This window comes from Choloepus didactylus, chromosome 2 (genome assembly GCF_015220235.1).
Source record: "Choloepus didactylus isolate mChoDid1 chromosome 2, mChoDid1.pri, whole genome shotgun sequence".
NCBI classification, from domain to species: domain Eukaryota; kingdom Metazoa; phylum Chordata; class Mammalia; order Pilosa; family Megalonychidae; genus Choloepus; species Choloepus didactylus.
In genome coordinates this window covers 217,322,016-217,431,591 of record NC_051308.1, presented here as the reverse complement: position 1 = coordinate 217,431,591, position 109,576 = coordinate 217,322,016, and the positions used below count along the sequence as shown (strand labels likewise).

Genomic DNA, 109,576 nt, shown 5'->3' with positions numbered 1-109,576 from the left:
AAAAGGGGCAGAAGTGATAATAGAGGAAATAATCAATGAAAATTTCCCATCTCTTATGAAAGACATAAAATTACAGGTCCAAGAAGTGCAGCATACCCCAAACAGAATAGATATGAATATGCCTATGCCAAGACACTTCAAAATCAGATTATCAAACATCAAAGATAAAGAGAGAATCCTGAAAGCAGCAAGAGAAAAGCAATCCATCACATACAAAGGAAGCTTGATAAGACTATGTGGATTTCTCAACAGAAACCATGGAAGCAAGAAGGTAGTGGTGTGATATATTTAAGATACTGAAAGAGAAAAACCACCAACCAAGAATCTTATATTCAGCAAAACTACCCTTCAAATATGAGAGAGAGTTTAAAATATTCTCTGACAAACAGACAATGAGAGAGTTTGTGAACCAGATACCTGCTCTACAGGAAATACCAAAGAGAGCACTACAGACAGATAGGAAAAGACAGGAGTGAGAGGTCTGGAACACAATTTTGGGTGATGGCAGCACAGCAATGTAAGTACACTGAACAAAGATGACTGTGAGTATGGTTGAAAGAGGAAGGTTAGGAGCATGTGGGACACCAGAATGAAAGACAAAAGAAAAAACTGGAACTTACAACTCAGTGAAACCTAGAGTGCTCAACAATTGTGATAAAATGTACAAATGTGTTTTTTCATGAGGGAGAACAAATGAATGTCAACCTTGCAAGGTGTTAAAAATAGGGAGGTATTAAGGGGAAAAGACAATCAATGCAAACTAAAGACTATAATTAACAGAAACATTGTATTGTACTTCCTTTAATGTAACAAAGGTAATATACCAAAGCTAAATGCATATAAGAGGGGGACATAAGGGAAGGGTATGAGACTCTTGGCATTGGTAATGTTGTCTCTTTATTCTACTTTAATTTAATGCTATCTTTCCTTTTGTTGCTTCCTAGCTGTCATGTTTGTGTTTTTTTTTTTTCTCCTTTTTTCTTTTTCTTTTGTCTCTCTACCTTCTTTGACTCTTCCTCCTTCTTTGTGGAAAAAATGGAAATGTCCTTATATAGATAGTGGTGATGGTGGTGAATACATAAACACGTGACTATACACGGAACCATCAATTGTTTACTTAGGATGGAATGTATGGTGTGAGAACAAAACCGTCTTAGAAAAAATGGGTTGATGCAGAAATCTTGAGGTCACTATATTGAGTGAAATAAGACAGACAAATAAGGACAAATATTGCAGGGTCTCACTGATATGAACTAATTATAATGTGTAAACTCATAGACATGAAATATAAGTTACCAGGATACAGAAGGAGGCTAAAGAATGGGGAGCGGTTGCTTATTATGGGCAGAATTTTCAACTAGGTTGAATGTAAATGTTTGGAAATGGACAGAGATGACGGTAGCACGTTGTGAGAATAACTAACAGTGCTGAATGGTGGGTGAATGTGATGGAAAGAGTAAGCTCAGAGTCACGCATGTCACCGGAAGGAAAGTTGGAGGTTAAAAGATGGGAATGTATAAAACAGTGAACCTTGTGGTGGGCAATGTCCGTGATTAACTGTACAAATATTAGAAATCTCTTTCGTGAACCAGAACAAATGTATGACATTATAACTAGAAGTTAATAATAGAGGGGCATATAGGGAAAAATATATACCTATGGCAAACTATATACTACAGTTAGTAGTATTTTAACGTTCTTTCATCAACAGTAACAAATGTACTATACCAATACTATGAGTCAACAATGGAGGGGGGTGGTTAGGGGTATAGGAGGATTTGAATTTCCTTTTTTGTCTTTATTTTTTTTCTGGAGTAATGAAAATGTTCTAAAAATTGAAAAAAAAAATTAATTGTGAAGATGGATGCACAGCTGTATGATGGTACCAGGGGCAACTGATTTTGTACTTTGGATATTTGGATAATTGTATGGTATGTAAACAATCTCAATTTAAAAAAATGGAAGATAACAAGTGTTGGAGAGGATGTGGAGAAGTAGGAACACTCATTCATTGTGGGTGGGAATGCAAAATCGTGCAGCTGCTGTAGAAAACAATTTGGCGGTTCCTCAGAAAGTTAAGTATGGAATTACCATATCACCCAGCAATCCCATTTTTAGGTATATATCAAAAAGAATTAAAAGCAGGAATGTTGCATATGGATGGTCATAGAAGTATTTTTCACCATAGCCAAAAAGTGAAAGCAACCAAATGTGGTGGTTTGAACTGTATATGCTCCAGAAAAACATGTTCTTAAATCTAATCCATTCCTGCAGGTGTAAACCCATTGTAAGTAGGATCTTTTGATGAGGCTACTTCAGTTAAGGTGTGACCCACCACCTTCAGGATGGGACTTAATTCTATTACTGGAGTCCTTTATAGATAGAATGAATACAGAGAGGGAAAAAGCAATGGAAGCAAAAAGCTGAAATAAGCAAAACCTGAAGAGAAGAGAGAGACCAGCAGATGCGACTGTGTGCCTTGCCATGTGGCAGAGGGGTCAAAGATCACTGGCAGCAGGTCTTTGGGAAGAAAGTATTGCCTTGATGTTGGCTTGATTTGGACATTTTCCTAGCTTCAACCATAAGCAAATAAATTCCCACTGTTTAAGCCAAGCCATTTCATGGTATTGCCTTTAAGCAGCCTAGGAAACTAAAACACCAAGCGTTCATCAATCAGTGCGTGGATAAACAAATTGTAGTATATACATACAATGGGATATCATTCAGCCATAAAAAGGAATGAAGTTCTGATACATGTGACAACATGGATGAATTTTGAAAACATCATGTTGTGTGAAATAAGCCAGACATAAGACGACAAATATTGTGAGAACTCATTGATATGAAATCATTAGATTTCATACAACACAGTGAACCCAAATGTAAACTATGAACAACAGTTAGTAGTATAATTATAATATTGTTTCAGTTGTAACAAAGGTATCACACTAATACAAAGTGTTAATAATAGGGATTCTGTGCATGTGAGGGGGATGCAATTTGTCTGTAAACCTTAAAAGGCTCTAAAAATAAAATTTATTTTAAAAAGGAGCACAGTATGGCAGGGAAAGCCACAGCCCAAACATTGGAGGCTACACTAAGTAGCCATAAACAAAAGCCAAAGTCACACCATAGAACTGGCCTGGTAAGGACACCACAACTGCTTTCAGCGAACAGAGACACAGCAGCTTGCACCACAAATACTGCTGGCACTGGACAGTGGATGCTGCCACCAGTAGTGCGGCCATCATGGCCCCTGATGTTATTTTTATGCAACCATCACCACTGTCAGAATCTTTTGAGGTCATTAATTATTGGCATCACAGCTCCCTCTTCAAGGCCCCTGGTGGGTGGGTATGATTATCAAAGAATAGACCATGGGTCACTGTCCTTGTGCAAGAGATTCTGAGAAAGCATCTCTCCCATTTCCAGATTCTACTTCACGTCAATTATTTATAAGGTAGGGAATCCCCCAAACATATAAATGAGATTCAGATGCTGTGCATAAAAAAAAACGAGGATGTCCAATCTGCATCTCTGTTGGCTGTCCTAAAGACACCTCAACCTCAACCTGTTCAAGATGAATTTATAATCTCTTCTGCTTTCCTACTCCACCAAAAAACAAACAAACAACACACACACACACACACACATACACACACACACAAACTGATCCTCTTCTAGTCTTTTCTCTCTCAGTGAATGGGAGCACCATTGATCTAACTCCACAAATCAAAGGGCTGGGAGTTATCTTCAGATGCTTCCTTCCCCTTTAGTTCCCATAGCCGACCTATTACTTGTAATATTTAAATCTCGATCTCTACTTCTATCCATCTCTCCTCCCTCCACTCCAGTTCAAGATCCATCTTCTCTTAGCTGACCACTGCAATCAACTCTTCCCTTCCTCTAATCTATTATCCCCTCTCTAGCCACAGCCATCTTTTCAAAAAGCTTTTCTCATCATGCCACACATTCCCCACTCAGCTTAACATCAGTAGCTTGCACAGTTCCTGACATGGCCTACAAAGCCCTGCATGGGCTGGCGCCTGCTTTCCTCTCCCACCTCTTCTCTCACCACTCACCCTGCAATCCAGCCTCATTAGCTTTCTACGTCATGCTCCTTCTCAACAAGCACCTTTTTACATTTTGCTCCTTCTATCTAGAATGCTCCCCATTACTCCCACCTTTGCCTATTAACTCCTATTTCAGTTTTCCAATCAAGATCACTTCCTCAAGGAAGACTTCCCTAAACCTCCCTCCCCCATAAGACAGGTCCCCACGGCTTCTATATGCTCATAGCACTATGTACTTTTCCTTCATAATTATCAAAGTTTTGAATGATGTATATGATTACCATCTGTCTTCCCCACTAGACTGCAAGTCCCATGAAGGCAGGGATCAGGTCTACATTTTGCTCACCTTTGCATTCCAAGAGCCTAACACAGAACCTTACCCCTAGGTGCTGAACAAAGATCTTTTAATATTGGAATGAATTATCTCCCTCAAGAATTAGAACTTGAAGACACACACACACACACACACACACACACACACACACACACAAACACGATGAAAGACAAAAAGAAAAAAATAATAAAAGCAAGCAGAACATAAGAGAATATGAGCTGGTTAATGGTGGAACACCAGCAAAGAGAAACATGATCTCCTGAAGCTGGGAGGGTGAAGGTGAAGAAAACATCTGGTGCTCTATGCTGCCTTGGACCTGCTGGACCTTCCAGTTTCAGTTTCTGGGAGGTCTAGCTGTACAACTCTTGCTTCTCACTTTTCCATTAATAAGTACAACAAAAAACTCTCCTTCCTTATAATCAAGAGTTTGTCACTGTCCTTATGTGCCCTTTTGAGCACACTGTGGTATAATTCTTTTGCATGTTTTAATTAATTGAGGCTAAAATGAAAACTTCTGCTGTAACAACGTCCAGGTCTCTCTGGGAGAATTCTCAGTATGGGTGCTAGCAGAGCATATCTAACAAGGCTGATGGATACCTGCTGGTTTTCAAACATGTCTCCACTTTTCTAAAACTAAATTAGCAACACACCTCTGGAATAATACAGAAGGGACACTAAAAGATAGTTGAATATTTTTCATCCTTCCTGCAAAGGGAATGATCTTCAAAATGAATAGCTAATTATTGATGAAACCAAAGTAATCAATAAACTTTGTTCAACATGACTGATTATGACATAGAAGCAAAATCCATTCAAAAGCTAAATGTATGTTTTGAAATTTTGAGTCCTTTTTTTCACTTTTACTATAATACAGCTCTTTTTAGTACCTGACCCCAACATAAGGAACTATAAAACTAATTTAGTTTCCAGAACTAATGCTTCTATAATAACATGACAATTCAGTGATTTACTATTTTAGCAAATGTATACCCTGATGCTTATACTCTAAAAACCAGAGACATAAATATATTAGGCGGCTTGATGTGAATGTATTTGGAATTACAAGACATGCCATTTTTATTAATTTTATATTTTCTCTGAACTAAGAATTACGTTCTATTTCATCCTGCCTGGTTTTTCCTCTTCAAATGAAATGCTTGTGACTTATAGAGGTTTAGAAAAGGTTATCTCCGACTAAAATAATTGCTTCAATAAAGGGGAAAATTCTGTGGAAATCTCTTATATTTGACGTTGCTAAACTTAAGTACAATAATGTCACATGTACTTATACAGTAATTGTGGGCACGCCTAAGTCCCTCCCTCTTTCCTAAACCAAATTCCCCAGATCGTAGAAATCCAGCCCTTCTGCCCTCCGGAGGCGCCTTTCCAACGTAAAGTACAATTTTAGATTTAAGCTCCTGACTAAATAATGATTCCGCAGTCAACTGCTAGGGAATCTGGGCACCCTGGTGCCTCTGGAGGGTGCAGCGGGGTGTAGGCAAGGACAGGGGGAGTGGGCGAAGCTGCTGGTTGGTGCCTGAAATCTGTGCGTTGCCCCTTTAATTGTGTCCCCAGCCCTCGGGCGTTTCTATCCAACGCCCACGTCAGCAAATACCTTTTGTTTCTCTCACGTTGGGGCTACTCGTTTTAGGGCGCAAAGGAACGGCTTCGAAAGGGGGTATTACCCCTGCCGAGAACCAGGAATCTTCCCCCGGCCCGCGCGCGCGACCCGCCGGTGCGACGCGGCCCGGTAAGTGGCAGCGCGCGGCGAGGGCGGAGGGCGGGTGGGGCGTCGGGGCTGTCTCGGACCGGTCCCCGAGCCTAGCTTCGGGCGGAGGTGCCACCGGCCCCGCGGGCTCTGACCGCCCCGGCGGCGGTGGGATGCGGGCCCAGGGCACGCCGCCCTCGGACGTTCCCAGCCGAGAGAGCAGTGGGAGGCCAGAGGCGCAGGGGCGAGCGGGCGCCATTTGCAGCCCGGGGCGAAGTGGCCGAGGCCACCGGCTCCGAGGGGCTGGTGACGGTCACAAAGGGGACGCAGAGAGCTGGCGGCGGTGGACACGGCCTCGGTGCGGCGGCCGGGCGGTCGGCGGGGAGAAGCGGGCAGCGCCGGGGCGCACCGGCTCCCGAGGATGCCCCTGTCCGCGCCCGGCCGCGGCTCTCTGCCCGCCGCGCAGCCCCGCCTGCGCGCCCGGGAGGGGCTGCGGGACAATGGCCGCGCCGTCGCCGCCCGCGCCCGGCCGCCCCTGCCGAGCGCGGCGCCCGCCTCGCTGCCCCGCCGGGCCGCGGCGCGGGGAAAGGCGGGAAGGCGCGCGGAGCCTCCTGGTGGCGGCGACGGGGAGCCGGCGCGGGGACGGTGCCGGGCGTGTCTGCAGCCGTCGGGCGCCGCCGACTCCCCGAGGGTTGGTGGCTGGCCAGGCACGGGCTGCGCGGCTGAGTGACGGGCGGCCCGCCCAATAGGGCGGCGCAGGGCGCGGGCGGGGGGGGGGCAGGGGCTTCTCCCCGCGCGGCCTCGGGCTCTTCTTTGGGAGGGTGGGTCCTAGTGCAGCAGCCCGAATTTCTCTGAACATCCTCCAGCCTCTCTTCTTGTATCCTGATGCGACAGATGTGGGCTTAGAACCGAAGGCAGACTTACTATACCTAACAAATACTGAGCTATAAGTATTTGTTTTATGACATAATTATACATACTTATCTTCTACTTTGATCTCTTTTGTAAATTAGTTAGCGGTTTGGCCCCTTCTCCTACAAATGCTCGTACTTAACTGTTGGTTGGCAATAGCCAGACTCCACATCTTTCCAAGATGGTGTGGAAGCGATGGAATCACTTAGCGGGTTTCTAACTACCCACATCAGTACTTAGCGGGCTTGTAACTACACGCGTCAGTATCACCTCTATCCTTAATAAACCTTCCTATTTGCAGAATAAAGTTAGTAAATGAAGTGTTTTATCTTATACAAATTGTTTCACTTAATCTCACATAAAACAACCATTAGTTAAGCTGATGGTTATTCCATTTTCCAGACGAGGAAACGCATTAAGCTCTGAGTTTCACCCCTAGGCCAGGAGGCGGAGGACAGCAGCCTTCCAAGGGGCCCTGCCTTCTGTTCCTCCCCTGCCTTCCCTCCCAATTGCACCAGTCTTCTCAGGGGGCGAGTTGGTCACATCTACACACATTTTTATCAGTATGGAGTCCTCAGCAGAGGGGTGGGCTTGTCTGACCCCCCTGAGCCAGAGCCCTTCACTGGTAATCGGGGTTCAGGTCTCGTTATTCCTGGGAACCTCCCCGACCACACAAGTGGAAAACAGGACGTGAGAATCTGTGGCCTGGGAATCTTCCCCACGTGGGCACCTGTGTGAAGTCAGCTGCTGTAAAATGTCAGCAGGGGGCCACATGAGTATGGGTGCACCTTCTAAGGAGCTGGCTGTTTAAATTTCCCACGCAACAAAGACGCATGCAAGCACTCCTTATCTCATAGCCCTTATGTCACCAGCGCTGCTGTTGAATTATGGTTTGGGCCCAGCAAAAACTTTGTGATACTTGATTCATCCCATATCATTTAAATGTTATTTTCTAGATAAAACAGAATTTCCATCTAATGAGCTTAGCTCTTTCAGTGGCATCATGATATGTTTTAATATTTGAAGGATTTGATATAATTTTTGATGCCTTTGAGGGAAGTTTTTGTCACTTCTCTGCTCAAAACTGGTTAGTGGCTCCCCATTTCATGCAGATTAAAAGCCCTCACAATGGTTTACAAGGCCCTACAGGAACTGTTCTCACATGCCCAACCCCCTCACTTGCCTTCCCTTTCTGACTTCATCTTCCATTGCTTTCCTCATCCTTCCTTGATGTTCCTCCAGCCTGCCTTTGCATTGGCTGTTCCATCTGTCTGGAACTCTTTTCCCCCAGATAGCCACATGACACTCTTCCCTCCCTCCCTCCCTCCCTCTCTCTTTCTCTCTCTCTCTCACACACACACACATCCCTCTCCTTTAGGACTTTACTCAAATGTCATCTCAATGAAGCTTTCCCAACTATGGTTTTGATATTCTTAAACATTTTTACACTTGATTCTAAATCTTGCCAGGGTTAAAAGATGTTTGCCCACCAAAGAATATAATTACCATTCTAGATAAGTTCCTTATCATCCAGAGATTTTGTTTAGATTCTTTATGGTGATCCTGATGGGATACACCAAATTCTAGGTTAATGACTACGTATCTTAAAAGAGGTAGTCTTACAGCCCCCAACCGTTCAGTTCAAGTTATATTTGTTACCTAAGTCTTTTGTCTATTCATAGAAGTACATGTGTTTTCTTTCTTCTATTCCAAAGACCTTTGAATTTACGGGTTCCTAAAATATGTAATTGTCTTTTCCATCCATTCTTTTAAAAATCTTTGTACTTGACAAGAATCTTGAATTCTTTCATATTCTTAGGACTATTATAGATATTTAACTCTTACAGATATTTGAAATGTTTCCAATGGAATTTTGGATATCCCACATGAATTAGTCTGACTTGTTTCAATTTATATGGTCAATCTATTGAAAGAAGAAAACCTGAAACGTATTAACCATTTCCGTGACTTAATAAATCACATATTCTGAAAGTAACTTAAACCGTTCTTGATGACTCAAGAGTACTATTATGAATATAAGTTATGTTAGTGTCCTGTCAGTGTAAATGCTGTCAAGTTGTAATTGGCTCTAATTTATAACACAACTCCTGTTTTCTTGAAAATAGTTCCTCGCTTCATCTCCTTCCTCTGTCCCCACTGCCACTGTATTAGTACAGGTCCTTGCCATTTCTTGCTTTGATGCTGTCACTCATTTTCTTTTGACTGTGAAAATTGGAACATCATGACAGTAATTCCTAACATTTATAGATCCCTATCCTTCTGCCAACCATTGTACTAGGTATTTTGCTTACATTATGAAAGGCAGAAGAGTATAGGATCTGTCTGCCTGAATTCCAATCTGTGTCGGTTTGCTCATTGTGCAATCTTAGGGAAGACTTTCTTCTTTTAGTTTCACTGTGCCTAACTTTCTTTATCCATACAAGATGGATTGCAGGAGTTACCTACCTCATGGGGCTATTGTGAAAGCTGAAATAAGATAGAGTGTAAAGTACTTAACGCAGTGCCTGCCATTATAATATGCATTCAAATACTATTATATATAGCTTTAATTGAGATATAATTCATATACTATAGGAAATATAACTCACATACAATAATTCATCCTTTTAAAGTGTACAATTTAGTGGTTTTTAGTATATGCATAAAAATCATGCAACCATTACCACCATTTAATTTCAGAACATTTCTACCAACCCATAAAGAAACCTGTTTTAGTTTGCTAATGCTGCAGAATGCAAGACACCAGAGATGGATAGGCTTTTATAAAATGAGGGTTTATTTGGCTATACAGTTACAGTCTTAAGGCCATAAAGTATCCAAAGTAACACATCAGTAATCGGGTACCTTCACTGGAGGATGGCCGATGGCGTCCGGAAAACCTCTGTTAGCTGGGAAGGCTCGTGGCTGGCGTCTGCTCAAAGTTCTGGTTTCAAAATGGCTTTCTCCCAGGACATTCCTCTCTAGCAAGCTTGCTCTTCTTCAAAACGTCACTCACAGCTGCACTCCGTCCAGTCTCTTTGAGTCAGCACATTTTTATGGCTCCCCTGATCAAGGCCCACCCTGAATGGGCAGGGCCACGCCTCCATGGCAGTATCCAACCAGAGTCACCACCCGCAGCTGGGTGGGGCACATTCCAAGCAAATCTAACCAGCACCAAAACCTCTGTCCCACAAGACCACCAAGATAATGGCATTTGGGGGACACAATACATTCAAACCAGCACAAAACCCCATAACCATTAGTTGTCACTCCCATTCCCACATCTCCCTAACCCCTAGCAACCACTGATCTACTCTATCTTTATGGATCTGCCCATTATGAACATTTCATATAAATGGGATCATGCAACATATGGTCTTGTGTCTGACTTCTTCCACTTAGCCTAATGTTTTCAAGGTTCACCCATGCCATAGCAAGTTACCAGTAACTTCATTCCTTTTCGTGGCTGAATAATATTCCGTTATCTCATTACCCTGAAATCACCACTATTGCTGTTCATAATGGTTTGTGGTTTAAATATTTTGTTTATCCATTCATCAGTTGATGGGCATTTGGGTTGTTTTTTGGCTATTTTGAATAGAGCTGCTATAAACATTCATGTACAAGTTTTTATGTGGACATGTTTTTATTTCTGTAGGTTATATTCTATAATTCGGAGTGGAATTGCTGGGTCATGCAGGAACTCTTAGGTTTAACTTTTTTTTTTTTTTTTTAATCTTCATTTTATTGAGATATATTCACATACCACGCAGTCGTACAAAACAAATCGTACTTTCGATTGTTTACAGTACCATTACATAGTTGTACATTCATCACCTAAATCAATCCCTGACACCTTCATTAGCACACACGCAAAAATAACAAGAATAATAATTAGAGTGAAAAAGAGCAATTGAAGTAAAAAAGAACACTGGGTACCTTTGTCTGTTTGTTTCCTTCCCCTATTTTTCTACTCATCCATCCATAAACTAGACAAAGTGGAGTGTGGTCCTTATGGCTTTCCCAATCCCATTGTCACCCCTCATAAGCTACATTTTTATACAACTGTCTTCGAGATTCATGGGTTCTGGGTTGTAGTTTGATAGTTTCAGGTATCCACCACCAGCTACCCCAATTCTTTAGAACCTAAAAAGGGTTGTCTAAATTGTGCATAAGAGTGCCCACCAGAGTGACCTCTCGGCTCCTTTTGGAATCTCTCTGCCACTGAAGCTTATTTCATTTCCTTTCACATCCCCCTTTTGGTCAAGAAGATGTTCTCCGTCCCACGATGCCAGGTCTACATTCCTCCCTGGGAGTCGTATTCCACGTTGCCAGGGAGATTCACTCCCCTGGGTGTCTGATCCCACGTAGGGGGGAGGGCAGTGATTTCATCTTTCAAGTTGGCTTAGCTAGAGAGACAGGGCCACATCTGAGCAACAAAGAGGCATTCGGGAGGAGGCTCTTAGGCACAACCATAGGGAGGCCTAGCCTCTCCTTTGCAGCAACCATCTTCCCAAGGGTAAAACCTGTGGTAGAGAGCTCAACCCATCAAACCACCAGTCCCCTATGTCTGTGGTCATGTTAGAAACCATGGAGGTGGGGTAGGCGAATACCCCTGCATTCTCCACAGGCTCCTCAAGGGGGCACTACATCTTTTTTTTTCCCTTGTTTTTCTTTTTTTTTTCTTTAACTTTCCCTTCTTTTTTAAATCAACTGTATGAAAAAAAAAGTTAAAAAGAAAACAAACATACAATAAAAGAACATTTCAAAGAGACCATAACAAGGGAGTAAGAAAAAGACAACTAACCTAAGATAACTGCTTAACTTCAAACATGTTCCTACTTTACCCCAAGAAAGTTACCTAATATAGAAACATTTCTGTGAACTTGCTCCTACTATATCCATCAGAAATTAACAGACCATAATCATTCCTGGGCATCCCCAGAACGTTAAATAGCTTATCTGTTCTTGGATTATTGTTCCCCCTTCCTTAATTGCTCTCTATTGCTAGTTCCCCTACATTCTACATTATAAACCATTTGTTTTACATTTTTCAAAGTTCACATTAGTGGTAGCATATAATATTTCTCTTTTTGTGCCTGGCTTATTTCGCTCAGCATTATGTCATCAAGATTCATCCATGTTGTCATATGTTTCACGAGATCGTTCCTTCTTACTGCCGCGTAGTATTCCATCGTGTGTAAATACCACATTTTATTTATCCACTCATCTGTTGAAGGACATTTGGGTTGTTTCCATCTCTTGGCAATTGTGAATAATGCTGCTATGAACATTGGCGTGCAGATATATGTTCGTGTCACTGCTGTCAGATCCTCCGAGTATATACCAAGAAGTGCAATCGCTGGATCGAAGGATACCTCTGTATCTAGTTTTCTAAGGAACTGCCAGACTGACTTCCAGAGTGGCTGAACCATTATACAGTCCCACCAACAATGAATAAGAGTTCCAATTTCTCCACATCCCCTCCAGCATTTGTAGTTTCCTGTTTGTTTAATGGCAGCCATTCTAACCGGTGTTAGATGGTATCTCATTGTGGTCTTAATTTGCATCTCTCTAATAGCTAGTGAAGCTGAACATTTTTTCATGTGTTTCTTGGCCATTTGTATTTCCTCTTCAGAGAACTGTCTTTTCATATCTTTTGCCCATTTTATAATTGGGCTGTCTGTACTATTGTCATTGAGTTGTAGGATTTCTTTGTATATGCAAGATATCAGTCTTTTGTCAGATACATGGTTTCCAAAAATTTTTTCCCATTGAGTTGGCTGCCTCTTTACCTTTTTGAGAAATTCCTTTGAGGTGCAGAACCTTCTAAGCTTGAGGAGTTCCCATTTATCTATTTTTTCTTTTGTTGCTTGTGCTTTGGGTGTAAAGTCTAGGAAGTGGCCGCCTAATACAAGGTCTTGAAGATGTTTTCCTACATTATCTTCTAGGAGTTTTATGGTACTTTCTTTTATATTGAGATCTTTGGTCCATTTTGAGTTAATTTTTGTGTAGGGGGTGAGGTAGGGGTCCTCTTTCATTCTTTTGGATATGGATATCCAACTCTCCCAGCCCCATTTGTTGAAAAGACCATTATGACTCAGTTCACTGACTTTGGGGGCCTTATCAAAGATCAGTCGGCCATAGATCTGAGGGTCTATCTCCGAATTCTCAATTCGATTCCATTGATCTATATGTCTATCTTTGTGCCAGTACCATGCTGTTTTGGCAACTGTGGCTTTATAATAAGCTTCAAAGTCAGGGAGTGTAAGTCCTCCCACTTCGTTTTTCTTTTTTAGAGTGTCTTTAGCAATTTGAGGCATCTTCCCTTTCCAAATAAATTTGATAACTAGCTTTTCCAAGTCTGCAAAGTAGGTTGTTGGAATTTTGATTGGGATTGCATTGAATCTGTAGATGAGTTTGGGTAGAATTGACATCTTAATGACATTTAGTCTTCCTATCCATGAACATGGAATATTTTTCCATCTTTTAAGGTCCCCTTCTATTTCTTTTAGTAGAGTTATGTAGTTTTCTTTGTATAGGTCTTTACATCTTTGGTTAAATTTATTCCTAGGTACTTGATTTTTTTAGTTGCTATTGAAAATGGTATCTTTTTCTTGAGTGTCTCTTCAGTTTGTTCATTTCTAGCATATAGAAACATTACTGACTTATGTGCATTAACCTTGTATCCCGCTACTTTGCTAAATTTGTTTATTAGCTCTAGTAGCTGTATCGTCGATTTCTCAGGGTTTTCTAGATATAAGATCATATCATCTGCAAACAATGACAGTTTTACTTCTTCTTTTCCAATTTGGATGCCTTTTATTTCTTTGTCTTGCCAGATTGCCCTGGCTAGCACTTCCAGCACAATGTTGAGTAACAGTGGTGACAGCGGGCATCCTTGTCTTGTTCCTGATCTTAGAGGGAAGGCTTTCAGTCTCTCACCATTGAGTACTATGCTGGCTGTGGGTTTTTCATATATGCTCTTTATTATGTTGAGGAAGTTTCCTTCAATTCCTACGTTTTGAAGTGTTTTTATCAAAAAGGGATGTTGGATTTTGTCAAATGCTTTTTCAGCATCTGTTGAGATGATCAATTGATTTTTCCCTTTTGACTTGTTAATGTGTTGTGATACATTGATTGATTTTCTTATGCTGAACCATCCTTGCATGCCTGGAATAAACCCCACTTGGTCATGGTGTATGATTTTTTTAATGTGTCTTTGGATTCGATTTGCAAGTATTTTGTTTAGGATTTTTGCATCTATATTCATTAGGGAGATTGGCCGGTAGTTTTCCTTTTTTGTAGCATCTTTGCCTGGTTTTGGTATTAGATTGATGTTAGCTTCATAAAATGAGTTAGGTAATGTTCCATTTTCTTCAATGTTTTCAAAGAGTTTGAGTAAGATTGGTGTCAGTTCTTTCTGGAAAGTTTGGTAGAATTCCCCTGTGAAGCCATCTGGCCCTGGGCATTTATTTGTGGGAAGATTTTTGATGACTGATTGGATCTCTTTGCTTGTGATGGGTTGGTTAAGGTCTTCTATTTCTTCTCTGGTCAGTCTAGGTTGTTCATATGTTTCCAGGAAATTGTCCATTTCCTCTACATTGTCCAGTTTGTTGCCATACAGTTGTTCATAGTATCCTCTTATAATTTTTTTAATTTCTTCAGGATCTGCAGTTATGTCACCTTTTTCATTCATTATTTTGTTTATATGGGTCTTCTCTCTTTTTGATTTTGTCAGTCTAGCTAGGGGCTTGTCAATCTTGTTGATCTTCTCAAAGAACCAACTTTTGGTGATATTTATCCTCTCTATTGTTTTTTTGTTCTCTATGTCATTTATTTCTGCTTTAATCCTTGTTATTTCTTTTCTTCTACTTGGTTTAGGATTGGTTTGCTGTTCATTTTCTAGCTTCTTCAGTTGATCCATTAGTTCTTTGATTTTGGCTCTTTCTTCCTTTTTAATATATGTGTTTAGTGCTATAAATTTCCCCCTTAGCACTGCTTTTGCTGCATCCCATAGGTTTTGGTATGTTGTGTTCTCATTTTCATTCGTCTCTATATATTTAGCAATTTCTCTTGCTATTTCTTCTTTAACCCACTGATTGTTTAGGAGTGTGTTGTTTAACCTCCAGGTATTTGTGAATTTTCTAAGTCTCTGATGGTTATTGACTTCTAATTGTATTCCATTGTGGTCAGAGAATGTGCTTTGAATAATTTCAATCTTTTTAAATTTATTGAGTCTTGTTTTATGTCCCAGCATATGATCTATTCTGGAGAAAGTTCCATGAGCACTAGAAAAGTATGTGTATCCTGGTGATTTGGGATGTAATGTCCTGTATATGTCTGTTAAATCTAATTTATTTATCAGATTGTTTAGGTTTTCAGTTTCCTTATTGGTCTTCTGTCTGGTTGATCTATCTATAGGAGAGAGTGATGTGTTGAAGTCTCCCACAATTATTGTGGAAACATCAATTGCTTCCTTTAGTTTTGCCAGTGTTTCTCTCATGTATTTTGTGGCACCTTGATTGGGTGCATAGACATTTACGATTGTTATTTCTTCTTGCTGAATTGCCCCTTTTATTAGTATGTAGTGGCCTTCTTTGTCTCTCAAAACATCCCTGCATTTGAAGTCTATTTTATCTGAGATTAATATTGCTACACCTGCTTTCTTTTGGCTGTAGCTTGCATGAAATATTTTTTTCCATCCTTTCACTTTCAGTTTCTTTGTGTCCCTGTGTCTAAGATGAGTCTCTTGTATGCAACATATTGGTGGTTCATTTTCTTTTGATCCATTCTGCGAATCTATATCTTTTACTTGGGGAGTTTAATCCATTTACATTCAGCGTTATAACCGTGAAGGCATTTCTTGAATCAGCCATCTTATCCTTTGGTTTATGTTTGTCATATTTTTCCCCTCTGTCTATTAATATCCTTTATTGTACCCATACCAAATCTCTTTAGTACTGAACCTTTCTCCAAGTCTCTCTGTCCTTTCTTTGTTTCTCTGTCTGTAGGGCTCCCTTGAGTATCTCCAGTAGGGCAGGTCTCTTGTTAGCAAATTCTCTCAGCATTTGTTTGTCTGTGAAAAATTTAATCTCTCCCTCAAATTTGAAGGAGAGCTTTGCTGGATAAAGTATTCTTGGCTGGAAATTTTTCTCACTCAGAATTTTAAATATATCGTGCCACTGCCTTCTTGCCTCCATGGTGGCTGCTGAGTAGTCACTACTTAGTCTTATGCTGTTTCCTTTGTATGTGGTGAATTGCTTTTCTCTTCCTGCTTTCAGAACTTGCTCCTTCTCTTCTGTGTTTGACAGTGTGATCAGTATATGTCTCGGAGTGGGTTTATTTGGATTTATTCTATTTGGAGTTCGCTGAGCATTTATGATTTGTGTATTTATGTTGTTTAGAAGATTTGGGAAGTTTTCCCCAACAATTTCTTTGAATACTCTTCCTAGGCTTTTACCCTTTTCTTCCCCTTCTGGGACACCAATGAGTCTTATATTTGGACGTTTCATATTATCTATCATATCCCTGAGGTCCATTTCGATTTTTTCAATTTTTTCCCCCATTCTTTCTTTTATGCTTTCATTTTCCATTCTGTCATCTTCGAGGTCACTGATTCGTTGTTCAACTTCCTCTAGTCTTGTACTATGAGTGTCCAGAATCTTTTTAATTTGGTCAACAGTTTCTTTAATTTCCATAAGATCATCCATTTTTTTATTTAGTCTTGCAATGTCTTCTTTATGCTCTTCTAGGGTCTTCTTGATTTCCTTTATCTCCCGTACTATGGTCTCATTGTTCATCTTTAGTTCTTTGAGTAGCTGCTTTAGGTGCTGTGTCTCTTCTGATCTTTTGATTTGGGTGCTTGGGCTTGGGTTATCCATATCGTCTGGTGTTTTCATATGCTTTATAATTTTCTGTTGTTTTTGGCCTCTTGGCATTTGCTGAACTTGATAGGGTTCTTTTAGGATTTGTAGACCAATTGAAGTCCTTATCTCTAATTTATCAGATCTACAGCTTCGTGGAGTACACTTTCTCTAACTAACCAGCAGGTGGCGTCCACGAGCCACCTGTTCTGCACAAGCCAGTTCTCCCCTGCTTAGCCTTTTTGGTGAGTGGGGGAGTGAGTCTTGTGGGGTCCAATTGGTGTACCAAGCTTGCAGGTGTAGTTGGTGTTGCCTGCCCTGTATATGGGGCGTGTTTCTGGGCAGTCAGGGAGGGGGGGGTGGCTCTAACAATCAAATCTCCCTGGTGATCCTAGAGTTTTAAGGTTGCTGCAATAGTCTAATCTTTCAGTTCAGTCCTGCCACAGTTTGTCTCTGCCACTGACCCACAAGTCCTTGGTATTGGCGTATGGCTCCTGAGACTTGCAAGTGGGCCCCTCTTCCAGGCCGTGCACCCCCTGGTCCTCTGTTGAGGGATGACTGTGCTATGTCACAAGTGAGTGCCGTCCCCCCAGGGCAGTTCTGGGCTGCTGGGCTGTGTAGGGAGGCTCCCAGTCTGCTGAAATGATGGCTGAATGGGGCTTTGTTAATTCACACTGCTCTACCGTCCCAACTCTGGGACAATCAGCTGAGGTTGCAGGGAAGGCTAATGTCCACGCCCAGTTTTGTGGTGTGTGCCTGTTATCTGAAGCACTTCCGTCACACTGGGTTGTCTGGGGCAGTTCTGGGCTATGGGGCTGGCGATGGGCAGGAGTGTTTCCTGTCCACCAGGATGATGGCTGTGAGCGTACACCCCCCTTTTCTTGGGAAGTTGTAGTGTTTAGTGAATTTTCTCAGCCACTGGATTATTGCGTTTTGTCTCAGAGCTCTCCTAGTTCTGCTCTTGACTTGACCTGCCCAAATTGCAAGTCTTTGAAGCTTTCTGTATTGGGCTTCTTAGAGTAATTGTTTTAGAAAAAGAAAAAAGGATTAAAAAAAAAAAAAAAAGGGCCCTCCTCAGAGATCTAATGGGTTATTGAAATGCTAAGAAACAAAGCAACCAGGGCCATTAAGGAAAGGTCCACAGGGCAGAGAGATCAGCTTTTCTTCGGGATTTGCATATGCGCCTCAGGACCTGAGCTCGGGCCTGAGCTCTGCCCTTCCCCCTTCCACGCTCACCAGAACTCCAAAAATCCTCCGCTTTTATTTTGGAGTTTTTCGTGTTGTTTTTTTTCTATGCCTGTCTCCTCTCTGCTGGGCTGGCTGCTCTCAGATTCTCTGGTGTCTGGTCTCCGTCTATCTATGGTTGGCGTTTGGATCAGCAGAATGAGTTTCCGATAAGGGCTGCCACTGCAGTTCTCCCTTCTCCTTCCCGGAGCTGACAGCCCCTCCTCCCACGGGACTGAGCCTGGCAGGGAGGGGCGCGGGTCCCCTGGCTGCAAAAACTTACAGATTTCGCTGATCTCAGCAGTTCCACGTTTTCATGAGTGTTGTATGAAGTATGCCCAAAGTCAGATTGCTCTGTGGTGTCCAGTCCATGCAGTTCCTGGCTTTCTACCTCCTTTCCTGGAGGAGTAACTAAAACATACAGCTCACCAGTCTGCCATCTTGCCCCGCCTCAGGTTTAACTTTTTGAGAAACTGCCAAACTGTTTTCCAAAGTGACTGCACCATTTTACATTCCCATTAGCAATGCATGAGGGTTCCAGTTTCTCTACATCCTCACTAACACTTGTGGTTTTCAGGGTTTATTATTATTCTTATTATAGCCATCCTACTGGGTGTGAAGTGGTAGCTCATTGTAGTTTTGATTTGCATTTCCCTAATGACTAATGATGATGAACATCTTTTCATGTGCGTGTTCCTATTTATCTTATTTAATCTTATTTATCTAAGCTATTATCTTATTTAATCCTCTTAAGACACTTCCATACAGCCTCTCAACAGTCAATATCCTCATTTTACAAAGATGATAGTAATGCTTAGAGATAAGCAACTTGCCGAAATCACCCAGCTAAACCTGCAATTGTGTCACTCTTCATAAAATCCTTCAAAAGTGCCCCAGAACCTACAGAAGTTGTTTTACCCAGGTGGAGAGGCTTCAGGGTCTTGCCCCTACTTACTCCTTGTGCCAATTTGGATGTATTATGTGCCCCAAAACACCATTATTTTTTGATGCAGTCTTGTGAGGGCAGACGTATTATTGTTGATTAGATTGGAATTCTTTTACTGAGTGTTTCTGTGGAGATGTGACTCAATCAACTGTGAGTGAAACATTTGATTGGATAATTTCCATGGAGGTGTTACCCTACCCATTCAGGGTGGGTGTTAATTAGATCACTGGAGTTGTATAAAGGAGTTCACAGCAGAGGACCTTAGAGCAATTGAGAGTGACATTTTGGAGAACACAACCCAGGAGCAAGCAGATGCCTAGAGAGGAAGGTGGTGGGAGAAAGCCATTTTGAAACTAGAACTCCAGAGCAGATGCCAGCCACGTGCCTTCTGAGCTAACAGAGGTTTTCCAGATGCCAATTGCCATCTTTCAGTGAAGGTACTCAATTCCTTTTTTTTTTTAATTTCAATTAAAGGATATTTATTTGCATCACAAAATAATTCTTTACAAAAAAAAATCACTGGTAGGATTTCTGTCAAGGATCCTTCAAATTGCAAAATTTTCTAACACATTGAGAATATGATTAACTAAATATGTGAGTCCCCAACTTTTTTTCTAGTAATGGCTCTGCTGCATTGAGATATAACTGAAATGTGGGCTTTAGACCTGACTGGGGAGATTATGTTCTATTATGAGGAAATGGTAGGGACACAAGTTCTCTCAATCTTTTGTTTCTCTCATCCTGAGGTCTTTTTTTTTTTTTTTTTTACTTTTTTTTTAATTCATTTTTATTGAGATACATTCATATGCCATGCAGTCATACAAAACAAAGCGTACATTCAATTGTTTACAGTACCATTATATAGTTGTGCATTCATCACCAAAATTAATTTTTGACATTTTCATTACCACACAGACAAAAGTAATAAGAATAAAAATTAAAATGAAAAAGAACAATTAAAGTAAAAAAGAACACTGGGTGCCTTTTTTTTTTTTTTTCTTCCCTCATTTTTCTATTCATCCATCTATAAACTAGACAAAGGGGAGTGTGGTCCATATAGCTTTCCCAATCACATTGTCACCCCTCATAAGCTACATTTTTATACAATTGTCTTCAAGATTCATGGGTTCTGGGTTGTAGTTTGATAGTTTCAAGTATCCACTGCTAGCCGTTCCAATTCATTAGAACCTAAAAAGGGTTGTCTATGTTGTGTGTTAAGAGTGCCCACCAGCGTGACCTCTTGGCTCCTTTTGGAATCTCTCTGCCACTGAAGCTTATTTCATTTCTTTTCACATCCCCCTTTTGGTCAAGAAGATGTCCTCCATCCCACGATTCCCAGTCTAGATTCCTCCCCGGGAGTCATATTCCACGTTGTCAGGGAGATTCACTCCCCTGGGTGTCAGATCCCCAGTAGGGGGGAGGGCAGTGATTTCACCTGCCAAGTTGGCTTAGCTAGAGAGAGAGGGCCACATCTGAGCAACAAAGAGGCATTCAGGACGAGGCTCTTAGGCACAATTATAGGAGGCCTAGCCTCTCCTTTGTCGCAACAGTCTTCCCAAGGGCAAGTCCCGTGGTAGAGGCCTCAGCCCATCAAACCACCAGTCCCCCGTGTCTGTGAGCACATCAGCAACCATCGAGGTGGGGAAGCCCAATACCCCTGCATTCTCCACCAGCTCCTCAAGGGAGCTGTGCATTTTTTTTTCATTAACTCTTTTTTTAATCAATTATATAAAAAAAAAATTTTTTTAAAACATACAACAAAAAAAACATTTCCAACAAACCATAACAAGGGAGTAAGAAAAAGACAACTAACCTAAGATAACTACTTTACTTTCAACATGTTCCTACTCTACTCCAAGAAAATAACCTAACATAGAAACATTTTTGTGAACTTGTTCCTACCATACCCATCAGAAATTAACAGACCACAGTCATTCCTGGGCATTCCCAGAACGTTAAATTTACCCACGATAGCTTATCTGTTCTTATTGGGTTATCATTCCCCCTTCCTTAATTGCTCTCTATCGCTAGTTCGCATACAGTCTATATTATAAATCATTTGTTTTACATTTTTCAATGTTCACATTAGTGGTAGCATATAATATTTCTCTTTTTTGTGCCTCGTTTATTTTGCTCAGCATTATGTCTTCAAGATTCATCCATGTTGTCATATGTTTCACAACATCGTTCCTTCTTACAGCCGTGTAGTATTCCATTGTGTGTATATACCACATTTTATTTATCCATTCATCTATTGAAGGACATTTGGGTAGTTTCCATCTCTTGGCAATTGTGAATAATGCTGCTATGAACATTGGCGTGCAGATATATGTTCGTGTCACTGCTGTCAGATCCTCCGAGTATATACCAAGAAGTGCAATCGCTGGATCGAAGGGTACCTCTGTATCTAGTTTTCTAAGGAACTGCAAGACTGACTTCCAGAGTGGCTGAACCATTATACAGTCCCACCAACAGTGAATAAGAGTTCCAATTTCTCCACATCCTCTCCAGCATTTGTAGTTTCCTGTTTGTTTAGTGGCAGCCACTCTAATTGGTGTGAGATGGTATCTCATTGTGGTCTTAATCTGCATCTCTCTAATAGCTAGTGAAGCTGAACATTTTTTCATGTGTTTCTGGCCATTTGTATTTCCCCTTCAGAGAACTGTCTTTTATATCTTTTGCCCATTTTATAATTGGGCAATCTGTACTACTGTCATTGAGTTGTAGGATTTCTTTATACATGCAAGATATCAGTCTTATGTCAGATACATGGTTTCCAAAAATTTTTTACCATTGAGTTGGTTGCCTCTTCACCTTTTTGAAAAATTCCTTTGAGGTACAGAATCTTCTAAGCTTGAGGAGTTCCCAATTATCTATTTTTTCTTTTGTTGCTTGTGCTTTGGGTGTAAAGTCTAGGAAGTGGCCGCCTAATACAAGGTCTTGAAGATCTTTCCCTACACTATCTTCTAGGAGTTTTTTGGTACTTTTATATTGAGATCTTTGATCCACTTTGAGTTAATTTTTGTGTAGGGTGTGAGGTAGGGGTCCTCTTTCATTCTTTTGGATATGGATATCCAACTCTCCCAGCCCCATTTGTTGAAAAGACTGTTATGTCCCAGTTCAGTGGCTTTGGGGACCTTATCAAAGATCAGTCAGCTGTAGATCTGGGGGTCTAGCTCCGAATTCTCAGTTCGATTCCATTGATCAATATGTCTATCTTTGTTCCAGTACCATACTGTTTTGACAACTGTGGCTTTATAATAAGCTTCAAAGTCAGAAAGTGTAAGTCCTCCCACTTGGTTTTTCTTTTTTAGAGTGTTTTTAGAAATTTGAGGCATCTTCCCTTTCCAAATAAATTTGATAACTAGCTTTTCATAGTCTGCAAATTAGGTTGTTGGAATTTTGATTGGGATTGCATTGAATCTGTAGATGAGTTTGGGTAAAATTGACATCTTAATAGCATTTAGCCTTCCTATCCATGAACATGGAATATTTTTCCATCTTTTAAGGCCCCTTCTATTTATTTTAGTAGGGTTATGTAGTTTTCTTTGTATAGGTCTTTTACATCTTTGGTTAAGTTTATTCCTAGGTACTTGATTTTTTTAGTTGCTATTGAAAATGGTATCTTTTTCTTGAGTGTCTCTTCAATTTGTTCATTTCTAGCATATAGAAACATTACTGACTTATGTGCATTAATCTTGTATCCCACTACTTTGCTAAATTTGTTTATTAGCTCTAGTAGCTGTATCGTCGATTTCTCAGGGTTTTCCAGATATAAGATCATATCATCTGCAAACAATGACAGTTTTACTTCTTCCTTTCCAATTTGGATGCCTTTTATTTCTTTGTCATGCCGGATTGCCCTGGCTAGCACTTCCAGCACAATGTTGAATAACAGTGGTGACAGCGGGCATCCTTGTCTTGTTCCTGATCTTAGAGGGAAGGCTTTCAGTCTCTCACCATTGAGTACTATGCTGGCTGTGGGTTTTTCATATGTGCTCTTTATCATATTGAGGAAGTTTCCTTCAATTCCCACCTTTTCAAGTGTTTTTATCAAAAAGGGATGTTGGATTTTGTCGAATGCTTTTTCAGCATCTATTGAGATGATCATTTGATTTTTCTCTTTTGATTTGTTAATGTGTTGTAATACATTGATTGATTTTCTTATGTTGAACCATCCTTGCATGCCTGGAATGAACCCCACTTGGTCATGGTGTACGATTTTTTAAATGTGTCTTTGGATTCGATTTACAAGTATTTTATTGAGAATTTTTGCATCTATATTCATTAGGGAGATATGCCTGTAGTTTTCCTTTTTTGTAGATCTTTGCCTGATTTTGGTATTAGATGGATGTTAGCTTCATAAAATGAGTTAGGTAGTGTTCCATTTTCTTCTATGTTTTGAAAGAGTTTAAGTAAGATTGGTGTCAGTTCTTTTTGGAAAGAATTCCAAATTTGGTAGAATTTGGTAGAATTCCCCTGTGAAGCCATCTGGCCCTGGGCATTTATTTGTGGGAAGCTTTTTGATAACTGATTGGATCTCTTTGCTTGTGATGGATTGGTTGAGGTCTTCTGTTTCTTCTCTTGTCAGTCTAGGTTGTTCATATGTTTCCAGGAAATTGTCCATTTCCTCTACATTATCCAGTTTGTTGCCATACAGTTGTTCATAGTATCCTCTTATAATTTTTTTCATTTCTTTGGGATCTGCAGTAATGTCACCTTTCTCATTCATTATTTTGTTTATATGGGTCTTCTCTCTTTTTGATTTTGTCAGTCTAGCTAGGGGCTTGTCAATCTTGATCTCTCAAAGAACCAACTTTTGATGTTATTTATTCTATTGTTTTTTTGTTCTCTATGTCATTTATTTCTGCTTAAATCCTTTTTATTTCTTTTCTTCTACTTGGTTTAGGATTGGTTTGCTGTTCATTTTCTAGCTTCTTCAGTTGATCTATTAGTTCTTTGATTTTAGCTCCTTCTTCCTTTTTAATGTATGTGTTTAGTGCTATAAATTTCCCCCTCAGTACTGCTTTTGCTGCATCCCATAGGTTTTGTTATGTTGTGTTAATCATTTTCATTCGTCTCTATATATTTAGCAATTTCTCTTGCTATTTCTTCTTTAACCCACTGATTGTTTAGGAGCATGTTGTATAACCTCCAGGTATTTGTGAATTTTCTAAGTCTGCGATGGTTATTGACTTCTAATTGTATTCCATTGTGGTCAGAGAATGTGCTTTGAATAATTTCAATTTTTTTTTAATTTACTGAGGCTTGTTTTATGTCCCAGCATATGATGTGTTCTGGAGAAAGTTCTGTGAGCACTAGAAAAGAATGTGTATCCTGGTGATTTGGGATGTAATGTTCTATATATGTCTGTTAAATCCAATTCATTTTTTTTTTTTTTTAGTGTTTAATTTTTATTGAGATTGTTCACATAGCATACAATTATCCAAAAATCCACAGTGGATAATCAGTTGCCCCTGGTACCCTCATACAGCTGTGCATCCATCACCACACTTAATTTTTGTTCAATTTTTAGAAACTTTTCATTTCTCCAGATAAGAAATAGAGCGAAAGAAGAAAAAAAAAAAAGAGAGAAGGAAACTTGAATCCTCCCATATCCCTAACTAACCCTCCTCCATTGTTGACTCATAGTATTGGTATAGTACATTTGTTACTGTTTATGAATGAATGTTGAAATATGACTAACTGTAGTATATAGTTTGCAATAAGTATATATTTTTCCCTATATGCCTCTCTATTATTAACTTCTAGTTATAGTGTCATACATTTGTTCTAGTTCATGAAAGAGATTTCTAATATTTGTACAGTTAATCACGGACATTGCCCTTCACAGGATTCAGTTTTATACATTCTCATCTTTTGACCTCCAACTTTCCTTCTGGTGACATAAGTGACTCTGAGCTTACCCCTTCCACCACCTTCACACACTTTTAAGCACTGTTAGTTATTCTCACATCTTGCTACCGACACCTCTGTTCATTTCCAAATATTTAAGTTCATCCCTGTTGAACATTCTGCTCATACTAAGCAACCACTCCCCATTCTTTAGCCTCGTCCTATATCTTGGTACCTTATATTTCATGTCTATGAGTTTACATAGTATAATTAGTTCCTATTCTATCAGTGAGAGCCTGCAATATTTGTCCTTATGTGTCTGGCTTATTTCACTCAGTATATTGCCCTCAAGTTTTCGTCATCAACTCATTTTTTTTTTTAAGATGGTTTTGTTCACATGCCATACATTCCAACCTAAGTAAACAATTGATGGTTCCCTGTATAGACACATATTTATGTGTTCACCACCCTCACCACTATCTATATAAGGGCATCTACATTTCTTCCACAAGGCAGGAGGGAGAGTCAAAGAAGTTAGAGAGGCAAAAGAAACAGAAAAAAGAAAGAGGAAGAAAAAAAATGACAGCTAGGAAGCAGCAAAAGGAAAGATAACCTTATATCAAAGTAGAATAAAGAGTCAGACAACACCACCAATATCAAGTGTCTCATACCCCTCCCCTATCCCCCCCTCTTAGCTGCATTTACCTTGGTATATCACCTTTGTTACATTAAAGGGAGCATAATACAATGATTCTGTTTCTTATAGTCTCTGGTTTATGTTGATTGCATCCCTCCCCCAATGCCTCCTCATTTTTAGCAAAATCTTGCAGGGTTGACATTCACTTGTTTTCCCTCGTGAAAGAACATATTTGTACATTTAGCACAGTTGTTGAACACTCTAGATTTCACCGAGTTACACAGTCCCAGTCTTTCTTTCCTCCTTTCTTCTAGTGTCCCACGTGCTCCCAACCCTCCTCTCTCAACCATATTCATAGTTATCTTTGTTCAGTGTACATACCTTGCTGTGCTACCATCTCCCAAAAAAATTGTGTTCCAAACCTCTCACTCCTGTCTTCTATCACTCTGTAGTGCTCCCTTTAGTATTTCCTGTAGGGCATGTGTCTTGTTCACAAAGTCTCTCATTGTCTGTTTGTTGGAAAATATTTTGAGCTCTCCCTCATATTTGAAGGACAGTTTTGCTGGATATAGGATTCTTGGTTGGCAGTTTTTCTCTTTCAGTATCTTAAATATATCACCACTTCCTTCTAGCCTCCATGGTTTCTGCTGAGAGATCTGCACATAGTCATTAAGCTTCCTTTGTATGTGATGGATCGCTTCTCTCTTGCTGCTTTCAGGATTCTCTGTCTTTGACGTTTGATAATATGATTAAAAGTGTCTTGGCATAAGCCTATTCAGATCTATTCTGTTTGGAGTGCACTGTACTTTTTGGATCCATAATTTTATGTCTTTGATAAGAGATGGGAAATTTTCATTGGTTATTTCCTCTATTATTGCTTCTGCCCCCTTTCCCTTCTCTTCTTCTTCTGGGACACCAATGATACGTACATTCTTGTACTTCATTTCATCCTTAAGTTCCCGGAGATGTTACTCATATTTTTTCATGCTTTTCTTCATCTGCTCCTTTGCCTGTAGGCATTCAGGTGTTTTGTTCTCCAGTTCCTGAGTGTTTTCTTCTGCCTCTTGAGATCAGCTGTTGTATGTTTCCATGGTGTCTTTCGTCTCTTGTGTTGTGCCTCTCATTTCCATAGATTCTGCTGGTTGTTTTTTTTGAGCTTTCAATTTCTGCCTTATGTATGCCCAGTGTTTTCTTTATAGCCTATATCTCTTTTGCCATATCTTCTCTAAACTTTTTGAATTGATTTAGCATTAGTTGTTTAAATTCCTGCATCTCAGTTGAAGTGTAAGTTTGTTCCTTTGACTGGACCATAACTTCGTTTTTCCTAGTGTAGGTTGTAGTATTTTGTTGTCTAGGCATCTGACCTCCTAGACCACCCCAGTTAGGTTTTCCCAGAGGAGAACAGGCTCTTGTCACAGAAGGAGGAAATATTCAGTGTCCGGTTTCCTTGATGGTGTTTCTTAGAGGATTGACACACCCTGTGTTTTTCTGCCCAGCAGGTATGCCTGTCAGCCTGTCAGGGCTGGTGTAAGGGGGTGTGGCCCACGGCTCTCCTCCCCCAGGCTTTGAGGTCTGGTTCTGGTAAGGCAGGTAGTAGAGCTGGGCCCCTCCCTTTCCTCTTGGGAAGGTATGCCACCTCCAGAGAGGTCATTTGCATATAAATAGATTCTTTGTTTCTCTGACTCAGAGTGCTGAGATTTTTAAATGACTGACGCTTTCTCTACTGGGAATAGCTGTGAGCTGAAAACGGCTGAGACTTTCTCCTCTGAGCTGCCCCGATTGAGAGAGAGAGAAAGGGACAGAAAGCTCCCAGATTCACTCATTGGCCAGAGATAGCACCCGATCCTCTGGGCTCCCCACCCTGAGAGAGATATGTCCCCTGACTCTCCCAAGTCAGTCGTCACCAAAAGCCTCTGTCTGCTTGTTGGGGATTCGCTGTCTGTATTGAGCAGTTAACATTAAAACCCCAGTTGGAGTTGGGGTGAGGTACACTAGTTTGTTCAGAGAGTGCTGCTCTCTAGCACCGCAAGGCTTCTGTGAGGGAGGGTCTCTTGGCTCTCGGCTTGGGTCTGCAGTTTTTACTTACAGATTTTATGCTGTAGTCTCAGGCATTCCTCCCAATTCAGGGTGGAGTATGATGAGTGGACAGTCACGTTTGTCTCCCCACAGTTATTCTAGGTTATTTACTAGGTTTTCAGTAGTTTATGTATTGTTTCAGGGGGACTAACTGGCTTCCACTCCTCTCTATGCTGCCATCTTAACTCCTCTCCTCCATTGATTCTTCGAATCCAATTCATTTATCAGATTGTTTAGGTTTTCAGTTTCCTTATTGGTCTTCTGTCTGGTTGATCTATCTACAGGAGAGAGTGATGTGTTGAAGTCTCCCACAATTATTGTGGAAACATCAATTGTTTCCTTTAGTTTTGCCAGTGTTTGTCTCATGTATTTTGTGGCACCTTGGGTGCATAAACATTTATGATTGTTATTTCTTCTGTTGAACTGCCCCCTTTATTAGTATGTAGTGGCCTTCTTTGTCTGTTATAACATCCTTGCATTTAAAGTCTATTTTATCTGAGATTAATATTGCTACTCCTGCTTTCTTTTGGCTGTAGCTTGCATGAAATATTTTTTCCTTCTTTTCACTTTCAATTTCTTTGTGTCCCTGTGTCTAAGATGAGTCTCTTGTATGCAACATATTGATGGTTCATTTTTTTTTATCGATTCTGCCAATCTATATCTTTTGATTGGGGAGCTAATCCATTTACATTCAATGTTATTACTGTGAAGGCATTTCTTGAATCAGCCATCTTATCCTTTGGTTTATGTTTGTCAGATATATTTTTTCCCTTTCTCTTAATGTCCTTTAACGTACCTGTTCTAGTTTGCTAATGCTGCCAGAATGCAAAACACCAGAAATGGATTAGCTTTTATAAAAGGGGGTGTATTTGGTTACACGGTTACAGTCTTAAGGCCATGAAGTGTCCAAGGTAATGCATCAATGATCGGGTACCTTCACTGGAGGATGGCCAATGGCGTCTGGAAAACCTCTGTTAGCTGAGAAGGCACATGGCTGGCGTCTGCTCTGGAGTTTGGTTTCAAAATGGCTTTCTCCCAGGACATTCCTCTCTAGGCTTCAGCTTCTCTCCAAAATATCACTCTCAGTTGCTCTTGGGGCGTTTGTCCTCTCTTAGCTTCTCCAGAGCAAAAGTCGGCTTTCAAAGGCCATCTCCAAAATGTCTCTGTAAGCTGAAGCTCCTCTCTCAGTTCCAGTGCATTCTTCAAAGTGTCCCTTTGCTGTAGCTCCTCTTCAAACATCACTCACAGCTGCACTGAGTTCCTTCTGTTATGTCAGCTCATTTATATGGCTCCAGTGACTCAACTTAGACCCACCCTGAATGGGTGGAGCCAACACCTCCATGGAAATTATCCAATGAGAGTCATCACCCACAGCTGGGTGGGACATATCGCCAAAGAAATGCTCAAATCTAATCAACACTAATAACGTCTGCCCACACAAGATTGCATCAAAGATAATGGCATTTGAGGGACACAATATATTCAAACTGGCACAGTACCCATACTGAATCTCTTTAGTACTCAACCTTTCTCCATCTCTCTCTCTCCTTTCTTTGTTTCTCTGTCAGTAGGGCTCCTTTAGTATCTCAAGAAGGGCAGGTCTCTTGTTAGCAAATTCTCTAAGCATTTTTTGTGAAAAATTTAAGCTCTCCCTCAAATTTGAAGGAGAGCTCTGCTGGATAAAGAATTCTTAGTTAGCAATTTTTCTCTCTCAGAATTTTAAATATGTCATGCCACTGCCTTCTCACCTCCATGGTGGCTACTGAGTAGTCACTACTTAGTCTTATGCTGTTTCCTTTGTATGTGGTGAATTACTTTTCTCTTGCTGCTTTCAGAACTTGCTCCTACTCTTCAGTGTTTGACAGTCTGATCAGAATATGTCTCGAAGTGGGTTTATTTGGATTTATTCTATTTGGAATTTGCTGAGCATTTATGATTTGTGTATTTATGGTGTTTAGAAGATTTGGGAAGTTTTCCCCAACAATTTCTTTGAATGTTCTTCTTAGACCTTTACCTTTCTCTTCCCCTTCTGGAACACCAATGAGTCTTACATTTGGATCTTTTATTTTATCTATCATATCCCTGAGGTCCGTTTTGATTTTTTCTATTTTTTCCCCATTCTTTCTTTTTTCTTTCATTTTCTGTTCTGTCATCCTCTAGGTCATTAATTCACTGTTCAGCTTCCTCTAGTCTTGTACTATGAGTATACAGAATCTTTTTAATTTGGTCAGCAGTTTCTTTTATTTCCATAAGATCATCTGTTTTATTATTTACTCCTGCAGTTTCTTATTTATGCTCTTCTAGGGTCTTCTTCATGTCTTTTATATCCTGTGCCATGCTCTCGTTGTTCATCTTTAGTTCTTTGATTAATTGCTCCAAATACTGGGTCTCCTCTGATCTTTTGATTAGGGTGTTTGGGCTTGGGTTATCCAGATCATCTGGTTTTTTCATATGCTTTAAAATTTTCTGTGGTTTTTGGCCTCTTGGTGTTTGCTTAACTTGATAGGGTTCTTTTAGGATATGTAGACTGATTCAAACCCTTATCTCTAATTTGTCAAATCTACAGCTTTGTGGAGTACACTTTCTCTAACTAACCAGCAGGTGGTGTCCATGAGCCTCCTATTACCCTCAAGCCAGTTCTCCTCCACTTTGTCTTTGTGGTGAGTGGGGGTGTGAGTCTTGTGGGGTCCAATTGGTGCACCAAGCTTGCGTGTGTAGTTGGTGTTGTCCGCCCTGCATATGGGGCATGTGTCTGAGCAGTTTTTTTTGGGGGGGGCAGCTTTAATAATCAAATCTCCCAGGTATTCCTGGAGATTTTAAAGCTGTTGCAATAGTCTAATCCTTCAGTTCAGTCATGCCACAGTTTGTCTCTGCTGCTGACCCACAAGTCCTTGGTTGTGAGTGGGTCCCTATTCCAAGCCGTGCACTCCTAGGTCCTCTGCTGAGGGATGACTGCACTACATCACAGGTGAGCACCATCCCTCAAGGGAGGTTCTGGGCTGTAGGGCTCTGTAGGGTCATTCCCAGTCTGCTGAAAGGATGGCTTAATGGGGTGTGTTAATTTCCCCCTTTTCACACAGCTCCACCTTCCCAGCTCCAGGACAATTAGCTGAGGGTGCAGGAAAGGCTATTGTCCATGCCCGATATTGTGGTGTGTGCGTGTGTTGTTGGAAACACTTCCTGTCACACTGGGTTGTTTGGGGCAGTTCTGGGCTGTGGCATTGGTGCCGGGCAGGAGCGTTCTCAGTCCACTGGGAAGATGGCTGTAAGGGGATGCTGCCCTTTTCTTGGGAAGTTGTGGTGTTTAGCGAATTTTCTCAGCCACTGGACTTATTGCTTTATGTCTCCAAGCTGTCTTAGCTCTGCTCTTGTCTTGGCCCAAATTGCAAGTCTTTGAGGCTTTCTGTAATGGGCTTCTTAGAGTAATTGTTTTAGAAAAAGGTAAAAAGATAAAAAAAAAAGAGCCCTCCTTGCAGATCTAATGGGCTATTGAAATGCTAAGAGACAAGGAGATTAGGGCCATTAAGGAACGATTAAGAAAGCAGAGAAACTGGCTCTTCAGACAAGGAAACGGACCTCTGGATTTGCATATGAGCCTGATTCTGTTTGAGCCTTGCCCTTCTCTGTTCTGTGTTCACCAGAACTCTAAAAGGTCTCTGTTTTTATTTTTAGGTTTGTTTGTTTGTTTGTTTGTTAACTGTTTTTGCTAGCCCTATCTCCTCTCTGCGCCAGGCTGACTGCTCCCGGATTGTCCGGTATCTGGTCTCAGTCTACGCATGTTTGGAGTTTAGATCAGCAGTCTGAGTTTTCAATAAGAACCACAACTGCAGTTCTCCCTCCTCATTCCCAGCACCGATGGCCTCTCCTCCCATGGGACTGAGACTGGAAAGGAGGGGCACGGGTCCCCTGGCCATGAGAACTTACAGATTTCGCTGATCTTAGCTGTTCCATGCATTCGTGAGTGTTGTATGAAGTATGCTCAAGGTCAGATTGCTCTCTGGTGTCCAGTCCACGCAGTTCCTAGCTTTCTACCTACTACCCTGGAGGAGTAACTAAAACCTACACCTCACCACTCCACCGTCTTGCCCCACCTGGTACCCGATTCTTGATGTTTACTTTGGACTCATTATGGCCTTCAGACAGTAACTTTGTAACAAATAAACCCCCTTTATAAAAGCCAATCCATTTCTGGTATTTTGCATAACGGCAGCATTAAGCAAACCAGAACACTCCTCCAGTTTTGTCTCCCATTTTCTCCCCAGAGGCCCTCTGTCTCTAGCCATAGCAAACCTTTGGTCATCCCTGAGGAGGGCATGGTGTTCAAGATGTCTGTCTGTGCCTTTGTACTTGGTGTTCTGTCTGGAATACCCTTTGTTCATGTGGTGAACTTCTACTCATCCTTCAAGACCGAACTCAAATGTTATTTCCATTTGGAAACCTTTCCAGACACTCCCAGGCACAATTATTTGCTTTGTTGGTTTTAAAATTACCTCCAACTAGAGTGTTTAGTTAATTGTATTGTAACTGTTTGAAACCCCCTATCTCTCTGTCTTTCTCTTTGTCTGTCTCTTTCTCTAACTCTGTCTCCTGATGGGCACTGAGGTGCTTGATCAAGGGCTCTGACCTTTGACCACATCTTATTCATCTTTGTCTTCCCAGGGCCTGATAGAGGGTCTGGCACGAAGTAGATGCTCAATAAATATTTGTTGAATGAATGCATTTCATCTTTCAGTTTGAAGATCTGCCCTTCTCATAAAAATAGAATAAAAGATATTTAGCTTTTTAAAAAAGGAAAAGAAAATATGTACAGATGCATGGAGTTCAAAACAGTGTGAAATTAATTATGGAATCCAAGGGTAAAGCTGCTTTCTTTCTATTATTCTCCTAACCATTCAGAAAATCTCCACTGTGTTATAAGTCCTGCGGCTCTTAGCAGAATCTAAAATATTGAGGATGTCAGCACCTTTGTACCAGCTTCAATTCTCTCTTCTCGCTGGCATTGTTGCATAGGATGGAACATGAAATTCTTACAATTTCATAATCTTTGTGGGGAGCAAAATCTACATTTAGTTTTCAGCATCAGAAGACACTTCAGCAAACCAAACCATTCCATTATTTTATCTAAGACCTTCTTAATGTAGGTTAGAATAGCATACTAGCCCAAACACTAAAATTTTAAACTTTTAGAATGCAAAAACCTATGGAGTACAGATCCCACTGAGGCAGGCTAGAATAGGGCACTCTGGACAGGCCAGGGGCATCAGTCATTTCAAATGGGGAGTTAGCATCAAGCCATAGTCGAGATAGTCAGATGGAGAGCAGGAAGGAGGGGGCCAAGCAAAAGGAAAAACAAACCCTAATTCTCAGAACCAGCTGAGATAGACAGGCAGAGGGAGAAAGGAGGGTCTGGGTGGAAGAACTAGACCCTAATTCCAAGAATCAGCTGAGATAGCCAGAAGGAGGAAAAGGAGGGGTTAAGCCAGGGTGGGGCAGAGTGGGAATTTTCACCCGCAACCCTGTCCTAAAGCATAGCAACAGGCTAACATATAAAACCTGGACATAGCTCAACCCAGTGCAGCCCCTCTCTTGGCGCCCGCCCATGCTGACCCCTCAAGCATGTATTCCTTCTTAACAACCTTGGCTATTTCCCTGTCCGTACTGGCTTTTTCAAATAAACTTTACTGCTTGCTACTATTCCTCTTGTCCCTGAATTCTTTCTTGAGAAAAGAAAACGAGCCTGCACTGGAGCTCACCTCGGGTGCCAACCGGGCTCCAGTAACACCATTCTCATGAAATCTCTTCTATGATAACATTTTTTTAATCTAAGTAACAAACATTGTGGTTCATAGGCCATAATTTGAAATGGGAAAATGGCAAAAATTGTTTCTAAATAATAATTCTTTCTTAGGGTGGGGTTACAATTGACTAGTTCCTCTAGATCTTTGCTATCCTCGGGTATGCGTGTTGTTTCGAAATGATCACTGTTTCTGGATACCTAGATATGGTGGAACCGGCAAATTTTTCTATGTCTACCTTAAGTTAGCATTCTCTAGGCCACAAAGAAATGTGTAGTACCAATAAAATTCTAAAATGTTTACATTTTATAATCAATGAAAGCAGTGTTTTAAAGCGGTCTGCATAATTAATAATAATAGCTAATATTTATTGAGGGCTTACTATAAGTCAGGTGCCCTTGTAATTACTTAACTTGGATTATCTTTTCATTTACTCCAGCCTCAACCCTATAAGGTATAGGCAGTATTACTATTCCCATTTTACAGATAAAGAAATTGAGACATTGGGAAGCTAACTTTCCATGTCACCCAGTTAGTGTGGGGCAGAGCCAGAATTTGCACCTAGGTACTCTGGCTCCAGAGCTCATACAGCAGTACATGCTGCCTGATGCTGCCTCTCACTAACAGACTACTCATTTGCCTTTTTGCTTAAATATTGACACAAATGATGTGCTAATCAGTCATCTGGGTCCAGCTGCAGGAAAGAGAAACCGCTCTAGTATTTTAAGCAGAAAAGGATTTAATAAAGGGATTGAGTGCTTACAAAAATCACTGGAAGGGCTGGGAGGAGTGGCTCTAGTCTGAATCACTCCTTTTTATGGCTGAATTCCATTGTGTGCATATCCCACATTTTGTTTATCCATCCATCTGTTGATGACACTTGGGTCAACTTCCACCCTTTGGCAATTGTGAATAATGTTACTACAAAAATTGGTGTACAAATATCTGTTCAAGTCCCTGCTTCAATTCTTTTGGTTATATACCCAGAACTGGGATTGCCAAGGTATGGTAATTCCATGTTTAATTTTCTGTGGAGCCACCAAGCTGATTTTCTTAGTGGCTGAACCATTTTACAGTGCCACCAACAACGTATAAGGGTTCCATCGACACATTATTTTTTGTTTTTTTAAATAATAGTGATGCTTGTGGATGTGAAGCGGGATCTTGTTGTGGTTTTGATTTGCATTTCCCTGATTACCTATGATGTTGCGCATCTTCTCGTGTGCTTATTGACCATTTGTATATCTTCTTTAGAGAAATGTCTATTCAAGACCTTTGTCCATTTATTTGTCTTTTGTTGTTGAGTTGTAGAAATATATATATATATATATGTATATTCTGGATATTAAACCCTATCAGATATATGGTTAGCAATTATTTTCTCCCATTCTGTAGGTTATCTTTCCACTTTCATGATAGTGTTCTTTGATATACAAACATTTTAAATTTCAATGTATTCCATTTTATCTGTTTTTTTTCTTTTGTTGCTTCTGCTTTTGGTGTCATATTAAGAAATCATTACCAAATGCAGTGTTATAAAGGTTCCTCGCTATATTTCCTTCTAAGAGTTTTATGGTTTTAGCTCTTATGTTTAGGTCCTTGGTGAATTTAGAGTTAATTTTTGTATATGGTACAAAATTTTTTTGCAAGTGAACAACCAGTTTTCCAACACCATTTGTTGAAGGGACCATTCTTTCTAATTAATTTTGTCAAAAATGGTTGGCTGTAGATGTATGGGTTTATTTCTGTTCCATTTGTCTATATGTCATCTTGATGCCAGTTCCACACTGTTTTCATTTCTGTGGCTTTGTAATAAGGTTTGAATTCAGGAAGTGTGGAACCTCCAACTATGTTCTTCCTTTGCAATATTGATTTGGCTATTCAGGGCACCTTGTGATTCCATATGAATTTGAGGATTGGTATTTCTGTTTCTGCAAAAAAAAAAAATGCTGCTGGGATTTTGAAAGGTTTTGCATTGAATCTTAGATCATTTTGGGTAGTATTGACATCTCAATAATAAGTCTTCCTATCTTGAGTACAGATGTCTTGTCATTTATTTAGGTCTTTAATTTCTTTTAGCAGTGTTTTGTAGTTTTCAGTGAACAAGTCCTTCACCTCTGTGCCTGTTTGAATGTGTTATGTCCCCCAAAATGCCATTATCTTTGATGTAATCTTGCGTGGGCAGACGTATCAATGTTGATTAGATTGTAATTCTTTGAGTGTTTCCATGGAGATGTGCCCCACCCAACTGTGGGTGATGACTCTGATTGGATAATTTCCATGGAGGTGTTACCCCACCCATTGAGGGTGGGTCTAAATTAAATCATTGGAGCCACATAAATGGGCTTACAAACAGAAGGAACTCAGTGCAGCTGAGAGTGACATTTTGAAGAGGAGCTAAGAGGGACCCTTTGAAGAAGCTGAGAGAGAGTAGCTGCAGATGAAAGATAGTTTGAAGACAGCCGTTGAAAGCAGACTCTTGCTCCAGAGATGCTACGAGAGACAAATGCCCCAAGAGTAACCGAGAGTGACATTTTGAAGAGAAGCTGTGGCCTAGAGAGGAACGTCCCAGGAGAAAGTCATTTTGGAACTAGAACTTGGAGCAGATGCCAGCCACATGCCTTCCCAGCTAACAGAGGTTTTCTGGATGCCATTGGCCATCCTCTGGTGAAGGTATACTTTGTTGATGGACACTTTATGGCCTTATGACTGTAACTGTGTAACCAAATAAACCCCCTTTTATAAAAGCCAATCCATTTCTGATGTTTTGCATTCCAGTAGCATTAGCAAACTAGAACAACCTCCTTGGTTAAATTTATTACTAGTTATTTTATTCTTTTAGGAGCTATTGTGAATGGAATTATATTTCTAATTTCCATTTCAGAATATTCTTTGCTGGTATATAGAAACAAGACTGGTTTTTGCATGTTAATCTTTTAACCTTCAACTTTGCTGAATTCGTTTATTAGCTCTACTACTTTTTTTTTTAATCATCATTTTATTGAGATATATTCACATACCACGCAGTCATACAAAACAAATCGTACTTTTGATTGTTTACCGTACCATTACATAGTTGTACGTTCATCACCTAAATCAATCCCTGACACCTTCATTAGCACACACACAAAAATAACAAGAATAATAATTAGAGTGAAAAAGAGCAATTGAAGTAAAAAAGAACACTGGGTACCTTTGTCTGTTTGTTTCCTTCCCCTATTTTTCTACTCATCCATCCATAAACTAGACAAAGTGGAGTGTGGTCCTTATGGCTTTCCCAATCCCATTGTCACCCCTCATAAGCTACATTTTTATACAACTGTCTTCGAGATTCATGGGTTCTGGGTTGTAGTTTGATAGTTTCAGGTATCCACCACCAGCTACCCCAATTCTTTAGAACCTAAAAAGGGTTGTCTAAAGTGTGCGTAAGAGTGCCCACCAGAGTGACCTCTCGGCTCCTTTTGGAATCTCTCTGCCACTGAAGCTTATTTCATTTCCTTTCACATCCCCCTTTTGGTCAAGAAGATGTTCTCCGTCCCACGGTGCCGGGTCTACATTCCTCCCCGGGAGTCATATTCCACGTTGCCAGGGAGATTCACTCCCCTGGGTGTCTGATCCCACGTAGGGGGGAGGGCAGTGATTTCACCTTTCAAGTTGGCTTAGCCAGAGAGAGAGGGTCACATCTGTAGCTCTACTACTTTTGTTGTGAATTCTCAGGATTTTCTAAATATAGGATTATGTCACATGTCAATAGGAAAAGTTGTACTTCTTCCTTTCCAATTTTGATGCCTTTTATTTCTTTTTCTTGCCCAATTGCTCTGGCTACCACTACCAGTAGAATGTTGAATAGCAGTAGTGAAGGTGGGCATCCTTGTCTTGTGAAAGACTTTCAGTCTTTTCACTGGGTAAAATGTTAGCTGTAGGTTTTTCATACATGCCTATTATCAAGTTGGGTAAGTGCCTTCTATTCCTATTTTTCTGAGTGTTTTTATCAAGAAAGGATGCTGGATTTTATCTAATGCATTTTCTACATCAGTTGAGATGATTATGTTATTTTTCCCCATCATTCTATTAATGCTGTACATTACTTTGATTGATTTTCTTACATTGAACCACCCTTACATTCCTGGGATAAATGCCATTTGGTTATTGTCCAGTTTGCTAGAGCTGTCATTATGCAAAATACCAGAAATGGATTGGCTTTTATAAAGGGGATTTGTTAGGTTACAAATTTACAGTTCTAAGGCCAAAAAAGTGTCCAGACTAAGGCATCAACAAGATGATACCTTCACTGAAGAATGGTTGATGGTGTCTGGAACACCTCTGTAATCTGGGAAGGTACATGGCTGGTGTCTGCTGGCACTTTGCTCCTGATTGTGTTTCAAAATGGCTTTCTCCAAAATGTTTCTGGGCTTCTGTCTGTCTTAGCTTCTCTCTATCTGTCTCTCTCAGCACTTGTGCATCCTTGCTTGTTCTCCCAGGGTGTTTCTCTCTAAGCACCTGGGGGTCCTCTTTTAGCTTCTCCAGGGCAAACTTTGGGCTTCATCTCTTAGCTTAGCATCTCCCAGTATCCTTCTGTCTTTATCTCCAAGTGTCTCCTAGCATCAGTGTCTTAGTTAGGGTTCTCTAGGGAAACAGAATCAACAAGAGATATCTACAAATATAAGATTTTATAAAAGTGTCTCACACAACTGTGAGTATACACAAGTCCAAATCCCATAGGGCAGGCAGGAAACTGGCAACTCCAATGAAGATGTTTGATGAGCTCCTCAGGCAGTGAACTGGCAACTTTGATGAACATGTTTGATGAACTCCTCAGGAAATGTACTGGCAAATTTGACGAACTCCTCAGGAAACACTTCACTGGTTAGCCGAACAAGAAATGAAGGTCCTCTTTCTGTCTTGCTTAAAAGTCTTCAACTGATTGGATTAAATCCAGCTGATTGAATTCTCTCATTGTGGAAGACACGCTCTTCATTGATGTAATCAGTCATAGCTGCAGCCAATTGACTGATGATTTAATAGCCCAGCCTTCTGGTTTATTAACCAGCCAAAAATGTCCTTGCAGTAATGGTTAGGCCAGTGCTTTCTTGACCAGACACCTGGGCACCATCACCTGGCCAAGTTGACACATGTACCTAACCATCACAGGTTCTAACCAGAACCTAAGCATCTGTGTCAGCTCTTGAGGTCTCTTAAGTAGTCCAGTGAACTAATCAAGACCCACCCTGAATAAGTGGGGTCCACACCTTCATGGAAATAATTCAATCAGAGTTCTCACTCATAGTTGAGTGGGTCACGTCTCCATGGAAACATTGAATCAAAAGGTTCCAACCCACAAAATTGGATTAAAAGATCATGGCTCTTCTGGGGTCCATAACAGTTTCACACCAGCACAGTTATGGTGTATAATTCTTTCAATATGCTATTGGATTCTATTTGCTAGTATTTTATTGAGTGTTATGGTATCTAGAGTCATAAGGAAAATTGGTCTTTAGTTTTCTTGTCTTGTCATGTTTTTTTTCTAGCATTGGTATTAAGTAATGGTAATATTGGCCTTGTAGAATAGGATAGCAAGAGTTCCTTTCTCTTCAGTCTTTTGGAAAAGTTTGAGAAGGATTGGTATTAATTCTTCTTTGAATGTTTGGTGGAATTCAGCAGTGAAGCATTCTGGCCCTGGAATTTTCTTTGTTGGGAGGTGCTTTTTTTTATTATTTTTTAACTCTTTACTTTGAAGTAATTTCAAACTTAGAGAAGACTTGCAAAACTAATACAAACCCCATGCAGAGAACTCCAACATATCCCCTCCTCTAGATGCCCAGATCTACCTTTGTGGTATGATTCTATCTATCTATCTATCTTCTCAACATTTCAGAGCAACTTGCATACATCATGCTTCCTGAATACATGAGAATTCCATGTACATTTCCTATAAACAAGGATATTCATTTATGTAATCACTGTAAGCACAGTTATCAAGTTCAGGAAAATTAATGTTGATGTAAAGCTTACATCCTATATTCCAATTTTTTCTTATGTCCCAATAATGTCATTTGGAGCCTTTCCTTCTCCATTCTTAGATCCTATCCAGTATCATGTATTGCATTTAATTATCATTATTTCTTTAGTTTCTCTTTCTTTCTTTTTTTTAGTTGTGAAACATATATACAACATAAATCTTCCTTTCCCAACCCCTCCCTCCCATGCATACCATTAAGTGAGATTAATCACATTTACAATATTGCAGTACCCTCACCACCTTCCAATACTAGAACGTTCCCTTCACTACAAACAAAAACCTCACATTCATTTTGCATTAACTCCCCATTACCCCTGCCCCCCACTGTGGTATTCTACTTTTTGTCTCTCTGTGTATGCTTATTCTCCAGTGTTTTCTTTGTGGTTACCATGGGGCTTAAATTTAGCATTGAAAATCTATAACATTCTTGTTTGCTTTGATACCAACCGAACAACTATGTCCCTATACCTCTCCACCGCCCCCCCACCTCTTTGTGGTTCTTGTCACAAATTACATATTTGTACACTATGAGTCCCAAACCATTGATTTATCATTACATTTTATGTGTTTGCCTTTTAGATCCTATAGGAAGTAAATAATGGAGTTAGAAAAAAAAATAATACTGGTATTTCTATTTACCCATGTCATACTTTTACCAGAGATCTTTATTTCTTCATGAGGCTTCAGCCAATTGTCCAGTGTCCTTTCCTTTCAAACTGCAGAACTCTCTTTAGCATTTCTTGTAGGTCTGGTCTAATGGTGATGAATTCTCTTAATTTTTTTTCATCTGGGAATGTCTTACTTTCTCACTCATTTTTAAAAGACAGTTTTGCCAGATGCATAAATCTTGATTGGCAATTTTTGCTTTCAGCCCTTTTAAATATGTCATCTCACTGCCTTCTTGCCTTCATGGTTTCTAGTGAGAAATCAACACTTAATCTTGTTGATGCTCCCTTGTATATGACACATTGCTTTTCTCATGTGGCTTTCAGAATTATCTCTTTATCTTTGATATTTGGGAGTTTGCTTATAACATGGTGTGGTGTGGGTCTATTTGTGTTTATTCTTTTGGAGTTCATTGAGCAACTTGGATGTGTATATTCATGTCTTTTGTTAAATTTGGGAAGTTTTCAGCCATTATTTCTATGAAATTATTTATCAGTATTTCTCTCTGCCTCTTCTTCTCTTTCTTCTCCTTCTGTGAGTACCACAATGCATATATTAGTATGCTTGATGGTGTCCCACAGGTTCCTCAGGCTCTGTTCACTTTTCTTCACTCTTTCCTTTTTCTGCTTCTCAGACTGAACGATGTCAATTTTCTTATCTTACAGTTCATTGATTCTTTCTTCTACAAGCTCCAATCTGCCATTGAACCCCTGTAAGAAATTTTTAATTTATGTTACTATGGTCTTCAGCTCTGTTTGGTTCCTTTTCATAGTTTCCATCTCTTTTTTGATATACTCTTTGTGTTCATATAGTGTTTTCTTGATTTCCTTTAGTTCTTTATCCAAGTTTTCCTTAAGCTCTTTGAGCATATTTAGGACCATTTTTAAAAGTTCTTTGTCTGGTATGTCTCAGGTCTGGTCCTCCTCGTTGATGGTTTCTAATGCTTTAACCATCTCCTTTGCCTGAACCATTATGCCATTTTTGTTTTTGTTTTTGTTTTTGTTTTGTATGTTTTGTAATCTTTTGTTGAAACCTGGATGTTTTGATTTTAGTGTGTTATTGCTGGAATTAAGACTCTGAGGCATCTGTTCCTTAGGTTTGTATCCATCTATTATTATGACAAAGCTTTCCTTGAATGTCAGGAGCTAGCAAAAAAAGAAGAAGAAGAAGAGGAGGAAGAAAAGGAAAAGGAAGAGGAGGAGGAGGAAGGAGGAGGGGGGAGGAGGGGAAGGAAAAAGAAAAAAAGAAAACACTTTTCCTAATCTTTGCAGATTGACCTGTGCAAGTACTCTCTTTCAGAGTTTATCCATACAGTGAGTTTGGAGAATAGCTCCCGACCAAGGCGTAGGGGCCTCCCTGATCCTTTTTGTGCATATTTCTTGTTTTGGACATGAGATTGTGGCTCTAGAATCCCCGTTTTCACTGATAAGAATGTGCCCTCTTCCATAGGAAACCGTTTCTCCACAGTCCTGGGTGCTGCACTGTATGTCCTACAGCTGGCAATCCCTTTCTGCAGGCAGCGTGACTTGATTGCTGTCCTACAGTGTTCTGTAAGAGAGCTCTGGGCCGCCTGCTACATACAGGTCAAGTTCTGGCACAGTGAGTCCTTCAGGCCACCACCGGACAGATTGGGCCAGACATACAGGCTCTCAGTTACTTTGCTTCCCCTGGAACCAGGATTAGGGATACACATTAGGAACATAAGCTGGCTCTGCGCCAAGCCAATGAGGCGATGGGAGATGGGCCAGCCAAGGCACCACATCATCTTACCACTTTTAAATGGTCTTTTACTTGTTTGGGCACTTGTTCTGTTACTGCAGTCCTTTAACTATTTTCTGGAGCTTTTAAGAAGATGTTTCTGCCAGTTCTTGCTGGTTTGCAAAGCTTCTGTGGTGGGGTGGAGCCCTCAAACATCTCTGTTCTGCCATCTTGATTGAGGTGGAGCTTGCTGGGAAGTTTTTGATTACTGATCCAGTCTCTTTATATGTTATAGGTCTTCTATGCTGAGATCTATTTCTACTTGAATCAGGTTAGGTAAGTTGTGTGTTTCTAGATATTTGTTGCCTCTAGATTATCTAATTTTGGCATACCGTTGTTCATAGCATCTTCTTATAATCCTTTTATTTTCTGCAAGTTTAGTTGTAATGTCCCCTGCCCTTTCATTTTCAATTTTAGTTATTTGCCTCTTCTTTCTTTTCTTTTTGTCAGTCTAACTAAAGTGTTGTCAATTTTATTAGTCTTTTCCAAGAACCAACTTTTGGTTTTATTGATTGTCTTGATTGTTTTTCTATCCTCTTTTTCAATTATGTCCCCTCTAATTTTATTATCTCTTTTTTTCTACTATTTTTAGGTTTAGTTTGTGCTTCTTTTTCCAGTTTCTCTAGATGTGAAGGTATGTTATTGATTTGAGATTGTTCTTCTGTTTTAATATAGGCATTCATAGCTATGCAAATTTATTGCAACTTGTTTATGACCTAACGTTTGGTCTGTCCTGGAGAGCGATCCATGGGAATCTGAGAAAAATGTGTATTCTGCTGTTGTTGATGTTTTACTAATTTTAAAGTATATTTAAAGTATGTTTGAGCAGTTCTGCCTTCTCTGGTGGTGTTTTCAGGATGCTCAGTTGAAAGCTGTTACTTTTTTTCCTTTTTTTATACTAGTCTGCATATTCTAAATTTTCAACAGGTATGTAATACTTCTATAGTTAGAAAAAATACAAACTATTAAAGTGATTTTATTAATTCAATCAGAATTATTTTGGAGGGAATTCTTACCTTAATTAATTGATTTTACAAGTGTCAAATTCATTTTTCCTTTGCCCATGTAAATAAAGCCTTAACAGTCTCTGCATTAATAAAACTTCATGGCCACTGAAAAAAATAGTTGAGCAGATTTTTGTGTATGTGTAATTTAAAAGATTTGGGAATACAGTAGAAACTGAAACTGATCTTTTATAACAATAGTTTTTACAGCTATTGTTAAAAATTGGGGGGTACACTCTGGCATAATCTGGCAAACTTGAGCAATGCCCACAATTTTCAAATGGATAATAGTTATGAAAGATACATATGACTGCGGTGAGACTTTCTGAACCATATACGGTAGAACTTTTATTTCCATTACTCTCTTAACTATACAGTTTTTAAAATATGTTGAATTTTTCAAGTTAAATTTTTTTTTTAAAGTGACAAGGGTAACTTTCTTCAAAGCTGCCATGGTAGAGAAGAGAGACAAGTTGAATCTTTAAAGCTATTTTGTTTGGTTTTCTTGCAAATCAGATTGATTCCACTCATAAGAAAAGGGCAATAGGACTTGTATTGCTGTCTTGGTATTTCATCTACTGATCCACCTTTTAATGTTCTGCCACCTAATAGTCTGCTGTCTTATGAAAGTTTATGTTACTGTCAAAGTTAAAAAGTAGTTTGCTTTAGATTTGCTATAGTATATTTTAATATTGAAAAACTCTTCTTCAGAGTTAAATATTGTTTGTCTTTAGAAATACATAAATACACAGAATGTTATTTTAATACTAGTATTGAATTTAATACAATATATAATATTTATAAAACAACATTAATATTTAAGGAAAAACAGTATTTATTATTATATATGGCACTTTTCTTTTAAAAAGAGTTCCAAGACAATTTGAAGCCAGATGATTTCTCTATTAACTAACAATCTGTGCCAGATTTTCTATTATTACAGGCTAGAAAGGAATACCTGGTAATGCTCTTATGTAATTTATTTAAATAAATATTTATTATGTATCTTAGATGTTTCTGCTTTTATTATAAAAGCACATTATAAATAGCTATTTTCTCTCTCTACAGGACAATCCTCCAAGCACAAATTCTGTTTGACTTAGAACCATTCCTATTTTACTCTATTCCATTGACTTAACAGTGTTTCAAGAGAAGCATCCATAAATTTCCAGGTATGAAAAATTTTAATTCTTCATATTGTGCCTAACTTTTATACCTAGATAAAAGGAAGAATTTTTCAGTTGTATATTTTCTATATCAGAGAACAGATATATTACTTGAACATTTACTGTACGAAACACTCAACATTCTCACTTTCTTGTCCACGTTTCCCTGTTCGCTTACTACTAAGTTTTGAATTCATTGCTTCTCTTGTGTATGTAACTCTTTCATCTACTTGAGTCACAGAATCATATTACATAAGAGCTGGAGAATATCTGGACCAATCCCCTCAATTTTCGGAGAAGGAAATTACTTTAATTTCCTAGGACTGCTGTGAGGAAGTACCACTAACTTAAAACGACAGAAAGGTATTTTCTCACAGGTCTGGAGACCAGAAGTCCTAAGTCCAGGTGTCAACAGGTGCCTCCACTAATGTCTTTAGGGTTGTGCTGGTTTGAGGCTATCTATGGGTGGCACAACTCATCTCTGCTGCCATCACGTGGTATCTCCTCTCTCGGTCTGTCTGTGTCTAAATTTCTTCTGGTTATAAGGACATCAGTCATATTGGCTTAGGGCCCACCCTAATCCAGTTTGGCCTCATCTTAACTAATAACATCTTCAAAGATCCTGTTTCCAAGCAGGGTCACATTCATGAGACTGGAGGTTTGGATGTGAATATATCTTTTGGGGGATACAATTCAATCCATAACAGAATTTAAGGCTAACATTAAATCCATAAGAGAATTCAATCCATAACAGAATTTAATTTACTTGCCTGTGGACATATAGATGGTTTAGTGGTAGAACTATTCTCAAACCCTGACCTTCGCCACTGATCCCAGGCTGTGATGAAGGAACGGAGCACAACAGTTAACTGAGCAGCTTTGGAGTCACTGTCTGGCTTGATGCCCTTTTCTGTAAAATGGGGATAGCAATACCACTTACCTGATAGCTTGTTGTGTGTGAGGATTTAAGGAGATAATGCATATTTTTTCCTTTTTGCTTATTGTGGTAACATATATACAACATAACATTCCCCATTTTAACCACCTTCAAGCATACAATTCAGTGGCATTAATTACATTCACGATGTTGTTTTCCCATCACCACCATCCATTACCCAGACTTTCCCAAACAGAAACACCATACCCATTAATTATTGACTCCCCATTCCTCTCCCTCTATCCCTGGTAACCTGTAGTCTATATTCTATCTCCATGAATTTGCATATTCTAGTTATTTCATATATGTGAAAAAATACAATATCTGTCTTTTTGTATCTGATTTCACTGAACAGAATGTCTTCAAGGTCCATCCATGTTGTAGCATGTATCAGAATTTCATTTCTTTTTATGGCTGAATAATGTTCCATTTATGTATATACTACATTTTGTTTATCTATTTGTCTGTTGATGGGCCTTTAACATTTTCTTCTATTCTGTAGGTTGTCTTTTCACTTTCTCAATAATGTCCTTTGATGCGCAAAAATTTTAAATTTTAGTTAATTCCAGTTTATCTTTTTTCTTGTATTGCCCATGCTTTCATTGTCGTATCTAAGATAATACAAGGTACTAAAGATATATCCTTGTTTTCTGGGAGTTTTATAATTTTGGTTCTTATATTTAATTTTGGCTCTTATATATTGTTGATCCATTTTGGATTAATTTTTTGAGCTAATGCATATTGCTACTATTACCATTGCCTCTTGGCCCTTTCATTTCTCATCACTTTGACTTCCTTACTGCATCTTTTTTTGAAACTCCTCACCCTTGGCTATGTCACAATGCTCTCCTGATTCTCCCAGTAATTCTCTGTCTGTAGCACTGGCTTCTCTTCCCCATTCTGCTCCACAAATGTGGGCAGTCCTCTAGGTGTTCTAGTTTGCTAATGCTCCAGAATGCAAAACACCAGAAATGGATTGGTTTTTATAAAAGGGGGTTTATTTGGTTACAAAGTTACAGTCTTAAGGCCATAAAGTGTCCATCAAGAGAGGTGACCTTCCCTGGAGGATGGCCAATGGTGTCCATAAAATCTGTTAGCTGGGAAGACATTTGGCTGGCATCTGTTCCAAAGTTCTGGTTTCAAAATGGCTTTCTCCTGGGACGTTCCTGTCTCTGCTGCAGTTCCTCAAAAATGTCACTCTTAGTTGCTCTTGAGGTGTTTGTCATCTCTTAGCTTCTCCGGAGCAATAGCCTACTTTCAATGGCTGTCTTCAAGCTGTCTCTCATCTGCAGCTACTTTCTCAGCTTCTGTGCATTCTTCAAAGTGTCCCTCTTGGCTGTAGCTCCTCTTTAAAATGTCACTCACAGCTGCACTGAGTTCCTTCTGTTTGTCAGCTCATTTATATGGCTCCAGTGATTTAATTTAGACCCACCCTGAATGGGTGGGGTAGCACCTCCATGGAAATTATCCAATCAGAGTCATCACCCACAGTTGGATGGGCACATCTCTACAGAAACACTCAAAGAATTACAATCTAATCAACACTGGTACATCATCTGCCCACACAAGATTACATCAAAGATAATGGTGTTTTGGGGGACATAATACATTCAAACTGGCACATTCCACCCCTTGGACCCTAAAATGACATGATCTTTCCATATATAAAATACATTCATCCCATCACAATATCACAAAAACTTAAATCATTTCAGTGACAATAGTTAAGTACAAGATCCCATTAAATCAGTTACAAGTGTGGTCTGTCCAAAAGCAAAATTCCCCTCTGACTGTGGACCTGTAAACTTAGAACAAGTTATGTGCTTCCAAGATACAAAGGAAGGACATTCATACGATAAACATTCCCATTGCCATAAGGAGAAACTGAAAGGAAAACAGGGTTAACAGGACCAAAACAGTTCCTGAAACCTGCAGGACAAACTCCATTAGATTTCAAAGTCTGAGAGTCATTTACAGAACGATGTTGTATCCTTGGGGCTTGAGAGAGCGGGAGTCTAACCCTTCGTAAGGGCCTTTTCGGCAGCCTTTCCTTCTCCAAACTCTGGGGTGAGTTCTCCAACATATCCACACATTGGGGAGACCACCTTCTCGGCCCTACCCTTCTCAAACATCGGGGCAGCACCTGGATTCCCTTCCATCTCCGGGGCACATGCTCAACCCCTTCAGGACAGTGGGGTGGCAGCCAGGCTCTCCTCAATTCCCTGGGAATGTGCTCCACCCTCTTTGGGGCCTGGGGTGGCAAAACTCTTCCAGAGCATTGAGGTGTAAGGCCCATCGTCGACCTCCAGGGCAAACTCACCCTTACATGCGTGTGGGCCACTCCGCTCTCCCAGCCCAAGGCCTCTTGACTCCAGATCTCAACCTCCATGGCTCTGTCTTTGAAGAAATTTTTTCTTCAATTTGTTTCTTGTCTGTCCCCTCCAGTCCAGACCAGCAGCGGCTCTGTCTATAAAGATCTCACAAAAATTCTGTTGGCTTCGCATGAAGCACACAGGGGTCAAAGCCATCAGACAATAGAACTTTCCACAAATCCTTTCGGGATAACTCCATTTCCAGTCTTGGCTTGTCCTGAAATGGCAGTTGGTTTCCATGTTTAGTTAAATCTTCACATGGGGCTGTAACTTCTGGGATTCCACCCCCTCAAAGCCCGTAATTTTCCAAACCATCAGCTTCTGGTTTCTTTGAACCCAAGAGTTCAGTTCTAAGTTTATCTCTCTCTGCTCACATTTTACTATAAGCTGCAAGGAGAAGCCCGGGTACATCCTCCACATGTAGACTGAAGATCTCCTTAGCTAAGTATTCCAGGTTGTCGCTTTCAAATTCTTCCTTCCATCTGGAACCAGGACTCAATTTTGCCAAATTCTCTGTCACTTTAAAACAAGGATTGCCTCTCTTCCAGTTCACAACAACACATTCATCATTTCTGTTCAAGGCCTCATCAGAAGTATCTTTAGAGTCCATATTTCCACAGTCCCTTCAAAGAAGTTTAGGCCTTTTCTATCAAGCTTCTCACAATTCTTCCAGAATCTTTCCTTTATCCATTTAAAAAGCTATTCCAACATGTTTGGTATTTGCAAACTCAGCAGCAAAAGCATCCTACTTCCAGTACCAAAATCTGTTGTAGTTTGCTAATGCTGCCAGAATGCAAAACACCAGAAATGGATTGGCTTTTATAAAAGGAGGTTTATTTGGTTACAAATTTATAGTCTTAAAGCCATAAAGTGTCCATCAACAAAGGGTACCTTCGCTGGAGAATGGCCAATGGTGTCCGTAAAACCTCTGTTAGCTGGGAAGGCATGTGGCTGGTGTCTGCTCCAAAGTTCTGGTTTCAAAATGGCTTTCTCTCAGGACGTTCCTCTCTCCGCTGCAGTTCCTCAAAAATGTCACTCTTGGTTGCTCTTGGGGTGTTTGTTCTCTCTTAGCTTCTCCAGAGCATCTAGGTTATCATCTCAGCCTGTGTTTCCGTGGAGCCCCTTTACCCCCACTAGCAGCCTAGTCTGTATTGGTAGATTACAGCAGTTACATCTATTCCTGAGTTGTAATGGTTATTTCTAAATTCTGAGATGCTGAATCTCTTAAATCTCTAGCTTCAAGTCTGATTTCTTTTCTGAACTCTGTATCAGCATTTCCAGTGGCCTTCTGGCCATTTCTACCTGATTTCTCACTCACCTCAAATGCTGTATACTTAGTCATTGCTTGTCCTCTAAACCAGCTCTTCCTCCTGACTTCTCAATTTCTATTAATGATACACTAAACACCTAGATTTGAAAAAATCACAGTCATCTCTTTTTATCTCTGTAGCATCCCATAACCAATCAGCCCTCAAGGCCCATGCATTTATTTCCCATTCAAGTCTTCTGCATCTGATCCTTCCTTTCCATTCCTGCCATCATCATCGCATTCAGGCCGTTACCCAGATTGACAATTGCAATAGAATAGCTGTTCTCCTGGAAGTAGCTTAGTTCTTTCTCTCTCTCATAATAAAGATACAACCTGTTGAATTTTTATAATGGAATGTCATCTTGTCATCTGCACATTTAACACATGAATCTTGATTTAAGTAAAGACACAGTATATTATCACACCAGGAGCTCCCAAGATATCTCAGTTCTGAATTGCTGCTACCCTAGACTGGCTAAATGTGAGATTCATAGTTAATATTTCACCCACTTGTTTGAAAAACTTTTTAAAATTTTGTTTATGAATATATTCATATGATTAAAAACTCAAACAATAATGAAAAATATACAATAAGAAGTCTCCCTCCCATCCTTGTCTCCTGTCTTCCAGATCCCACTTCAATCCCAATTGACAACCACTGTTCCAGATTTCTTATTAATTCTTTTGGAATTTCTGCTTTTGTTCCCTTTAATATTATATATACTATATACGCTGTTCTACAATTGCTCTCTCTAATTTTTTACTTTATTCTGTATCATAGCCACCTTTCTATATCAGTACATAGTGGTTTGTCATCCTTATTTACAGCTGTCAGTATTCTGTTATATGTGCATAACATGATTTCTTTAAATGTCCCCTATTGATGGACATTTTCTAATCTTTTGCTATCACAAACAGTGCTGCAGTGACTAACCATATGCATGTGTCATTTTGATCACATCCAAGCATACCTATATGATAAATTCCAGAAGTAAAATTGCTGGGTCAGAGACTATATGCATTCGTAATTTTGAGAGCTATTGCCAAATTGCCCTAAATAGAGTTGTATCAATTTATATTTCCAGTACTAATGCTTGAGATTACTCGTTTTCCCACAGCCTTAAGAGTTATCACTTTTTTTTTTCAATTTTGCCATATATTAGTGAGGTTTTAATTTGCATTTATATACTTATGAGTGAGATTCAACATCCATGATTAAGGAACATTTGTGTTTCTTCTGTGAACTGTCCGTTGTTCTATTTTTCTTAAGTTATTGTTCTTGTTCTTATCAAGTTCCTAGAAGCTTGGTATATATTACAGAGATTACCTTTTTCTCTGATAGAGGTTTTCACCATTTTGTCATTTATCTTTTGCATTTGCTTATGGTATTTTTTGCCATGCAGACTTTTTGTTTTATCTTTATGTGATCAAGTGTATCAGTATTTTCTTTTATGGTTTCTGAATTTTGAGTCATGGTTAGAAAGGTCTTTCCCACTCCAAGTTTATAAAAGAAATCTTCCATATTTTCTTTTAGAAACTTTCTGGCTTTGTTTTTCACATTTAAGTCTTTGACCCATATGGAATTTATCCTGGTATAAGGTGACATGTAAATCCAGCTTAATTTTAATTTTTCTCCTAGAAGGCTAACAATTGTCCCAATACTATTTATTAAATTGCTCATCTTTTCACCACCGTTTCATCATATACTAAATTCCCACATATAGTTTTGGATTTTCTAATATATTCCACTGGTCTGTCTTTCTTGTCATTACCAGCTATTCTTGTTTATTTTTCCATAAAACTTTAGGAACAACAACTTGTATTGATCTTAAAATAACCTGCTGATACTTTTGTTATAATCATGTTATATTTATAAATCAATTTAAGAATAACTGACATGTTAATATGTTAAGTTTCCCCAAAGTGTTTATCTTTTCAACTGTATAAGTCTTTTGTTTTCCACAGTGGTGCTTTAAAGTTTTCTTTATACAGGTCTTGTGCATTCCTTCCTAAACTTATTCCTAGGCATTTTTTTCATGTTACTGTAAATGGATGTCCTTTATTTCACTGTATCTTCTTCCTGATGATTTTTTGTATCTATGATAGTTACTGATTTCTTACATTAATTTTGTAAGCTCCCTCCCCCCAAGAATGCTCTTCTTGATTGCAGTTATTCCACAGTTGAGTCTCTTGTTCTTCTCCTTATGTACAGTCATATTATCAGCAATTATTGGTAGCTTTGCTTCCTGCCTTCCAGTGGTCATTTCTCAAATTTCTTTCTGTAATTTAATTGCACTGGCTAATACTTCCAGAGTGATGTTAAATAATAGAGGTAGTAGTGAACATCCTTGCCTTATTGCTCAGTTTACTGGGAAAGCTTCTAGTAGGACGTTAGACTTTGGTTGGACATAGATTTTACCAGAAAGCTTTTACTAAGAACAGATTATATACAAGATTCTGTATCATACAATGGCTATTTTTTTAAAAATGAGTATGACTCCACCTACCTTTAAAGAGTTTACAGGGGTTGGGTTTCCCCACCTCGATGGTTGCTCATGTGCTCACAGACATTGGGGACTGGTGGTTTGATGGGCTGAGCCCTCTATCATGGGACTTGCCCTTGGGAAGACTGTTGCTGCAAAGAAGAGGCTAGGCCTGCTTATAGTTGTGCCTAAGTGCCTCCTCCTGAATGCCTCTTTGTTGCTCAGATGTGGCCCTCTCTCTCTGGCTAAGCCAATTTGTCAGGTGAAATCACTGCCCTCCCCCCTACATGGGACCTGACACCCAGAGGTATAAATCTCCCTGGCAATGTGGAATATGACTCCTGGGGAGGAATCTAGACCTGGCATCGTGGGATGGAGAACATCTTCTTGACCAAAAGGGGGGTGTGAAATGAAATGAAATAAGTTTCAGTGGCTGGAGAGGGCGGGGCAAGATGGTGGAGTGGTGAGGTGTATGTTTTAGTTACTCCTTCAGGGAAGTAGGTAGAAAGCCAGGAACTGCGTGGACTGGACACCGCAGAGCAATTTGAATTTGGGCATACTTCATACAACACTCATGAACATGTGGAACTGCTGAGATCAGCGAAATCTGTAAGTTTTTGTAACCAGGGGACCTGCGCCCCTCCCTGCCAGGCTCAGTCCCATGGGAGGAGGGGCCATCAGCGCTGGGAACAAGAAGGGAGAACTGCAGTGGAGGCTCTTATCGGAAACTCATTCTACTGATCCAAACTCCAATCATGGATAGACTGAGACCAGACACCAGACAATCTGGGAGCAGTCAGCCTGGCAGAGAGGAGATAGGAATAGCAAAAACAGCAAGAAAAACTCAAAAATAAAAGCGGAGGCTTTTTGGAGTTCTGGTGAACATAGAAAGGGGAAGGGAAGAACTCAGGCCCTGAGGCTCATATGTAAATCCAGAAGAAAACCCATCTCTCTGCCCCCTGGACCTTTCCTTAATGGCCCTAATTGCTTTGTCTCTTAGCATTTCAATAACCCATTAGATCTGCAAGGAGGGCCTTTTTTTTTTTTTTTATCTTTTTTTCCTTTTCTAAAACAATTACTCTAAGAAGCCCAATACTGAAAGCCTCAAAGACTTGCAATTTGGGCAGGTCAAGCCAAGAGCAGAACTAAGAGAGCTCTGAGACAAAAGGCAATAATCCAGTGGCTGAGAAAATTCACTAAACACCACAACTTCCCAAGAAAAGGGGGGCATCCTCTCCCAGCCATTATCCTGGTGAACAGGGAACACTTCTGCCCGTTGCTGGCCCCATAGCCCAGAGCTGCCCCAGACAACCCAGAGTGATGGAAGTGCTTCCAATAACACGCACACACCACAAAATCGGGCATGGATATTAGCCTTCCCTGCACCCTCAGCTGGTTGTCCCAGTGTTGGGAAGGCGGAGTAATGTGAATTAACATGCCCCATTCAACCATCCTTTCAGCAGACTGGGAGCCTCCCTACACAGCCCTGCAGCCCAGAACCACCCTGGGGGGATGGCACTCACCTGTGACATAGCACAGTCATCACTCAACAGAGGACCTGGGGGTGCACAGCCTGGAAGAGGGACCCACTCGCAAGTCTCAGGGGCCATTCATCAATACGAAGGACTTGTGGGTCAGCGGTAGAGACGAACTGTGGCAGGACTGAACTGAAGGGTTAGACTATTGCAGCAGCTTTAAAACTCCAGGAACACCAGGGAGATTTGATTGTTAGAGCCGCCCTCCCTCCCTGACCACCCAGACACACACCCCATATACAGGGCGGGCAACACCAACCACACACGCAAACTTGGTACACCAATTGGACCCCACAAGACTCACTCCCCCACTCACCACAAAGACAAAGCAGGAGAGAACTGGCTTGAGGGGAACAGGTGGCTCGTGGATGCCACCTGTTGGTTAGTTAGAGAAAGTGTACTCCACGAAGCTGCAAATCTGACAAATTAGAGATAAGGATTTCAATCAGTCTACAAATCCTAAAAGAACCCTATCAAGTTAAGCAAATGCCAAGAGGCCAAAAACAACAGAAAAATTTAAAGCGTATGACAAAACCAGACAATATGGATAACCCAAGCCCAAGCACCCAAATCAAAAGCTCAGAGGAGACACAGTACCTGGAGCAATTAATCAAAGAACTAAAGACAAACGACAAGACCATGGCACAAGATATAAAGGACATGAAGAAGAGCATGGCACAGGATATAAAGGACATCAAGAAGACCCTAGAAGAACATAAAGAAGACATTGCAAGAGTAAATAAAAAAATAGATGATCTTATGGTAATTAAAGAAACTGTTGACCAAATTAAAAAGATTCTGGATACTCATAGTAAAAAACTAGAGGAATTTGAACAATGAATCAGTGACCTGGAAGATGACAGAATGGAAAATGAAAGAACAAAAGAAAGAATGGGGAAAAAAATCAAAAAAATCGAAATGGACCTCAGGGATATGATAGATAATACAAAATGTCCAAATATAAGACTCATTCGTGTTCCAGAAGGGGAAGAGAAGGTAAAGGTCTAGGAAGAGTATTCAAAGAAATTGTTGGGGAAAACTTCCCAAATCTTCTAAACACCATAAATACACAAATCATAAATGCCCAGCAAATTCCAAATAGAATAAATCCAAATAAACCCACTCCAAGACATATTCTGATCACACTGTCAAATACGGAAGAGAAGGAGCAAGTTCTGAAAGCAGCAAGAGAAAAGCAATTCACCACATACAAAGGAAACAGCATAAGACTAAATAGTGACTACTCAGCAGCCACCATGGAGGTGAGAAGGCAGTGGCATGACATATTTAAAATTCTGAGTGAGAAAAATTTCCAACTAAGAATACTTTATCCAGCAAAGCTCTCCTTCAAATTTGAGGGAGAGCTTAAATTTTTCACAGACAAACCAGAGCTGAGAGAATTTGCTGACAAGAGACCTGCTCTACTGGAGATACTAAAGGGAGACCTACAAACAGAGAAACAAAGAAAGGAGAGAGAGACATGGAGAAAGGTTCAGTACTAAAGAGATTCAGTATGGGTACATTAAAGGATATTAATAGAGAGAGGGAAAAAATATATCTGACAAACAAAAACCAAAGGATAAGATGGCTGATTCAAGAAATGCCTTCATGGTTATAACATTGAAGGTAAATGGATTAAACTCCCCAATTAAAAGATATAATTCGCAGAATGGATCAAAAAAAATGAACCATCAATATGTTGCATCCAAGAGACTCATCTTAGACACAGAGACACAAAGAAATTGAAAGTGAAAGGATGGAAAAAATATTTCATGCAAGCTACAGCCAAAGAAAGCAGGAGTAGCAATATTAATCTCAGATAAAACAGACTTTAAATGCAAGGATGTTATGAGAGACAAAGAAGGCACTACATGCTAATAAAAGGGGCAATTCAACAAGAAGAAATGACAATCATAAATGTTTGTGCACCCAGTCAAGGTGCCACAAAATACATGAGAGAAACACTGGCAAAACTAATGGAAGCAGTTGATGTTTCCACAATTGTGGGAGACTTCAACACATCCCTGTCTCCTATAGATAGATCAACCAGACAGAAGACCAATAAGGAAATTGAAAACCTAAAAAATCTGATAAATGAATTCGATTTCACAGACATATATAGAACATTACATTCCAAATCATCAGGATACACATTCTTCTCTAGTGCTCACGGAACTTTCTCCAGAATAGATCATATGCTGGGACATAAAACAAGGCTCAATAAATTTAAAAAGATTGAAATTATTCAAAGCACATTCTCTGACCACAATGGAATACAATTAGAAGTCAATAACCATCAGACTTAGAAAATTCACAAATACCTGGAGGTTAAACAACACACTCCTAAACAATCAGTGGGTTAAAGAAGAAATAGTGAGAACCTAAGATGGCAGCTAGGTGAGACAGGGCAAAAAATCACCTCCATGAAAAACACTAGATAAAAACCAGAAAGTGACCCAGAATACCGGTTACAGCGATGCGCCAGCTGGATGAGGTCTGCTAGTACCACAGGGGCCATATACTTGGTAAAACCAGGAGTCTGCATTCTGAAATGAGTGAGTAAGCTGGCTGGAAGAGTTGCAGCCGCACGGCAGTGTGGGGAAGCCAGGGGTTGGCATTTGGAGACTGACTGGTTCTTTTTTTAAAAAAAAAAAAAAAAAAGGAAAAAACCCAGGAGTGGCTGCAGTTCTTTCAGTGGGAACCACGCAGTAAAACACAGCAGGAGAGGGCTGAGCTGGCCTCTCAGTGTCTGGCCTGGAGGATAGCCCGCAGCAGATACCCTCAGGGCCAGAGGAGCAGAGGGGGGAGCCGGAAGCAGAAAGAAACCCCGCAGCTCACAACTGGCTCCCCAGAGGGCTGGATAAACTCCTGCCGGGGCCGTGCCCACAGCCCAGAGCCCCGCCAGTTGTCCTGGAGCTGGGAAGGAGGAACTGTGTGAAGAGGGGGGGGTTGAGATGCCCCATTCGACCATCTTTGCATCAGACTGAGAGTACCCCTGCATGGCCCAGCGGCCTGGGGCTTCCCTTGAGGGACAGTGTGCACTGGTGATGTAGCACAGCATTCCCTCAGCAGAGGTCCTGGGAGATCACAGCTGAGAAAGGGGGCCCGCTCGGAAAACCCAGGGACGCTACGCCAAGTCTGGTGGTTTGTGGGTCAGCGAGAGAGAGGGTCTGGGGCTGAAATGAAATGAAGGCTTAGACTCTTGGGGCAGCCTTAAATCTCCGGGAGCCTGTGGGATTTGAATATTAAAGCTGCCCTTCCCCCCTGGCCACCCGGACACACGCCCCACATTCAGGGCGGACGGCTTCAGCAACACACCCAAACTGAGTTCACCAACTGAACCCCACAAGAATCATTTCCCCACACAACATGGGGACAAGGTTGAGAATTGACTTGAGGGGTATAGGTGACTCACAGACGCCATCTGCTGGTTAGTTAGAGAAAGTGTACGCCACCAACTTGTGTTTCTGAAAAATTAGATTGGTATCTTTCTTTACAACTTGAAAGAACCCTATCAAGCAAAGCAAATGCCAAGAGGCCAAAAACAACAGAAAATCTTAATGCATATGATAAAACCAGATGATATGGAGAACCCAATTTCTAACACCCAAATCAAAATATCAGAAGAGACACAGTACTTGGCACAATTAATCAAAGAACTACAATCAAGGAATGAAAACATGGCAAAGGAATTAAAGGACATCAAGAAGACCATGGCCCAGGATAGAAGCGACATAAAGAAGACCCTAGAAGAGCATAAAGAAGACATTGCAAGAGTAAATTAAAAAATAGAAGATCTTATGGAAATAAAAGAAACTGTTGGCCAAATTAAAAAGACTCTGGATACTCACAATACAAGATTAGAGGAAGTCGAACAATGTCTCAGTGTCCTAGAAGTCCGCAGAACAGAGAAGGAAAGAACAAAAGAAAGAATGGAGAAAAAAATAAAAAAAATCGAAATGGATCTCAGGGATATGACAGACAAAATAAAACGTCCAAACTTAACACTCATTGGTGTCCCAGAAGGGGAAGAGAAGGGTAAAGGTCTAGAAAGAGTATTCAAAGAAATTGTTGGGGAAAACTTCCCCAACCTTCTACACAATATAAATACACAAAGCATAAATGCCCAGTGAACTCCAAATAGAATAAATCCAAATAAACCCACTTCGAGACATATTCTGATCAGACTCTCAAATACTGAAGAGAAGGAGCAAGTTCTGAAAGCAGCAAGAGAAAAGCAATTCACCACATACAAAGGAAACAACAACATAAGTTCTGACTACTCAGCGGCCACCATGGAGATGAGAAGGCAGTGACATGACATATTTAAAATTCTGAGTGAGAAAAATTTCCAACCAAGAATACTTTATCCAGCAAAGCTCTCCTTCAAATTTGAGGGAGAGCTTAAATTTTTTGCAGACAAACAAATGCTGAGAGAGTTTGCCAGTAAAAGACCTGCCCTACTTCAGATACTAAAGGGAGCCCTACCAACAGAGAAACGAAGAAAGGGGAAAGAGATACAAAGAATTTTAACAGACATATATAGAACCTTACATCCCAAATCACCAGGACACTCATTTTTCTCTAGTGATAACAGATCTTTCTCCAGAAGGGACCATAAGCTGGGACATAAAACAAGCCTCAGTAAATTAAAAAAAAAAAATAAAAATTTTGAATATACTCAATTGAATATTCTCCGACCACAATAGAATACAAATAGAAGTCAATAATTTTTGAATTGTAACTCCACTATTTACTTCCTACATGATATAAAATGCACAAACTCTAATGACAAATCAGTGGTTTTGAACTCAACGTAAAATATGTAATTTTAGACAACCGTATAAAGGTGGGGGAATGGAGAAGTATAGGAACATAGTTTATGTGTCCTATTGAAGTGAAGGTGGTATCAAAGAAAAACAAGATTGATACGGATTTAAGAGGTTAATTTGAAGCCCCACAGTAAACACAAAGAAATTTTCAGAGAATATGACCATAGAGATGAAAAGTAGAGTATGGGTTAAGAGAAATGGGGAAAGGGGCAATGGGGAGTTAAGAAATGAGTGTAGGGTTGCTGTTTGAGGTGAAGGGAAATTTCTAGTAATGGATGGTGGGAAAGAGCATTACAACATTCTAAATGTGATTAATCCCACTAATGGAATGCTAGGGAGGGGGTGGAATGGGAAGATTTAGGCTGTATATATGTTTCCACAATTGAAAAAAAAAAAAAAAAAAGACAGTCTAAATAGATGACAGTTAAATGCCAAGGATGAACCTGGATGGGATCGGAGGATGGAGGACAGGAGGCTCAAAGGGACACAATTGACACATAAGGAAAAGGAAATATAGAATGTAAGCTTTGTATCATTGTTGAATCTCTTGTACTTCTTAGCTGCACTAAATGAGATTGCATAAAAGAATGTTCTTGTACATGGGAAGTGTATATGTGAATTATAGTGTTTGTTCAAGGATGTGTGCAGCTAGCGCTCATATGTTCACAAGACAGAGCAATAGATGATGGATGATAGGGAGGGAGGGAGGGAAAGAAATAGTAATGTCACAGCATGTTAAAGTTGGTGGATTGGGCTATCGGGGGAGGGGGGTCAGGGTATGATGGAGTTCTGTGTATGGGGTTACTATTGTTTTTGCAACTGTCCATAAATTTGAATTTATTTCAAAATTAAAAGAAAAAGAAATAGCAAGAGAAATTGCTAAATATATATAGAAGAATGAAAATGAGAACACAACATACCAAAACCTATGGGATGCAGCAAAAGCGGTACTGAGGGGGAAATTTATAGCACTAAATGCATATATTAAAAAAGAAGAAAGAGCCAAAATCAAAGAACTAATGGATCAACTGAAGAAGGTAGAAAATGAACAGCAAACCAATCCTAAACCAAGCAGAAGAAAAGAAATAACAAGGATTAAAGCAGAAATAAATGACATAGAGAACAAAAAAACAATAGAGAGAATAAATAACACCAAAAGTTGGTTCTTTGAGAGAATCAACAAGATTGACAAGCCCTTAGCTAGACTGACAAAATAAAAAGAGAGAAGACCCATATAAACAAAATAATGAATGAGAAAGGTGACATTACTGCAGATCCCAAAGAAATTTAAAAAATTATAACAGGATACTATGAACAACTTTATGCCAACAAACTGGATAATGTAGAGGAAATGGACAATATCCTGGAAACATATGAACAACCTAGACTGACCAGAGAAGAAATAGAAGACCTCAACCAACCAATCACAAGCAAAGAGATACAGTCAGTCATCGAAAAGCTTCCCATAAATAAATGCCCAGGGCCAGATGGCTTCACAGGGGAATTCTACCAAACTTTCCAAAAAGAACTGACACCAATCTTACTTAAACTCTTCAAAACATTGAAGAAAATGGAACACTACCTAACTCATTTTCTGAAGCTAACATCAGTCTACTACCAAAATCAGGCAAAGATGCTACAAAAAAGGAAAACTACCGGCCAATCTCCCTAATGAATATAGATGCAAAAATCCTCAACAAAATATTTACAAATCGAATCCAAAGACACATTAAAAAAATCATACACCATGACCAAGTGGGGTTCATTCCAGGCATGCCAGGATTGTTCAACATAAGAAAATCAGTCAACGTATTACAACACATTAACAAATCAAAAGGGAAAAATCAAATGATCATCTCAGTAGATGCTGAAAAAGCATTCAAAAAAATCCAACATCCGTTCTTGATAAAAACACTTCAAAAGGTAGGAATTGAAGGAAATTTCCTCAATATGATAAAGAGCATATATGAAAACCCACAGCCAGCATAGTACTCAATGGTGAGAGACTGAAAGCCTTCCCTCTAAAATCAGGAACAAGACAAGGATGCCCACTATCACCACTGATATTCAACATTGTGCTGGAAGTGCTAGCCAGGGCAATCTGGCAAGACAAAGAAATAAAAGGCATCCAAATTGGAAAGGAAGAAGTAAAAACTGTCATTGTTTGCAGATGATATGATCTTATATCTGGAAAACCCTGAGAAATCGACGATACAGCTACTAGAGCTAATAAACAAATTTAGCAAAGTAGCGGGATACAAGGTTAATGCACATAAGTCAGTAATGTTTCTATATGCTAGAAATGAACAAACTGAAGAGACACTCAAGAAAAAGATACCATTTTCAATAGCAACTAAAAAAATCAAGTACCTAGGAATAAACTTAACCAAAGACGTAAAAGACCTATACAAAGAAAACTACATAACTCTACTAAAAGAAATAGAAGCGGACCTTAAAAGATGGAAAAATATTCCATGTTCATGGATAGGAAGGCTAAATGGCATTAAGATGTCAATTCTTCCCAAACTCATCTACAGATTCAACGCAATCCCAATCAAATTTCCAACAACCTACTTTGCAGACTTGGAAAAGCTAGTAATCAAATTTATTTGGAAAGGGAAGATGCCTCGAATTCCTAAAGGCACTCTAAAAAAGAAAAATAAAGTGGGAGGACTTACACTCCCTGACTTTGAAGCTTACTATAAAGCCACAGTTGTCAAAACAGCATGGTACTGGCACAAAGATAGACATATTGATCAATGGAATCGAATTGAGAATTCGGAGATAGACCCCCAGATCTGTGGCTGACTGATCTTTGATAAGGCCCCCAAAGTCACTGAACTGGGTCATAATAGTCTTTTCAACAAATGGGGCTGGGGGAGTTGGATATCCATATCCAAAAGAATGAAAGAGGACCCCTACCTCACACCCTACACAAAACTTAACGCAAAATGGGTCAAAGATCTCAATATAAAAGAAAATACCATAAAACTCCTAGAAGATAATGTAGGGAAACATCTTCAAGACCTTGTATTACGCGGCCACTTCCTAGACTTTATACCCAAAGCACAAGCAACAAAATTAAAAATAGATAAATGGGAACTCCTCAAGCTTAGAAGTTTCTGTACCTCAAAGGAATTTGTCAAAAAGGTGAAGAGGCAGCCAACTCAATGGGAAAAAATTTTTGGAAGCCATGTATCTGACATAAGACTGATATCTTGCATATATAAAGAAATCCTACAACTCAATAACGATAGTACAGACAGCCCAATTATAAAATGGGCAAAAGATATGAAAAGACAGTTCTCTGAAGAGGAAATACAAATGGCCAAGAAACACATGAAAAAATGTTCAGCTTCACTAGCTATTAGAGAGATGCAAATTAAGACCACAATGTGATACCATCTCACACCAATTAGAATGGCTGCCATTAAACAAACAGGAAACTACAAATGCTGGAGGGGATGTGGAGAAATTGGAACTCTTATTCATTGTTGGTAGGACTGTATAATGGTTCAGCCACTCTGGAAGTCAGTCTGGCAGTTCCTTAGAAAACTAGATATAGAGTTACCCTTCGATCCAGCGATTGCACTTCTTGGTGTATACCCGGAAGATCTGAAAGCAGTGACACGAACATATATCTGCACGCCAGTGTTCATAGCAGCATTATTCACAATTGCCAAGAGATGGAAAAAACCCAAATGTCCTTCAACAGATGAGTGGATAAATAAAATGTGGTATTTACACACAATGGAATACTACGTGGCAGTAAGAAGGGACGATGTCATGAAACATATGACAACATGGATGAATCTTGAAGACATAATGCTAAGCAAAATAAGCCAGGTACAAAAAGAAAAATATTATATGCTACCACTAATGTGAACATTGAAAATTTAAAACAAATGGTTTATAATGTAGAATATAGGGGAACTAGCGATAGAGAGCAATTAAGGAAGGGGGAACAATAATCCAATAAGAACAGATTAGCTATAGTGGGTAAATTTAACGTTCTGGGAATGCCCAAGAATAACTATGGTCTGTTAATTTCTGATGGGAATAGTTGGAACAAGTTCACAGAAATGTTGCTATATTAGGTTACTTTCTTGGGGTAGAGTAGGAACATGTTGGAAGTAAACTAGTTATCTTAGGTTAGTTGTCTTTTTCTTACTCCCTTGTTATGGTCTCTTTGAAATGTTCTTTTATTGTATGTTTTTTTGTTTTTTTTTTTTTATTTTTTATACAGTTGACTTAAAAAAAAAAAGTTTAAAAAAAAAAACAAACAAGGAAAAAAATATGCAGAGCCCCCTTGAGGAGCTGGTGGAGAATGCAGGGGTATTGGCCTGCCCCACCTCGATGGTTGCTAATGTGCTCACAGACATAGGGGACTGGTGGTTTGATGGGTTGAGCCGTCTACCACAGGACTTGCCTTTGGGAAGACTATTGCTGCAAAGGAGAAGCTAGGCCTCCCTATAATTGTGCCTAAGAGCCTCCTCCCGAATGCCTCTTTGTTGCTCAGATGTGGCCCTCTCTCTCTAGCTAAGCCAACTTAGCAGGTGAAATCACTGCCCTCCCCACTATGTGGGATCAGACATCCAGGAGAGTGAATCTCCCTGGCAACATGGAATATGACTCCCAGGGAGGAATGTAGACCTGGCATCATGGGATGGAGAACATCTTCTAGATCAAAAGGGGGAAATGAAAGGAAATGAAATAAGCTTCAGTGGCAGAGAGATTCCAAAAGGAGCCGAGAGGTCACTCTGGTGGGCACTCTTACGTACAATATAGACAACCCTTTTTAGGTTCTAATGAATTGGGGTAGCTGGCGGTAGATACCTGAAACTATCAAACTACAACCCAGAACCCTTGAATCTTGAAGACGATTGTATGAAAATGTAGCTTATGAGGGGTGACAATGGGATTGGGAAAGCCATAAGGACCACACTCCCCTTTGTCTAGTTTATGGATGGATGAGTAGAAAAATGGGGGAAGAAAACAAACAAACAAACAGACAAAGGCACCCAGTGTTCTTTCTTACTCTAATTGCTCTTTTTCACTTTAATTATTATTGTTGTTATTTTTGTGTGTGTGGTAATGAAGGTGTCAAGGATTGATTTTGGTGATGAATGTACAGCTATGTAATGGTACTGTGAACAATCGAATGTACGATTTGTTTTGTATGACTGCGTGGTATCTTAGTATATCTCAATAAAATGAATATTTAAAAAAAAAGTTTCAGTGGCTGAGAGATTCAAAAGGAGCCGAGAGGTCACTCTGGTGGGCACTCTTAAGCACAATATAGACAATCCTTTTTAGGTTCTAATGAATTGGAATAGCTAGCAGTAAATAACTGAAACTATCAAACTACAACCCAGAACCCTTGAATCTTGAAGATGATTGTATAAAAATGTAGCTTATGAGGGGTGACAATGTGATTGAGAAAGCCATGTGGATCACACTCCCCTTTGTCCAGTGTATGGATGGATGAGTAGGAAAACGGGGGCAAAAAAAAAAACCCACTAAAGGAAGAATGGAGGGGTACAGTTTGGGTGTTCTGTTTTTACTCTTGTTTTTTATTCTTGCTTTCACTTTTTCTGTTACAAGGAAAATGTTAAAAAAAACTGATTCAGGTGATGAATGAACAACTATATCATGATAATGTGATCAATGGAGTACATACTTTAGGTGATTGTATGGTATGTGAATAAATCTTAGTAAAAAAATAAAAAATAAATAGTTTACAGGGAAAGAGAGACAAGAAAGTTATTCGTATAGCTGTCACAGTAATTATGGCAGGGAACAATGGAGACACAAACAAGCATAATGGCTAAACGGTTTAGCCTTGTGTCAAAATAAAATTCCAGAACAATGTACTCAAGTCATATTGTCTTAGTTTGCCATTGATGTGTTTTCATTGAATGACTCATAGCATGTCCTTGATTTTACAGGCAACATATAGGAAAAATAATATAAAGAGCTTTTGTTTGTCCAATGAGAACATTTGTAAATATATCTGTTGAATGTCTCTTACATACCAAGCATTAAACTAAGGCTGGGGATGCACAGATATTTAGACAAGGCCCCTACTCATAAGTATACTACAACATAGTAGCGAAACATACATTAAAGTAGGCAAATATGATACAATCAAGCAGTTACCATGGAGATAGGTGTAAAGGATAGTGGGGTTTGGAGGAAGTAGTAATTAAAGTTTGCCCAGGGAAGGCAAGGTAAGCTTCAGAAGGAAGGTTGTGTTTGAGGTGACTCGGGAGGAGGAGTAAAAATCTGTCATATTAAGAAAAGTGAGGTTTTTTTAAAGAGCATTTATAGGTTTACAGCAAAATCATGTAGAAAGTACCAGCATTCCCATATACCTTACACTCTCCCCCACCACACACATTTTTCCCTATTAAATTATTGTGGTAACTTTATTACAATTGATGAATGATATTAATATAATTATATTATTAACTATAGTTGATGTGGTATTAGTATGCTAATTTGCTTTAGTGTAGTAACTTTGTTACAACTGATGAAACAATATTAATATCATTATACTATTAACTGTAGTCCATGGTTTAAATTAGGGTTCATTGTGTTGTAAGTTCTATGGGTTTTTTTTTAATGCAATTTTATTGAGATACATTCACATACCATACAGTCATCCAAAGTATACAATCAGTAGTTCACAATATCATCATATGGTTGTGCATTCATTACCACAATCAATTTTTTGAACATTTTCATTACTCAAAAAAAAAAACTAAAAATAAGAATAAAAATAAAAAGTAAAAAAGAACACCCAAAATATCTCATACTCCTTCCCCTCCCCCCTATTATTCATTTACTTTTTAGTCCCTCTTTTTTGTACTCATCTATCTCTACACTGGATAAAGGGAGTGTGAGCCACAAGGTTTTCACAATCACACAGTCACACCATATAAGCTATACCGTTATACAATCATCTTCAATAATCAAGGATACTAGATTGCAGTTCACAGTTTTAGGTATTTCCTTCTAACTATTTTAATACGCTAAAAACTAAAAAGGGATATCTACATAATGCATAAGAATAACTTCCGGAATGACATCTCAACTCCATTAGAGATCCCTCAGCCACTGGAACTTTATTTTGTCTAATTTCTCTTCCCCATTTTGGTCAGGAAGGCTTTCTCAATCCCATGATGCTAGGTCCAGACTCATCCCTGGGAGTCACGTCCCATATAGTAGGGAGGGCAGTGAGTTTACCTACCAAGTGGGCTTAGAGAGAGACAGGTCACATCTGAGCAACAAAAGAGGTTCTCTGGGGGTGACTCTTAGGCACAATTATAAGTAGGCTTAGTCTCTCCTTTGCAGTAACAAGCTTCATAAGGGCAAGCCCCAAGACTGAGTACTTGGCTTATTATAATGGCAGTCCCCAGTGCTTGCAAGAATATCAGGAATTCCCCAGATGGGGAAGTTTAATGTTTCCACATTTTCCCCCAGGCCCTCAAGGGGGCTTTGCAAATACTTTTTATTCTCTGCCCAAATTACTCTGGGATATATCAGAGTTTCATCCCACCCTGTACAAACCAACCAGATCTCACCCCCTATTCAAGGTTCCATGTAATTATGGTGTTTGAATAAACTAACCATTCAAGTTAACTTATATAGCATGCTACAGAAAATACAGATTTTGTACCAAATAAACAGCTCTTCCTTTGGTCTCACACAGAAGTTGAGGTTTTAAAACACAGTCAATATCATCCTTTTCCCTTTAGTCTGGTTTACTTTAGTTCTAATTAAGTCCATTTTGTTCATATCTCTAATTGAAGTCTGATATTTTTTTCAGCTTCTTTAATATTTGCTGTATGGGGTAATGCTGACATTCATAGCTGCTGAACTCTGGCTCTGAGTCTCAGGTGTCACACAGATACCCAAAGTTCCAGGGCCCAATCAGGTTATACACAAACAGCTCAGCATCTCAGAATTTAGAGACAACTGTTAACAACTCATGAATAGAAATGACTGCTGTAAGAGCTTAAGATCTAGGAACCTTTACCATAAGCCTTGCCCTGGTAATCTATGCTCTCAGATTCAATTCTCAGAGTTTGCACATTATAGTTAGTCCATATTAGTGAAGTGTTATAATGTTTGTCTTTTCGATTGTGGCTTATTTCATTCAACATACTGTCCTCAAGGTCCATTCACCTAGTTGCATACTCACAACTTCATTTCTTCTTGCCATCGCTCAGTATTCCATTGTGTATATACCCCACAGTTCACCATTCCGTTTATCGGTCGATGTACCCTTAGGCTACCTCCATCTATTGTGAATCATGAATTCTGCTGCCATAAACACCATCATGCAATGTTCACTCATGTCCCTGCTCTCAGTTCTTCCTAGTATATACCCAATATATATATTGGATCATATGGCAACCCCATAGTTAGTTTCCTGTGGAACCACCACACTGCCCTCCAGCTGAGCTGTGTCTTCTACCTCCCTAACAACAGGGAATAGCTACATCCCTCTCTCCACATTTTCTCCAGCACTCGTATCCCTCTGTTTATTTTTTAAACAGTTTTATTCACATACCATACAATCCACCCTAAGTAAATAATCAATGATTCCCAGTTTAATCACATAATTATGCATTCACCACCACAATCTATATGAGGACATTTCCATTTCTTCCCCAAATAAAGAGGAAAAGGAGGGGGAAAAAATAAAAGATAAAATAAAAATAAAAATAAAATACAATGGAAAGGTCAGACAATGACACCACCACCAAAGAATCCCATATCACTACCTTATATCCCCCTCTTATAGATATTCGATATATTGCCTTTGTCACAATTAGTGGAAGCATCTTACAGTGTTACTGTTAACTATAGACTCTAGTTTGCATTGATTGTATTTTTTCCTCTATCTCATCCAATTTTCAACACCTTGCAGTGTTGACATTCATTTATTCTCCCTCATTTAAGAACATTCTTATATTTGTACATACAATCACCATCATTGACCACTCTAGGAGTCGCTAAGTTATACAATCCCAGTCTTTATCTTCTGTCTTTCCTTCTTGTGTCATACATGCCCTTAGCCTTCCTCTTTCAATCATACTCACACTCATCTTTATTCAGAGTACTTACAATATTGTGTTACCATTATACACTATTATGCTATCTATTCCATTTCTGAATCTATACAATCAGTCCTGTTGAAACTTCAGTACTCCTTCAGCATCAAATGCCTGATCTCTAACCTCTATCTCCTGTAACCTGTGTTCTCAATTCTCAAATTTCACCCATCAGTGTCAGTCCATATTAGTGAGACCATACAGTACCCTTACTGATAGTCTTCATTTCTACACTCTTCTCCAAACCTCTCTCTCCTGTCTTTTCCTATTTGCACGTAGTGCTCCCTTTAGTATTTCCTGTAGAGAAGGTATCTTGTTCACAGACTCTCTCAGAGTCTGTTTGTCTGAAAATATTTTAAACTCTCCCTCATTTTTGAAGGACAGTTTTGCTGGATATAGAATTCTTGGTTGGCAGTTTTCCTCCTTCAGTATCTTGAATATATTTTACAACTGTCTTCTCACCTCCATGCTTTCTATTGAGAAATCCGCACATAGTTTTATCAAGCTTCACTTGTATGTGATAGATCACTTTTCTCTTGCTGCTTTCAGAATTCTTTTCGTCTTTGACAATCATCAGTTTGATTATAAATCACCAGTTTGATCACATGGCACAATGTGATCTCTTTGTGTTTATCCCTTTGGAGTTCATTGAGCATCTTGCATGTTGGTTATATGCATGTCTTATTTTAAATTTGGGAATTTTTCAGCCATTATTTCTCTGAATATTTTCTCTGCCTCTTTTTCTCTTTCTTCTCCTTCTGGGACTCCCACAATGCATGTATTAGTTTGCTTGATGGTGTCCCACACAGGTTCTTCAGGCTCTTTTCACTTTTCATTCTTTTGTCTTTATATTCAAGTTCATGGATTCTTTCTAATGTCAATTCTAATCTGCCATTGCACCCCTCTAGGGAATTTTGCATTTCTGTTATTGTGGTCTTCAGTTCTGTTTGGTTTCTTTTCATAATTTCTATCTCTATGTTGATATTCTCTTTGTATTCATCTAACATTTTCCTGATTTCCTTTAGTTCTTTGCCCATGTTTTCTTTTAGCTCTTTGAGCATGTTTAGGACCATTTTTTAAAAGTCTTTTTCTGCAATGCCCAGGTCTGATCCTCCTCATTGATGGTTTGTAATGCTTTAATCTGCTCACTTCCTGTTTCTTTGTAGTTTTGTAATCTTTTGTTGAAACTTGGGCATTTTGATATTTTAGGTTCTTATTGCTGGAATTTAGACTTTGAAGTGTCTGTTCCTTAAGTTTGTATCCATCTATGGTGATGACAGAGCTTTCCTTGAATGCCAGGAGCTAAAAGAAATAAAATAAATCAGAAGAAGGAAAAAGAGAAAACACCTTTTCCAGTCTTTGCAGATTGACCTGTGGGAGTACTTTCCTTCAGAACTTATTCATACAATGAGTTTGGAGAATAACTCCAGGCCAAAGCCTATGGGCTTCCCTGATCCATTCTGAGCATGCGTCTTGTCTTGGGCATGCACCTGTGGCTCTTGGAATTCCCCAGTTTACACGGATATGAATGTCCCCTGTCCCGTAGGAAACAGTTTCCTCCTGGTCCTGGGCACTGCACTATATGTCCTTAGCCAACAGCCCCTTGCCCTGGGCAGCATGACTTGACTGCTCTCCCACAGTGTTCTGTAGGAATGCCTTCCACACACAGGGCAAGTTCTGGGACAGTGAGTCCCTCAGTCCACCACCAGACAGAGTGGGTCAGACAAACACGCTCCCAGTATGTGCACAAGGGTTACTCTGCTCCCTCGCTACCAAGACCAGGGACCAGCACTGGGAGCTCAGGCTGGTTCTGCGTTTAGCTGGTGAGAGATAAGGTAGGTGCCAGCCAGGATGCCACAAAATCATACCACTTTTAAGTCACCTTTTTCTTGATTCAGTGCTTGCTCTGTTACTGCAATCTTTAACTGTTTTTGTTGTTGTTGTTGTTGTTTTGGAGCTTTTAGAAAGATGTTTCTGCCAGTTCTTGCTGGTCTTCAGAATTTCTGTTGGGGGATGGAGGCCTGAAACATCTCACTCTGCCATCGCGATTGGGGTGGGGTCCAGATTTATTTTTTGAACTTTTGTTTCCTCATCTGTAAAATGGAGATATTTGTAAAATTTACTTCATAGAGTTTTGGTGAAGTTTAAATAGGTTACATAAAGTACTTAGACCAATATCCCATAGTAAGTCCTCAATAAATGTTTAAATTTTTCCCCGGCTTTTGAGCTTATAAATCACATTGTAATGAATGTTCTCTGACCACCTCTCTGACTTTTCTTAAAATAGATTCCTAGAAATGGAAGTATTGAGCCAAATATGTAAACATTTTTATGGCTTTTTAATCAGACTACCAAAATGACTTCTAAATTTATACCAGACTATACCCTTACTAGCAATGTTTGATAATGCTATTATACCAAACTCTTATTGGCAATTATTAAAATTTTGATTACTCCCCTCCATTGATGACTAACAAATACTTATCTCCGACCTAGATCTGAGTATAGCTCCAAACATCCTCATACTGATTTCATGCTCATTCTGAGTAACATTTTGATAGTTTTACTTTGCCTATCACTTTCCCATAGGAAAAGGAGAATATGCTGATTAGTGGGAAATAAATATCCATCCATAAATGTTTTTTATCATAACTTACAAAATGACATCCTGTCTTAGACATATATATGGTATATGTGTGTGTGCATCTGACATTCTGCATTCATACACATGTATCTGACATATACATACTTATGCAAACTCTGTGCATTTGATTAGAAATGGGGAGGGGGTGGGAATAGGAGGGCATTTACCCCTAAGATGTAAGTCTTCTCTGTAGAAGAACAAAATCAAGTTTCTGATTCTCCAAGTCTGAGAATCAAATCCTGATCTGGGGGATCGACGTAAATGCCACCAATTATTTTCTTAGCACCTAGCCAGCTTGCCATTTTCTCTTTATTTTTCTTTCTTATTTCACCCCCCTTGTTATCTGTAGTAGTTAGCCATTTAGAGAAAAATTTAGCTCCTACCAAAATAAATTACAAAAGATATATATATATATATGTGTGTGTGTGTGTGTGTGTGTGTATATATATATATATATATATATATGAAATGAAAGCAAGCATTCATTAAACAGCTGGAGGTGGGAGAATGTCCTGGGGGTAGAAGAGATTGAGAACAAATCATAAAGGAAAAGGTCAACTTGTCCCATTCATTTATTTATTCATTTATTGGCCTCCCAATCTTCAAGATGTAGATGTGGAAGACTAAGGAAAAGGGAGAGGTTTAGGTTAGTATGGCTTCTGTCTCCTGAAATAGACAGAGGAGGAAGATGGGGGTCTAAACCACGAAGGTAGGAGATAAAGCCAGTGCTGTGAATTTGGGGGATTAGTAAAGGGCAGAGATAATAAGTTCAGTTTGGAGGTCCTTGAGTTTGAGCTATCCTCTGCATCTAATTGGCGACTGATAATCTAAATGATAATGCTGATAATGAGAGCAGCCAACATATTGTTGAGCAGTTACAGTGTGCCAGGTACCCGCTGAGTGCCTGACATTTACAATGTCTCGTTGAGTCTTTCAATTCTATTAACTCCCATTTATAAATGAGGAAATGGACACACAGGCCACAGCAGAGTCAGGGTTTAAATCCATTCTGTTTGATCCCATCTGCATTTATCCACTGTGTTATTTAGATATCTTCCAAGTCCTGCTGATTCTGCTTCCTTGACTCAGCCCATGCCCACTTCTCCTTCCCTACAACTACATTAGTTTCTATCTTCACCATTTTTATCTAGATTACTGCAGTTGTCTCCTGCTGGTCTCTCTGCCTTCGTTTTTACTCTTGTCCAGTCTGATCAAATGCCAAATCACTTCTCTCCTCTACATAAAGCCCTTTAATGGTCCCCCAGTGCTTAGAGGGTCAAGTCCAAACTTCTTAATGACACACATAAGGTCCTCTTATCTCATCTCTCACCAGCTCTTTTGTACTCTGTGCTCTAGCCATACTGAACTACTTTCTGTCCTCTGAATACACCAGTCTGTTTTATGCCTCTGTGCCTTTGCTCAGGTTATTTCCTTTGCATTGGATGCCTTTTCCCACTTTTCTTCTAGTGAAAACCTGCTTACCTTTCAAGCTTCTAATCTAGCATCATTTCATCTATGAAACCTTCAAACTGAGTGTTTTAACAGAACAGAATTTATTCTCTCATAGTTCTGGGGGCCAGAAGTCTGAATCAAGGTGTCAGCAGAGCTATGCTTCCTTTGAAGGCTCTAGGGAAGAATCTTTCCTTGCTTCTTTCTTGCTTCTGGTGGTTGCCAGCAATCCTTGGCATTCCTTGCCCTGTAGCTGCATCACTCCAATTTCTGCTTGTCTTCACATGGCCATGTGTGTATCTTCTCTGTGTCGTAAGTCTCTAATCTCTGTCTCCCTATAAAGACACTAGTCATTGGATTTAGGGCCCATCCTAATCTAGCATGACCTCATTTTAACTTGATTTCATCTGCAAAATCCGTTTCTAAATAAGGGCACATGCATAGGTACCACGGGTTAGAACTTCAACATATGTATTGGGAACACACAACTCAGCTCACAATGCCTTCCTGACTCTTTCCCTTCTTGTGGCCCATAAACTTCTGCTGTAGCTTCCATTATGTAGCACTGACTTGTTTAACTTTCTATCTTTCCTTATTATACTGATACCACATCTCAATGTCAATATTCCCAGAGACTTATATATCACATATGGGTCAATAAATGTTAATTGAATGAATGAATCCATGTGGAGCTGTCCAATAGGCAGTTGAGTATGTATTAATGGCTATATTGGACATATATAACATGGGAGTTGTGTATAAGTGATGTTTGGAGTAGTGATTGCAGAACCGGATTTTGGTATTCCAGTATTCCAAGATGCTAGAATCCTGAGCCATTTTTAAGTATGGAAATATTTTTAGGTATAAACTGGTATTTTCATATTCTAAAAATCTAAAATGTAAATCATTTATGTGTTGAGAGATGCCCAGAGAGTTATGTACTGCATTTATTTTTTTTTTTTTAAATCATCATTTTATTGAGATATATTCACATACCACGCAGTCATACAAAACAAATTGTACTTTCGATTGTTTACAGTACCATTACATAGTTGTACATTCATCACCTAAATCAATCCCTGACACCTTCATTAGCACACACACAAAAATAACAAGAATAATAATTAGAGTGAAAAAGAGCAATTGAAGTAAAAAAGAACACTGGGTACCTTTGTCTGTCTGTTTCCCTCCCCTACTTTTCTACACATCCATCCATAAACTAGACAAAGTGGTGTTTGGTCCTTATGGCTTTCCCAATCCCATTGTCACCCCTCATAAGCTACATTTTTATACAACTGTCTTCGAGATTCATGGGTTCTGGGTTGTAGTTTGATAGTTTCAGGTATCCACCACCAGCTACCCCAATTCTTTAGAACCTAAAAAGGGTTGTCTAAAGTGTGCTTAAGAGTGCCCACCAGAGTGACCTCTCGGCTCCTTTTGGAATCTCTCTGCCACTGAAGCTTATTTCATTTCCTTTCACATCCCCCTTTTGGTCAAGAAGATGTTCTCCGTCCCACGGTGCCAGGTCTACATTCCTCCCTGGGAGTCATATTCCACGTTGCCAGGGAGATTCACTTCCCTGGGTGTCTGATCCCACGTAGGGGGGAGGGCAGTGATTTCACCTTTCAAGTTGGCTTAGCCAGAGAGAGAGGGCCACATCTGAGCAACAAAGAGGCATTCAGGAGGAGACTCTTAGGCACAAATACAGGGAGGCCTAGCCTCTCCTTTGCAGCAACCGTCTTCCCAAGGGTAAAACTTATGGTAGAGGGCTCAACCCATCAAACCACCAGTCCCCTATGTCTGTGGTCATGTTAGCAACCATGGAGGTGGGGTAGGCGAATACCCCTGCATTCTCCACAGGCTCCTCAAGGGGGCACTACATCTTTTTTTTTTTTTTTTTTTTTTTTTTAACTTTCCCTTCTTTTTTCAAATCACCTGTATGAAAAAAAAAGTTAAAAAGAAAACAAACATACAATAAAAGAGCATTTCAAAGAGACCATAGCAAGGGAGTAAGAAAAAGACAACTAACCTAAGATAACTGCTTAACTTCCAACATGTTCCTACTTTACCCCAAGAAAGTTACATAATATAGCAACATTTCAGTGAACTTGTTCCTACTACAACCATCAGAAATTAACAGACCATAGTCATTTCTGGGCATCCCCAGAACGTTAAATAGCTTATCTGTTCTTCCTGGATTATTGTTCCCCCTTCCTTAATTGCTCTCTACTGCTAGTTCCCCTACATTCTACATTATAAACCATTTGTTTTACATTTTTCAAAGTTCACATTAGTGGTAGCATATAATATTTCTCTTTTTGTGCCTGGCTTATTTCGCTCAGCATTATGTCTTCAAGGTTCATCCATGTTGTCATATGTTTCACCAGATCGTTCCTTCTTACTGCCGCGTAGTATTCCATCGTGTGTATATACCACATTTTATTTATCCACTCATCTGTTGAAGGACATTGGGTTGTTTCCATCTCTTGGCAATTGTGAATAATGCTGCTATGAACATTGGCGTGCAGATATCTGTTCGTGTCACTGCTTTCCGATCTTCCGGGTATATACCGAGGAGTGCAATCGCTGGATCGAATGGTAGCTCTATATCTAGTTTTCTAAGGAACTGCCAGACTGACTTCCAGAGTGGCTGAACCATTATACAGTCCCACCAACAATGAATAAGAGTTCCAATTTCTCCACATCCCCTCCAGCATTTGTAGTTTCCTGTTTGTTTAATGGCAGCCATTCTAACCGGTGTTAGATGGTATCTCATTGTGGTCTTAATTTGCATCTCTCTAATAGCTAGTGAAGCTGAACATTTTTTCATGTGTTTCTTGGTCATTTGTATTTCCTCTTCAGAGAACTGTCTTTTCATATCTTTTGCCCATTTTATAATTGGGCTGTCTGTACTATTGTCATTGAGTTGTAGGATTTCTTTGTATATGCAAGATATCAGTCTTTTGTCAGATACATGGTTTCCAAAAATTTTTTCCCATTGAGTTGGCTGCCTCTTTACCCTTTTGAGAAATTCCTTTGAGGTGCAGAAACTTCTAAGCTTGAGGAGTTCCCATTTATCTATTTTCTCTTTTGTTGCTTGTGCTTTGGGTGTAAAGTCTAGGAAGTGGCCTCCTAATACAAGGTCTTGAAGATGTTTTCCTACATTATCTTCTAGGAGTTTTATGGTACTTTCTTTTATATTGAGATCTTTGGTCCATTTTGAGTTAATTTTTGTGTAGGGGGTGAGGTAGGGGTCCTCTTTCATTCTTTTGGATATGGATATCCAACTCTCCCAGCCCCATTTGTTGAAAAGACCATTATGGCTCAGTTCGGTGACTTTGGGGGCCTTATCAAAGATCAGTCGGCCATAGATCTGAGGGTCTATCTCTGAATTCTCAATTCGATTCCATTGATCTATATGTCTATCTTTGTGCCAGTACCATGCTGTCTTGGCAACTGTGGCTTTATAATAAGCTTCAAAGTCAGGGAGTGTAAGTCCTCCCACTTCGTTTTTCTTTTTTAGAGTGTCTTTAGCAATTCGAGGCATCTTCCCTTTCCAAATAAATTTGATAACTAGCTTTTCCAAGTCTGCAAAGTAGGTTGTTGGAATTTTGATTGGGATTGCATTGAATCTGTAGATGAGTTTGGGTAGAATTGACATCTTAATGACATTTAGCCTTCCTATCCATGAACATGGAATATTTTTCCATCTTTTAAGGTCCCCTTCTATTTCTTTTAGTAGAGTTATGTAGTTTTCTTTGTATAGGTCTTTTACATCTTTGGTTAAGTTGATTCCTAGGTACTTGATTTTTTTAGTTGCTATTGAAAATGGTATCTTTTTCTTGAGTGTCTCTTCAGTTTGTTCATTTCTAGCATATAGAAACATTACTGACTTATGTGCATTAACCTTGTATCCCGCTACTTTGCTAAATTTGTTTATTAGCTCTAGTAGGTGTATCGTTGATTTCTCAGGGTTTTCTAGATATAAGATCATATCATCTGCAAACAATGACAGTTTTACTTCTTCTTTTCCAATTTGGATGCCTTTTATTTCTTTGTCTTGCCGGATTGCCCTGGCTAGCACTTCCAGCACAATGTTGAATAACAGTGGTGACAGCGGGCATCCTTGTCTTGTTCCTGATCTTAGAGGGAAGGCTTTCAGTCTCTCACCATTGAGTACTATGCTGGCTGTGGGTTTTTCATATATGCTCTTTATCATGTTGAGGAAGTTTCCTTCAATTCCTACCTTTTGAAGTGTTTTTATCAAAAAGGGATGTTGGATTTTGTCAAATGCTTTTTCAGCATCTATTGAGATGATCAATTGATTTTTCCCTTTCGAGTTTTTAATGTGTTGTAATACATTGATTGTTTTTCTGATGTTGAACCATCCTTGCATGCCTGGAATGAACCCCACTTGGTCATGGTGTATGATTTTTTTAATGTGTCTTTGGATTCGATTTGCAAGTATTTTGTTGAGGATTTTTGCATCTATATTCATTAGGGAGATTGGCCGGTAGTTTTCCTTTTTTGTAGCATCTTTGCCTGGTTTTGGTATTAGATTGATGTTAGCTTCATAAAATGAGTTAGGTAGTGTTCCATTTTTTTCAATGTTTTGAAAGAGTTTGAGTAAGATTGGTGTCAGTTCTTTCTGGAAAGTTTGGTAGAATTCCCCTGTGAAGCCATCTGGCCCTGGGCATTTATTTGTGGGAAGATTTTTGATGACTGATTGGATCTCTTTGCTTGTGATGGGTTGGTTGAGGTCTTCTATTTCTTCTCTGGTCAGTCTAGGTTGTTCATATGTTTCCAGGAAATTGTCCATTTCTTCTACATTATCCAGTTTGTTGCCATACAGTTGTTCATAATATCCTCTTATAATTTTTTTAATTTCTTCAGGATCTGCAGTTATGTCACCTTTTTCATTCATTATTTTGTTTATATGGGTCTTCTCTCTTTTTGATTTTGTCAGTCTAGCTAGGGGCTTGTCAATCTTGTTGATCTTCTCAAAGAACCAACTTTTGGTGATATTTATCCTTTCTATTGTTTTTTTGTTCTCTATGTCATTTATTTCTGCTTTAATCCTTGTTATTTCTTTTCTTCTACTTGGTTTAGGATTGGTTTGCTGTTCATTTTCTAGCTTCTTCAGTTGATCCATTAGTTCTTTGATTTTGGCTCTTTCTTCCTTTTTAATATATGCGTTTAGTGCTATAAATTTCCCCCTTAGCACTGCTTTTGCTGCATCCCATAGGTTTTGGTATGTTGTGTTCTCATTTTCATTCGTCTCTATATATTTAGCAATTTCTCTTGCTATTTCTTCTTTAACCCACTGATTGTTTAGGAGTGTGTTGTTTAACCTCCAGGTATTTGTGAATTTTCTAAGTCTCTGATGGTTATTGACTTCTAATTGTATTCCATTGTGGTCAGAGAATGTGCTTTGAATGATTTCAATCTTTTTAAATTTATTGAGGCTTGTTTTATGTCCCAGCATATGATCTATTCTGGAGAAAGTTCCGTGAGCACTAGAAAAGTATGTGTATCCTGGTGATTTGGGATGTAATGTCCTGTAGATGTCTGTTAAATCTAATTCATTTATCAGATTGTTTAGGTTTTCAATTTCCTTATTGGTCTTCTGTCTGGTTGATCTATCTATAGGAGAGAGTGATGTGTTGAAGTCTCCCACAATTATTGTGGAAACATCAATTGCTTCCTTTAGTTTTGCCAATGTTTCTCTCATGTATTTTGTGGCACCTTGATTGGGTGCATAGACATTTACGATTGTTATTTCTTCTTGCTGAATTGCCCCTTTTATTAGTATGTAGTGGCCTTCTTTGTCTCTCAAAACATCCCTGCATTTGAAGTCTATTTTATCTGAGATTAATATTGCTACACCTGCTTTCTTTTGGCTGTAGCTTGCATGAAATATTTTTTTCCATCCTTTCACTTTCAATTTCTTTGTGTCCCTGTGTCTAAGATGAGTCTCTTGTATGCAACATATTGATGGTTCATTTTTTTTGATCCATTCTGCGAATCTTTATCTTTTAATTGGGGAGTTTAATCCATTTACATTCAACGTTAAAACCGTGAAGGCATTTCTTGAATCGGCCATCTTATCCTTTGGATTATGTTTGCCATATTTTCCCTCTCTCTATTAATATCCTTTATTGTACCCATACCGAATCTCTTTAGTACTGAACCTTTCTCCAAGTCTCTCTGTCCTGTCTTTGTTTCTCTGTCTGTAGGGCTCCCTTTAGTATCTCCAGTAGGGCAGGTCTCTTGTTAGCAAATTCTCTCAGCATTTCTTTGTCTGTGAAAAATTTAAGCTCTCCCTCAAATTTGAAGGAGAGCTTTGCTGGATAAAGTATTCTTGGCTGGAAATTCCTCTCTCTCAGAATTTTAAATATATCGTGCCATTGCCTTCTCGCCTCCATGGTGGCTGCTGAGTAGTCACTACTTAGTCTTATGCTGTTTCCTTTGTATGTGGTGAATTGCTTTTCTCTTGCTGCTTTCAGAACTTGCTCCTTCTCTTCTATGTTTGACAGTGTGATCAGTATATGTCTCGGAGTGGGTTTTTTTTGGATTTATTCTATTTGGAGTTCGCTGAGCATTTATGATTTGTGTATTTATGTTGTTTAGAAGATTTGGGAAGTTTTCCCCAACAATTTCTTTGAATACTCTTCCTAGACCTTTACCCTTTTCTTCCCCTTCTGGGACACCAATGAGTCTTATATTCAGACGCTTCATATTATCTATCATATCCCTGAGGTCCATTTCGAGTTTTTCAATTTTTTTCCCCATTCTTTCTTTTATGCTTTCATTTTCCATTCTGTCATCTTCCAGGTCACTGATTCGTTGTTCAACTTCCTCTAGTCTTGTACTATGAGTGTCCAGAATCTTTTTAATTTGGTCAACAGTTTCTTTAATTTCCATAAGATCATCCATTTTTTTATTTAGTCTTGCAATGTCTTCTTTATGCTCTTCTAGGGTCTTCTTGATTTCCTTCATATCCCGTACTAGGGTCTCATTGTTCATCTTTAGTTCTTTGAGTAGCTGCTCTAGGTGTGTCTCTTCTGGTCTTTTGATTTGGGTGCTTGGGCTTGGGTTATCCATATCGTCTGGTTTTTTCATATGCTTTATAATTTTCTGTTGTTTTTGGCCTCGTGGCATTTGCTGTCCTTGATAGGGTTCTTTTAGGGTTTGTAGACCAGTTGAAGTCCTTATCTCTAATTTATCAGATCTACAGCTTCGTGGAGTACACTTTCTCTAACTAACCAGCAGGTGGTGTCCACGAGCCACCTGTTCTCCACAAGCCAGATCTCCCCTGCTTAGCCTTTTTGGTGAGTGGGGGAGTGAGTCTTGTGGGGCCCAATTGGTGTCCCAAGCTTGCGTGTGTAGTTGGTGTTGCCTGCCCTGTATGTGGGGCGTGTTTCTGGGCAGTCGGGGAGGGGGGGTGGCCCTAACAATCAAATCTCCCTGATGATCCTAGAGTTTTAAAGCTACTGCAATAGTCTAATCCTTCAGTTCAGTCCTGCCACAGTTTGTCTCTGCCACTGACCCACAAGTCTTTGGTATTGGCGTATGGCTCCTGAGACTTGCAAGTGGGCCCCTCTTCCAGGCTGTGCACCCCGGGTCCTCTGTTGAGGGATGACTGTGCTATGTCACAGGTGAGTGCCGTCCCCCCAGGGCAGTTCTGGGCTGCTGGGCTGTGTTGGGAGGCTCCCAGTCTGCTCAAATGATGGCTGAATGGGGCTCTGTTAATTCACACTGCTCCCCCTTCCCAGCTCTGGGACATTCAGCTGAGGTTGCAGGGAAGGCTAATGTCCACGCCCAGTTTTGTGGTGTGTGCCTGTTATTTGAAGCACTTCCGTCACACTGGGTTGTCTGGGGCAGCTCTGGGCTATGGGGCTGGCGATGGGCAGGAGTGTTTCCTGTCCACCAGGATGGTGGCTGTGAGCGGACACCCCCCTTTTCTTGGGAAGTTGTGTTGTTTAGTGAATTTTCTCAGCCACTGGATTATTGCCTTTTGTCTCAGAGCTCTCTTATTTCTGCTCTTGACTTGACGTGCCCAAATTTCAATTCTTTGAAGCTTTCTGTATTGAGCTTCTTAGAGTAATTGTTTTAGAAAAAGCAAAAAGGATTTAAAAAAAAAAAAAAAAAAAAAAAAAAACGGCCCTCCTCAGAGATCTAATGGGTTATTGAAATGCTAATAGACAAAGCAACCAGGGCCATTAAGGAAAGGTGCCCTGGGCAGAGAGATCAGCCTTGCTTCGGGATTTGCATATGCGCCTCAAGGCCTGATCTCCGCCCTTCCCCTTTCTGTGTTCACCAGAACTCCAAAAATCCTCTGCTTTTACTTTGGAGCTTCTCGTGTTGTTTTCCTTCTATGCCCGTCTCCTCTCTGCTGGGCTGGCTGCTCTCAGAGTCTCTGGTGTCTGGCCTCAGTCTATCTATGGTTGGAGTTTGAATCAGTAGAATGAGTTTCCGATGAGAGCAGCCACTGCAATTCTCCCTTCTCCTTCCTGGAGCTGACAGCCCCTCCTCCCCCGGGACTGAGCCTGGCAGGGAGGGGCGCGGGTCCCCTGGCCGCAAAAACTTACAGATTTCGGTGATCTCAGCAGTTCCACGTTTTCATGAGTGTTGTATGAAGTATGCCCAAAGACAGATTGCTCTGTGGTGTCCAGTCCACGCAGTTCCTGGCTTTTTACCTACTTTCCTGGAGGAGTAACTAAAACATACAGCTCACCAGTCTGCCATCTTCTGTACTGCATTTAGATTTCACATCAAAGGTACGCTTTCTTAAGCAGGTATACTGCCTATATGCATCCAAACAAAGTACCTTACTGTTTAATTCTCGTTTGCAATGTTACTTGCAAAATTGGATCTTTTCTCAGGATTATTAGTCATTTGCACTTCCCCTGGAGCCAGTTCATCTACTGCCAGAGGCCCCTGAGGGAATCATTTTAGAATGAGATTGGGGATGGGGAAATGTTAAGAAAAAAAAAGGTAGATTAAGAGAGTAAAGAAGGGTAATGAGAAGTTACCAACCCCAATTCCCAGCCCTTCCCCTATAGTCTGACTGTCTCCATTCCACAGGGTTATATTCCCTCTACTTCCCTCCGGGTACATGGATCCTATAGATCCATTCTCCAATGGCCGACCCCTTCTCCCAAAGAATAGCTTATTTCAGACAGGAAAACGCTCAAGCCAGAAGGACCGGGGAAGCATAATTATGGACCCCAGCCCCATCTCAGGTGGGCCGGCCTGTGAGACAAAGCATGCAAGAGGAAGGAAGCGACCACATCTCACTTCTTAATAAACTACTATTATTGATCCCAGTGCCATTTTTTATATTATGCAAAATTGATACTAAAATGCCAGCAAGGTCATTTTACCTCAGTTTTGCAATTGTTAATTTGAATCCATGGACACAGTTTGAAACCATAATTAGGCAGTTCTGAACATCTCACCAGTCCACAGGACATGACTGCATTCGAATGAGAAGTAACTGTATACAGAAAAGGATACTCTGAACTTTTATGACTTCTTTGGCCTAGGGCCCCAAAGGACTTTATAGCTTTAAGGAATAGGTTCCCATCCCCTACGAAACTGTGCCTCGAGAATGATTCATCCCTAACAATTGTAGATAAATGGGATTTTACCTTATTTACTCCACCGCAGTACCAAGATCTTCACTACTTTTCTAGTATGATTGATGGATTAAGAGTTGTTATTTTATAAGCTCTGATGCAACCATAATAATCTTTGGCCACTTTAAGGCTGCGGCTGTGTTAGCTAAGTGGTGATGTAACACAGATGTCTAAGTAATTGAGGCAAATTGCCTGTTTTCAACAAAATTGCCCAGGAACAGAATGAAATTCCTTTTCTGTTTGCTCTTTTCCTGATATGTCTGACAAATCCCCCACCTCCAACCAAGCCTTCTGCCTATACCTCTAGGAGAAAGGATTCCTTTCTCTGTCTCTGATCTCTCCACATCCAGAAGAGACTAAATGTAATAAGTAACATGTTCAACAGCCAAATATACTTCAAATAGTTAGTACACATAATGAAACCAATAGTTTCTATCATTTTGAGGGTTATTTAAAAAAAATTTATGCTGGCAGCTTATAATTTGATTTATTTCAGGATCTCATTTAAAGAAACATGAATGCATTTAGTGTGTTTAACACGTATGTACTTAACTACAACAAAATAGTTTAACAATGTTTGAGTTGGAACAATCTTCAGATCATCTAGGTCAACCTCCAACAAAGTGCATTCACACTAAATCAGTGATATTCCACGTCTGCTTCAACAGCAACACAGAACTTGCTACTTTACAAGAGGGCTAATTCTGTTATTGAACAGCTTCAACAGTGTTTTCTCAAAATTTTTTTACCAAAACCTATAATTGTCACATGTATCAGGATATTATTTCTTTTTAAGACTGAATAATGTTCCATTGTATGTCTGTACCTCATTTTATTTATCTATTCATTGGTTGATGCGCACTTGGATTGCGTCCATCTTTTGGCAGATGTGAATAATGCCTCTATAAACATCAGTGCGCAAATATCTATTCGACTCCCTGCTTTCATTTCTTTTGGGTATATACCTAGAAGTGGGATTGTGGGGTATATAGTAATTTCTGAGAAGCCACCAAGCTATCTTCCACAAGCTGCACCATTTTACATTCCCATCAATGATGAATGCGTGTTCCTATTTCTCTGCATCCCCTCCAACACTTATAATTTTCCTTTTTTTTTTTTAATAGTAGCCGTTCTGCTGGGTGTGAAATGGTTTCTTATTGTGGTTTTGATTTGCATTTCCCCAATAGCGAATGATGTTGAACATCTTTTCATGTGCTTTCTGGCCATTCAAATCTTTTGCCTGTTTTTTTAATTGGGTTGTTTGTCGTTTTGCTAAGTTGTGAGATTTCTTTAAATACTCTGGATATTAAACTCCTATCAGATATGTGGCTTCCAAATATTTTCTCCTATTGTGTAGGTTGTCATTTTACTTTCATGATAAAGTCTTTTGATGCACAAAAGTTTTAGTTTTGATGAGGTCCCATTTATCTATTTATCTTTTGTTGCTTGTGCTTTGTTCGTAAAGTCTAAGAAACTGTTGACTGACACAAGGTACTGAAGATGTTTCTCTGTTTTTTTCTAGAAGTTTTATAGTTCTGGTTCTTATATTTAGGTATTTGATCCATTTTGAGTTGATTTTTTTATATAGTGTGAAGTAGAGGTCCTCCTTCATTCTTTTGCATATGGACATCCAGTTTTCCCAGCACCGTTTGTTTAAGAGACTATTCTTTCCCCCATTAAATGAAATTGGCACCTTTTTCGAAAATCAGTTGGGCATAAACGTGAGGTTGATTCCTAAACTCTCAATTTGATTCCATTGTTTTATATGTCTGTCCTTATCCAGTACCATGCTGTTTTCATTACTGAGACTTTGTAATAAGTTTTAAGATTGTGAAGTGTGAGTCCTCCAACTTTGTTCTTCTTTTTCAAGACAGTTTTGGCTATTAGGACCCCTTAGACTTCCATATAAATTTGATGATTGGGCTTTTCTGCTTTTGCAAAAAAGGCTGTTGGAATTTTGATTGGCATTGTGTTGAATCTGTAAATCACTTTGTGTAGAATTGACATCTTAACTATTTAGTCTTCTAATCCATAAGCACAGAATACCCTTCCATTTATTTAGGCCTTCTTTGATTTCTTTTAGCAATATTTTGTGCTTTTCTGTGTACAAGTTCTTTGCATCCTTGGTTAGGTTTATTCCTAGATATTTGATTCTTTTAGTTGCTATTATAAATGGAATTTTTTTTCTTGATTTCTACTTTAGATTGTTCATTACTAGTCTCTAGAAACTATTGATTTTTACGTGTTGAACTTTTGCCCTGCCACTTGGCTGAATTTGTTTATTAGTTCCAGTAGCTTTGCTGTGGATTTTTCAGAATTTTCTATATATGGGATTATGTTGTCTGCAAATAGGGAATGTTTTCCTTATTCCTTTCCAATTTGAATGGTTTTATTTATTTTTCTTGCCTAATTGCTCTGGCTAGAACTTCCAGTACAGTGTTGAAAAAGTGTGATAGCAGTGGGCATCCTTGTCATGTTCCTAATCTTAAAGGGAAAGTTTTCAGTCTTTTACTGTTGAGTATGATATTAACTGTGAATTTTTCATATATATGTCCATCATGTTGAGGAAGCTTCCTTCTATTCCTAATTTCTAAGTGTTTCTATGAAAAAGCAGTGCTGAATTTTGTCAAATGCCTTTTATGTATCAGTTGAGATGATCATGTGTTTTTTTTTCCCCTTTGTTCTGTTAGTGTGGTTTATTACATTAATCAATTTTTTTTATGTTGAACCACCCTTGCACACCTGAGATAAATCCCACTTGGATCATGGTATATAATTCTTTCGAAGTACTGTTGGATTCAGTTTGCTAACATTTTGCTGATTATTTCTGCTTCTATATTAATAAGAGATATTAGTCTGTAGTTTCCTTTTCTTGTGGTATCTTTATCTGACTTTGGTATGAGGGTGATGTTAAAATGAATTAGGGAGTGTTCCCTCCTCTTCAATTTTTGGAAGAGTTTGAGCAGGATTGGTGTTAATTCTTCTTGGAATTTTTGGTAAAATTCACAGTGAAGCCATCTGTTCGTGGGCTTTTCTTTATGGGGAGGTTTTTGATTACTGACTCAATCTCTTTACTAGTTACTGTTTTGTTGCAATCTTATGTTTCTTCTTGAGTCAGTGTAGGTAGTTTGTGTGTTTCTAGGAATTTGTCCTTTTCATCTAGATTATCTAATTTGTTGGTGTACAGTTGTTCATGGTATCCTCTTATAGTCTTTTTTTATTTCTGTGGGATCTGTAGTAGTGTCCCCCTTTTAATTTCTGATTTTCATTATTTTCGTCCTTTCTCTCTTTTTTTTTTTTTCTTGGTCTTGCTAAAGTTTTGTTGATGTCATTGATCTTTCAAAACTCCAACTTTTGGGTTTTTAAATTCTAATATTTTTTGTTTTTTATTTTATTTATCTCTGCTCTAATCTTTTTTTTTCCTTCCTTCTGCTAGCTTTGGGTTTATTTTGTTCTATTTCTAGATTCATTGTTTTCCTTATATCTTTTAGTTCTTTCTCTGTGTTTTCCTTTATCTTCTTGAGCATATTGCAGATCATTTTTTAAAGTCTCTCTCTGGTAAGTTCAAAGTCTGTTCCTCTTCATTGATGGCTTCTGGATTTTTACCTTGATTCTTCGGATTGGCCTGATTTCCTGTTTGTTTGTCTTGTAATCTTTTGTTGCACATTGTATTTTTAATGTTTTAAATTGTTAACTCTGGGATTTAGTCCCTTGACTATCTGTTCCTTAAGTTTGTATTGGGCTAGTGATATAACAGAGATTTTCTTGAATGCTAGGAGCTAATCCATACAAACAAACTCAAGCAAAAAGTACCTTTCATATTGGCTCTGCTTTGACTGGTAGTTTTGTTCAGAGTTTAGACCTCTGTCAAAAAGATCATCCTGAGCCATATGGGAAGTGCAGGGTCCTCCCTGTCTTATCTGAGCCTGCATAGAACCAAAGCCACAAATCCTGTATGTTTTCCTGGCCTTGAGCTTGCTAAAGGCTTTAGGAATTCCCTGTTTACAGTATACAGGCATTCAAATGAATGACCCTCCTATTCCCTTCGAAACAGACTTCCACTCGCTTCTGGGGCTTTCTCCAGTGATTTGCCCTAGGTGGCTTCGACTTAATTGTTTTTCACACTGTCCCAGCTGTCTGCAAACCACTTCTCTGCCCTCAGGACAAACTCTGGGAGTGTGAGCCAGAGACACTTTGCCAGACTCAGTCTCTCAGACTTCCACCCAATAGGATGTCATTGACATACATGTGCACAGGGGCCACTCTGCTTCCTCTGACCCACAATGGGAGCAGAAGCTGGCTCCACCTGCTTTGTGGAGGAGGTGGGGGAAGGAATAGTAAGGGCACCAGTATCTTCTTCTATGGCTTTTGAAACTGTTTTTTTGATTCAGCACTTGACCAGTTAATGTGGCCCTTTAACTGTTTTCTGTAGTTTTGAGGAAGGTTGAGGAATCCTTAAGATTCCTCTGCTACCTTTGTCCGAGGAGGGGCGGAACAAGGGTCACCCTCAGAGATGGCCCCCAGTGATCTGAAGTAGCTGATCAAAAGTAGAGATCTGTGATCAGAACATACACCTCTGGAGTTTGGAGGACTAGGTCTTTATTTCCCACCTGGCACCAGCAAACTGCAGTCCCCACTGCTGTCCACCACAAGGCTGTGGGATGGGGGATGGTGGTCACTGCAGGAGGGGTGAAACGCATCAGTATTTATCATTTTCTTCTTCATGCTCCTTCCTGGATGCTGCACAGTGTTGCCTGAGACTCAGGAGTTTCAAAATAGTTGATTCAGACAGTTCCTGCCAGTTGAATAGTTGTTTTGGTGAGGGACTGATTCTGCCATCTTCCCACAGTCCTCTTGTTGGAGCTCTTTATGTGTTCTGGATACACGTCTTTTGTCAGATACATGTATTACAAATATTTTCTTCCAATTTGTAGCTTTGTTTTTCATTTCCTTTATGGTATCTTTCAGTGAGTAGAATTTTGATGAAGTCTAATTTGTCAGCTTTTTTCTTTCATGGTTCATGCTTTTTGTATACTAAAAAATCTTTGTCTATCCATGGTACTGAAGATTTTCTCCTGTTTTCTTCAAGGAATTTAACTTCTACATTTAGGCCTATGATCCTATTAAATATTGTATGTGATATGAAGGAAAGGTCAAGGTTCATTTTTTCCTATATAGATATTCTGTTGTTCCTACACCATTTGTTTGAAAATATTAGCCTTCACCCCCATTGAATTACTGTGGCACCTTTGTCAAAAAACATTTGATAAAGTGAACCTGTCTTAAAAAAATCAATAATATATTTGTGTGTCTATTTCAGGACTGTCTATTTTATTTCACTAACCTATGTGCCAATACAACACTGTCTTCATTACTGTAGTTTTAAGTCTTGAAATCAGGTAGGATAAATTCCCTTTTATTTGTCAAAATTGTTTTGGCTATTCTAGGTCCGTTGCATTTCATGTATGCATATATGTTCATTTTTACAAAAAGAAGCTTATTTGGATTTTTAAAATTGGAGTGAAATTCACGTATTATAAAATTAACTGGCTTGCTTGGATTTTGATTAGGATTATATTGATTCTATTGGTCAGTTTAAATAGAATTGACATCTTAATTCTTCTTTGAGTCTTCTAATCCATTCATTGGCTCATGTAATTAAAAATCCAAAGGGAGCATTGGCTTTAGACCCAGCTAGATCCTTCCCCATCAGGTCCCTTTGGGGAAAAATTGAAGAAAATTTTACAGTACATGTTTGTGGTAGTATAGCTTCCTTCTTCAATGAAAATTTCAGTAAATCTGGTTCTGTAAATTGACCTAGGTCTGAGAAACTATGGTTTGCTCAGCTTATGCTGTGAGACTTTAATCTTGTGATTTAAGTGAAAAGCATAGACCAAAGTAGATTAAATATCAGATATGCATTGTTATATCAGCTACTGGAATTCTACCACATTTCCCCAATCCTCATAATTTTCCCAAATTGTATTTTTTCTTTATTAGAAAAGTTGTAGGTTTATAGAACAATCATGCATGAAATACAGGATTTCCATATACCATCCTGTTATTAACAACTTGCATTGGTATGGAACATTTGTTAAAATTGATGATAGCACATTTTTATAACTGTACTATTAACTATAGTCCATGTTTTAACTTAGGGTTCACTGTGAAGTATAGTTCCATGGATTTTTAAAAAAAAATTTAGCTTGTTACCATATATACAATCTAACTTTTCCCCTTTTAATCACATTCAGATATATATTTCAATCCTGTTAATTACATTCACAATGTTGTGCTACTATAACCTCCACCCATTACCAAAACATTACCATCATCCCAAATAGGAACCCTCTACATTTTAAGCTTTAACTTACCATTCTCTGTCCCCATGCCATCCTCTGTAAACTGTATTCCAGATTCTGATTCTAGAGTTTGCTTATTCAAATTATTTCATATCAGTGAGATTATACAAAATTTGTCCTGTTGTGTCTGGCTTATCTCACTCAATGTGATGTCTTCAAGATTCATCCATGTTGTCACATTCATCAGGTCTTCATTCCTTTTTATGGCTGAGTAATATTCCATTGTATTATATACCACATTTTGTTTATCCATTCATTGGTAGATAGACACTTGGATTGCTTCCATCTTTTGGCAACTGTGAATAATGCCACTATGAACATTGGTGTGCAAATATCTGACCCGTTCCCTGCTTTCTGTTCTTATGGGAATATACCTAGTAATGGGATTACTGGGTCATATGGTAGTTCTATACTTAGCTTTCTGAGGAAGTGCCAAACTGTCTTCCACAGTGACTGCACCATTTTACATTGCTGTCAGCAATGAGTGTTCCTATTTCTTCACATCTGCTCCAGTCTTGTTATTTTCCATTTTTTTTAAATAGCAGCCATTCTGATGGGTGTGAAATGGTATCTGATTGTGGTTTTGATTTGCATTTCCCTAATAGGTAATGATGTTGAGCATCTTTTCATGTGCTTTCTGGCCAATGTATATCTTCTTTGCAGAGATGTGTATTCAAGTCTTTTGCCCAATTTTTACTGGGTTGTTTGTCTTTTTGTTTTTAAATTGAAGGATTTCTTTGTATATTCTAGATATTAAACCTTTATCAGATATGTAGTTTCCAAATATTTTCTCCCATTCTGTAGGTTGTTGCTTTACTTTCATGATAAATTCCTTTGAGGTTCAAAGGTTTTTCATTGTGATGAGGTCCTATTTATCTATTTTTTTCTTTTGTAGCTTGTGCTTTATTTGTAAAGTCTAAGAAACCATTGCCTAACACAAGGCCCTGAAGATGCTTCCCTATATTTTCTTCTAGGAGTTTTATACTTCTGACTCATATTTAGTTCTTTGCCTTATTTTGAGTTAACATTTGTATATGGTGTGAGGTAGGGGCCCTCCTCCTTTTTGTGCAAATGAAGATCCAGTTTTCCCAGCACCATTTGTTGAGGAGACTGTTCTTTCCAAATTGAATGGACTTTTCCCCTTGTCAAAAATCAGTCAACCATCAATGTGAGAGCAGATTTCTGAGCTCTCACTTTGATTCTGCATGTCTGTCTTTGTGCCAGTACCGTGCTGTTTTAATTACTGTGGCCTTGTAATAAGTTTTAAGATTGGGAAGTGTGAGTCTTCCAACTTCCTTCTTCTTTTTCTAGATGGCTTTAGCTATTTGGGACCCCTTATTCTTCTATATATAAATTTGATGATTGGCTTTTCCTTGTCTGCAAACAAGATTGTTGGAATTTTGGCTGGGATTGCATTGAACTACAAATTGCTTTGGATAGAATTGATATCTTAATGATATTTAGTCTTCCAATCCATGAACACAGAATTTCCTTCCATTTATTTAGGCCTTCTTTTATTTCTTTTAGCAATGTTTTGTGTTTTCTGTGTACAAGTCCTTTACATCCTTCGTTAGATTTATTCCTTGATATTGATTCTTTTGGTTGCCATTGTAAATGGAATTTTTCTCTTGATTTCTTCTTCCAGTTGTTCATTGCATGTGTATATAAACACTACTGACTTGGGGTGTTGATTTTTACCCCACCACTTTGCTGAATTTGTTTATTAGCTCTAGGAGCTTTGTTGTGGATTTTCCAAATAATGATATTTTTACTTAGAGAGCAAAGTCATCTGAAATGAGCTCCCATATCATCCACTTCCCTTAGAATATCTGTATACTCACTTTTCCCCTCCCCCTCCTGTTGCAAAGAAGGTATCTCTCCCTCCACCCCTCACTTGTCCTTTCTAATGATTACCATTTTAGTTGCGTTCTCAATCTCATGCCTTCCTGCTTCATCTGGTAATTTATTTCTTTGGTTATTTTTTCTTTTGATAATATTCAAGCTCTAACTCAGCCTTAACTCCACTTCTTACTATCACCTCTTCCCTCATTCTCCCCTTCCCTTTACAGCAAAGCACCTTGAAAAGAGTTTTGTGTACTTGGTCTATGATTTTTCTCACCCCGTTCTTTGAATCCTCTCTAACACACACACACACACACACACACACACACACACACACTCACACACATGTTTAAACACAATTGCTAAGCCAGTGGTCATTTCTTAATCTTCATCTTACCTCATCCTTGAAACACTTTCTTCTTTTCACTTCCAAAATATGTTTCTTCCTATCTTTCTGGTTTTCCTTCTTGGGTTCCTTTATTCCTTTTCATCTCTCTGACCTCTAAATGTTGGTGTGCCAAAGATTAATCTCTTTTTTATGTACCCTGTCTCCTTTGGTAATTACACCTAATCTCATGGGTTTAAATGCCGCCTACATGCTGATGACTCCCAATCTTACATCCTCAGCCTGGATCTCTTTCCTCAACTCTACTCATACATCCACCTGCCCACTCTTTACCTCTTACTGGATGAATAACATCTCTTAAATTTAACATGTCCAAAACAGAACTCCTGATATCACGAACCCCCACAACCTGTTTCTCTCCCAGTCTTTACCCTTTCAATAAGTGGCAACTCCATTCTTCCATTACTCAGGTTATAAACCTCGGAGTCATTCTTAATTGTTCTCTTTCTCCTCCCTGCCATATGTGTATTACCTAGTTGTAGTTCTCTCTCTCTCTCTCTCTCTCTCTCTCTCTCTCTCTCTCTCTCTCTCTCTCTCTGTGTTAATTACCTTTCGCTTTTATCTATTGGGGTCTTAGTATTTTCATTATGCCCTTTAAACTCACTCTTAATCCTATCTTGAAACCATATCCTTTTCAGAAATGGGCTACATAGCACCAGAAACTCAGCTGCCAAATCGGGCACTTTAGGGAACTGTTCTGTTACTGCCCTCTGATGCAGTCTGCTGCTGACGTGATTCCCAAGGTAGTGCTCAGGTCTCTCCAGGCAGAAGAAGATAATTTTCCACTTTACTTTTAGTGTTAAATATCCTCCCACTCCCTATCAACTGTCAATTATGGGACTGTTTAAATAAATTTATACATTTTGACTACTCTTTGCAACTCCTTAGCAATGCTGATGCTCATTTACAACTATGGATTGCCTGGACAGTAAGTTGTTATTGAAACTTAACCTAAAAAACATTGTTTTCCTCCAATGTATTAACTTTTTTGCTGAAACTTTTAAGTATAGAATTAAAATGCTTTTATAACACTTTTATATCTGAAAGAGCACTGGCAATGACCCATGCGTCAGTTAATCATTCTTCTGTGATACCGACTTTGATTGCTTTTAGGATTGGGAGTAGATTTTAAAGGAAAGTTTCACTGATAAATGGGTGAAAAGTTACCCAAAAACCTAGACTTTTCAGGGAAAAAAAAATGTATAAATCAAGGATTCTCTGGTACCAAGTAAAAGGAAAACCAATTCAAACTGGCTTAAGGAAAAAGGGAATTCATTGACTTAAGTAACTGAAAAGTCCATATAGCTTGAGACGTGGTTGGGACTAGGACTGGGGTTTGCAAAAGATAACCTGTAGCTGTTTTTGTAAATAATGCTTTACTGGAACACAGCCATGCCCATTCCTTCACACATTGTCTGTGACTGTTTTTGCACTGCACTGGCAGAGTTGAGTAAAGCAGTGGCGGAACTGAGTAGCTACGACAGAGACCTACGTCTCACAAAGCCAAAAATACTTCCTAGCTGGCCCTTCACAGAAGAAAATTTGCCAACCCCTGGTGAAAGGGACAAAATGATGCCAGTAAGATCTGGGCATTCTATGTTTTTCTGGTCTGCTTTCCTCAACATTCGTCCTTTCTCATGTAAGCTCTCGCCTCATGGTGTCAGGATGTCTACAACAGCTCCAGGCTCACATCCTCACACCTGCAGAACAGTGGTGCTTTTTTCAAGTTGCTCCAATCAAAGTGCTAAGATTAGCTTTGATTGAACTTCATTTGCTTGCCTTGGGTGAGGTGCCCATCCCCAAACCAGTAACTAACCATGGGAATGCAGTGCTCTGATATGCCAGGTCTAGATCCCAGTTGGGCTCATTGGTAGTTATGTCAGTACCTCCCAAACCATATGAATCAAAAGAGGCAAAGGGGTGATTCTCTTAAGAAAAGTTGGGGGACTTTTATCAGAAGAAAAATAACAGCTTTTTAAAGTAGCTTCAATTTCTTCTGGTAATACAAAAGTAAATTTTTTCCCTCTCACCATTTCATTTAAAATTAGGATTTTAGATTAACTATATGAAATTACTGCTTTAATCGATCAAAAACAGTCAAATATTGGCAATTTCATGCAGTTCAACCTAATATTGGGAGAATTGAAAACACAGAAAAATTTATCATTTCAGTCCATTTATTTAGATAAATAAAGGTAAAGGCTAGGTTCAATTATTCTAGGAATGGAAAGATCATTCAACATCCAAAATAATCCTTTTACATAATATACCATGTTAACAAATTGAAGAATTTTGTATAAATGCAGAATAAGCATTTAATGAAATTTAGCACTCATTTATAAGAACTTAGAAAACTGGTAACAAAAGGGTACCCATCAAACTCCTATACTAAATGTCATTCTTAATGGTGAAATTTTGACAGCATTTGCATTCAGTCAGTGATGCCTGCTATCATGGTTTCCATTCCACACTTTATGGGAAATCCTAGCCCATGAAATAGGAAAAACATAAGATGAAATACAAAAATGGAATCATGAACTAAAACTGTCCTTATTTGAAGACATATAACTATCAGTAGAGAATATCCCAGATAATCTTCAGATAAACTATTAGAGCTAATAAGAGAGTTTGTTTAAAAAGGTTGCTGCATACAAGATAGATATACAAATGTCAATAGCAAGCCTGTAAACCAGGAACAGTGCAGTTGGAAAAAAGTACCCATTCACTATGGCAATAAAACCTATAAGGAATAAATCTAACGAAAACATACAAAATCTAACAAAAACATGTAAAATCTTAATAGAGAAAATAAGGAAATATTATTGAATAATATGAAAGAAGGCCTGAATAGAGAATATTACCATGTCATGGATGGTAAGACTCAATAGTATGAAAATGTGAGTTTTCCCCTATATTAAATCTATAAATTCAATGCAATTCCAATAGGATATTTTTTTTCTTTTTTGGTGAAAGCTGATCTGAAAGTTTGTATACAAAGGTCCATAATAATTTTTTTTTAATTTTTGCAGAACTAGGTGGGATGACTCATTATAAAGATATGGTAATTAATATTATGAAAGATTGTTGCAGAGACAGGCAAATAGACCAACTAAACTGAACAGAGAGCTCAGAAATAGATCCATGAATTTATGGAAGCTGGATGAATAACAGAGGTAGCATTACAAATTAGCGGGGAAAGGATGGGTACCAGAAAAAATGGTGCCAGAAAATTGGTTATCCATATGAAAAAAAAAAAAAAATTAGAATATCATATGCAGAAATAAATTTGGGCAGATTAAAGCCCTAAAAGTGAAAAAAAAGGAACTTTTTAAAAATATTTTTATTTTTTATTACAAGAACTTAAAAAAATATTTTATGACCTTTAGGTAGGGAAGGATTTCTTAAGCAAGATTTAGAAAACACACTATTAACAGATTGATAAAATTGACTGTATTAAAATTAAAACTTCTTTTAATGAAAGCCACTTTAAATGAAGTTAAAAAGACAAACCACAGACTGGGAGAATATATCCTCATGACATATAATTGACAAAGTATCAGTATGTGGAATATATACAGACAAGCCAATTAAAAAAATAAGAAAAGGATATTGTGGAGGTAGCAATTATTGATCCCAATTCTTTACCCTCTCCCTGTAATCACACACTTTGTTGTGTGACTTTGCAGTTCTTCCCACTAAAGAGCAGAGGATATTTCCCTATTCTTGACTTTGGATTTAGCCATGAGATTTATTTTGGTCAATAGACTATGGTAGAGGTCACAGTATGCCAGTTCCAAGCCTAAGCCTCTTCTTGGTGCTTTGCACATCTGCTGTTGTCACAAGAACTTTCCAGCTAGCCCACTGGTTCCAGGAGGAAGATGAGACACACGTAGCAGAACACCTCTGACAAGTTGCCCCATCCAGGTCCAGCTTAAATCAGCTGATCCATAGGCATGTGAGCTAAATAAATACTTATCATTGTATAACAGTGAGTTTTTGTGGTTAGTTGTTATGCAGTGTTAGTGAACAGTATGGTATGGACAGGCAATTCGTAGAAGGGGACACCTGAATCTCAGTCAGTAAGCATATTAAAAGTTGTTGAATCCATAAAAATAAAAGCAATGACATACCATTGCATATCCACAATATTGGCAAAATTAAAAAGTCTGACAGTACCAAGTGTTGGCAAAGATGAGAAGTAGAAATTTATATACACCACTGGTGGGTGTGCACATTTAAAAACTACCTGTCACAGATTCTGGCCATTGAATTGCAAGTCTAAGTCCCCTGGGTGAGGCATCCAGGAAAGCTATTTTTTTCCTGATGAAAAGGTCATCTTGGCTGCAGTTGCTTTTTGTCCTGTGATCTTCCTGCCACGAATGCAAAGATGAGGCCAGAGGTGGAGCAGCCATCTTGCAACATTAGACATTTTAATTTCATTAATTTTATTTTTCAAATATTACCTTTTATTTTGTTCCTCGTCAAACCTACCTCTTCTTTTTTCATGGTATCTTTTCTTGTGGATAATAATCAGACAAAGAAGAATGACTAACATTTGTAGAGTATCTACCATGTGCCCAACATTATTTTGAGTGTTATCAATTCATTTACTTCTCACAATAATAATCCTCTGAAATAACTGCCAGTTTTAGCCTCATTTTACAGATGAGGAAGTGGAGACACAGAGGTTAAATAAGTTGCCCAAGTTCACAAGGCTATTAAGTGGTGGAACTGGAATTCCAAATCAATCTACTTGGCTCTAGTGTCTTTATTCATAGCTATATGTTATTCTATATAATTTTTTTATCTCTTTAACTATTTTAAACATACTTTTTCAAAAAGTCTATCAGATATTTATTCTATTTGCTGAAGTTCTTGGGACTCTAATTCTCCTGTCTGTTACATCTGCTGATTCTCCTTTATAAAGAATGATTTCCATGTGTGTTTTAACATTTTTGATTCATTCCTTCAACAGCATTGATTGAGCATCTACTGTGCCCACGTGCTGTTCAGGTTGCTGGGGATACACGAATAAATAAAACAGGCAAAGTCTCTCCTCTCTTAAACCTTAAATTCTAGAAGGGGAAAACAGACCATTAACAAATAAATACATAATATGTCTGATGATAGCAAATGCTAAAAGGAAGGAAAAAAACCCAAAATATAGAAACAGACATGGAGGGGAAACTTATATAGGATGGTAAAGGAAAGACTCTCTGATAAGGTAACATTTGAGCAGAGACCTAAAAGAAGTGAGAATATGAGCTATGTGTCTAGCCTGGGGAAGAATGGTCCAAGCAGAAGGAATGGCAAGTGCAAAAGCTGTGCAACAAGAACATGTGTGGAATGTTCAGGAAGAACAGAGGCCCATGCAGCTAGAACGCAGGGGGTGGGGAGAGGGGGCAGGTCATGTTGAGCTTTTCAGGTCATGGGAACTACTGGAAGGTTTTGAACGGAGGAGGAACATGATTTCACTTAAGTTTTAGAAGGATCACCCTGGCTGCTGTTTTCAAACTAGACTGAAGTTTCAAGGATATCACTTGAGCTATTGTAATGGCCTCTAGGTGATAGATGATGATGACTTGGATCAAGGTGGTAGCAGCAGAGTGGAGAGAGCTGGTAAGATTTTGGATCTGTTTTAAAGGTAAAGCCGACAACATGGACTAAAAGGTGACTCCATGTTTTTGGCCTAAACAGCTGATAGAATGGAGTTACCGTTTCCTGAGATGGATAAGACTCTAGGAAAAGCGGGCTTAGGTTGGGGCAAATTAAGAGTATGGTTTTGGACATGTTAAGCTTAGGATGGCTATTAAACATCTAAATGGAGATGCAGGTAAAGAGTTAGATATATGTGTCTGAGGTTCAGGGCAGAGGCCAGGGGCTGGATATGTAAATTGGGGAGTTAAAAGCACAAAGATGGCATTTAAACCATGTGACTGTATGAGATCACCTAGTGAATGATACAGGTAGAGAAGAGATCTGAAACCTGAGTCCTGGGGCATTCCAGCACTTAGAGATGAGGAAAATGGAGAAGAACCAGCAAAGGAGACTGAGTAGTGTTGGCCAGTGAGGTAGGAGGAGAACCATGAAGGAGGGGTGTCCAAGAAGTCAAGTGAAGTTGTTTTAGGACAAAAAAAGTCATCAGCTAGGACAGTAAAATGAGGTCAAAGAAATGACCACTGAATTTGGCAACATACAAATTACTGATGACCTTGAAAAGAATGGTTTTGAAGAAGTGATAGGGATGAAAACTTCACTGGAGTTAGTTGAAGGGAGAACAGGAGAAGTGGAGATAGCAAATAAAAAATAAATAAAAAATAAACCCTCCTTTAATGAATTTTGCATAAAGAAAGCAGAGAAATGGTGGAGTCGCCAGAGAAAGACGAGAGATCAACGGAGGGATTTTGTTTGTTTGTTTTTAAGTTAGAGATATTAGACATCACATTTGTACAATTTTGGAAATGATCCACTTTGTATAAATAAAGAGGGGAATGATTTTGAGTTCTTGCTCTTAAACAGAGCGTGCTTCCTACCTAGCTTGGGTTCTGAGAGCATTTGTTTCTGCAAGGTGCCCAGGGGCCCCACCAACCCAGGATTAATTTTCATGTAATTTTTCAGTATGAGGTTTCACATCCTGAACAGATAATATAAATTTGGACTCCAGTGCTGCTTCACAAGGCACACTCCCAGGTTTAAATACCTTACCTAGGACTTTTTTCCCCACCGAGGCCCTGGCAAAGACAAGCTTTTTTTTTTTTTTTTACCTTTTCCCTGAACTTATGGGCAAAGTTTACTAGTTCCTTTTCACTGAGGTTGCTCCTACTTCGCACCTCACATAACCTATTTCTGGTCCATTCTCTTGAGCTTGCATCTCTGGTTCAACTCTCTTTTCACTAGTGGCATCTGAGGATGTCTTTGTCTTTCTTGCAAGCCTAGCCATACATTAAAAAATCTTGGTTATATTTTACCCAGCATCCCTAGGAATTTGTGGCAGGAAAGTTTTAGCACTTTCTAGACCACTTTGCTGAAACCAGAAGTCTTTTTCCTCACTCTCCACCTGGCTAATTCTTGGTCACCGTTGAGGTGTCGGCTTAAATGCAAATTCTCAGAGAAATTTTCCTAACTCTCCAACCAATCTAAGCTAGCTTACCGTTTTATACTACTCATAGCACCCACTTTCTGCCTTAGCACTTAGCTTGTCATTATAATTTCATATGGGTATTTGTTTAATGCCTGATACCTCTTCTAGATGGAAAGTTCCATGAGGACAGGAGCCAAGTCTATTTAGTTCAGCATATTGGTGCAGGGTGCCTGATTTATAGAAGATGCTCAATAAAATTTGCTGACTGAACAAGCCATTTTCTAAAAACCTAATAATTAATAGTATAGTATTAAATACCTTCTAAAGTTGAAACCTGATATCTTCTCTGAGGACTATATTCTCCAAGAAGTGTTTTTCATGGAAAAAAGAAAAAGGATTTTGATCATTATTTTAGTTGCCTCACTCTAGGAAAACAATGGTATTTAGTTTTTGGTAACCACGTGTGTCTTTTCCCCTTTAGAATGGAGATCTCCTCTCATCAGTCTCACCTTCTGCAACAACTGAATGAGCAGCGCAGGCAAGATGTATTTTGTGATTGCAGTATTCTAGTTGAAGGGAAAGTCTTCAAAGCACATCGAAACGTGTTATTTGCTAGTAGTGGCTATTTTAAAATGCTTCTTTCTCAGAATTCAAAGGAGACAAGTCTGCCAACCACAGCTACATTCCAGGCTTTCTCCCCTGACACTTTTACAGTTATCCTGGACTTCGTCTATTCTGGCAAACTGTCTCTTACTGGTCAGAACGTCATAGAAGTGATGTCAGCTGCTAGCTTCCTTCAGATGACCGATGTCATTAGTGTCTGTAAAACCTTTATTAAATCCTCATTGGACATTAGTGAGAAAGAAAAAGATCGCTATTTCAGTCTCTCAGATAAAGATGCCAGTTCTAATGGTATAGAACGTTCTTCTTTCTATAGCAGTGGATGGCAAGAAGAAAGCAGTTCTCCACATTCTCATGTGAGCCCAGATCAAGGAACAGGTTTAACAAGTGGAAAACCTTGGAATAAGTATAATTACCATCCAGCCTCCCAAAGGAATACTCAACAACCCTTGGCCAAGCATGAACAAAGGAAAGATTCCATTAAAAAGTCCAAACATTTGAGATTGTCACAGCCTTCTGACGCTCCTTGTAAGTCAAGCAAACGAGAATTACGGACATCTGATTCTTCCAGCCACATTTCCCAATCTGAAGAACAAGCACAAATTGATGCTGAAATGGATTCTACTCCTGTTGGTTATCAGCACAGTCAAGGATCTGAGGTCACATCTGGAAGTTTTCCAGGTACCCAAAAGAAAAACTTAAGTCCCTCAATCCAGTTCCAATCTCCTATAGAAATCAACCTTTGCCAATATGCCCTTAAGTTTAGTTATTATGGGTAGTTAAGCCAATGGTAAGAATTGACTTTTTGTAAAAATTATACTTTTCTAATGAAATTTGTTTAATAAAAACAGTTTTTAAAAATGTAAAGTACTGAATAAATTTAAAGACTGTCAAAACAATAGAGTACTGAGGGTTAAAAACCATGATTTCCCACAGCTAGATCTGTGGGTAGTAAGATTACTGTTAAATATTTAAAGCTCTTTTCTAAACAGTTGAATCCCTGAGACACTTATTTTCAGTCTATTTTTTTTCTGAGTATTCACTTAGGGAGGAGTATTTTTATACAAAAAAGTTTGAGCGACCATGCATATTTGCAAAGGTTCACAGGCCCACTAACTAAAAGAAATTAGGCTAAATATGAATTTATCAAGATATAAATACATACATATTTTTAAAACCCAACACAAAACTTTTAGCATTGATACTCTAATTCTACAGTTGACCAGTGTGCAACAACATGAGACATGTCATTTTGGTGACAGTAGTAAAATGAAGAAAGACTAGGTAGGTTGGTAGTTTCAAAGAACTACCCCTCCTCCCCATTCATTTGGGTTCTGCACTTCTAAAATTCTAAGTTATTTAAATCTAACTTCAGTAATGAAGTTGCTGTTTTACAACTGATAAATTGATGAGGTTTGCCTCCAAACAAAATTAGCCTTTTGAATTTATGAGTTTAAAAAAAAAAAAAAAAATAAGAAATCCTTGAGCTTTTTTTTTCACCTTTAAAAAATATAACTGTATCAAAAGAAAAGGCAGGGGATAAAGGCATGTAAACAAAACAAGTTACTTAAAAGCTTAAATATTAAATACTTCTTTTAAACTTCTTTTGGATTGTGTTTACAGTGTTAAAATCCAGTACTACTTTTTGACATTTAAAATCTAGTGACTCTACAATTATAATAATATTTTCTCATTAATTATAACAAAAGTACCGCACTAATGAAAAACGTTAAAAATGTGAGCAGGTACATGGGAATTCTGTATTGTGTGCATGATCTTTCTGTAAACCTAAAATTTCTCAAAAAAACCCAACAAACTAGTGATTCTACAATATTAAATAAAACAACAAGGGTGGCAGCCTACTAACTTTAGCCAGACTGTGAATAAATGTATCAAGTACTGAAGTTTACAGTTCTGTACTTAGGATTACATTGGCAACCTAGCCTTAATAAAATTGCTTTCTTCTCCTTTTCAAACACCCTTCCAAGATTGCTCTCACCAACTTTTTTTGGGTTTCTTTATGTTATGATGTTAGAATTATGACAATGAACTTTCCAGTGATTTAATAAAACTGTCTCATGACAGATGATCTGCCCAGGATGCGATTCAAGTGCCCATACTGCACACATGTGGTGAAGCGGAAAGCAGACCTAAAACGCCATCTTCGTTGTCACACAGGAGAAAGGCCCTATCCGTGTCAAGCCTGTGGGAAAAGATTTAGCAGGCTAGACCATCTAAGTAGCCATTTTCGAACAGTATGTATATGAAATTTTTCATCATTTTGCTTCTTAAGAAATGTGTGCATTTATCTGCTGTAGGATAATCTAATTTACTGAGGGAAACTGTTTTCACACAACTCTACCATATTCAGAAATTTCCCACTTAATGTTTTCACTTTGCACATAATGCATAATTTAATATTTATATAGATTGTATTGTCCTCTGAGACCTTGAAGTAGAGTTTTCTTTTGATGCTAAATAGTTTTATATTTTCATTTTAATTCACTTAAACTCTAATATGTTTTTATATGCTGATCTTTCCAGAGCCAAAGACAATGTAAACTGTATAAAGTTCAAAAGTCTGAGTCAGGATCACCACTTCAGATACTCAGCATCACCTAATGGTTCTTGAATCCTCCTCACCTGGTAGGATTTTAGTCTAGTTATGCTGCTGTCTGGCCTCTCTCCACCACACCCCCTGTCTAGTCCCCCCCTAGTTTTTCTTTAGTCTCATCAAGGAAAGAAGCAGGGTGAGCCATAGAGCCACTCCCAAACAGGGACTCGACCATCGGCAGTCAGAAAAATTTCAAGGAATTTACAGTTCATAGTCCTGGTGGTTTCATAAAGAAGTAACATTGGAATTATTCTGTTCATCTTACAGCAAGATTTTCCCCAAAATCTGGAGTTCTGTAACTGGTACTTCTATTGTATGCATAAGAACTCCTTTTAATTTTAAAGAACAGTGGAAAAACCCAGAGGGTAATTTAAAGTGATTTCTTCATGCATTGCTTAATAATTATTTATTCAATAAATATGTTGCGCACCTACTATGTGTCATACCCTGTTCTAAGTGCTAGGTACATAGCAATGGGCAAAACAAACGGTCTCTGTCTTCGTGTAGCTCGTGAAACTGGATTTTTAAAAGTCAGAAACAACTTTTTATTATTACAAAAGAAATATATATACATATTATAAAAAGTAAGAGAATAGATAGCAGTAAAAATAAGAAAATAAAAGTAGTATATTTTACTTCTAAGATATTACTTTTCTTAACACTTTATCATATATTCTTCCAGAACTTTTTCTGTGCATATATATGTATTTTTTAACCAAAATGTGATTATACTGTACAAGCTACTTTGTATCCTGCTTTCTTTAATGAATAATCATTATGCTTCCATCTCAATAAAATTTTATCTGCTCTAACACTCAGTCCAGTTCTGGATTTCACCATGGTCCCCCAAATACTTTTTATAGCTAGCTTGTTCAAGCCAGAATCTAATCTAGAACCAGGTATTCCACTGCACCATTGGGCCCCGTGAGTATATTTTTTAATCTAGTGTGGTCCCTTTTTCTTTTTTGTAACTCCGACATTGAAGAAGCTGAGGCAATTGACAAAATATCCTACCTATGGATTTTTCTGCTTGCTTCTACATGGTGTCATTTAGCTTGTTTCTCTATCCTTCTTATTTATTTTCTATAAAATAGAAGTTTTATCTTAAGGCTTTAATTCAAATTAAACACTTTCAGCTAGAACACAAAGATGAAATTGTACATTTCATTTTGTGTCATATCAGGAGACACATAATAATGTCTAGTAAACTCATCATTAATGTTGTCAAGATTGATCACTAGATTAGGCTGATGTGATCTCACTATTGTAGAGTTAAAGCTGCCCCCTTGTGATTAGAAAGGATTCTGTATAGAGCTATTTGGGCATTAAATGACTATCCAGTTCTCCATCAACCATTCATTTAATGGTATTAACACCAGTTGATAATTTCTGCCTGAATTAATAATTTTATTTGGAATTTTGGGATGATGATTTACTAATTTTAATAATTTCTTCTAATATAGAATCTGGAATTCTATAAAATAAGCTCTCTTTCATCACCTGGGCTATTTAGTTACTTTAAAATATATTTCCTATAGGAAAAGCAGAATGAATGGTTAATTCTTTTCCTTTACCAGTTTTCAAAGTAAAGAGTTGTTTTAATAGCAGTCTCAAATGATATCATATGAGCTTTTTTCTGGCTCTGTTTTTTTAAATAGCAGTATGGTCATAAATTTTCATTGGTTTATTGTGTTTGAAACACAACAATTATTCTTTTTCATATTTGATTTATCACAGTTTTTTCCATTGGGGGTACCTTGGAGCAACTCCATTAAATTTTGAAAGTGTCCTATTTTCTGGCCCCAAAAGAGCCCTAGGTTCACCTTGTACTTTCCCTGCCAGAAAACTGAAACAGACATTTCTCAAAGGAGCCCTGGTTCCTTTTAGTGGGGAATGAAATTAGAGACCAAAATTTGTACAGCCAGGGTGCTCATTGTTATTGGGCTATTATTCTTCTAGACTATGTCGGTGGAGATTGTGTGTGTGTGTGTGTGTGTGTGTGTGTGTGTGTGTTTGTATGATTTCATGTTGATATTCTCAATTTTAACATTATCATGTTTAACTTAATTTCTTTGACTTCATAATTGTATTAGAATGGGGGGTATTTCTTCCTGGGCACCGGGTCCCACTTGTACATGAATCTGTGTCAGAATTTTGTAACAAAAACCATACTACACATAATACTCATAATATTAGTATCTAAGACGAGATAAAGAGTACATTCAAATTATGTCCTTTTAATATTTACTGATTAATATGTCATCTGTTAAGCATAAGATAATAACTGTACTGGGTGGTAACCCATACATTTTTCTTAGCTCTTTTACCAGAACGTATTAATTTTCTTGTTTGTGTTTGGAGACCTATTTCCATACTGTTCTGACTTTATCTAAATGAATATGCCATAAATATTAATTAAACATTATACAATTCTAATAATTTTAGATTATAACCAATAATCTGTTCTGACAGCAATTGAACAAAATTTATTACTAACAAAATTATAATATATTATTATTTTTCAATTACAGATTTTTACCAAAGCATTTCACACATATTAACTCATTTGTTCCTCACATCAACCCTGTGAATAGTCTCCCCGTTTGTCATAAGGAAACATACAGTGTTAGTAATAGGCTGATATGTAGCAGAACCACTGTAGTGGTTAATTATGACCAGTGTCCTTTCTGAGTAGTCAGGCTTCTAATCTGTTCAGGTGGTACCTATCCCTTACCAGTTGGTAAATATCTTGACTGTCACCCTGGAAGTAGATTATTATGTTGAATTACTTGTCCCATATCCCCAAATACCTTTTAGTTAGTAAATGACTAAACCAGGTGTAGACCCCAAGCCTTCCAATTCCTAGTCCAGTCCTCTTTCTAGTAGATCAGTTTCATTAATAAAAATGGCAGGTAGTCCTTCTATCAAAAAATATTGATAAATTTAAGTTTTGGGCATCATTTTTTCTCTCTCTGGTGAAATAACAAAAAATCAATCTTCACATGAAACAGAAAGGTTTTGTTCTTGAATTAATATATGTAAAGTCCTTAGAACAGTACATGGCACATAGTAAGTGTTTGTGATTTTTATCACTATGGAGAGGTATCCCCTTGTTACCACAAATATTAATATACTCTTGGATTAAAGGAGATGGGAAATAATTTTATATTTATATTTTGTATGTTAATATTTTGTTATAAAATTATTATAAAACAATATTATTTTATTATTAATAAACACATTATAGCCATTGTTTGGAGAAAGCTGATGTTTACTATTTCTGTGACATCAATTTTATCACCAAAACTTCTGATCTTTTTCTAATAATTAGATGTTAATTTAAGTTTTAGTACCTCGCCTTGAACATCTTACTCTTATAAATTGGTACTTAAAATATCAAACTATCCTACGTCTGAAAAATCATTTTTATCACTATTTAAATCTCTATGCAGATTCACCAGGCATGCAAACTAATCTGCAGAAAATGCAAACGCCATGTGACTGATCTAACGGGGCAAGTGGTTCAGGAAGGAACCAGGCGCTACAGACTCTGTAATGAGTGCCTTGCTGAAGTCGGCATAGACAGCCTCCCCATTGACTTGGAAGCTGAGCATCATCTTATGTCCCCATCAGAAGGAGGCAAAGATTCCAGATGGCACTTGAGCGAAGATGAGAGTAGATCATATGTGGAAATTGTAGAGGATGGGTCTGCTGATCTGGTCATACAACAGGTTGATGATAGTGAAGAGGAAGAAGAAGAAAAGGAAATAAAGCCCAATATTAGGTAGCTGTAAAGTGGACAAACAGAACTGGCATGTCTGCATTTTACATTGACTTCCTGTATCTCTCTTTCCATGGTCAGGGTCTAGGGAACAAATTTATCATACTGACTTAAAAGAAATGACCTGATTTAACTTGCATGCTTTTCTGAACAGGCCATTGTATCCATTCTGAACTTTGTTGCCCTAAAATATGTTGCTGCACTGGAAAGAAAGACCTAGCTTGCATTGGCATGATGGATGACAACTAATCCTCTTACATTTATTACAGAGATACTGTTTTTTCTTTTAATTGTAGAAGATCTACTTAGCAAAATTTTTTGAAAGAAAATATTTTAAAGAAATTTACCACAACCAAGCTTGTAAGACAATTGCAAGGTGTTTCAAAAATACATAAACTACCAATATTGAATTTTCAAAGGGAACCAGGTAAGAGGACATTTAAGGGTCTGGCAACCCACCTCAGATCTGAAACAACCTATCATTATTCTGATATCCTAAATGTTTTAGTATTATGGCTGAAAACTGATTTTAAAAATTTGAAACCATTCATATTTGAAAATTTTGTTAAATTAAAAATTACTCTTATTTCATCAGTACTAGTAAACAAAACAAAGTAAAACAAAAAACCTAAAGTAGAGCTGACCAAAGATTGTATACAGACATCATTTTCCTAAAGTAGAAAACTAATACTGACTAAAGGACAAAGTAGTTTGTGAAGATGTGTCAAATAAAGTTCTCTTCTTCACCTACAGAAAAATGAACAAGTGGTTCTGAAGAGTAATTTCTAACATTTATGTAGTGCTATAATATTTATAAAGTGCTCTCACTTAATCATTGAGGTAGATATTATGCCTGATTTACAAAGGAAAAAATCAAGGTCAGAAAGGTTAAGTGGAGGGACTGGTGATTGGACAGGTTCTGATTTTAAACAGTCCTCTTTCAACTCTTTCTATATGTCTCCTGAAATGGCTAAGAATCAAAGTCACACCTCACTAATCTGCACTAATTATAAAAGTAAGGCAATCAGAATTAGAAAATTTGAAAGAAAAGTAATTTAATCATCTTCAACAAAATATATCCTGAACTAGAATTGTTCGAATAATGCTAATCATACAGTAATATTCTAGTGATATGTTTTTGTTTCAAGTTATTTATTTGTAAATTTCAAGTATCAAACTATTCGAACAAGTTATTCTCTTAAAACTTGAAGCATTTTTGTTTATCTTGATTATATAATATTTCAAAACAAACTTTTCTCCTAGCATACAAAATGAAGTTTAAACTCCTCCCCTGAATGACTTACCAAACCTTCCAAAATTAACCTAAATTGGAACGTTATTGTAGTACTAAATATAAGGCCTAAGTGGCAGAACTAAAGAACTGACCTTCATAAAGGTCACTGCAAGTTATCACAATTAAGTTTGATAGTTTAATTTTGATAGAGCAAGGTGCCATATTATACTGTATTTTTAAATGACGTGATATACCTCAGAGTGGCACGTTTTTGTTATCTTCTCTTATTTTTTAATTAATGATTTCCTTGATACCAACTGTGGGCTAAAATGGTAATTTCTAAAAAAATTTTATAAATTTTTTTATAAATCTTTGTTTTATGGTACTTAATTCTGAGATTTTTTCAATATTACCCTGATGGCAGCTTTCCATTGCTTCAAGTTGAGATGGTGTCTATTGAGTTCTTGCTCTCCCAACATTGACTGCTCCTGAATCAGAATTCTTAACAATTAAGTTCTATCCAAATGAGGGCAGGAACATTTTTCATTCACTGGTCCCACCAGAGTAATGATAACACCTTTCAAAATCATAACCTGATTTTTGGTTGGTGGGGCCAATCAAAAAAATGGCTGATGAGCTTTATTCATGGAAATAAAGTAGTGCTTGCATGTGTATACTGTTAACATACTTTGGTCTATGATCTAAATGTTCTTTTATGCTGTTATCTTCTGCATGCAAACTTTACATCCATCAGCATGAATGTTAGGAAAGTCCACTGAACACAGTGCCACCAGCACTTAGAGTAATTGCCTTTTCAGAAATAATACTTTCCCATATTGTTTATAACAAGCATCAAGCAATCCCCACAAAAACAACTATCAAGTTCACCAAACTAGTCAGAACATGTTACATCGTTTTAATATCATAAAAGGGGAACATTTATACATGTTTGTAAGTTTTTGTAAATACTGACTCCAGTCATCATATTATATATATGTCTAAGGCTTTAGAGACCAATTCTTTTCTAGAGTGAAACTGTCTATTAATTGTTTCTAAGAAAACTGAATTTTTTGGCTTTCAAATATGGGAAAATGTTATGTAAGGGTATAATCTGTTTAAATAAGCTTTATTTATGCCAGGGTTTTTTTTTTTTTAAATCAGGAAAATAATGGAATTTGTTAGATCAAAGTTTGCTCTTACAGGAATTCTGTTTATCAGCTTTGTGAACATCCTTCTAACTCTATTGTTCTTAAGAGTGTCTGGAAGTTTTGCAAAAATGAAGCCCCATTGTACTCGTGGCAAGTGTCTGGAGGGAGCATAATGGACTGGTTCAGTATTATAAAAGAACGTTTTTTACCCAAGAAACCCTTCCTTCCAAAGAACTGTACCATGGTGAAGCTCAACATAATAAGGCATAAGCCCCTGTGAGCCTTTCCCCACACCCTTCTGCAGCACTCAGGAGCACACTTTGCAAACCAGGTAACTGGAAACTTCTTGAATTCCCTTTGAGCACTGTGGTCTCACTTCATCTCTCCTTACTATTAGCACTGTATAAGCAGGTTAACCATAGAGTCTCATTTACCGTATCGTATTTAGCATCATTTAGCAAATCACGTCCTTAGAAAACAATGTTCCTTCTAAATATATGTCAGATCTTAAGCCTTTTTAAGAACAAAATTTTCAATATTATGTTTTTGAGAAATAATAAAAATAAACATGGTTACTGCTTTCATATGGCCAAGTTACACATAAAAAAAGTTTGATTATTCAATTATTTATGAACTTGGAACTTAATTCATTAAGTTTATTTTGCCAAGTTATACCAAGATATATTGAAATTTCCATTCCTACGTTTTTTCATATTTTTGAATCTTAAAATTCATAGTATGGAAAATCACTAAACACAAGACAGCATAAGAAGATGTCATATTTAACTGGGAAGGGAGATAGAAGGTACAGGAGAACCTAAACTTAGATTTTTAAATGGAAAGTTCTATTTTAGTTTATATTAGAGTACATCAGTATTACTATTTATCATTTTTAATCATATTTTATACTTGCAAAATATAATTTTTATCAGTTATTCTTTATGTATCTATGAAATAGAAATCATCTCACATGAAGGGTAAAGAAACTGAGGCACAGAACAGTAAAGCAATCCAGTCAAATAATGACAAAAATAGGACTTAGAATTACCCGAGTTTTTTGAATCCTAGAAAATCTGCTTAATTCACTGAAGAATATTGTATATTGTATATCACTCTATTTTATAAAGTGATTCTATACAAATTATCAGTTGCTTTAAAGCTGATATCATGTATGTGCTAAATCCTATACAGGATAAATATTATGTAAAGGACATATTAGTTACAAGAGTTTTAGTGATAAAATTCAGGTTAGCACAGAAATGATACTATTTGGCCAACAGTTTTGTATATTGTTAAGTGTAATTAATATTTTGTTTTGATACAGGCATTTCTTAAATATTCATGCTAATGGAACCATGAATAGGCAAGAAAAGTGAAATCAACAGAGGATCTATAAACTTCATTTTCAAATATGTCAGCCTTTTCCCTACAGAACTTTTATTAATGCCAACAAAAAGTAAAATATTTAAGTATAATGTTAATAAGCAATAAACCACACACAGCAAGAGAAGGCAAGGGACTCAACTTTAAATGAAAAATATTTTGAAATGTACTTTAAATAGCATAATAAACACTTTTATTCATCCTTTTTTGTTTTCTTTTTCACACCAGCGAAAGTCACATGCCATTAGATACTTTGTCACCTTTAGACAGAAAACCTTTGACCAGGTTGTCTTAGTTTGCCAGAGCTGCTAAGACAAATACCACACAATTGGTTGGCTTAAACAACAAGCATGCACTGCCTCACAATTTTGAAGGCTAAAAGTCCAAGATCAAGATGTCAGCAAGGCCATGCTTTCTCCAGGGGTTGGTAGTGTTCTGGGGATGGCAGTGGTCCTTCACATGGCATTACCTGTCCCTGGCCTCCTCCTTGGCTTTCTCTGACTTCTGGCTTCTCTTTATAAGGCCTTCAGGAATACAGATTAAGGCCCACCTTGACTCAGTTTAGACACAGCTAAATAGGATTTTTGGAGATCCTATTAACAAATGAGTCCACACCTTAACTGATAATGCATCTTCAAAGGGTCATGTTTACAAATGGGTTCACACCACAGGAAAGCAGATTAAGAGCATGTCTTTTGTTGGGTTACATGATTCAATCTACCGCACTGGGTAATGCCAGTCACTTCTTTATCTTTGGCTTGATTCAATCATTTGCAAATATTACATTGAATACAGCCTGGAAAGTAAATCTAAGAATTTTTAATATGTTCCTTCACTCAGATTTCTAGATACACAATTCCATTATATTGATTTTCCTATTGGGAAAGTCTCTTAATTTCTTATTGATATTACCTGCAACTACTTAATTCCCTCTTTAAATAAAGAGTAACTTCTCTTTATTCAACCCATAAGAAAACAAATGGAACACTTCTGCCTAAACCAGTGGTTCTCAACCCTGGCTGCATGTTAGAATTACTTGTGGAGCTTTTAAAAATACAGATGCCTAAGCAAATCAGAGTCTCTGGTAGGTGGGCGCTACACATTTAAAAAAAAAAAAAAAAGCATCCCAGTGTTTCTTGTGTACAAAATAGATCCCCTGTTCAAGGTTTTCCTCTGCCTTCCCCACAGAGGTGCTAAAGATGGGCAGAAGGACGCCTGGACCCTCCAGTCCACTGGTTTTCAACCCAATCACTGTGGGGAAATGTTAAAATATGGACAAGAAAATATTAATGTTTGTGAAATTTAATAGGAAAATTACAATAGGTAGTTTAAAAATAGCCCATTTTTACTTTGGGATCCATTTGCATTTTATTTGATTATGGGTATTATATACTGGGAATTCACACAGTACTTCAAACTAATAAAAAACTATATTATAAATACATGACTGAAATACTCTCTCCTGAAATTTTGTAAGCTTTACTATTTTCATTGCCTTTAAGAGAAAGTCACCAGAACACTCTCTAGGCACTGTGAAGCTCAATTGCTACACATTAGAATTCCATCAGTGAATTGAATTAAATAATGTTTTATTCAAGGTAAATATAACATTGGAGAAGTAGGACTCAGTAAGATTTGTTATTTAAAGAAATCTTTGGACAGATTTGGAAACAAATTTATTCTTTGCTTAACTTCTTCAGTTATCACCAAAAAAAAAAAAAAAATTTGAAAATTACTTTTTGGTAAAGCACAATTCTCAGTCCTGATACCAGACAAAAGCCTGATGCAAATAGACAATCCATGACACCAGGGTTTCAAAGAGAGAAATAATTCAATGCTACCCACGAAACAGGACAGCAGATGGTCTATCAGCCCCAAAATCTGTCTCCCTGAATTTAAGGAGTTCAGGGTTTTTATGGTTTCAAACAATGGGGGGATGGAGTTGTTACCATTACAATAGTAAGTATACACAGGGCTGAGACTGGACTAGAATAACCATTACAAACTAGTGACTAGACTAGGATAACCATTACAAACGTATAAACAGGACCGCGACTAGTTGAGTTTCAGTAATTTCAGGTATTAACTTCTGCCAATTCTACAATAGAGAAAGAAAAGCATCTATTTAATGATTCAGTAATCACAATCATTTAATTCTTAATTCCTCAGTTACAGCATTAAAGGGTAGAAACCTTTCTTTTCCTTCTTGCTTTTCTTTTCAGTCCTGTTTAGCCCCGCAACTACTTTTCCTGGAAAGTCACTCACAAAGTCTGGCAGCTAGAACCCAGGAGAGGTGACCGACCTACCAGCAGCCCCTAAAGCTAGATACTGCGGATGGGGGGTTGGAATAGAAAATTTTATGGTGAGTAGGGGGTGCCTAATGAAGAGCTCACATTTGCCAAGTACCGCCTAGATTCCAGTCCCCTGAGGTAGGTCCTCATACCGTCCCCACTCAAAACGGGAGGAAACGGAGGACTGAGGAGTTTAATAATCGATCCCGAAGACTCGCCACTCCTCAGTGGAGTAGCGGGATTCCAACCCGCGCACTCGGCTGCATGGCCCGTGCCTAAAATCGTCACCCTGCGAATGCAACCCAGCTGCCAGGGAGAGCTAATTTTATTCCTGCTTTAGAAAAAAAATTGGTGTTACTTAAGTTACCATATTGTGTTCTGTGCGACAAAGGCCACCGAAGTCGCCCCAGCCCCTCTCCTCCCTCCACACACCCCGCGAGGGCCGTGTG

At 38.6% G+C, this 109,576-nt stretch overlaps 1 protein-coding gene across 4 annotated transcripts; it reads left to right on the top strand.

Annotated features, from left to right (window-relative positions):
- The first annotated feature begins 5,767 nt into the window (after window positions 1-5,767).
- ZBTB8A (zinc finger and BTB domain containing 8A) lies at window positions 5,768-107,974 on the top strand. Of its 4 annotated transcripts, none has more exons than XR_005215445.1 (9): window positions 5,768-5,798; window positions 6,059-6,157; window positions 42,106-42,141; window positions 43,943-44,046; window positions 96,537-97,357; window positions 98,762-98,931; window positions 102,743-103,074; window positions 103,368-105,784; window positions 106,778-107,974. XR_005215445.1 is itself a non-coding variant. In XM_037827839.1 (7 exons), the coding sequence occupies exons 4-7, from the start codon at window positions 96,538-96,540 to the stop codon at window positions 103,378-103,380; spliced, it is 1,335 nt and encodes a 444-aa protein (XP_037683767.1). In that variant the 5' UTR covers window positions 5,972-6,157; window positions 42,106-42,141; window positions 43,943-44,046; window position 96,537; the 3' UTR covers window positions 103,381-107,974. The 4 variants fall into 4 exon arrangements, 1 of the variants encoding a protein (XP_037683767.1); XR_005215446.1 differs by lacking the exon at window positions 5,768-5,798 and having other exon boundaries at window positions 5,972-6,157; window positions 103,368-103,498; window positions 105,560-105,784; XR_005215444.1 differs by lacking the exon at window positions 5,768-5,798 and having other exon boundaries at window positions 5,972-6,157.
- Window positions 107,975-109,576: the final 1,602 nt, after the last annotated feature.

Bases quoted from the DNA above. Each gene is read 5' to 3' on its own strand.
- ZBTB8A (XM_037827839.1), top strand. From the start codon at position 96,538: ATGGAGATCTCCTCTCATCAGTCTCACCTTCTGCAACAACTGAATGAG. The intron at 97,358-98,761 runs GTACCCAAAAGA...GTCTCATGACAG, and splicing joins CACATCTGGAAGTTTTCCAG to ATGATCTGCCCAGGATGCGA. The intron at 98,932-102,742 runs GTATGTATATGA...ATCTCTATGCAG, and splicing joins TAAGTAGCCATTTTCGAACA to ATTCACCAGGCATGCAAACT.